The sequence below is a fragment of the Felis catus genome, chromosome E3 (assembly GCF_018350175.1).
Source record: "Felis catus isolate Fca126 chromosome E3, F.catus_Fca126_mat1.0, whole genome shotgun sequence".
Taxonomy (NCBI): Eukaryota; Metazoa; Chordata; class Mammalia; order Carnivora; family Felidae; genus Felis; species Felis catus.
Window position 1 is genome coordinate 40,303,519 of NC_058383.1, and position 136,647 is coordinate 40,440,165.

The following is a 136,647-nucleotide window of genomic DNA, read 5'->3' on the forward strand; positions in this document are numbered from 1 at the left end:
CGTGGCCTGTCCAGCTCGGGCGTGCGCATAGGAGCGGCCACAGTCACCCGGCCCTCAGACCCCGGATGGGGACACCCCACGCCCTCCGTAGCAGCCTGGACAGCAGGGGCGAGCGCGGCCGTGAGAGGTGAGGGCGTGCAGGGAAACGCGAGGCTCGGGGGGTGTCGCACGGGGGGAGGAGGGGACGGGGGTGCGGGACGTCCCCTCAACCCCCACCTCAACCCCATCTCAGTGCCTGGGGGTCCCCAGAAAGGTCTTTTCAACGGTCCTGGTTGCTTTCTCTGTCCCCAAGTGCATGATGTCACTCACCAAAGAGACAAGCGAGTGAGCTGAGAAGCGGCCCTGGGTACAAGGGCCTGGGCAGGGCACAGTGGTTGGGGGCTGGGGACCCCACGGTGACCGCAGCTGCACCTGGCCGTGCCCTGTGCCCCCTTCCCTCTCCCTCAGTGACCCCCCCCACAACCGGAGCCACAGTGACAACCACATGTATTCTGCAGGCACCGTAATGAAGATTAGCGCCCATGGCCTGCTCCCCGGGCAGGGCGCGGGGACGAAGCAGCGGTCGGGGCCAGCAGAGGGCTGGCAGCTCCGGGGACGGCTCAGGGCTCTTCGGGGACATACTGGCGGACCCAGTCCACGTAGTGGGTGACCCGGGTGTAGATGCCTGGCTGGTCGGCCTGAGCCCAGCCGTCGCCCCAGCTGATCACGCCTGCCTGCAGCCGGGTGCCCCTCACCTTGCAGACCGGGGGTCCTCCAGAGTCGCCCTGGGTGGGGGGGTCAGCGGTGGCCCGTGAGGCAGGGCATGTGGGGGCGGCAGGGGGTCACAGGGGGGCAGGGAGGCCGCGCCTTCTTCTTAACCTGGAAGTTATTTTTATGACAAGTGTAGTACGTGCCCCCTGGAAACTCTTGGCGGATATGGACGTGCTAAGACAAAAAAGAGAAAAAACCAAGAAATCCGTTCTCCTTCCTCCTTCCCTCATCCCACCCAGGGGTTGTCACTGTCCGTTGTTGGGGTGATGAGTTCTAGAACTTTCTGAGGCCTGGGTAGGCCTCGGGCCGGATGAGGTGTGGAGGGAGGCGCGTCTTGCAAGGAAAGGCTCCGAGGGGACAGGGTGAGGGCGGAAAGACAGGACTAGGCTCCTTCACGCCCAGAGCTGCAGATCAGAGATGAAGGCCACCTCAGGAAGGGCAGAGGTGGTGGGTTCCCGGGTGCCTGGAAACCAAACCCACACGGCCGAGACCAGGAAAGGTCAGGGACGAGGGCAGCCAGAGCCGAGTCAGCGGCTAGTGTGGGGGTGTGGGCAAGGAGGAGGGGTCCCCCTGCGGAGGCCACCACGTGGGCCCATGTGACCCATGTCCCCTGGGCAACCAGAGGCCCCAGCAGGCTGGGAGGGCATCCCCGGGGCCAGAGAAGGAAGGCACCTAGGGACAGGACTCCGCTCCCTGTGCCTCAGTTTGCTCTCCTCTCAAATAGGGGGCAGAAACGGCACAGTGTCCAGAGACATTTGGGGGGGGCACAGATGGCCCTCAGAGTTTCTGTCTCAAGCCGGGGCCAGGTGCAGACAAGTCCAGCCCCCTCCCAGGGCCCCTAATCGGCTCTGTCATCAGGCCCTGGCCACACGGCGGACGGTTAGAAGTGCCTGCTCTGAGCTGGGCAGCTGGGGGCTGTGCCCATCTGATCTGCGGTGAAGACCACGGGACCCTGAGATGGGCTCAGGGGCAGGGACGTGGGCAGTGTGGGCTGGCACAGACGCCTGTCACGAGGGCCTGACTGTCTCCTGGCTCACTCTGGGCCTCGAGCTGGGGCCCTCCGGGGCAGCCCCGAAAACCCGACTCCTGGAGGACAGAGGAGACGAGCCAGTGTGCCCCCCGGGAACCGGGGAGGGCTTCCTGGAGGTGGGGGACACCCATCCCCACCCCTGTCCGGGTGACGGGGAAAAACAAACGTGGGTCTACAGACAGGCCACCTGGGGCCGCCCTGGTCCTGCTGTGGCCTGTGCGGCCCAGAGCTGGCCACTTAGTGCCAGGGGGCAGCATCCACGGGGCACAAGTGGTGGGGACAGCCATAGCTGCAGGTGCCCAGGAGGAGCAGGTGGGGCCTGCCACGGAGCCTGCCCCTCAGCTCCTCCCTCCTCCCTCCACCTGCCTGCACAGCAGGTGAATGGGCCCTCCCTGCCCCACCCTGGCCCGGCACATGGGCTCAGGGCACCCCCTAACCCTGCAGTGCACACACATCATGGCCCTGGCCCCGGGGAGGCTGTGAGCCCCCGAGAGATTGGGTTGAAGCAAGGAGTGGCTGAGCCTGAGGCCCTTCACTGTGTGTCCTCTGCCCACTGGGGTCAGTGTCAGAGAGCTTAGGTTGGACTGTGGCCCCAGACCGGGTGTTGTCCCCCTGGGTCACAGCACATATGCTCTGTCCTCAGCCAGGAGGAGCCTCCCACCAGACAGACTACCCTGGAGGCGGCCGTGGCCGGGGGGCCACGGTGGGGTCCTGCTTTGCCGTGTGGCAGGAAGGGCCTGGACCTGGCCCCGGGGCTGGTCTGCACTGCCCTCAGCCACCAGCCTGGTCACAGCTGTCACCCACAAGACTCTGGAGCCATCCCAAGTCCTATCCTATCCCGGCCCGTCTACACCCATTCTCATGCTGGGAAGGAGCCCTGGGAGGCCAATGGGGCACTGGGCAGGTCAAAGGTCAGGGCCAGAGTCTTCGGGGCAGGAAGCGGACCGAGTGGGCAGACGGTGCAGCCTCAGCAGCTCGCCCCCCAGCACCCAGCCCTGCTGGGAGCCCTGGCAAAAACTTGCCAAGTTTCCCCAGAGTGTGAATGCCCACGTGTGAACTTGGTTCCCCTCTCGTGAGCCTGGCTCTTTCTTCCAGAACCAGAGGGGGGCCGGGCCAAGCCTCCATGGAGACTCCGAGGCCGGCCCGGGAGCATCACCCAGCCCCGCTCTCGGTGAGGCAACGGGCCCGCCGCGCTCCTGGAAGTGGTGCGGGTCCCGACGGCGATAACCCAACGCGTTTCTTAAATAAGTTAATATTTATTCCCCTTTGCTTTGCCCCCCACCCCCTTCCCTCTTCCATTAAGCAGCCAAATTTCCTGTATCAGATTATTGCAACGTTTAACCTGAATTTGTAAAAGAAACGTCCGCGAACCGCAGGGGCTTTGCTGCAACCTCCCAGCCCGGGCGGGGCCGCCAGCAGAGGCGCCGGCTTATTGCATGGACCCCACTCCCTGGGGACGCGAGCGTGCCTCGATCGCCCCAACACAGATGCTGGGCAGCGGGCCCAGGAGCGGAGGCGGACAGAGGGGGACGAGGAGGGGGGACAAACAGGTGAGGACTCAGACCGTGAGCAACAGTGAAGCGTGGCCGTGGTGGCCTCGGGGACCGAGCTGCCACCAACCAGAGCACAGGTGGCCCCGAGCACGTGTTCCCTAGAAAAGTAAGTGGGTGTGAGGACGGGGCTCTGCTGGGCAGCCTCCGACTTCCTCTTTTTGGTCGTTTTCTGGTCTTTGTCCCAGGGATGCAGCGGTCGCGAGGGGACCGCTGACCAGGCCTCAGACCGCCTTGGCGGAGCTGGGAAAACCCAAACCCGAGCGCGCCGGCCGGAGGCTCCCAGGCCGACGGCTACCCCCTGTTCTGCTTCGTCCAGACCCGGCGTCTGCCTCCCTCTCCCTGGGCGGACGGCCTCCCGGGCTCCTCTGCCTCGGCAGGGCCCGAGCTGGGGTCCACGCGCAGCCCTGCCCGGGGCCACCACCCTGCCGGGTGCGCCCCAACCCCAGTGCTAAAACCTGTGTGGCACCGTGCCCTCAGCTACACGGGCTTGTCTACGTGGTCACCCGGGATGGGGGTGGCCGGGGGGGACCCCGCTTTCTTTGGGGGGCTCTGGAGGACTTTGAGGTGCAGCCCCCGTCCCTTCTCTGGGGGGTCGCTGGAGAGCACGGGAGGCTCTGTTTTGTGGGCTTCAGGAGGCACTGTGGCCCCCGAAAGGGAAGCTCTGGGTTCAGGGGCCACGCTGTGGCCGCTGTCCGCAAACAGGTCTCCGCCAGGGCCCCCCACGTCCAGCGGCTCAAAGGCGAAGCTGGGGACGGTGAGGTGCTCTGCGCGGCAGGCCGCCTGTGCGCGCCGCTCCCCCTTGGCGGCCGCGTCCGCCCCCGCCCCCTCCACGGGCTCCAGGGAGTCCCTGTGTGGCGTGGCCTCACAGGACGGGGTTCGCCGTCTCAGAGTGCCGCTGCCCTCTGCTGCCGGGGGCCGCGCGGTGCCCTCGTCCTCTGCAGGGGGGTCGACGGAGATGCAGGGGGGGCTCATCTTCTTCTTCCTGCGGGCCCCCGAGGGGGGCTCCGCCTCCGGGACCCGGGCCTTCACCTCCCGGACCTCCGAGCGGCCGTCCCCTCCTCCCTGCTCCGCCGAGGGCCGCCTCTGCTCATCCGCCTGGCCCGGCTGCCCCCGGAAGCCCTGGGCTTCGACGCCGCAGAACCCGTGCAGGTCCGGCTCACCGCCCGCTCCCGGGGCATCGGGGGAGGCCGAGGGGCTCTGCGCCGAGCTGGTGATGTGGCTGACCTCCTCGTCAGCAGGGTCCGGGGCCTCGGCCTCCTCCCCTCCTGGGGCCGGCGGCCTACCGGAGACGCAGCGCTGCCCAAAAGTGTGCTTGCGGGCGCGGACACTGGCGGGCCTCGGGGAACGGGGTGGGGACCGTACGGAGGTCCCCAGGGACGCCTGCCTCACGGGGGTCTTCCCGCCGGGCTCCGTCCAGCCTGGGCCACCATCCCTGGGGCCGGCCATCTGCCCTTCCAGGGAGCTGGTGCGCACGGCCTCCTGCGAGGATACGGGGTCAGGTGACCAAGGAGGACGGGCAGGACCCAGGCAGCAGCCAGAGGCGCGGGAACCCCCACCCCATCCGCAGAGTAGGACCGAAACTCCCCAGGGCAAGCGGACACGCCGTCCCCCGGCCCCACCTATGCAGAACGCACCGCTCGTGCTGGGGGCACAGCGAGGACAGAGGACTAAGGACCTGAACTCCCATGGGCAGAGCCTGCTGTGGCCCAGGAGGCCCCGCTGGGCACAGAGCCCCCACCCTGCACAGTGCCAGCAGGGCCCGGAAGCCCAAGCACAGGGCACGTGGCAGAGAGAGGATCTGAGACCGCGGCAGGCGGAGAGTGGTCTCAGGGTACGGGCGAGGCTCAGGGGTGCTGCGCTGCACGGGACTGAGACTAGTGCCCGAGGAGACACGGTTCCTGGGCCCTGTACGTTGTCCCAGACTGCAGGGACGTGCCCCCCTCCCCTGGTGTCCCCGCCACTCATCTTTCAAACGGGAGGGAACCACGGTGGGGCCCCCAGGCCTGGGCCGCGGGACTCGGAGGGCTTCTCCTACCTGTCTGCGGAGCAGTCGGCTGAGGCTGGGGGAGTGGGTTGCGCCCCGAGGGGACAGGGCACCGAGGGTGTCGGTGTCCCTGGCTGGGGATGGTGCGGCCGAAGAGACCCGGAGGGAGGTGCAGGGCTCCTCGGGCAGGGAGTGTGCAGAGGTGGACAGACCCAGGGCAGGACCTGGGGCAGGAAGGTGAGAACGCTGCAGCCTCGGCCACCTGGCGGAGGCCCGGCCGCCCCCTCCCACCGGCCGCCTCCAGGGGCCTCACCCGAGCAGGTTTCCGCATCCGATTCCGGCAGCGGGCGAGGGTGTGGGGCGGAGGCGGGCGCCACGGGCCGGAACATGTAGCTGTCGTTGGGCAGGGACAGCATCCGGGACACAGACACCTTGCGCACGACCAGGAGGCCGGGGGCGTCCGGGCTCTGCGGGGCCGCGGGCCTGGGGCGGGCGGGGGGGCCTTGCGCCACCTCCAGCTCCAGCTCGGCGTCCAGCTCGGCGTCCTCGCGGGCCTCCTTGTTGCTCTCCTCCAAGTGCTTCATGAGCACGGCCACCACCACGTTGACCAGCACGAACTGTGCCACCAGCACGAAGGTGACGAAGTAGATGGGGGAGATGGCTGGCAGGTACGTGAGGCAGTGCTTGTCCTCGCGGGCGCACTCCCGCAGCGTGTCCTGCGGAGGCAGAGCAGGCGACTGCGGGGCGCCCCGCCCCCCGCCCCCCCACCCCCTCCCCGCCCTGCGCCCTGGGCGCCCCGCCCCCCACGACGGCTCAGGCGCTACCTTCATGATCCCGTTCCAGTTGTCCCCCGTGGACACGCGGAACAGCGTGAGGAAAGCCATGCCGAAGTTGGAGAAGGTGGCATGCCGGCTCAGGCCCTCGCAGGGGTTGTCGTCACTGCACTCTGCCGGGGAGACCCTCGCTCGGTCAGCCCGAGGGCTCTGCAGGGCGGTGTATACCCTGGGCCCCGAGGCCACACAGGGCCACGCCGGACCCAACCGAGAGCCCCGCCCTCCCCCAGGGAGCAGGTGGTGCTGTCTCGGGGAAAAGGACCCACGTGTAGCTCGGGGGCCCTGGCAGGTGGGTGCTGGCCTCTGTGGGGGCCGTGCCCTTTCAAGGCCGGGGGAGGGGAACAGGGCTGCCTGGAGCCCCACCCTGACATGTGAGACTTTCCAGGCGGACGTGGTCTCTGTGGGTACACAGGCCAAGCCCTCCGTGGCAGCCGGTTCTGGCTGAGCCCCAGCAGAGGGCACCCCTGCTCCCCAGGCCTGCCTCTCAGGTCAGCATGCCCTAGGGCCCCAGGGCCAGGACGGACACGGCTGCCTTGTCGTGGGGCATAGGAAGCACCCCGAATAGGGGGCTGGGGGCTGGGGCACCAGCTGCCGAGTCCCAGGATCCCCTCTGGGCAGACCCTGAGCTGTGACAGCCACCTCTGCCGCCTTATAGACAAGTCCGCGCTGGCGGCTGCCGGCAGCCACTAAGCACTCAGTGACATCGGGTGTTTTTGAGGAGATCCCAAGGGACTGGGCTGTCCTGGAAAGTCCCCACCTGCTCCCTGCCCACGCTGGCCAGAGCCTCGGGCCTGGGAGGTGGAAAGAATCCCCGGTGACCGTTAAAAAGGACACGGGGCAGCGTTTGTATCCCAGGGACCACAAGAAGCAGGGAGACGGGTGCATGTGCCTCGAATGCGTATCTGCACGCGCACACTTCCTCACGCTCACGTGTGGCCCTGTCCTCCTGGCTAGGCGTGAACACGTGTGTATCCGTGCACGTCTGTGTGTGCATGCGTGTCAGGGGACTGGCACCACACTCCTGCGAATGCGCGGATGCCCCCGTGTGAGGCCGATGCACGGGCGGGTCTTGGGCAGTGAGGGCCGATGGGGGCGGCGGCTGGGTGAGGACACAGATGGGGCAGGAGGCGGGTGGCCGGTGTCTGCCGGGCGGGCACCCGGTGCCCGGGGGGCCGCATGCGTGTGGGCGAGGCTGCGCACACTCACCGAGCCTCCCAAACAGCTCCACCCCCAGGGCAGCATAGATAAAAAACAGGAGCATGAAAAGTAGGCCGAGGTTCCCTACCTACACGAAGAGAGAAGCAGAGTGAGGTCAGGGGCGGCCTCAGCCCCCACCCGCTGGGCTCTCGGCGCCCCACCTCGCCGCCCTCACCCACACTCCTGGCCAGGCTCCCGACACTGCCTTCGAGCCCTGTTCTCCACCCGTCCCTTCAGGCCCTGGAGCTCCGTGGCCCCCGGGGGCCCCTCCGCCAGCACCCCCACCTCGGTCCCTCCTCGGTTCAGTTCCTCGCACCCACCCTGCACCCCGGGCCCCACCGCCCCCTGCTCCTCTGCTCCTCAGAGCCCCAGGCCACCTCCAGCCTCAGCGACCCCACTGGGGGCTAGCTACGCAGACCTAGGGCGTCCTGCCCCCTGCCCAGCCCTGGCACATGCCGCATCCGGCAGGGCGCCCTGGCGTCCCGTGACCCGTGCCGCTCCTTCTCTAGCACCCGTCCCCCTGACTCCTCCACCCCTTCCCCCCATCACTCCTGCTGGCACGGGCCTCAGGGGCCGCAGAGGGGACAGGAGGGGGCTGGCCGAAGGTGGGAGGGGGTGTGTGGTGTGCAGATGGCTGGAGAGGAGGGGCTGTGGGGGTGAGTGAGCGGCTGGATGGGAACGCGCTGGGCTAGCAGACGGGACAGCTGGCTGGGAGAGCTGGACGTGGACAGAAGGACCCAGGGGTGGACGGACAGCTGGTGGAAAGAGCTGGATGTATGGAAAGAAGGACACAGGGGTGGACGGACAGATAGCTGGTGGGAGGGCTAGAGACGGACAGAAGGGACACAGGGGTGGACGGACAGGTAGCTGGTGGGAGGGCTGGAGATGGACAGAAGGACCCAGGGGTGGACGGACAGGTAGCTGGTGGGAGGGCTGGAGATGGACAGAAGGACCCAGGGGTGGACGGACAGGTAGCTGGTGGGAGGGCTGGAGATGGACAGAAGGACCCAGGGGTGGACGGACAGATAGCTGGTGGGAGGGCTAGAGATGGACAGAAGGGACACAGGGGTGGACGGACAGGTAGCTGGTGGGAGGGCTGCAAATGGACAGAAGGACACAGGTGGAGAGGACACGGATGGACAGATGGACGGACAATTGGTAGGAGAGTTCGATTAATGGACAAAAAGACACAGGGGTGGACGGATGGATGGACGGCTGGCGGAGAGTTGGATGTATGGACAGAAGGACATGGGTGGATGGACAGACGGACAGCTGGTGGAGAGTTGGATGTATGGAGAGAAAGACACGGATGGACAGACGGATGGATGGCTGGTGGAGAGGTGGACATACGGACAGAAGGACACAGGGGTGGACAGACGCGCTGGGTGCAGTCCTCTGAACTCAGACAAGTCCTTCTGGTCCACATCCTCTGCCCACTGCATCCAGAATCGGACTGGGGGAGGTGCACCCTGGTCTCCAGTCTTTCCCAGAGGAACCGAGGCCCAGAGAGACACAGCCCTCCTCTCTGCCAGCACAGCAGAGGCGTTCCCTGCACACGTGGGGCGGTTACCGTGGCTTTTGCAAGACCGATGACCGTGTTAGCGAATGAATCGCATCGAGTGAGGCCCCCCCCCGGTGCGTCTCGTGGTCTTGGGGGCGGCTGTAATGCCCACCTCGGGGCCGTGAAGCGGACCCGGGCCCCGGGTCGAGGAGCTGCTGACCTACCTGGGGCAGGGCTTGAACCACCGTGTCCAGCAGGGCCCGCATGCCTGTGGCCATCTTGAGCAGTTTCAGCACTAGGGCCAGGAGCCGAGCATCAGTGGGGGGCGTGGGGCCTGGGCCAGTCTGACCCTCCCCTGCTGCCGGAGACCCCGGGGCCACCCCCATCCCTTACGCTCCCCAGCCCCCAGACCGAGCCCAGGGGGACGCCGCAGGGTGAGCCGAGGAAGGATGCTGGGCCCGGGGCCGCGGAGGCCACGAGCAGGGGTCCCCGGGCGGGACAGGCGGGCGGCCTACCGCGGGCGATGCGGAGCACGCGCATGATGCGGATGATGGTGGGGTTGATGGGCAGGGCCGCGTTCATCTCGATCTCCTCCAGCGTGATGCCCATGATGGACAGCAGCACTATGGCCAGGTCCAGCTGGTTCCACCTGGGGCAGGAGGCGGGCGGGCTCAGGGCCTCCTTCCGGCGCCCCGGCTGCGTCCCACACCGCTACTCGGCAGGACCGCGTCGTCGGGCCTCCGGCCGGGACCACGGGGTGCAGGGCTGTGGCTCTCACCGGCCCGTGCCCCAAGGGTCCTCCAGGCCCCGGGGCCCGCCCCACACACCTGTCCTTGAAGAACCTCCGGAACCCAAAAGCCACCAGCTTCAGCACGGCCTCAAAGACAAAGACGATGGTGAACACGTAGTTGCAGTACTTCAGGGCCTCGTCCAGCGACTGTGAAGAGAGCGTCAGGCTGCAGGGCCAGTCCGAGGTGCCTGTGTGCCAGCCCCATCCCCCTCCGCACCAGCAGACCCTCGTCCCTCGGGCCTGGCCAACAAGCCCTCGTATGCAGGGCAGTGCCTGGTCTGGCGGCGTGGACAGCCTCTGGGCCGAGGGCACCGGTCCCTCCCAAGCCCAGACCCCTGGCCCAGCCTCAAGTGGACCCCTGCCCACATCCCAGGACGTGGCCATGCCACACCCGGCGGGGCTTCAAGGAAAGCCACGGAGGTTCAGGGTGGGAGGCTCTGTTGTTCTCGTCCCTTCCTCTGAAGGAGAAAGAGGGATGTCCTTTCTTTGATGAAATGGGGACGCAGACCAGATCAGGGCAAAATAAAAAGCCGACTGCCTTCCCCCTGCCCGTCCCCTGCCCAGCTGATGCCTGGGCAGCTGGATGTTCCCACAGACAGCACTACTGGGGGGGGGGCCCTCCTCGTTCGCAGATGGCACCATGGAGGTAGAGGGGGAGGGCCGCCCAGGGCACACGGCCCGAGGAGGTTCAACCAGTTCTAAAACAAGGAAAACAAGGACACTTTGCTCAAACCATAGCTTCACGTACCCCACCACCCCCGCGAGGGCTTGGGAAAGTCCGCAGACGTGGGACCCCCGCCCCCGGCTCCGACCAGGTCCACCCCGCTGAGCGTCAGACCCCACCAACGGCCCTCCCAGGGCTTGCGTCCTCGCCACTGGTCCTGCGGACGGCGGTGGGGAGCGGGGGGAGCGGGAGTCTCCAGGCACTGAGCCCCACCTTGGGCTGGTTGTAGTGCTCCATGGACATGGTGATGACATTGACCCCGATGATGAAGGTGATGAAGAGGTCAAGGTAGTGGCTGGTGCACAGCGAGTGGATGGACCGGCGGGTGGGCGAGTAGTCCGCATAGTAGGGCCGGCGCTGGGCCTCTGCAGGGAGAGGGTGCCGTGAGCTGGGGCAGGGGGCTGCCTGCGCCCCGCGGCACCAAGTGGCCCCCGTTCGTCTGCTCGGAAGCTGCGGTGTGCAAGCTGCTGGGGAAGGGCCTTGGGCTCAGACACGGGGGTTTGCGCGAGCCTGGGGGAGAGTTTCTCCCCAGAAAGGGGGCACCATTTGGGGCATGAAGTGGCTCCTGCTGCCGGCTGGAACCACGGGAGGGGAGGCCCGGGGGACTGGGTCTCAGGAGCATGTCGCCCATCTGATCAGGGGGCCCCAACCCCAGGGCAGGGCCTAGGAGTGGGCCTGGCAGCCGAGACCCCACCTGGGCCCTGCCCTGGGGCCCCGCTCAGTCCCCACCCTGCCGGGGGCTCCCAAGCCGGGCTTCGTCGTCGGCCCTCCTGGGCTGACAAACACCAGTGCAAACGCCCTGACGAGGAAGCCTGAGCAGACAAGGGCCTTCCCGGGCGGCAGGGTCAGTCCATCCCCGACCCCAGCCGCCACAGGGCAGGCTGGCCTACCCCCTGCGCTCTCTCTCTCTCTCTCGTTCCGGGCATGAGCTGGCCCCGGTCACCAGGCCCAGAGTCCCTCCCTCCTCGTCCTCCAAGGGGCCAGTGGCCACCGCCTGCTGTCTGGGCTCTGCCGGACCTCTGGTCCATCTGAGGTTGACGGCCACGACCTGGGGCGGGGGTCATGCGTCCTCCAACGGTTCTGCCTGCACTAAATGCTGCCTGCAGTCACCCCGTTAGAGCTTATCGGTGTCGGCTGAGCACCAAGTGAAAGCACAGCTGCCCCCACCGCACACAGACACACTCCTGGGCCACAGCACCCTGCACAGGCGTGGCCAGGGTGGCAAGAGCTATGGTGGCCCGAGCCAGAAGGCCCAGGGCCTGGGAGAGCAGGGGCTGCTGGGAGCCGACCCCTCCCCGGGACCCTCATGCTCCCTGGGCTGGCGTGCAGTCACTAGAGAGCTCGGCTCAGCTCACAAAGCCAAAGATGCAAACAGCCGGGCGGGGCAGGCCAGTGCCGGGGACGGGGAGCGGCCACAGATTGGCAGGTGCCCCAGGACGCAGCAGAGCTCCAGCCATGCAGGCAGCCAGGTGGAGGGACGAACCCAAGCTTGGAGACGGCAACACGGACACCAGGCAGGTGAGCCAGCGGATCCTCCCTCCCGCTGATGCCTGGCGCCCACCCCCCAGCCATCCTGGGCCCACCCCGCGATGGACCCCAGCAGGCCCGGCACCAGCCTGCAACGTCCACCCGTCCTCATGGCAGCAACGGAGCCCGGAGCCCGGAGCAACGGAGCAATGGAGCAAGGCCAGCCCGTAGCCCCGTGCACTGGCTGGCCGAAGCGGGGGGCTAAGACATGCAGGGCGGGGGGCAGATACCTGGGCTGGGGAAGGTGCCTGGAAAGACAAGGAGATGGTCTGAGCTGGCCTCGGGGGGTGGGGCATGGACACTCCACACGGGGCGGGGCAGGTGGGGACACTCAGCAGGCCCCCTCCTGCAAGAAGCCCTCCTTGCTCCCGAGCTGGCTGGGACTCCCCTAAGACCCTGTCTGACTGACGGCTTCGCTCGCTCTTCCCTCGGGAAACGGACCTGCCCCTGTGGCGACGGGCGCTGGAAACCGGGGGTCTCGCTCGTGTCCTGTGCCCCTTGGGAGAAGACCCCCGCGCCACCTGTCCCCGGCGCCCTCCCCTGTCCTGGCCCCTCCTTGGGGGGGGGGGGGTGGGGCCCGGCCCCCACGCAGGCCCAGGACGAGGCGGGGCACTCCGGTCCCGCCGCGGAGAAGCTGCTGGGGCCCGCGTGGGAGGGAGACCCGGCCGGAGCCGTTCCGCAGTCCCACGGGCACGGGGCTCCCGCGGGTGGAAGGGGCCGACCCACCGCCACCCGGAGCGCCTTACTCCGGCGTTTCCTCTCCAGGCGCCGCTGCCGCTTCTCCTCGCGCCGCCGCGCCTCCTCGGCCTCCTGGTGCTGCCGGCACTTGTGGAAGTTCTCCACCACGACGCCCACGAACATGTTGAGCACGAAGAAGCTGACGATGAGCAGGAAGGAGATGAAGTAGAGCAGCATCCACGGGTTGTGGTTGGGCACCGGCTGCGGCACACAAGTGACACGTGGGTCCCCGTCCTCCAGAGGGCACCTGTCCCCAGGACGGCCCACGCACGGCAGGATCCGAGACGGGGCTGCCTGGGAGAGCTCTGGCCCCACACGGCCGCGAGTTCTGAGGCCAAAGGCGGCCTCTTGGGGTCAGGTTGCCCGAGACGACCCAGAAGGCACGGAGAAGTGGGTCCCGGGAGGCCGGGGCTGCCCCCCCGCCCCCCGCACCTGCTGATCTATGCCCACGGCGTCCAGCCCGTCATACATAATGTTCACCCAGCCGTCCTTGGAGGAGAGCACGAACAGGGACATCAGCGCCTGTGGGGCCGGAGCAAGGGTGGTCACCACAGCCCTGCCTTCACCCCGAGACACCCGAGGGACCACACGACCCCCCGCTGATGGTCTGCGGCTCACAGACCTGACCGTGACTGCCGTCCGTCTGGGGTTTCCGTTTTTCCCAGAAGGAGGAGGGCAGCCTGCACCCGCTGCCTGCACCCCATCCCTGCCCTGCCCATCCCCCACCAGAGCCCCGCCCCGCCCACCTGGCCTAGGTTGTCGAAGTTGTACTTTCGCCGCACCCAGCGGTAGCGCGCCGCCCGGCACTCGGCCTTGGTGGAGATGTTCCTGGTATCGGCGCCTTCGCAGTAATAAAACTTCCCCTTGAAGAGCTGACCAGGGCGTCGGGGTCATCCGGAGGGCCCCGCCCTCCTGGCTCCCAAGGCGGCTGGGACTTCCCTAAGACCCTGACTCTGATGGCTTCGCCCGCTCTTCCCACAGGGTCGGAACTCACGGGGGTGGACCCATGAGTCCACCAGACCCGCCCCGCACAGCCCTCCTGGGGCTGCAAGGCTGCTGCTGACCACAGACCACTGTCCCACGGCTGGGACACCCACGGGCAAGCAGGGTGCGCACCTGCACCCCCAGGATGCCGAAGATGATGAAGAAGGCACAGCAGATGAGGACGATGTTCCCAATGGGCCTGAGCGACGATATCAGAGTCTCCACCACCAGCTTGAGGCCTGGAGCACGGCTGATGACCCTGGACGCAGAGCAGGGACCCATCCTTGAACCCAGCCCCCAACCCCCATCCCCCATGCCCCCCTCCCTCCCGCTTACCTGACTCCAGGACCCGCCCCTCCACAACCCCACCCCCACCTGGCAAAGGCCCCGCCCCTTCCCCCACTCCTCCTCTCCCTGCCTCCTCCTTGACTCCAGGCCCCACCCCTCCCTGGCTCGGCCGAGGCCCCGCCCACCTCAGAGGCCGCAGCGTCCTTAGCAGGCGCAGCACTCGCAGGATGCCCAGGATCTTGGCGCCACCGGCGGAGGCCATGGCTACCACGATGTCGACCAGGGACACCAGGACCAGCAGCCCGTCCAGCACATTCCAGCTGCTCTGCAGGTAGGCGTGATCGCCGGAAACCAGGCCCAGGGCCACCACCTGGGAGGCGCAGAGGAGGAGCCCAGGTGGGGGGCACATTCAATTGGGGGCTGGGACAAGTACAGAAACTGGACACTGCTGGGCCCGCTGGTACCTTCACCATCATCTCAGCCACAAAAATCGCCGTGAAGATGTAGTTGGAGACGCTGAGGAAGACACGCTCCTGCAAGGACAGGCTGGTGAGAGGGGCCGGCAGCGCTCAGCCGCGCCCCCACCCCCCGGGCCAGAAGGGCGCCTCACGGTGCTGCTGGGGTCGATGTCAGGCCTTTCCAGGGCGATGGTGATGCAGTTGAGGAAGATGAACGCCAGGACGACGTGATCGAACATCTTGTGGGCGATGATCTTCCGGCAGGAGACCCGGAACCTGGGCGGTTGGGCACGTGAGGCAGCGTGACCCGCTCCAGGGACAGCGTGGCTGCTACAGCCCCAGAGAAAACAGCTCCGGGGCGCAAGAGACCCCGAGGCCCAGGGAGGCTCACTGCGTACCCAGGGGGCGGAGTCAGCCCCTCGCCGCGTGCCCCTCACCTGTTCTGCGGGGAGAAGAGGTACAGGGCCCAGGGCTCCCGGCTCCGACACCACGCGGGCTTGTAGGGCTCCAGCACCTTGCGCAGGCGCAGGCAGCAGCTCTGGGGGCAGAGGACGCAGGTCCTCAGGGCCCCTCCCAGCCTGCCCCCGCCCCCCACCGCGGGCCCTCCCACACTCAGGGCCCGCCTCCTCCTTAGGCCCAGCCCCATCTTTCTGTCTCTGGGGTCCCAGCAGTTCCAGCCTGGTCCTCCCCACCCACTGACAGAGACCCCCGCTGGGAGTGCAGGGGACCCCTCCCCCAGCTGGCTCCCATCCTGCAGAACCGCCCTGAAAAGGGCCTCACTGAGAAGGTGGCCGTGCCCTCTACATCTGAGGAGCTGCCTGCCAGGGGCTGACCCTCTCAGGGCTCGGAACCACCCCTCAGGTGGGCGCAGGGTGGAGCCCGGGGCCAATCTGCTCCAGGGCTCCGGGTGGATGAGCTGAGGCCGTGTCCCCGGCATCAAGGGCCGCTCAGCCTGTCCTGCTCTCCCCACCCACTTGTCTTGGGACACCAGGAGACCCCAAGAGTGACGTGGGGCCTGGGTCCCCGCCTCAGGCTCTGCTTTGGGGAACAAACCCAAACAGGAGGGAGGTGTGGAGGACGGCCCCACTCACGTTCTCCACGTCGTCATCATACTCGGCCGAGTCCTCCTTGTGGCTGTCGATGCGCAGAAAGAACTCGCTGGGCAGGGCGAGCACCTGCCCGTTGCAGTCGTGCAACTTGCTGGGCAGCAGCGCGGCTGGCCGTGGGGGCCGCAGGTCCAGCGTGCTGCGGTGGTCCAGGGACTCGGCACGGCGCAGCGGGACGGTACGCGTCCCCGGCGAGGCCCCCGCCCCCGGCCTGCCGTCCTCCGCCTCCTCGTCCGTGCTCCCCTTGCCCTCCCCGGACAGCAGCGACTCCCGCTCCCCGCACTGGCTCCGGCGCTTGAGGCTGGGTGCGCGGCCCAGGCTGTTCCAGCTCGAGCGCCGGCTGCTCCAGGCACTGTTGGGGCCCCAGTGGGCACAGGGCGAGCTTCGGAGGCTGGACTGTGTGTGGGGGGGGGGGGGGTGAGGAGTGAGCAGGGCCAGCCCCCCGCCGAGACGTCCCAGGCCCTGGGCACCTGGCCACAGGGGCTTTTCCTGACCAGCTGCATTACTACTAACCCTGCTGGCAGCATCCATCTGTGGATCACCTCCTATAATGCGCACACAACCCTACCAGCGAGCAGACTGCTTTTTCAGTGGTCTGCCTGTGGCACAAAGCCGGTCAACGAAGAGTCTGAAACAGCCAGTGAGTGTTGGGAGTGCTGAGTTGGGCTGGGGCTGGGGCTGGGGCTGAGTTGGGGCTGGGATGGGGCTGAGCTAGACTGAGGCTGGGACTCGGGGTTGGGGTGGGGCTGAGCTGGGGCTGGGGCCAGGGCTGAGGTGGGCCTGAGCTGGGGCTGGGGCCAGGGCTGGGCTGGGGCTCGGGCTAGGGCTGGGTTGGGGCTGAGCTGGGCTGAGGCTCCGGCTGGGGCTGGGCAGAGGCTGGAGCTAGGGCTAGGGCTGGGGCTGGGGCTGGGTTGGGGTTGGGGCTGAGGCTGGAGCTCAGGCTGGGGTCAGGGCCGGGGCTGGGCTGGGGCTGAGCTGGGGCTGAGTTGGGGCTGGAACTTGAGCTGAGCTGGGTTGAGGCTGGAGCTGGGGCTGAGGCCGGGGCTTGCACTTGGGCCCGTTTGGGGCTGAGGCTGGGTTGGGGCTGGGATGGGGCTGGGTTGGGGTTGGGGCTGAGGCTGGGGCTGAGCTGGGCTGAGGCTGGGGCTGGGGCTGGGGCTGGGACCAGGGCTGGGGCTGTGTTGGGGCTGAATTGGGGCTGAGTTGGGGCTGGAGCTTGGGCTGAGCTTGGGCTGACCCGGGCTGAGGCTGGGGTCAGGCTGGAGCCAGGGCCGGGGCGGGGCTTGGCTGGGGCTGGGTTGGGTTGGGACTCGGCAACTTTGACCGTTCTGGCCTGGAGAGCAGGTAGTGGTGCTTATCAACAAGCCTGGCACCAGCACTGGGCCAGACATCCTCAGACACTGGTAGGGCTGATGGGTGGGCCCTCAAATCAGCTAACTGGCCACCGTTGGACTTGCACAACTGTTGAGTTGCTGTCTCAGAAGAGACAAGGTTTTGCCTCTGCATCCTCGCCCTCTCTGCTGTTACTCACTTGTACCTCCCAGGGCCAGCACGAGGCTGCCTGTCCCCTTCCCTAGGTCCCCAGCATCCAGGCTGGATGAATCAGGCAGCTATGCTGCTGCTCGGCTGAGCGCTTCTCGGTGATGGCCACACTACGTCCCATCTTCCTGCTCTGCCTGGACTTTCCTGCGTGTACACGCCCCGCCCACCCCTGGCTTCCCCTCGGCGGCTAGCTTCTCCCACTCTGCCCCCTCTACCCGCCCCTCCCCCGCCTTCTGGAAGCAGGGTGGACTGTGTCTGCTGGGGCGGCGTTTCCTGGGTTTGCATGGGGAGCCCCCGCCCAGCTTCTATCATGTGTCCCCCCCACCCCCTGGCTTCTGTCATGTGTCCCCTCCCTGCTGTCCCTTTCTTTTGCCCTCCCAAAGTATGTCCTGTGCTCTACCGGCTTTTATCTTTCACTTCGGTCGGGAACATGAACTGCCGAGGAGAAAGGGATCGCCATGCGCTCCCACATGTGCTCCGCTCACGCTCTGTCTGCAAGAGCTGCGGCTCTGGCTCCACGTACGGGAAAACGGAGCGCCTGTCTCCTCCGCTCAGGGATGGGGACCCACGGGGTGGGACTGTGGCGCGTGCAGGACCCACACTCATACTGGGAAGGGCCCCAAGGACCCGCGTGGGTGAAGCCTGGAGCCGGGGCAGGGGAGGGTCCCTACCAGTGACTTCTGGTCGCCCAGCTGGGGGTCCACAGAGCTGCTGCTGCCACGCCTCGACTCCAGGAGGCCGGGGACCGGGTCCAGGTGTGGGGAGCTCTTGGGGGTGGGCATGGGCGTGGCCGCTGTGCGCATGATGAGGGGAGGGGGCAGGCTGCCTCGGCCCTCCAGGTGCCCGTTGGGGGTCACTGCCAGTGGGTACATCTTCACCTCTGCAGACAGGAGGCGGGGATTTGCACCTGCAGAGTTTCCAGGAAGCGAACGTGCCCCCTAGAACTTGCCCACGGGAGCCCGTGCTAGGCCAGGATGGGGTGAATGGCACCCCCTCGACTCCCATGGTGCAAACGCTCACCCGTGGCCCGGGCGTCTGGAAACTTGTCAAAGTCCTCCTCCAAGTGGGCGGATGTCTTGTCCTCGTCCGTGTCGGATCTGTTGGCGTCACCCTGTGCCCGCAGACAGAAGACACACGTGAGGCTCCCCCGGGACAGGAACCATCTGCATCAAACACCCCCACGCAGGCCTCCTCCCTGGGCTAGGCTGGCGTGGAGGTGGGCGTAGCCGGGAGGGCTCGGCCCGAGATTACTGCCAAGGGTAGGTGTGGTGGCCAAACGACACTCGCTCTCCATGTCTGTCTGGTGGGATTCCCGCCCCTCACCTCTGCCTGAAAGCCCTCCACCAGGATGGCCACCAGGAGGTTGAAGAGTACATAGTTGCCGAAGGTCATCAGTGCCACGAAGTAGAGGGCCGCCCAGGAGGAGGTGGAGGCCATGCCGTTGTAGAGGACAACGTTCCAGTCCTCCTGGGTGAGGATCTGCGGAGAGGGGCCGGTTGGGGCTGGAGATGCCGGGGAGCCCTGGGGGGCAGCTTCAGCTCACTGGCCTCAGACAGACCAAGGCACATGCTGGGGCTGCCCCGAGCAGGGCAGGGGGTTCTCCCGGGGACCACCGTTCCCGTCAGGGGATGCCTGCCCACCCCGGCTGTACCTGGAACACGGTGACGATGGCCCACAGCAGGGAGTCAAAGTTCTTCCTGTCGGGGACCGTGTCTCCGGTGTCTGTTGTCAGGCTGAACTTGCACCCAAAGAGGTGCATGCCCAGGATGCTAAGGGCAGGACAGGATGGCAGGGAGGCGGGAAGCAGGTGAGCAGGTGCAGCGCCACGTGGCCATCCCTGCCCCCAGGGGTTGCCCTCCCACGCCTTCCCCATTGGCCTGGTCCCCAGCTTCCTGCTTTACAGGGGCCTCCCTGCCGGTGCCCATGGCCTAGCCACCTCCATCCTACAGGTGGGAAGACAGAGACCGGGGTGGGAGGAACCGGGGCCTGTCTCGCTCAGCCTGCCTGGGCTGTTCTCTGCCCCAGCCCATCCTTGAGGCTCGACCCCACGCCAGGCTGGCACACAGTGGGTGCTCAGCACATAGCAGGTGAAGGCTGCCCCCACTCCTTCCCTGATTTCCTTGGGGCACAGATCCTCATCCATCCATCTGGGGGTCCTGCCCATCCCATCCCCCCACCCGGCTGCAAGCCTGCAGAGCAGAGCCCACTCTGGGGTCCCACAGGGCCTGCCAGCACACGGAGGGCCAGCCAATGAAGTCTGAACACAGAACCAGTGACGGAGCCTCCACAAACGGGGCAGAGCAGTGGGCGGAGCGGTGGGCGGGCCGTGCCCTAACCACGTAGCCCCGCGGGGGGAGGACGGCTCCTGGGCAGCCGGCCCACCTGAAGATGAAGATGAAGAGCATAAGCAACATGCAGAAGGTGGCCACGTTGTCCATGGTCTTCATGAGCACCACCAGCTGGCGCCGCAGCGCGGGCATGAAGCGCACCAGCTTGAGCACCCGCAGCAGCCGGAAGGTTCGCAGCACCGACAGGCCGCCATCCGCCTGCCCGACGATCTCCCAGACGCTGCGGGGCCGGGCCGCGGGTCAGGAGGGGCCCCGCCCCCGCCACGCCCCTGGCCCCGCCCCCCAGCGCCCCGCCCCCTCCTCACGAAGACCACGCCCACGCCCCCCTCCCTGGGGACCCCACACACACACACACACACACACACACACACACACACACACACCCTGCCACACCCCCGACCCCTACTCTTCCCAAAGCAGGAATGCCAGCCCGGGAGCCTCAGTGGCTGAGGAGAAGTTAAGCTGTGTCAAGGCGACTAGAGCCCCGCGGTGGGGGGGGGGGGGGGGGGGGGGGTGTGCGATTCACCATCTAAATAGCTGCTGTCGCTGGTGGCTGCCGGCCTCCAGCAGCCGCCAGAACTTGGGCTCTGCTCTGGTCAGAAACTTCTCCATCCGGGGCCCTTTCCCCATCCTGTGCCTCTCACAGCGAGCTCTGTGTACCTCGTCTGCTCCCACTCAACCCTGTCCCCGCCAGGGGGGACCCCCTTGACTCCCGAAGGCCCTGCTTCCTCCTGGGGGAGACAGGTATCCCCAGATTCTCCCACTCCTTCCCGTGTTGACGCCACGCAGCAGATATCCCAGAGGAAAGCTGGCCTTCCTTGCAGGCACGGAGCCCTGAGTGGACTCCAGCCAGGAGGCGGAAGGGCCGCCGAATGTCTACGCTGTCCCCACAGGGAACGGCTCCACCACATTCTGGAAACGTTCTGAAACGCGGTGGACTGCGTGCAGCTGGCAGCGCCAGTAGGAAGGGACCTGGTCCCAGGGAGGGGACGCCGCCCTGCCCACGATGTGTGACTCTGTACAGCCTGCCAGAAACACTGCCAGCAAGCCCTCTCCCTCCGACTGGGGCTCTGCTCTCGGGGCGGGGCGGGGGTGCGGTCCCGGGCCCCGTGGCCCAGGCAGGAGACAGGGGACCACCTGATGACCACGATGATGCCGTCGAAGATGTTGTAGGGGTTCCGGATGTAGCCCAGCGGGCCACAGGCCAGCAGCTTCAGCAGCATCTCCAGGGCGAACACACTGGTGAACACGATGTTGCTGATCTCCAGGGCGTTGGTCAGCTCGTCAGGCTGCGGGCAGTGGGGAGGCCGTCACGCCCCACCCACGGCTCCCACCCCTCCGAGGCAGGAGGGCTCCCTGCCCCCAGGAATCCGAGCGCGGGTTCAACTACACTGGTGCAGCGGCTTGGAAGCAACCCGACTGGCTGCCCTCTGGAGGAGGAAGCAGATCCCAGCCTGCCTGGCCCTCCCACCCTGATCGTCTCTGGCTCCCCTAGGCCCTGCCAGCATGTCTGAGACCGGAGCAAATGGAGGCCACAGAAACGTGGGGACACCAGCTTCAGGGTAGGCGTGGGGGACCTGCCTTGCATCTGCTTCCCTGGCGTCTGGGGGCCTTGCATACCCCTTCTTGCTGGCAGGAGGTTCCAGAGGTCTTCTTACTGGGGACCTGCTGACTTCTCTGTGTGTGTGCCTGAGCTAATCTATACGTTCCCACGCATGTGAGCACGCCTGTGCACACACGACACATGCCTATACACGTGTTCCCATCTGCACGGGTGGGTCTTACACGTCCACGTGCACTCACGTGACCACACACACCGGCGTGTGCACGTGTCCACGTGTGCAGAGGCTCTTCCTTACCAAGGAGTCCCCTGAAATCTGCTCACGTCCCTGTCCTTGGCTCCCACCCTCCCGAAAAGAGCCTCCCCACACGGGGCCTGGGGAAAGCCACCAATGCTCGGGTTTTCCCTAAATCCTCCAGAACGAGAAAAGCCGTGTAAACCCCTGGAAAAGCCCGAAGGATAGGACACGAGGAACTCCATTTGGTCACCCCGAGGGAACCAGCCTGGTCCCTAGAGAGGACGCCTTCTCCCTCCCAGACCCAGCTGCCGCCCTTCCTGCGGAGGCCCCGGTCCAGGGCGGGGGGTGAGGAGGGCTTCCACGGCTGCTGGGGGGCCAGACAACCCCACCACGGGCTCCCAAGGGCCATTCCACACTGGCCTCCCGTGGCCACGACGAGCATCCCAGCGGGCCTGGCTCCCGGAAGGGGAGCCCTGATCTGTGAGAGCTGAGCCCATCCTCAGAAGAGCCACCAGGTGGCCTGGGGAACGCCCTTGGTCTCTGCTAGGTCTGTGGTGCTCTCCGCGGACCCCAGATGGGTAGAAGCTCCACACGGGAGGCACGGCGCGTGTCCGCGCTCACTCGATGAGGACCCAGTCCCAGAAGGGGACAGGAGCGTTTGTCAAGCGACTGAGCAGCCACCGTCCCTGGCCCCGCCCCCACCCTCAGGTGGGCCCGCGGCCACCTGCCTGCTCGTGGTACTCGACGCCCATGCTCAGCGTGTTGGTGAGGATGGCCACCATGATGCCGCGGTTGAAGTACTTGCTGTCCACGATCCGGCGCAGTTTGCCACCGAAGGCGGCCCAGACGCGGCCCGGCCCGCCCTGCTCGCCCGGGGCCGCCCGCCGCCGCGCCCGCTGCCGCGAGCTGCCCTGGCCTGGCGCGTCGGCCGCCGCGGGGGGCCGCATGGGGTCACGGCGGTCCCCGTGCCGCACGTCCTGCGTGAACTCGTAGACCCCGTTGCCTTCCGAGCCCCCGCTCTCGGAGTCACTGAGCTCGAAGTCAGGGTCCTCCGGCGCGCTGGCACAGTACGGGCAGCTCTTCAGTTCACAGGTCAGCGTGCCCGCCTGGGGGCTGGGCAAGGGGCAGGGCACGCTCAGGCCCGACAGGCGGCTGGGGGCCCGGCCCACTCCTGCGGGGGGGAAGGACACGGGCCGGGTCAGGCTGCCGGGCCGCCCCTGCGGCGGCCTCCGCGGGGTGAACGGCGCACGCGCGCACGCCCGGGTGCACGCACGCGCACCCCGCACTCGCTCCGCCCACACCCAAGGGTAGGGGTTCGAAGGAGCAGAGCGGCCGATCGGCCCCACCGCCACGCCACCCACGCAAACAGAACGCGAGCCACGGTCTCGGACTTCGCGAGGCGTAATTCATTGCAGTGTCCCAAGTCACTGCTATCTGAACCTCCGTCACTCTGACACAGAAGAGTCACAACAGTCGCCGAGGAGCCGTGACACCGCTCTCCTGTGCTGAGTCTCTGGGACCCAGGGCGGGCTTCACCCCTTCACCCTGCAGCTTCCACCGCAGCTCACACTCCCGGGAGGCACCCGGCGGCCCTGCCCTGCCTGCTCCGGATGCGCCGTGGCCCGCACCCTGCACGCACCCCCTGGGAAGGCCCTGCAGTCTGCAGGGGACCTGCTGTCCCTCCACCTGCCTATCCGAGGTGGGTGCCGCGGAGCTCCAGTGGGGAGGGACCGTGAGCGTGTCGGGGGACATCCCCGCGCCCTCGGGGGCTCCGTGATCTCTCCCTCCCTCCCCCTGTCCCAGCACCCCCACCTAGAAGGGGACCAGACACTCTTCCAAAGTGGTCAGTCCTAGACATGGGCAGGTGGTCCCTCCTGGGGCCGGGGGGGGGGGGGGTGGGGGGCAAAAGGACACAGGCTTCAGGTTTGACGGGTTCTGTCAGCCTCAAATTCTCATACCCTCGTGGGCAAATGCTTGTGTGGCGCTTGCACTGAGGCTACGTGGGGCTCGCTCTAGACCAGGTGCTGTCCCCCTGCCACCGGTCGTGTCACGGCCCAAGGGGCCCGGGGCCTCCCCGGGGAGCACACGGGCAGGGCAGATGTGAGAGTCCCGCCTCCTCTCGGCTCACCGGGCCCAGGTCCCCCCTCCTCCCCACGGGCCGGCCCCGGGGTCCTTACCGTGCTCCCCAACCAGATGCTGGATCTTCTCATAGGGATCAGGGCCCCTCAGGCTCAGGGGGCTGTGCTCTCCGGCGCCCGGAGGCCCGCCGGCCCGCTTCCCCTTGGGCCCGAGGCCGGTGCCGCCTCTGTTGCCGCCCACCGACGAGGGCAGGATGGTGGGGTAGTTCATGGCCCCCAGCCCCGCGGCCGGCTTGAGGCTGGCGGCGGCCGCGGCCGCGGTGTGCGCCACCCGGGCCCTCTCCTGCGGCCCCTCCACGTGGCAGTCCGCGTGGTACACGCTGTGCACTGACTCGGCATCGGGGGGCCCGCGGCCCGGCGAGGGCGGCGACGGCAGCGCCCCGGCCCGCACCAGCCTGGTGTCCTCGGGGCCGGGCCGGCGCGGGCTGCCGTGGCTGAAATGGTAGTGGTGGTGGTGGTGGTGGTGGTGGTGGTAGACCAGGTGATGGACGGAGGCCGCGTGCCTGCCCGCGCGCCGCGGCCGGCGCCCGGGACCCTGGCCGTGCAGGGCGCCGCCGGGGTCCACCTTCTGGCGCCAACGGCTCTGCCAGCGGGCGTACAGGCGCAGGCCGCGCCTCTTGACCTTGCGGCAGATGTGGCCCACGTACTTGAGCAGCTCCTCGTAGCAGCTGCCGGGCTCCGAGAAGCTGGCCAGCGTGCTGTCGTTGGACAGGTAGCGTGCGCGCTGCTCCCGCATGAGCTGGTTCTCCCGCTGCTTGGTCTCCGAGAACTGCGTGGCGATCACCACCAGGCACAGGTTGATCATGAAGAAGGAGCCCACCTGCGGCAGGCGGGCAGGGGTGAGCCTCCTGTGGCCCGGCCGCTGACCCAGGCCGTGGGGGAGGGGGTCACGGGCTGTCGGGGTCGGGCGGGGCGCCCCTACGACAGAGACCGAGCCCCGGGGGGAGACGCCGGAGAGCCACCGCATGGTGGCCGAGGACCCAGCTGTGAGTGAGGCTGGTGGGCGCGCCCCAGGACGGGTGGGGTCCTTGCTGATGCGACGCCGAGCCCCGGCACCCACCGCGGGCTGCACGGACCCTTGCCCCCATCTGCGCACATGTGGAGGACACGGCGGCTGGCGGGGTGGGAGAGACCCCCCCTTCCCGTCACCTGCACGGCTCACCCCCTTGCCCACTCAGTCTGTTCCCGATGAGACTCTCTCGACCGTGGCCACCGCCCGCCTCTCCAGGGCGGACCTCTCCAAACCCCTCAGCTTCACTCCCTCCGTGGCAGGGTCACCACGCGATGCTCTCCTCTGCTCACACTTGTGGTCAGAAACGAGGCAAGGCGTCTGCCTGTCTCTGTGCACAGCAGGGTCTTCACAGACCCTGCCTCGGACACCACGATGTCTGGAGGCCCATCTCCACCGTAGGGAGCTGTGCCTGCTGGGGCACCTACGCTCCAGAGAGCCATGCCTTTGGGGCAACCTGTTCTGCGGAGAGCTGTGTCCAGAGGCTCGTGAACACCGTGGAGGGCCGTGACCCCAAGACACGGTCCGGAGTCTTCTGGGGCCTCCAGACGGGACCTGGCCGTGAGAGGCCCTGACGAGGCCTCCCGGAGGTGGGCTTTCTCCTCTGACCACCTCCCGCCAGGAGCTCAGCAGAAGCCCCCGGCCCTAGCACGGGCAGCCCTGGGTCTCTTTTGCTCTGGCCCGCCCTGCAGCTCGCCTAGTGCAGGGTCCCCGAGGGAGTCAGCAGAGGCTGGGATGGCGCAGCCTGGGGACGTGGTGACGTCCACCGAGAGGGGAGTTGAGGGGTCTGCGGTCAGCTGTCACGACACAAGGGCACCTCCACCCACTAGCGCTGGTCCACAGACATCCTGCCCAGCCCCAGGACTCGCCCCGTCGCCCGCACTCACGATGATGAGCAAAATGAAGTAGATGAAGTTGTAGAAAGAGTGGGCGTCCATGACGTAGTACATGATGTCCACCCAGCCCTCCAGCGTGATCACCTGGGGGGGCAGGCGGCTGCACACACGGATGGCCCTGGGAGGGTGGCAGGGGCCTCCTCGCCTGCGTCCCCTCGGGGCCCACCGTGGGGCTGGTAGGGCAAGTGAACCGACCCCCCGGGGCCCCCCCACGCTCGGTGCACCCCCTCGATGGGGAAACTGAGGCCCAGGCCCTCAGCCGCAGAGCCGGGACCCACCTGGAAAATGGCGATCCAGGCGTAGCCGATGTTGTCGAAGTTGATGGCGCCGTTGTGGGGGTTGGAGCCGCCCGAGCGGCACACGTTGTAGTACTGGTTCCAGTTGATGCAGGCGTTGCGGCCCGCGCCAGCCACGCCCTCGGCCTGCGGCTGCCCGTAGGCCTCCCAGCCCAGCGTGCACTCCACGCGCAGCTCGCGGCGGCTGGGGATGTGCGAGCACTTCTGCATGCCGTTGTCCCGGCGCGAGGAGCATATAAAGGGATTCTCCTCGCCCTCCTCTGTCTGGTAGTACGGCCTCAGGAAGGTGAGGTTGTTGTTCCTGCGGGTGGGCGGGAGGCGCAGAGGCAGAGAGGGAGACACAAAGAGACGCGGAGAGATGGGGAGAGAGAGGCCAAGATACACAAGAACACACGCAGAGACAGACACAGAGAGGGAAAGACACAGAGAAGCAAAAAAAACAGCGAAAGACGGAATTGGGAAACACGAAGGCCATGAAAGAAAACAGGCGGACAGAAACAGTGAAACACGAGCGAATTAACAGAAAAACAAAACCACACCTAAAAACAAAGAAACCAGAACCCCAACCAGAAATAGTCTAGAAACGGCGCATCCTTAGAGCTTAAGGCTGGAGAGGGAGAAGCCTTCTGGGGGTGGAGTATTGGGTGCTAGACTGGAGGCAGACTGGGGGCGGAGCACTATCCTAGGCTGGGGGAGGAGCCTGCTGGGGGTGGAGCATCAGGTGCGAGGCAGGAGGGGGCGGAGCCTTCTGGGCGGAGCATCTGGGGCTGAGCTGGAAGGGAAGGAGCCTGCTGGGGGCAGAGCATTGTCCTGGGCTGGGGGAAAGAGCCTGCTGGGGGCGGAGCATCTGGGGCTGGACTGGAAGGGGAGGAGGCTTCTGGGGGCAGAGCATCAGGGTGCCGGGCAGGAGTGGCAGGAGTCTGCTGGGTGAGGAGCATTGTCCTGGGCAGGGGGAGGAGCCTGCTGGGGACGGAGCATCTGGGGCTGGGCTGGAAGGGGAGGAGCCTGCTGAGGGTGGAGCACTGTCCTGGGCTGGGGGCAGAATGTCAGGTTCTAGGCTGGAGAGGGAGACACCACCTGGGGGTGGAGCATCAGGGGGGGCCGGGCCACAGGGGGAGGAGCCTGCTGGGGGCAGAGTCTTATCCTGGGCTGGGGGCGGGGCATTGCCCTGGGCTGAGGGAGGAGCCTTCTGGGGATGGAGCATCAGGTGCCAGGCAGGCGGGGGAGGAGCCTGCTGGGGGCAGAGCATTGTCCTGGGGTGGGGGAAGGAGCCTGCTGGGGGCGGAGCGTCTGGGGCTGGGCTGGAAGGGGAGGAGCCTGCTGGGGCAGAGCATTGTCCTGGGCTGGGGGAGGAGCCTGCTGGGGGCGGAGCACCTGGGGCTGGGCTGGAAGGGGAGGAACCTGCTGGGGGTGGAGCACTTGGGGCTCGGCTGGAAGGGGAGGAGCCTGCTGGGGGTGCACAACCCACAAGAGCCCTTAGGGCCACCCACCTGGCAAAGGTGCTGTCCAGGAAGCAGCGGTTGCGAAGCAGACCAGCCCAGAGCTGTACGCCCACGATGCCGAAGATGAAGAAGACAAAGAAACAGAGCAGAAGGACGTTCCCGAGCATGGGCAGTGTGTCCAGCAGCAGCGTGACCAGGATCCGCATGCCTGCAGGTGGCAAAGAAACAAGTCAGCAGGGCGGTGCTCTCCTGGGGTTCCTCTAGGTGCCCACCCCTCCTGTGGGCCCTGCACCCTCCGACTGTTCATACATGGGTATCAGCGACTCGGGTGGGGGGAACCTGCACGGTGTCCCTACACATGCAGCGGGCGAGGCACAAGGACCCCCGTGGATCAGACCTACATAAAGGACAGCAGGGCTATGGGCCTAGGTCTCGAGGCTGACGGGTTCCCCCCACTCCTGCTGAATGACTGCCAGAGCCCCAGGGGCCCCCAGCAGCTCAGGCTTTGGGCTGCCTCCAGCCCTCAGGAGCCTGGGGTCTTGCAATGGGGACAGGGCTGGGAGCATTTCTTTCCGTGCTCTGCGGGAACCATGCAGAAGTGGGCCCTGCACTGGAGGGAGGTGGGGGGGCCGCACGGACACCCAGGGCACGTGGTGGTTTTTCCAGAGAGAGTTTTGAAGCCCTTGTTGCCTGGGTGCTGGGGGCTGTGAGAGGGTAAGTTAATTAATCCAGTCACCCAAGCCCTGTGTGCCCTCTACTCACCTGCACCTGTCCCCTCCCAGACCTGAACAAGGGTAAGACAAGCAACGGCCAAGGCTCAGGCAGCAAACAGCACCCTCGGCCGGGGGGTGGGGGAGGGGGCAGGTGCCGAGGCCTCAGAGCAGCACCTGTGAAGTGGCAAATGGCAGAACGGGCACCTGGGGTCACAGGGGGTGAACCATAGCCAGGAATGGCATGGAAGTTTCAGAAGTGGCGGGGAGGAAGATTTTTTTAATTTTTTTTTTTTTTACATTTATTTACTTTTGAAAGACAGACAGAGACAGAGCACAAGCAGGGGAGGGGCAGAGAGAGAAGGGGACACAGAACCTGAAGCAGGCTCCACGCTCCGAGCCACCAGCACAGACCCCGACTCGGGGCTCGAACTCGCGGACCGCACGATCATGACCTGAGCCGAAGTCGGCCACTCAACCGACTGAGCCACCCAGGCGCCCCAAAGGGGAGGAAGATTTGTGAGGGACACGCAGCCAGACATGAACTGGCTCAAAGGGCCACAGATGTGATCCAGGGATCAGAGTGGACCCCAGGAAGCCAGTGAGATGCAACTCCGCCTAGGGGAGGTGCGCAGTTTGGGACAGGGAAATGTCCCCAGAGGGAGGCCAGGCTGCTAGGGGCAATTCTGGACACTGCAGACATTTAACCTGAAAAGTGAGTTCTGCAGAAGTGGGCCGTGTTGTGGCTTCCCTGCTCTCAAAGGTGGGCCCAGGTGAGCAGACTGCGTGGTAGGTGCCAGGCACCGAGCTGAGAGCCACGCACACCAGCTCCCCTCACGCTCACAGCCACCTGGGGGGGGGGGGTACCACTAGTGTCCTGCTGTTACAGTGGGGAAAACCGAGGCTCAGGGAGGTCAGTACCTTTCCCAGGCTCACACAGTACCTGAGCCCCACCTGCCCCTGAGGACAGAGCCAGCTGGGCAGGTGGGAAAAAGACCCAGGGGTCCCCCAGCACAGCACAACTCCGTGACACCTGCCCTCTGGTGGAGCTGACGGGCCCGTGGCAGGGGGGGTACTGGTCCCTGGTGGGGGGGGGGGGGCACACCCTTCGGGGGACTGTGGGACAGGCCTGGGTGCCGAGGCTGCCAGGACTCAGGCCTCCCCGCTGGAGAGGTTGTGTGCACACGGTACGCGCAGACTCGTGCACACACACGTGCACACACGCCTTACGTGGTACCGCGGGCACTGCCCTCCTGCCCAGGAAGAGGAACGGCTGAATTCAGACGCGACACCGGAAAAGACTCAAACGATTCCCCCGCATGGGCAGATGACCCGTGTAAGGGCGGGCCGCTTTCCAAACAAGCACCCACGTGACTTCCCGGAAGCTTCTCTACGCTGCCCTGAAGCACCAGATGCCTCTGGCGGAGACAGGACCTGAGAGTCAGTGGCATGCGCCAGATGACGAAGCCACCAGGGCCTGCACAGCCCCCAGTGTGACCCAAATGTCGTACACATGAGAAGCCCGAGGCCCAGAGCGTCCGGTCACCCTGCCGCACTGAGGGGAGCCAGGACCCCACAGTGCCTGCCTGTCACACCCCAACATGGTCCAAGATGGCTCTGTCCTCCCCAGAAGGGGCAAATCCTCCAGGGCCCTCCTCCCCCAGGACGAGGGTCTGTGCTGGGGCCAGAGAGTCCAGAAGCAGGCGGTGTGCCCTAAGGGACCCTTGAGAGCTGTCAGTAAGGCCGGTAGGACACCCAGTCCTGTCCCACGGAGGGGTTACTTACTGGGCACACGGTTGATGGCGCGGAGGGGCCGCAACACACGCACTGTCCGGATGGCGGAGAGGCTCACGTTGTGCCCGTCCAGGGAGTACTCCATCATGCTGGTGGAGGGGCAGCGGGACACAGAGGCTCAGGGGGTGCCCACAGCCCCGGGGACAGAGGTGAGCACAGCCCTTCTCCAGGGCCAGGAGGCCCAGGGCAGGTGACCACACGTTGGGGGCCCGGTCCCTGAGCTGTACACCGAGCCTCCCTGGGTCACCACTGGGGCCCCTTACTGCTCACCCCATCTGCCTGTCCTGCCACCCCCACTGCCAGCACAGGGAGCCCCAGGACCCGCGTCCCGCTCCCTGGCAGAGGCTCCCCACCCTCAGCCTCCCCCCAGATCAGGCTTTGCCGGGGGCCCCTGCAGAGGGCACCGCCCATCCCCCTTCCTGGTGGGCCCCAGGGGCTCCCAGCCAGGCTCGGTCAGGCACCGGCGCCACCGCGGGGCAGCCCTAGCTCTGGGGGCCAGGGGGTCCATACCCCGCCATGACGATGAAGAAATCCAGCCTGTTCCACGTGTCGCCCAGGTAGCACTTCTGCCCGAACAGCCCCAGGGCGACCATCTTGATGATCATCTCCACGGCAAAGAAGGCGAAGATGAAGTCATCGAAGGCCTGGCGGGAGGCGGGGCCTGAGAGGCGGGGCCTGGGAGCCGGGGCCTGCACCCCCGCACCCAGAGGCTGCCCCCGCACGCCCGCACCCCCGCACCCGGGGATGCCCACCACGGGCCCACCTCTAGGATGCTGCAGCGCTCCGACCGGCACTCGACGTCCTCGCAGGGCCGGAACATTCCCAGGGTCACGCAGTTGAGCATGATGACCAGCATGCTGACGTGCTCGAACCACGTGCGGCAGGCAGTGGAGTTAAGGGTGGACGCTAGAGGCTGAGACGGCCGCGGGGCAGCAGGGCAGAGGGCGGTGGCACCCCTACGGCCGCCACGGTGCCTACAGGCACGTCACGGGCTGAGTCCTCAACAGCCCCCGCGCCCACCCCGTCGGCCGGGCCTCAAGGGGCAGAGCCCTGGTGCTGGCCACCGTGCGCAGTGACCGCTGCATCCCCACGTGGGCCACTGCTGCCACCCCCGCGCTGTCGATGACGGCTGCGGCCCCTCTGCCAGGCTCTCCCTCCCAGCTCGGGTGTGAGTGAGGCCACACACTCGGTGCCCAGCCGGGACACTAACACATGCTGCGAACGCACACGAACCATGAGGGGGACTCCACGCTAACCCCCACGTGATGCCAGCAGGCGCGGGGTGTCCTGACCACAGCAGCTGGGATGACGGACGCGGGCTTTAGCTCAGCTCAGGGACTGCGCGTGCAGGACCCACAGCCCTCCTGTGCGCCTGGATGGATGGGGGCCAGGGAGGCCACCCCAAGCGGCCTGCAGCGACCGGCCACCTCCAAGAGTGTCCTGCTGGCAGGAGAGCGTCCAGGTGGCGTGGGGGCCTCGGGAGCTGGGTCAGCAGCCACCCCCAGGTACTCTGCACCTCGGCCACCCAGACCCGCGAGAACTCCCGGGCATTCCCAGAACAGCCACCAGGTGGCGCTGGGGCCCCAGGCAGGCTGCACAGTGGCCTGGCCCACCGTAGCTGTCTCTGCGAAGGGGTGCATCCCTACACCCAGCCCAGCTGGATCCCCAGGAACTCAGGGAGCCCTGTGTGAGGGATGGGGAGAGAGCCAGGCAGCACGGGGGACGGGGGCTCCACACAAACCCTGTGGACGCACGCACGCAGTCCTCGTGGCCGGGAGGGCTTGGCGGTACTCTGTGCACCGCCTCCCCCCCCATGTCATCCCCACCGCACGAATCCCTGGACCCACCTCTGAGGTGGGCTTTCTGTGGGGCTGCCTAAGCCGGAGAACAAAGGGAGGAGAGCAATGGCCTAGGTGCCCAGAACCTGGGGCACGGTGGGGATAAGGCCTGGGGAGCTGAATGGGGTCAGAAACACGGGGCATGAAGGAGACTCCTCTGCAGGGGCTGGAAGCAACCCATGCCCTCGTCTCCCCCAGCCTCCTGGGCAGGGGCAGAGCCAGCAGGGCACAGTGCAGGGGCAAGAGCGGGTCAGGGCCAGCAGGGCACAGTCCGGCGCGGTGCCAGGCCACCAGGGTAATTATGTTCCCGCCGAGAGCGCCATAATTACAGTTAATGGGTTCAGCAGTAACAAGTGTTTCTTCTGTGGTCTGGCTGCAGAAAAACAGAAATCAGCTTCCTGCTAAGGCAGCACCCTGGCCCCCAGGCCCCATGATGGGTTGTCCGGGGAGGACAGGCTGACACCCTGGGGGGTTGGGGGGGGGGGGTTCAGACAGCTGGGCTAACGGCAGCACCAAATAACCAGGGTGCACCTACTGTGCATAAGCCTGGATCCATCTGGGGATCTTGGGGACCCCCTGCACAGATTGGGTCCCATGCTGTCACGGCGTGCTGAAGCTGCACACGGGCTCTGGTCCTCTCCACCACTCAGGCACCACTCTGCTGGCCTCCCGACCCCTCTTGTCCCTCCACTGCTGCGGTAATAGCTCTGTGGAGAGCTCACACGTGGATAGGACGTGTGTGTGTGTGTGTGTGTGTGTGTGTGTGTGTGTGTGTGATGGGGACAGAGCTGTGGTCAGTGACACAGAATGGCTCAGCAGACCGGCCTGCAGGGAGACAAAGCCCCACATCCCCACCAGGCACGGCAGGTGGCTCTGGGCAGGCGACAGTGGGATGGCGTGAGGGAGTGCATCCCACCCCACCCCTCCTCCCTGACCCAGGTAGACCCTGGGTCTTGCAGGTGCACGCCCCGCCCCCACCTGGCAGGGAGGCAGCATACACGAGCCTGGGGCCCCCCATGTGCGTGTGCAGCCACCCGTGCAGGTGTGGGGACTGTTTGCCTCTTTGGAACCTGGAACCCCCTCTCTCTGTCCCAGCACCCCAAGCTCTCCCAGGCTGGGCTGCCTCCCCCACCAGGGAATCCTGTTTCTCCAGCCTTCTGCCTGACTTCTCCCAGGCTTGCGCCAGTGCTCACTCAAGATCCCCCCTGGAGACCCCCCTGTAGGAACATCCAAACCAGGGAAGGTGTCCTCAAATGAGGTGATGAATGTGCATGGTGACCCTGCACCTGGCCCAGAACAAACCCACCGGCTACCCCCAAGCCCCTAATCAGCACTGCTACAGCCACTCCCGCCAAGCTGTGGTGTGGCCCCTGTTCTGGACCCTGGGGCACAGGGCCAGGCAGGGAATGAAGGGGTAGGTACAGGCATCTCCTGGCCTGGGGGATTCTTGCAGGGGACCTGATCTAGGCCCTGGAGCTGGTGTCAGGCAAAGCAGAGGACATCTACCCTCAACAGTGGGCAGGAGGCAGACTATTCAGGCCAGGAGCTGGGAAGGGCCCTCACTCCCCAGGAGGAGACACAAACCAGGCCCCCAGGAACTTGAAAAGACAGCTCCCCTGGGGGCCCCTGAGCTGGGGTCCTACCTCCCCCGTTCTTCCCAAACTTCTGGCAAGCCATGCCCGCCCATCCACTTCAGGTTCCTCCTGACGGTGCTGCTCCTGTGGGCCTTGGCCCGCCTGCCCCACCCATGAGGCATGTCCTGGGGCTCAAGACCCCTCAGGCAGGAGTCTGGGTACCCATCCTGGAGGGCATGAACACAGGTTCATCCAAGAAGTGGGACACTATCAGCGTGTGTGTGTGTCTGTGTGTGTGTGTGTGTGCGTGCGCGTGTGTGTGAGGCCGGGATAACCACGCCGGTCAGCATGGCTCCAGCACCTGGAAAGTTTTCCATCCATCACTGAGATTGCTCGCCCTTGTGGGGCTACTTTGCTAGTGATACAGCCTCTATAGCCTCTGCCTCTCTCCCCCACAACCCCAAACACACACCTGGGAGGGAAGAGATCCTAGGGTTCTGCACCGGGGCCCCGAGACTTTTTCTCGGTCCATGTAAAGGAAGGTGCACAGGAGCGTGTGTGGTCCTCACAGGAAGCACAGGTCCTGTGGACAGCCAGGAGGCTCCCCCGAGACAGGGGTCACAGGGCTGAATCAGCCCCCCACATCAGCAAGGCCACCTTCCTCCCCCATCACACCTTAGTGGGTAGCTGAGGACAGGCAGTGCCACCCAGCTACCCATCCAGAGCCCAGTGACTTCTGGAAACTTAATTACACAGATGGGTTTTCTGGATTTTAATTAAAAATCCTTTAGGTTTGGAACCAACTTCTGCAAATTAGAGTCAATTTCCACCATGGGTCCAAGGAAGCCAAGCTGATGCGCAAGCAGGAGGAGGCAGCCACTCCTGCATAGGGAGGGGCCCACGGTGCTGCCCAGGGCCTGGCCACAGAGGCTCCGGGGGCTTGAGTCCAAAGCTGAATGAGATGGTCTCGCCCACAGGATCCCAGATCAGCAAGGCTCTGTCTGGCCAGCAGTGAGCTCTCTGACCTACACTCTTTGAGCGCCCTGGTCCCAGGGCCTCCCTCAGGGCTGGAGACCCCACCAGCGGCGGGGGCAGGGGTCCTGTCTGTCGGGAGACCCCTCAGGCGCCATGCCCACGCTGTGAGCCCCACGCTCCGCACTCAGAGCCCTTCCAGTATATTCTGCCCAGCCTGGCCTGATGCCAGCCTTTCATACCTCCCGCTCCCCTTCAGGCCTTTGCTGAACCAAGGCTGCACCACCTCCCCACTTCTGGCAGCCACGCCACGGCTGGCCCCCCAGCCCTGGCGGGTGTGGAGGAGGGGCCCAGTCCTGTCCTGAGGCTCTCGGTGCCAACTTCCTGACCTCTCCGACCATGGCTCCGATGCAACCCACACAGACACCCCAACGCGAGGCCGCAGTGGCGAGGAGGTGGTGGCCGCTGTCCGTGGTGCTGAAGCGGCCCTGCCGGGGCTTGCTCAGGGCTGGGCCACTTGCTGGACAGCCCGGGGGATGCTGCTCGCCTGAGGGACCGAGGCTTTGCTGGGAACCGCTCCATCAATCCACCCTTCCTCATTCTCAGACTCCCAGCTGGTTAAGAAAAGCACACCAAGAGAGGCTTCGAAGATGGCACTGGCCTGTGAGTCCCATCTCTTCCTGTCCCCGGGCGTGGGCACTGGGTGGGAATGTCCCAGAAGCGGGGGTGACCCCAGCGGGGGTGACCCCAACAGGGCTGGAAGCCAGAAGGGGCTCATGGCCACTCAGCCCCCCACTTTCACTGCCAACAGGGACCCTGACAGTCCGTGACACTGCCCCTCCCCAGTGACCGTGGTTTCTAGGGTCCCAGAACCAGGTGGAGTTCCCCGCAGATGCCTGCACGGCACGGGGCAGTGTGGTCCAAAGGGTGGTCCTGGACCCCTGAGCCAAAGCCTCATTGTTAACATGCAGCTCCCCACGGCCACCCAGCTGGCTCAAGGCCCCCAGACTCAGGGGGTGGGCCGTTTCTCCCCCTGCCCAGCTCTGAGCCAGAGGACGAGAGCCTGATGCCGACAATACCACTGCTTGCCCCTCCTCTTTTCTGAGCCTCGGCTTCCCCCCACCCCCATACGATGGGAGTGTGGCAGCTATATTTCAGGGGCTGAGGGAAGCACCCAGATTCCTTACCTTCTGTGGGAGCATCCAGCAGGCTCCATGTCTCCCCTACCCTCCCTCATCCTGAGAATGCCACTTTAGCTCCCCTGGCCGGCCCCACACACGAGGAGGGAGGGGATGTGGTGTTTTCACCAGAGGGACAGGGACAGGGGGCTGGACACCCCTCACTGAGAGACACACACCAACGGGGAACACAGCAGCTGGACGGGCCCCTCCGCAGGGCATGTGGGGACCAGGCCCTGATCCCACAGGCTGGGCTCCCTGAGGGGCTGTCAGGAGATCACGCGGATAGATCTGCAAAGCTCTGTCTCCGGAAGATGAGAAAGCCCCGTGCAGGCCAGCCCCGCCCACCGCCCTCCAGAGCAATCTGCTCAGCCAGCTAAGCTCCATTAGAGCAAATCCACGACAGCTTGGCGTGAGTGTCCTCGTGTCTGGGGGGAAGGGGTGGGGGGGGGCGGCGGGGCAGGAGCAACAGGAAGCAGGGGGCCCAGGGTGGGGTGGGCCAGAGCCCCCTCCTCACCATGGCCTCAGCCAGGTCAGGTCCCCCGTCTGCCTGTCTGGAACCCACAGCAGCCGCCCCCGCAGCCGAGAGGCGGCCTTGGGCCGTTGTGATCCCCCGTACACGGGGAGTGCTCAGCCCAGACCCCCACGCGAGGCCCTCAGACACCAGCCTCGGACCCCGATGGGCCTTCAGTCTTCCTGGGTAGTGTGGACAAGTGGCCTGCACGGGCACATGGGGCGTAGGGGTCAGCTCAGCCAGTCCAGGGGCTCCACAGGTGCACACGCCTGCCCCACAGACACACAGCGGCCGATGGAGGTCCCACATGCTGGGCCAAGGGCCCCACTCCGGTTGGACCGCTGATGGGGGCAAGCCCTTCCCAGCCCTGGGGGAGGTGGTGTGGGGCCTTCCGTGCCGCTGTACACACAGGGCCTGCCGCCCCCGCCCCCCCAGCCTTCATTCTCCTGAGCATTCAAGCTTGCTCTTCCATTTTGCTCCAGGAGAAGAGCGTATGTTTATTCATGGGGGAGAAAGCCCATCCTACAAGGGAAAACAATTCTGGGCCACTGACAGCAGACGTCTACTGTACCCCACACGGCTGAGTGGGTGGCTGCAGACAGAACAGCTGTGGGGCCGGAAGAAACACCCCACGCAGGCCCGAGCCAGCCGCAGACCAGACCCTGGGGCCCCGTGGGCAGCACGGGAGACCCCAAGAACCAGCCCACGTCTCAGTCACGGTGCGGCCTTCCCCGAGTCCAGCCCCTCCCGGGCGCTCCGCCCACACACCAACTGAGAGCCGGGCGGTTCCTGGGAACCAGTGAGGCTGCGGCCCGGCGAGCCAGGAAGCACCACGCGGGGCCCCTGAACATCAGACCGTGTCCACGGACAGGGTGCGAGGCTGCAGCGGGGCCACCAGCACTGGCGCAGAAACATATCCTGAACAGACGGAGACCACCGTTCACGAAAACAGCCACCACGTGGAGGCTCGCTCCTCTAGGACGTGGCTTGACGCACGTGTACGAGAAGACACGGGAAAGTTCCGGCAGAAACCCTCACGGGGAGGCAGTGAGACAGGGTCCAGGCCGAGGCCGGGCCGACGGGGCTGGCAGGAGTCGAGAGGCCACTTTTGCTGCCCCCTACCCACCCCCACCCCGTGCCCTCTCGGCCCCCCGGTTCAGTCTGTGTGATTATGCATCTTGCGTGTTCTTACCGGAGACACACGCGTGACGGGGCTTCCCCGACGCTTCCCCGCGGCCCCCATTCCTCTGCGCCACTCGTGGACACCGTCTCCAGCCCTCCAGGCGGGGCGGGCAAGACGGACAAGGGCTGAGCTTGGCGTCAGGGCCCTCTGGAGACGGCCAGTTCCACGTGGAGCGTAGATGGCTGCTGGCAGCACCACGGACCCCATGTGGGCGCAGCTCCCACCCAGGCGCACCCCAGTTCCTCAGACCATCAGGTCACACACGGCTCGGCACACCCCAGAGAGAGGAGGGCCCTCCGACAGACACGCACGGGCTCACGGCTGCCCACGGGAGGAAACAACCCAAATGTCCACTAACGCACGCGCGCGTGGATAAACAAGGTGTGGCCCATCCGTACGGTGACACATCCCTCTGGCCGAGAAGAGGAGCGGAACCTCCACACCTGCTACCACGTGGGTGAATGGCGCGAGTGGGGCGCTCGGGGACAGAAGCCAACGGAAGAGGACGAGGGTTGCGGCACCTGGTTCCGAGACCTGTGTTGCCTGTGTCCACAGCAGGCAAATGTGGACAGACCATGGACTAGTGGCTGCCAGGGGCTGGGGGACAGGGGCAGAGAGTGAGAGCTAGTGGGGACAGGTTCCCTGTGGGGTGATGGAATGTTTTGGAACTAGGAAGAGCGGGAGGTTGCACTGCACCGTTAACACACTGAACTCCCCAGGACGTGTGCATTTCACCTCAGTGACTGAAACACACAGAGTACTGGGGATTCTTTTTGACCACTCCATCTTGCTGGAGCCTCCAACCTGTCCTTGCTGTCCCTCAAGTCCAGGCGGAGACTCAGGACCGGCACCTGGGCGGGCATGGAGGGACCCTCCCCCCCGGCTCCTGCGCCACGCGGCCTCCCTCCCTGCAGGGTACAGCAACCCCCCCGCTCTGCGCAGATGGGCTCTCCAGCACTCCAGGGTCCTCCTGGTGGCTTCCCATCATGGGTCCAGCTGCCTGTGGGGATAGCATCCGACGACGCCTCCCAGAACTCACAGCGGACCAGGGTAGCCGGGCCCCTGGGACCCTTCAAAGGCAGAGCAGGAGCTCCAAGTAGGGTACTAAGGCAAAGCCACTTGCCATCCGCCCTGGGCTGTTGTAGCCCAGGGACACCCTTGACCCTCAAAAACCCAGCCTGGACACCCCTGGTCCCGGCAGAGTCCAGGGCTCCAGCCCCACACCGCAGGGCCTCAGCAGGTCCACACCTGTGCACCTGCTAATGAAGCCCAAAGCCTGTGGGGACTCAGGCCTGGCGGGAGCCGCAGGCGGGGGTCTGCTCCCTGGTCTCGGGGGTTCTGGCAGGGCCCCTGCCCTTGGGGGACCCTAGTCTCCTGGGACCGACTCCTTCTCTGAAGCCCTGAAGGCCCCCTTGCTCAGCAGGTGTGGAGCGGAGACAGACCTTTGGGGGCCCCGCCTGCACCCTATGGTGTGAACCACGCTGTGGTGGGGGCAACCATGTTCCTGTCGCCAGCATCCACCTTGTCGTCAGTGGGTCCCCCAAAGTCTTATCGCTTCTGCCCCAGCCTGGGGGGTCAGGCACCACCTGAAGGGAGAGCACGCCCCCCCGCCCCCCAAACCCCGGGCAGATGTACCTTCCCTGGTTCCCGGTGACGATTATTCCATAAACACTCCTGCTTAATTAACTAGCGATGAATCAACTGATTAAGGCTTCAGCCGCCACGACGGGGCCCAGCCTGGGGTGGGATGTTCAACTGCAGATTAGGGGGCCTCGGGGCAGTGGCACTGAACAGGAATGCGGGTGTGTCCGGGCTGGGCTCGCACACGCTGGGCCCCCAGGGAACATCTCGGTCATCTCAGCAGTGCTCGGGCTCAGCCGCTCAGACCTCTGCTGCACAGGCCCAGCCCCTCTCACCAGGACTGACTGGTGTGGTGAGTGATGAAGCCAGTGTGGCGGAGAACTGTGGAGGACAGGGGGGGCGGGGGGGGCCCTGATGTTCTGGACAAAGCCAGCTACCCGGCACCGGCACCTGCCACCATGCCAGGGCGCCTCGTCTAACAGCTGTGGGAACGGACGATGCCCACGGGGCTCCTGGAGCAGGGCCTCTGTGCCACCAACCCTGACGCCCACAGGGGCACAGGCCCCATGCTCCAGTCTCACATGGGGGACTCTCTGAGGAGGGAGAAGCAGCCATTCCAGATCTCACCATGAAGGAAGTTTCTCTCCCCTGAGGTTGTTGCCATGACAACAGGCTGCTGAAAAGGTAAGGAGGGGGCTCTGGGAAGGGCTCCCCCCAGCTCACTCCCTCCAACAGCCCCCCGGTCTCCAGCCTCCCCACCCACCCCTTAGGCCACACCGCAGAATTTTAAGTGGGGGAAGGGGGTGGGGTCCCGAAGATTCTGTCAGCGTCTGGGAAGAAGGGGACGATGAGGGGAGGGCCTGGGGGCTCAGGCCAGGTGTGCCTGCAGGCAGACTATTTCGAAGTCAGAGACACGGTGGCCTTTTCAGCCTGTCCCCACCACGCACGTCCACGCTGCACAGGAAGGGCCCTGGTTCCCTGTGGCCAACTCCCATTCATGCAACCCGTGGGGACACAGGACCCCTGCCCCAGCCAGCCACACGGGCCCTGGGGAACCACAGGTCTGCCGGCCCGTCAAGAACTCCCTGGACGTGGCTCACCCAGCACCTTGGCGACAGGATCTGCCACAGCCACTGTGGGGGGCAGCGGTACCCGCCCCCGAATCTGACATGGGCCCTGCCAGCCTCTGTGCCCGCCTGTCCCCTGGCCTCTCCCTCCCAAATGGTTCCTCTGCTCCGAGCCCCAGCCCCCTGCTGCTTCCCCTCTGGCCAGACTCAGGCTGCAAGGAGCCCTCCTCCCCACTCTGTCCCCGTCCCCATCCGCTCACCCGTCCCTAGGCCGGTGTGACTCATGCTCACTGGGCTCCGGCTGGGATGGGGAGCCAGGAGAGCTGGCCAAACATGGAGCTGTTTGCTCTGGGCCTGCGGCTCAGGGTCACGCGGGGGGAGTTCAGGGGGGCCGGGCCGTTCCCGGGAGATCGCCTCCCCTGGGAAGACAAGAGGCTGTATGTAGGCCCCCTCCCCATCGGAGCCGGCCACCCACCCCGGCCACCCACCCCGTGATGGGACCTCATCACCCCACCCGTGCACACCTCTGGCCACTGGAACATTCTTTCTCTGTTCTGAGAGCTTCTCCCTGTACCGGCGGCCCTGGACACTTCCGGAGCTGTGCTCTGGGACTCCCCAGGAAGCCAGCTCTGACCCAGCAATGAACCCCCTCCCCAACCCCTGGGCACGCCTGCCCCCGCGAAGCCCAGGGCATCCAGGGCTGAGGCCCACGTCCTGCCCAGCAGAGCCCAGTGCCTGGTTCTGTTCTGAGCAGTTCGTGGCACCGACGCCCCTGCTGCCGGCCTAATTTCTGAGCTCATCTGGGCACCGTGTTGTCCTCGCCCTAGCGGCATCCATACCCATCTACCGCAGAAGCAGCCCCCTGGACCCCGGCCGAGTAGGGCCCAGGGCAGCCAGACCCTGGCAAGAGACCTAGCCTGTGCCCGTGGCGTGCCTGTGCGCTGAGCACTGGAGACCAGCGTCTGGGCATGCGTGTGTCCGCTCAGGTGCGTGTACTACCCATTCCTGTGTGCCGTGCATGCCCCACACACGTGCATCGGAGCAGAAGATGTGCGGGCAGGCTAACACGATCGGACACGTACAGCCGAGCTCACCTTGCCAGGAGGGGGGTTGGAGGTTGGCTTTTCTCCGGAAGAAAGAGCGCCCCCACCCCAGACAAAGCGAAACGCTCATTTACACAAACATCCTGGAGCCCGAGCACATGCCCACAGCTCCCTCTAATTGTGCACAATTTTAAAGACCATGCTAATTAGGAAGCGCGCTAATGTCTCTGCTTAGCTCTTAATAAGGAGCTTGATTTCGGATTTTTTCAAGGCATAATTGAGTGGAAAAGCACCCCGTCTCCACTTCCAATTATCATCCCGCAGGAAGCCTGACTGTGCTGGCCACGGACCCTCATGGAGACCCTGCCAGCCACTTGGTGGCGGCATGTGAGAGTGAGTTGGAGGCCCACAGCCCCCCTCCCAGGCCATTTTCCCGTCTGAAAGGGGAGCTAGTCCCCAGCTCTGTTCCTTTCCTGTATCTCAAGCTCTCCTGATGGATCTCCACGTCACAGCTCTGGCTCAGTTCCTGCTGGAGCAGCTGAGGGCTTGAACACTCCTAGGACCCGGCCATCCCTCCGGGCTGGCTTTGTCCTGGATGCAGAAGGCGGGTGGACTGGCCTTGCCACGTGAAGCCTCCTTCCCAGCGAGGCTCCTCTGCGCAGGCTGGGGCCCCCTGCAGGGGGCTGTGCATAACACCCCCCCCCACCCTGGAAGGGAAAGGCGTGGGTGGGGGGGGGCACAGAGCCAGGAGGGCCCCCGGGGAGGAGGACAGACCGCCCGTGGGGACAGGGCTTCGGGGCCTGCTCTGGGCAGGAATTCTCCGGGCCAGAAATAACTGCCTCGGCACCAGTGCGCAGCTGCCCGAGGCCCAAATTAGCGACCCCGGGGGACTGGACGCTCCTTCCCTGGGAACTCGGCCTGGGGAACGCGCCTACCCCACCCCCAGCCGGCAGGCCGCCCAGAGACCACGGCCCCAGGGTGTGTAGGGGCTGAAGGCAGCTCCCTCCAGCAAGAGCCCCGGGCCACACCTCAGCAGTGGGGCCTGGCTTCCCCAGCTCTGCCCCACAGAGGGCAGGGCCAACCCCTCACGGTCCCATAAACACCCGACACATGCAGTGACCACGGTGGGAACACGCATCACGTGCAGGTATACATCTCTGCACACATGGGAGCCTGGCAAAGGGGCCCCCGCAGCAGGACTGTCCTCACGGCCCTGCCCAAGCCAGCCGGCCCCTCCTTGAAAATCCCAGCCTCCCCCCAGGCGTTGCCTGGCAACTGGGCATTAAGAAGGAAGGGCAGGGGGCGCCTGGGGGGCTCAGTCTGTTGGGCACCTGACTCGATGTCGGCTCTGGTCACCATCTCACGGTTGGTGGGATTGAGCCCCGTGTCAGGCTCTGCACTGACTGCAAGGAACATGCTCGGGAGTCTCTGTCTCCCGCTCTCTGTCCCTCTCCCGCTGTGCACTCGCTCTCTCTCTCTCTCTCTCAAAATAAACAAACATTAAAAAAAAAGGAAAAGGTGCTCCTCCATGGCACGCCCCCCCACCAACAGCTGGGCAGCCAAGGCCTCCTTCTGGGGGGCTGGAACAGGGGAAGGGCCCCCAGACCTCCCACCCGAGGTCAGGGACCAAGTCCAGCCCCCACTCACAGACACGACACACCCTCTCCAAGGGCCCACAGGGCACCTTCCCCAACGTGCTGGTAGCCAAGAGCCCCCAGGCACAGGACAGCTGGGGGGCCTGCAGGGCACGGGGGTTTTTAAGTCCCTGGCAGGTTTAGGAAGTAGCCCGTCCGCAGGAGGGCTGAAGCGGGGACAGCCGCGGGGGCCACCCACTCTCCTGAGCCGGTCGCCCACTCAGTGATTCCTCCGCCACCACTACCGGGCGTCCCCGTCAAGCCGGGACCCCTCGCACGGCACCGGTCCCACTGGATGGGGCCTGCCTTCTCGTCAGGGGCCCCGGGGCTGCCCAGAGGAGGATATCTGGGCAGAGCCCCAGGCTCGGGGGCTGGAGGCCCCAGGCTCGGGGGCTGGATCTGGAACCATGACCGTGGTCCTGAGAACCCCGCCAGGGCGCGGACTCCCATAGTGATCAACCACCCGCCGTGGGAATCGTCCCTGAGCGGGGCAGAGGCTCAGGCTGGCCACTGGCCAGAGCCCACAACAGAGACCCAGGCGGGCCCTCCGCTCTGACTCCTGGAGAGAACCCGGGGTTGGGGCTCCTCAGGTAGGAGTCACGAGCATGTGCTCCCCACACAGACCTCTAGGGGCCCCTGTAGCCCCTGGTAGGGACACCCCTGGTGGCAGACTGCCTTCCCAGCGCCCGGCCCGGAGTTCAAATCCTGCCTCTGGAAGCAGCCCGAGCTTGGCTCCTCCCCCAAGGGCACCAACCGTCCAGAACCCGCCCGTAGGGCAGCCAGAGGGACCCCCCCGAAAAGGCTCACCCTGGGCGGAGGGGCAGGAGTCCATGGACTCTGACCCCTTGTTTCACGGTGGACCCCAGAACCCAGGGACAAGAAAGCTCCTGGTCGGACAATAAGGTCAAGGCCCAGTGGGGTCGCCCGTCTTAACCGGGCCACCTCCTCTAGAGCTTGGAGAGCCCCCTGCGCCCAAGCAGACCTCCCAAATGTGCTGTTGAGCCAAGCATAAGACTGCGGGCCCCAAGCCCTCAGGAAGGCCCAGGCAGCCCCCCCTTACTCCTCACGGGGAGCCACTCCCCCAGCCCCTCAGCCCGGCACCGGACCCCAGAGGCCCTCTGGCCACGGAGGCTGGGGTGCTGGGCCTCGGGCCTCAGCCCTGGCCCTCCTCCCACCGCGTTATTAATAGCGGTGACATTTAAAAAGGATGGCCCAGAACCTCAGAATGCAGATTTCAAAGTGAAACCAGCTGAACTTGAGCTCAGCACCCGGTGCTGCCTCCATGCCTCCAGAGATCCGCCACGCCTCCAGAGACCCCTGCCGACCCCTGCCCGTCGCCTGGCCCTGACATTTCCACACTGCCGTCACCGCCGGCGTCCTCACAGAGCCCGCCCCAAGCCCAGGGCCGACGTCCCTTTGAGCTTGGAGGAATGGACAGAGCACAGCACGGTTCTGACCGCGGCGGAGGGTCACGGACATTCATCTCAAGTAAGAAGTCACGTTCCAGCCTGGGCCGAGGGGAGGGCAGGACGCACTCATTTGAATTGTCCTGCAGTCAAGGTGCAAAGTGTCCCCGGTGCCAGGCCATAGCCAGCTTCCTTGCTCAGCCACCAGCGATGGGCCGTTCACTCCCACGCTAGACCTGCCCAGCCCCGTCCCCCGGCCCTCCTAGGGGCTGAACTGTGTCCCCTCCAAATTCCTATGTTGCAGCCCTAATCCCTAGGGCCTCAGAACGTGCCTGCATTTGGAGACGGGGCATTTTAAAGAGACGACTTATGTAGAATGGGGCCATGCGGGTGGGTCCTAATCCTACGCGACTGGTGTCTTCACAAGAGCGGCTCAGGACGGACACGAACACAGGGACAGCCACGAGAGGACACGGGGACGGGTCAGCCACTGCACGCCGAGAGAGGTCTCAGGAGGAGCAGGCCTGCCACGCCCGGATCGCAGACAAACTTCTGCTGCTGGAGCCACACGACCAGTGGTCACTGGTAGTCATTACAGAAGCGCTGAGCGCACAAACCCAAGTCCCCAGGCGCTGTCACTTACCTGGGGGAACTTCCCTGTCCCCTTGGCCGGTCCTGGCTCACCCTGCAGCTGACCCTGATGCCCCGGCCCCACCAAGCTCCAGAAATCGGGGTGAAGAGACTTGGGGAGTGGCACTGGGGATCCTGCTGCCCAGACAGACGGGGCGGTCGGGACAGTTCAGTTTCTGAGCTCTTTGGCCCCGTCTGTCCCGAGGGGTGGGGGAGGGGCCCCAGCAGCAGCCAGGTTCTGCCACGATGGGTGTGGTACAAAGGGCTCCCGGGGACCAAGGAGGACCACCGGGGACCAAGCTCGTCACCGGTTCCCACAGGAAGACCCAGGAGCCCAGGTCGTGCACAGAGAGGCAGGCTCCCTGAGCTGCCCGAGGGCACAGATGGCTGGCCCGCAGCTCCCTACGGACAGGACCCCCCAGACCCAAGCCCCCCGCGCCAGGTGGGCTGCACGCAGAGTTGGGCTCCGAAAAGCCACCAGGGTAGGCAGGCGGGGACAGGTGCCCCATCACCCCGCGGGCCAGGCCTGGGTGATTCTGAAATGTCAGTGGCGGTCCTCGGCACGACACGGGAGGGACACGTTCCCACGGGTGATGCCAGCTCCCAGTCAGGCAGCAATGAGAGTTCCGTGCAGTGGCACACGGGATGCCAACAGCCAGGGCAGCGGTGGCACAAATATTTCAAACAGCACGGCGTTGATGCTTCAAGGGCTGAAATTCTTTAAGTCGAGAGCCCTGCTGTGCCGTTAAGCCGGCCGACCTGCAGGAAGTCAAGGACACCGCACACAGAGACTGCTGAACGAGACGCACCCACGTGACTGGAGAGGAGGCTCGGGGGGCCAGGGGCCCGGCCACAGGGACACCACCCCCTTAGAAGGACACCAGGATGTCCCCGAAGCACGGCAGCCCCGGGCCAGCTGCGGACAAGGACCCGGGGGCAGAGCCCAGGCCGCCAGGGATGGTGATGGCGGGGGAGCTGGTGGGAGATGGGGGCCCAGACGCTGCTGACACAGGTGCGTGTCAGCGGGGCCCGCCTGGCTGATGTGACCGCCTGGGTCTAGTCCTGACGGGCCCCCCACCTGCAGCGCACCATCGGCTTTCCGCCTTGGGAATGCTCCCATACATCCCTCAAAACCCAAAGCAAGGGCCCATCCTCCAGGAAGGAGAGGCCTCCTCTCTGCCTCACTGAGCACCTACTGTGTGTTAGGGACTGCTCCGGGTCCTGGACGCGGGAGGAGATGAGGGCCAGGAGTAGTAAATGCGGTGGGCACAGGCCCACTGTGGGGGAGGGGTCCTCTGGGGCCTCCTCAGGGCACATGGTGCTCACGCCTCACGGAGGAACAATCTCAGGACACCTCTGCACGCGCAGTAGGAAATCGCACACTCAGCAGGCTCTAGTCACGTGCGGCTTGGGCTCACATCTGCACACACAGCAGGCTCTCATTCAGCGGATGCCACCTCAGCCGGGGCTGTGGACGCAGGCTTCTGCACACAGTAGGGCCTCACCTTCCAGGAGGCGCACGCGTCCCCAATGCCCTGTGACCCAGCCTGCCCCACCCCCAACGCAGCCGACGGCCCGGCTGGGCCTGCCCACCTGCCCCAGCCGCAGGCCGGCCCTGGGGAGTCTCGCGGCCGAGCTGCGTGCCACTCGGCCCAGCCTGGCTCCCCTCCAGCCGCCCGAGTCAGAGCTGACCCCCTAATAACTCGATCCATTATGTCGGAGCAGAGTTCCTGGAAACCAGCAGGAAGGGGAAGGCTTCTGTGAATCATCTGAGCCGTTTCTTTTAAACCAACAACGGGGCGCCTCTCCCCTCCCCGTTGGCTGCTGCTGCCCCTTGCCGGGAGGCGGTGGGCAACCCGCTGGGTGAGGGCCGCAAGCAAGGCTGGACCCCAGCAGCCCGGGAGGAACCGGGTCATCCCTTCCAGAGCGCGGGGCCCCACCCCTCCCCCTCTGAGGCCTGGCCGAGCTCCTCCCACCCCGAGGTCAGCCTGCCTGGGGACTCGGGCCGCCCGCCAGTGGCAGTATCTGCGTGATGGCACCTGCCCCCCACCCCCCTCCAGGAGACAGATGGTGGAGAAATCAAGGGTGGGCCCCAGGAGTGGGGGCCTGCGGTGGCTGCAGGGCCTGGAGCGACCCACCCAGACTCATGGGCCCAACAGCCCGCTGCTGGGATGAACAGACGGGCCTGCCCCTGGTCCAGGCGGTGGTCAGGCCCCTGGGAACGCCGCCCACGTTCTCAAGGACACCCAGGGACCCAGGCATTACGTCCATCCCAGGAGGCGGCATCTGGGAAGGGGACCACTGTTCCAGGCAGGTGGGGGTCCTGATCACCCCCACCCCCATCCCCCGGGGGAGCAGGGCTCCTGACCGAACCCCACAGCAGCAGGAAGGAGCCCGGACTCCTCCCTGGAAGCGGGCAGTCGAGACTCACCAAACGGTGCAACGCTCTCTTCCCGCTAAAGCTCTGTGCTGTCACAAAAGAAACGCTATGTTAACACGTAACGGGTTTTTACCGTTCTACACGGATTCCTACGCGAGGACTTTCAGATCTGTCGCTTCTGAATCCGAGGAAAGCGAATGAGGAGACCACGGGCAGCACAGAGGCTCCCGGGCCGGTCCATCCGCAGACCCCGCGGTTTGGGACCTCCCGCTCCGGAGGGTGGCTCCGCTGTCGCCAGCTACCACGCTCCGCAGTATCTGGGCCTGAGTCACCTCGAGCCAAGGGCTCCCACGCGCCAGAGGACATCTCCTAGCGCCCAGCTGGGGGCTCGGGCCCAGCCCCACTGCCTGCTGGGTCTCACTGGTCGTGCTGCCCCCAGGTCCTGAACCCCTGGTCTCTCAGGGACCCTCCCCCTGACGGTGGCCGGCCCCTCTACAGTGTGAGTTCCGACTGGCCTCCAGGGGCGACCACGCCACCACATGCCTCCGACGTCCACAGGGACAGAAACTACACGAATGAACGCGTTGCCACACGAAGAGGTCCCCACGCCCCCAAGCAAGGGTGGCCCCGTCCTGCCAAGACCTGCCCAAGGTTGAGCAGGCACCACAGGCCTGGGCCTGAGGGTTCAGGTGGGAACGGGTCCCACCCTTCCCGTGGCAGGCCCTGGCTGTGCTGGGCCACGAGGCGACCCTTCCCGGGCAGGAGCCCCACAGACCGCCCCCACCCCCGCCTCGAGGGCTGTCTGCCGGCAGAGGGCCGCACTGTGTCTCCGTGGCTGTAGGAAGCCAGCACAGAGGAAGCTGGTGCTTTCATAATAAATCCCGTAATTAGGGAATCCCCGAGCTCTGAGGAGCGCGGGCATGTGGTCGCCTGCTGTGCCCACGTCTCCGGGTTCCCGCCGCCAGGCGCATGGCGTGCTGCCCGGGGGAGATGGGCACAGCCCTGTGGGTGGGAGGGGGGCCCGGAGGGCGGGGACCAGCCGGAACCTGGGGATGCCGAGCTCCGGAGGAAACGCAAGGGTTGTTCTTTGCACTCGGACACGGAAGGCACATTTGGAGGAGGCTCTGACACCCCCTACCCCACTGGAACATTTCTGGAAGCTTCCGCAAGGCTGAGGTTCGGCAGCGTGAGGCTTTGCAGTATGGCTGCAGGCTCCACGTGGAGTGGCGGTACCAGGGAGGCTGGACCGAGGTCAGCGGGAGGGCCGAGGGAAGGGCCGTCGTGGGGTCTGGAAAGCTTCAGGCTGGCCAGGGCCGATCCTGGTTTTGGCCTGGCCCTCGCCCCCCACCCCGGGCGCCCCCCCCAGGAAACCGGTGCCCCCCAAACCTCCAGGGCCTCCACCCACAAGAAGCGGGGGGCTGTCCAGGAGGCATCCGTGATGAAGAGGCTGCTGGGTGACACGGGGCCCCAGAGCACACCACGGGAGACCGGGTGGGCAGGCACCAGTGTGGGTGGAGGGCTCTGGACCATCTGGGGTGAGACCAGGATGGGGTGGCCAGAGCCGGGCTGAGGCCTCTGCACTGGGTAGGGGTGATGGGGGCTGGGGAGGATTTGGGAAGGGGGTGGGGGCTGAGCTGGATCTGGGGACCCGGCCAGCAGGGCCCCACGAGTTGCCTGGGTGGGGCTGCACCGAGGGACCGAGGCAGCTCCTTCCTTCCCCAATCAGTGCACAGCCTGGTGGCCCCAGGGCTTGGTGGTCAGGAGCTACAAGAACCAGGGCGACTCCCCCTACCCCCGGTGGCTGTGAGGGACCCCCTCAGCCCAGTGCCCTCCCGCTGTTACCACAGGGACGCCCCAAGGCTAGGACACAGCAGTGGCTGGGCACGCCCACAAAGGAAACAGGACAGCAAGGTGTCCACCTCCCCCCCCCACCCCGCCCCCGCCCCGGAGGCCCCAGGGCCCTCTCGCTGCCGCAGCCCCGCCAAGAACCCTCTGCAGAGCATGTGCTGGCAGGGGACACCAGAAGGGGTGCAAACCCGGTTGGCATGGCAACCAGGAAGCCAGCCGGGGCCTCAAGCAGATTGTTGAGCGCCGGGAGAAAAATGTATTTCCTAATTAAAGTCGGAGAGACAACAGTGATCCTGGGGCAACATTGGTGACTTGGAGAGAACTCTGCTCAGGGGAGCGGTTTAGACGCTTTTAACGACCTGGTCCCCGCCCCCTCCCTCCCCGTGTCTCTCTTACGGTAAAACTCCAGACAAGACCAGAGACCACAGCAGAGTCGGCCAGGCTGCCAGATTCCTCAAAGCTCCCACGTCCCACGGGCCCGCCCCCTGCAGCCCTGCTCCTGGGGGGCCAGGCCGCAGACCCCAAAGGGCCGGAGGGCGTGGGGAGGTGTCCACCCCTCTTGAGGGAGCAGGTGGTGCCTGGCTGTCCACACAGAGATACATGGGGGGCGGAGGGCTGGCTGGGGGCGCTCGGTCCAGAGGCGAGGGCCCCCCTCCCCATGCCCACCAGGCAGCTGCAGTGCGTTGGAGGCGGGAGGCGCCCTCGGAGGTGGGGGGGGGCACCGTCTCTTCCCGCCCGCCCTCCAGAGTTCTGCAGATAAACAGTCTAAATTAGGAATTAAAACATCCCTTGTTCCCACCAGCCGGCAGGCCGTATTTCAAACGTGCAGGAAACACCCCGGCCGCTGCCTGGAGCCCCGAACTTCCTAACATAATTCTGCAAGATCTCCAAGGCAGAGGAGAGGGGGCTCGATGGGGCACAGTTCACTCACCTGGGGCCAGGCCTATCTGAGCCACGGGGCACACAGGCTGGGGTCCTGGGGACACCCCCCTCCCCGCGCACACTGGAGTCAAGCCACCCTGCCCCGGCCTCCCTTCAGCCCCCAAGAAGAGGGGCAGGGGAGCGCGTGGCCCCACAGCTGGGCTCCTCCAGCTGCCCCCCTGGGAGGTGCCTGGGGCACCGGGTGCCCATTGGTGGAAGGCACGGCACTGGGACCCACCACCCTCCTGACCGCCCGGCTCTCTGCCCGGGAGGAGACCTGGGTGGGCACGGGGCAAAGACTCCCACACTCACGCACGGCCTGGGGCTCCCCTGCACTGAGGCTTCCTGTCCCCCCGCTCCCGGCCGGACCTGCGGGGGCCCTGCCTGGAAAGGGGCACAGCTCTGGGACAGACGGAGCTCCGTGGCGGAGGACAATCCTCCGACGGCAGAACTTAGGGCCTCGCTCCAGAGTTCCAGATGCCTGGCCCCGAGCTGGGGGCCGCCTGCTCCAGCAGGGGTCCGCGGGTGGGCCTGGAGGCAGGCAGGGGAGGGTAATGCGGCTGGTACAGGGGACGCCACCTTCCTGGGGGTGGTCCTGGGAGAAAACCCGGGGCCAAGGCAGAGATGGGGGGAGGCAGCGCGTCAGGAACTGAGAGGCGGGATGTGGGGGTGGGCTTCTCTGAGAGCCTCCTGTCCGGCATCTGAGTCTACCCCAGGGCACGAGGACCAGGTGACTTCTGGTGCGTCTGCTCCAATCTCTTCACCAACATCCTACGTGGGGCCCCTGTCCCCCCACACCCATCAGTCCCAGCCACAGTTGGCAGTGTGCACACGCCCACAGCAACCGTGAGAGGGACGCAGTCTGACCCACAGGGGCCAGGCGCCAGGGTGGATGCCAGGGATCTGGCCCTGAATGCCACCCAGTCGCCTCAGGCTGGTGGGGGGGGGGCCACACAGCCCCACGAGACACCCATTCTCGGGCCACTCACCGAATGTCTGCTCTGACCCCCGGCCACAGAGGAGTCACAGCTGCCCAGGACCTACCACCGCCTTTGACGGAAGGCCCTCTTAGCAAGTCGAAGTCGACATTCCTTCCGGAAGCAAACCCTGACGGTGCTCAGAAGCAGGACTGAGATCCCAGTGGTGAGAAAACACGGGCTGTACAGACGCCCATGGGGCCCCCTGCACGCCTGGATGCAGCTGGACGGCAGGGTACCGCTGGCCCACCGATCCTGGTCTGATGTGGGGCCCCGGTGGCCCCAGGCATGAAGCCACCAGGCTCCCAACTCCAGGGAGCCGGCCAGGATCACGTGGCCACGAGAGGCCTCTGGGGGACCACCTTCTGACCTAACGGCTGACCCTTGGCCCACGGTGTCAACCCAGGGAGGGGACGCCCTGAGGGTGAGGTGGACTGGTGGCGGGGACAGGGAGCCACTCAGGCCTCGTGCCTCTGTGCATGCACCCATCCATCCATCCCCTCGCCGCTCACCTGGGCAAGTGGACCGATTTCCAGACCCTTCTCCACCACCCAGGACCTCACAGGCCACCAGGTGGCCGTCATTACTGCATGTGGGACAAGGCACCAGCCTCCTCTCTTCTCAGGACAGAGGTCCCACGGCCTCCTGGTTGGCGCAACGTGAGAGAGTCCAGGCCTCGTGGGACCTGAACAGACCGATGCAACCACGGGCCAAAGAGTTCCAGCAGCGACACAGACAACTCAACATGTGACACCTCCCTCCCTTCTCTGCTCCCCACTCCCCAGTGGCCCCCTGACCTCAGGAGATCACTCTGCTATCTGCAATTCTCTAGAACCTTCCCCACATCCTCTCTGCTGTCCTGAGCACCCCTGAGCCATCAGCCTTAGGCCTGGACGGAAGCAGCCTGCCAGCTCACCCCAGATGGGTGGGGGATAGAGGGGCGGGCTCTCCAGGGCCGGAGGCCTCAGCCTGGGCTCATCTCCACAGACTGCTTGGTGGGTGGGGGCCCCAGGGGCCGCAGGGCTGCCTCCCCCTTCACCCGAGGTCAGTAGGACCCCGCGAGAGGCATGCTCTACAAATGCAAGCCCTCGGCAGGGTCACCCAGAGGCTGGGGCCAGCACGAGACTGTATATTTAGCCGGCAGGGGCCGTGAGAACAAGTGTTGCCCCAGTGGGCCCTATTTTAGGCCCGCAGCTTAGATGCTCACTGCCAGATATTTCGGAGCGGGGTGTTGCCAGGGGGCCCCAAGGCAGGGAGCAGAAGGTGGACGGGGGATTTGTGTCTGGAGGAGTCCACGTGGGCCAGGAACTATGTGTCAGGAGGGCGTGAGGGAGGCTTGGCCCCGCTGGGAACCCTGCCCTGTGCTCCAGGGGGACCAGAGATGGCAGGACCCAGCCAGGGCTGCTGGGCTCTGGAGAGGCGCCTTCCAGAAGTTCCTACGTTGAGACCCTAGCTCCTACAACCTCAGAGCGGGACTACGCTCGAAGACGAACCTTCCAACCAGCGATGCAGGTAAAACGAGGCCGCTGGGCAGGGACTCTTGTAACGAGAGGAGACCAAAACAGACACAGAGGGATGACTACGTGACGACACAGGAAGCAGACGGGCACCGGCCCGCCCAGGAGAAGAGTCTCAGGAGCCCGCCCGCCTCCCCTGGACCGCGGACTTCTGGTTTCCAGCACCGAGAGACAGTAGATGTCTGTGGTTTAAGAGTCTGGTCTGGGGTTCCTCCATACAGCAGCCCAAGCCGATTAATACAGGGGTCGAGGCTCCAGATCGCCCCCAAACAAGGCAGCCCCACACAGGAGTTGGGAGACGGTGTACTCAGGAGTCTAAAGGGCCTGGTGCTCCCCAGGAGAAGGCTGAGTGGGATTCAGAGCTCATCCCTAGGGCGTGAGGGAACTCTGGGGGGAATCAGGGCCTATAGAACACACTGGGTATTACCCTGATGGAGACCTCCATTCCTACCAGAGCTGCCTCCTCCAGGAAGCCCTCCCCACCTGCACCATCGCATCTCCTATGGGACACGACCTGGGCAGAGCCGCCTGCCTCCCCACGTAGCACCCACTCAGGCAGCCAAAAGGTGTCCCAGAATGACCAGAGAAAGAGCCAAAACCCCAAGTCAGGAGCCTCCCTGTCTGGCTCAGGGTGGCAACATGGTGCCTGCCTCCTGGCACGGCTGGGCCCTGGGCAGATGGCCGGACTACCGGGAGCAGAGTCCACCCACTTCACATGCCTGTGCTGGGACCCCCCCCCCCACAGACGCCCACTCAAGGGGAAGAGCCAACGAGGGGATCGGGTACACCCACACGGTCACCCATCACAGGGAGCCCCGGGCCTCGGGCTGGCCGTGGCAGCAGGCTCCTGGGGGTGAGGTGCGACCACGGATGGTCACTGTGGGCATTCCTGCCTACCCACCCTTGCCTCGGAGGAGTGTGGTCCACCTCTCAGGATACAGGTGTCCACGCTCCTTCTAGAACGTTCTCCCATCACCAGGTCTGGGGCCGACAGAGGCGTGGGGGCCTATTTCCCACGGCTGAGGGACCACGCGGGTGGCCCCTGGAGGCGGGGGAGGGAGGATGGCAGGTGGCAGGGATGCTCATGAAGACGGGCGTCCGAGGAGGTGGGCTGGGGGCTGACCGGATTCGCTAAGTTGCTTTATGTAACTCGGGCCAGGCCAGGAAACAGGAGCCCGGCTGGGGATTAGTGACAGGCGTCGCCATGGCAACCTGATTAGTGGGAAACACGTCGTGTTTGGGAGTGCAGCTCAGCTCAGCAGAGGTAAAAGGAGCCCCAGAGATTCATTAGCAACAGGGTCCCATGGCAACCGCACCAAGCTCATTAATAATTTTTTCTTATTCCAAGTGTGGGTGTTGAAATTCTCCAGAGAGCTGAACGGGAACGGAAGCCGGACGGACACACACACGCACACATGCTGCCCGGCGCCGCCCCGCTCGGGGCTCCACACCAGCACACGCCTCACCCCACCTGTGCGTCCGTCTGTGTGCCAGGACACGGCACCTGGCACCCGCGTGGGCCCAGTGGCCCTGCCCTGCCTGGGCGGCCCCTCAAAGGGAGACCCAGCTCAGAAGTGTCGTTCTGACCCCGAGTGGGGGTGGGGGGGCTGCCAAGACCACCTCCCAGGGGATGCTCGTCCTTCCCGTCAGCGGGAAGGAAGGTGGGGAGGGTCCTGCTTTACCGGGCGTCAGGCGCTCCCCGGCTGCCTCCTCTGGGAGGACCGCCGAAGTTACGGCAGAGCCTCGGGCTCAGAGACCCCAAGTTTGGTGGGGCAGAGGGTTAGCACACACGCCCCTGGGACGTCCCCTGGGACACAGCAATTCTGCTCTCGGGTGTGCACCCCAAAGACCGGAAACGGAAACCCGCATACGACCGCGCGCTGCCCACAGGCGGAGGCAGCCCCAGGGCCCCCAGGGCTCGCTGTGGTGCGTCCACACAACAGGACAGGGTACGGCCACCGAAGAGAATGAAACCCTGGCAGGCGCCGCTGTGTGGACCCGCCCAGAGGACGTGACCTCACGGAGAGAACAACATGTAAAGGGCCTCACGGCGAGGGATTCCATTTCTGTGAAACGCCAGGAAGAGGCAAATCTGGGGACAGAACGCTGACCGGTGGGGGCTGGGGAGGGGACGGGGTCTCCTTTTGGGGTGAGGACAAAGTTCCAAAAATGACGGTGATGGCTGCACGGCTCTGCAGAGACAGTAAAAACCAGTGAATTCCGTGCTTCTGCGCGCGAGGCGCGTGAGATGTAAATTACACATCGACACGTCTGTGAAGGAACGAGCGTCTGGGCTCCGAACTCGGGAGACCGTGCAGAGACCTGCCCTGAGCCTCAGCTTCTCCCAGGACACAGAACTCGGGTGACACCAGCGAGGGGCTCCGCACGGCGAACGGGGCGGTTCCTCACCCCTGTCCCTTTGCCCCAGGGTCAGAGGGGACCGGTGCCTGACCTGCAGGGCACGCCCACCTGCCGCAGGTGGGAACATGACTGACAACCCAGCACGGCCCCCCAGGGCGGCAGGGGCCCCCACCTCCGTGCTGGCTGTGCGGGGCGGTCTGCCCCTTTGCCCGTCCTGGCACCGTCCCAGAACACCCGCAAATGCAGGGAACCCCTGCTACTATGCAGTGCGCTGGGTCTGGACGGGGAAACGGAACACTTATCCTGATGGGGGCATCCGTCTGGGAGGCGGCTCTGGGGCAGACACACGGGGAGAGTCCTCACCCGGGGAACACCGGCCTGTTTCACGCTCCGGCCGTGCGCCGTCATCCACGCCACAGTGCAGCCCATGACCCGATCAGTAGCCACACACCCAGGGGCTGCTCTGTCACTCTGTCCCACTGAGCAGGCGCGGGACGGCTCCAGCCCCGAAGGGAGATCGCAAACATGGCAGGGACGGGCGGGAGGCCGGTACGTCACTGGACTTTGGACACCGTGATGTGTAGGGATGGTGGCCCCTGTGCGTGCTGAGGGGTCAGCCCGGGCCCCCCCAAGCCCCCAGGGCCCAGATACCCCTCCTCTCTGCCCCAGTGCCCCGCCCCACCAGGCCTGACCAAGGCTCAGCACGTGCAGGGCCAGACCCCCTCCCCGAGTGCGCCCAGCCTCTGCCTGAAGACTCCCAGGGTCTGTATCCCCCCTCCTTGTTCAAGTGACCCAGATTTCATGGTAGATTAAAAAAAAAAAAAAAAAAAAAAAAAGGCTCTGGAACGTTGAGGAAGAAGCGTCGGGAATGCCCAGTTCTAAAACGAGACCGTAGTCGGCGGATTTCACTTTGTGAGCCTCTGTGCCGCAGGCCCAGCCAGCCAGCCGCGCCCCCGGTGCCACTTCTGACCTCCGATCACGTTCTTCAGACTGTGGCACGTGCCCCCAGCCCCCAAACTACCACAGCTGAGGGGGCTCCCAGGACACTCCCCACCCTCCAGGTGGACCGTTCCCAGGGGGTGGCCCCATGTCCCTGCCCCAACCCCCCACATCCGGCGTCCTCCTCACTGTAACTCCTCCTGCCGTCCCCCCCCCACCCCCGCCAGCACCTCAGGTCCCCACACGGGTGGGCTGTGTGAGGTGTCCTCTGGGTCCTGGAGCGGCCCCTGAACCAAATACTCCTGGCCCACACCTGCAGGGCACCCACGGGCTCAGAACCTCAGGCGCCTGGCCTGCCATGCCCGAGGGCACATCAAGGGCTCGCCAGACAGCGACACCTCCCTCTCGACACCATGGGACACACGGTGCCTCCCTGTGGCCAAACCAGCACGGCCGCCCTGCTCCGGGCTCCGGGCCGTGTCCTAGTCCCCCTCCATGAGGCGCTAATGCAGGCTGACTCATCGGACTGCGGCCGGCTGGCGACCGACCGCTGCAAAGACAAAGGGCTGCACGGCGGGGCGGACGATGGCACGTGGCCCCCACCTGGCCCAGGGGACGCCCTCTGTGCTTCCAGACACGGGTTCCCATCTCTGTGGCAGGGCAGGGCCTGCCGTTCAGTGGACACCCAGGCCGCACATACGCCAGGCGCCCCCATCTAGAGGGAACGGCCGGGGGTCTCTGCCCCCCAACCCTGTGCCAGGTCCCTGACCCCACCGCCTGCTCATGGCCACCCCAGCACCCGGAGGCACCCCTCCCCCAGGGGACTGTCCGGATTGTCCTCGGCCGCAGCAGGGCCCGGGTCTCACCTACCTGCCCCCGCCACACAGCCAAGCACTGCCCTGGCACCCCAAACAAGGCCCTGTGAAGCTAGGGGTGTGCCCGAAAGGCAGGGAGCAGCACTGTCCTCACCCATGAAGCGAGGGCTGGGCTCTTGGGGTCGTGGGACCCCACCCCAAAACGAAGGCAACCTCTCCTCTGGCCACCCCGTGGGCAGGGCCACTCTGTGGCTTCTCAAATGACAATGTGCCAAGGCCCCCCAGAGCCCCCACTGTCCCAGAGCGGGTCCCCAGCTGGGAATCCGGCCCTGATACCGTCAGCCCTGGCACCACTGTGGCCATGGGACCTAACTGTACCCCCGGGGATGCACGAGAGTCCCTGAGAACACGGGGTGGGGGGGACCCTGGCTGAGTGGGGACCTCAGACTCTTGGAGAGTCTCCCTTGTCCTGCGGGGAGAGGCCCGAGCAGTGGAAAGGATGTTCCAGGGCATGTGCTCGACACCACGAATGACACTCCCTGGGGGAAGCCCCCCAGGAGCCCCCGAGGACAGGAACACACAGCCACGGCCACTCCCTGCCCGTCCTCACGGTGGGGCCCACAGCAGGAGGGACACCCCAGGCCGGGAGCCCATGCCTGCCTCGCTGCCTCAGACGTCAGGAACACATATTCCGTCCACCCCAAATCGCTCAGAATGACTGATTTCACGGTTGGGTTTCCCTCTCCCTGGGTGGCTCCTGGTTGCAGAGCCTGACGCGGCACAGGTGACTGTGATTCATCCTAAAAAGGACTCCCTCCCGCTAAGACGTCCCTCACCTCCAGGATCTCCCTCCAGGGGGACGGCAGAAGGCAAGCCCAGGGGGGTTCGAGCTGGGGCAGGTGCCCTGGGGACCACGAGGGAGGAGGGGTCCAGGTGCCTCCAGGTTCTGATGGCTGTGGAAGCCCTGGGCAGCCCTGGGCTGCAGACACATCACCCCAACATCTGCCTGCATCTTCCCAGGACCTCACTCTTGGTTCTGAGGACACAGCCATTGCCCCGGGGCTCCCCCTTCTCCAGATTCACTTCAACCGCAAAAGCCCGACTTGCACAGATATCCACGTTCCGAGCTTCCTCGGAGACGTGAGTTTGGGGGACGCTATTCAAGCCAGCACGGCGGCTCACACGTGCCAGCTAGTGTGGACGCTGCGCCCGCCCCTCTGCCCACCATAAGCACACACCCTGCTTGCCCGACCCGAGCACCTGCCCCGGTGCACAGGAGGGGTGCCTCCTCGCCGCGCCCCAACGCCGCCGCCCTCGTGTTTGTTTCCCTTCACCCCCCTTCATGGTCTCCCTGGGGCCAGCGAGGACCCATCCCCAGGCCGGAATCAAGGGCAGAGGCCAAAACGCACACACGGCCTGAGGGATGTGCACGCACTCCTTTTACCAACACGGGGATCGCCGTAACCGAGTGGAAACGGTCAGCTGAAGGCTGGCCACTTGGGCTGCCCCAGAGGCAGTATGGGTTCAAAGGTCGCCCCTGGGGCACTGAGTGGGTAGGGTGGGTGGCGGCCTCGGGCCTGGGTCCAGCAACACCCGCCACGTGGTTCCACGTCCCCGTTCCACGTCCAGCGTTGGAGAGCCTGGGGCGGAAGGGGGGCCCCGGGGTGGGGGGGGGCTCGCTCCTACAGCCACCGCCTGGAGGGTCAGGGGCTGGAGGGGCTGGTCCCTCCGGGCTGGCTTGTCGGGCATCCTCCCGGGGGACGTGCCGTACTCGGCCAGTGTTCCAGACGAGGGTCTCAGGGTGGTGACCCAAGTGGCCCCCGCCTCTGATACAATGGTGGGGCCCGACATCAGAGAGACGCCCGCCCCATGCCCCAGGCTCAGAGGCCACCTCCGCCTGGCTGCCTTGGACTCCAAGGACCCGAATCCCGTCCACCCCACTGGCTCTGCTGCCTACTGGGAAACACCCCCGCCTCTCCCTCCTCCGTTAGTGTGTCCCAGACTGCACACCCCGTGTGCAGACGGGGGACGGGATGGAGAGCAAGTCCAGGGTCTTCGAGGCCCTCTCATCGGCCAGCTGGAGACTGGACTGGGCCCTTCACCACCCGATCCAGGGCCCCCAGTGAACCCCACACTATCAGTGACCAGCAAGGACGATCAGATGTGACACAAGGGGAAACCAAAGGAAGCATGGGGCCACCACCACCTGCACGAAGGGACCATTAACCCCCTTCCTTGACAGCCAGGGAGAGCCAAGGAATCCTAGAAGGCCCTGGGGCCTTCCTCCAGTGGGGGGACACTGGCTTCAGGCCTGCCCCCTGCAGAGATGCTGTCCCCCCGCCCTTGCAGCACCCAGGCCAGAGAGGAGCTGAGACACAGGGCTCCTGCCGAAGACCACTGAGGTCTGGTCCAGAAAAAACAAATGCTGAGCCCTGTCCACCCCGATGTCCCCACTGTGCCCATACTCTGACTTCCCCTGGACGTCAGCCTCAGTGGGGGGGAGGGCAGAGTCCAGAACAGAGAGGACAGCGTGACCACACCGGCTTGCTGCCCCTGGCCTGGCGTGTCTTTGTGCCAAAGCCAGGGTCAGGCTCTACCGTGTTCCAGCAGGACGGGCCGTGCGCCCACCGAGGAGGACCAGCGTGCGCATGCGTGCCCGCACAGGCAGGTGCATCGGGAACGTCCGCTCCCTCCCCGGCCTAAGCCGTCCAGACGGATGAAGCTGCGGCCTGGCCTGGGTCCATCCGACACGCGTAAGCAGCCAGGCCTGGAGACCACCAGCCGCACCCAAACCTCAGGAGCCCAGGCAGGGGGTTCTGCGGTCCCCTGTCTGCCCTCAGCTTTGGCGAAGAAAGGCCGTGGTGGAGGCCGGGGACCGGGGAGGTCTGCTCTGGGACACGGACCTGGTCCTCACACGCGTCGCAGGCAAGGAAAGGGGCTCGTCCAGGGCCGAAAACCCCCAAGAGCCAGGAGCGGCCCCCAGGCAGAGACGCAGGCGGCTCACAACACAGAGCTTCCTGCTGCTGGCGAGGACACAGGCGGCCCCCCCTCCCCCGCGTCCCCTCCCCCCGCACGCTCTGACTTCGCACACTCATCAGCTGCCCCGCTGATCACAACCCGGGGCCCTGCCAGCCCGTTCCCGCGGCGGACGGCGGGCGAGGGCGAGGGCTTGGCGGCCCGACTCAGGGAAGCACACCCCCACCTCCCCCGCAAGGCGTGCGTCTGCTCCGTGCGGCCCCGCCCCGGGCAGAACGAGCTGCTACTCACTCGGGGAAGACGGCGCGGCAGAGTGGCCCCCATCTGTCACCCGCGGCAGGCACGGCGCTCTGGGGATGGTGCCCAGACCCGCTGCCAGCTCTCGAGGGCCAGGCTGTCTTCCCCTGCACCCCATCCTGTCTGGGAATCCAAGGCTCCGGATCACCGCGTGGGGCCTTCGCCTGACTGCATTCCCCAAGTCCACTTGCCGGGGAGTCGACCTGGGCCCGCGCGACTCCTGGGTGTCGCCGGGGTGTCAGAATTAACCACCGAGGGAGGAAGGGCGTATCTGGCTCCTCTGAGGCTCCCCTCCCCCCCCCCGCCCGCTCAAATACCCACTCGCAAGCAGAAAGAAAAAGGACCTTCCTAACTGGGCCTCCGAGGCTGTGCCGCCCCCTTCCAGGGCAGGCTCTGGACACAAACAGGACACCACGTTGGACGCCCCGACCTTCACCGCTTGGGGCCCAGCCTGGCTGCCCTGAATCCACCCCTGGGATGCCAGACAGGCTGGCCCATCCCCCGCACTCCTTCACATCCTCACTCTGCACTCGGGAGTCCTGCCAGCAACCCCGGGAGGCCGCTGTCTGGCCTGCCGCACCACGGGCAGGCGCGGGGAGCAACCCTGGACCACCCCGAGGGCTCCACCATGCCAGGGAGGGCGCCCAAAGCCTCCCTCGGCCAGACCAGATTTGGGGGGTCCGAATGCGACACCCACACAGTCCAAGGGCTCGGTCTGGGTGCTGGTGCCGGCTACGCCCTCACCTCGGTCCCACCTCCAGGCCTCTGCCCCCAGGGCGCTCTGTACCTGCTCTTCTCTCCCCACCTCACCACCATTTCTCCCAGCCCGGTCTCCACGCTGCCCCGACCTTGAGAAACAAGCCCCAAGGCCAGCTAGAGGCAGAGCCGTTCCCTGAGACCCAGGCTGGCCCCCATCCTGCCTGCCATGCCCACAAGGCTTTCCTAGCCTTGGCCTCCTGCCTCTCCTTACCTGGGCCTCCTCGCAAACCCCCAACGGCTCCAAGCTTCAGGGATACGTTCCACCTGCCTCAGGACCTTTGCTTGTGCCATTTGCTCCCCAGCCAAGGACATTCCTATTCACGTCCTCCCACCCAAGTCCCTGTCCACTAAGCTTCTAGAGCGCCCCTGACCCCCAGGCCCCAACAGCCTCCCCCTGGCCCACCCACCCCCAACGCCTTCACTGAGATCAGTCCAGCCACACTCAGCTGCAGAATGGCTAACGGCCACACCTGGTCTCACCGTGACACACGCACCCGGCACTGACTCTGTGCTTCCTGGCCTCCGCCAACGAACCAGGCCACCAGTGAGCTCAACCGGCACCAAATGCTGCCCCAGCTCAAAACCCCGTCAGGGCTGAGGTGCGGGCCCTGGACAAGCCTGAAGTCTAGGCCACTGCAGAGAAAACAAGCTCTCGGCCGAATCCCTTTCTGGGCAGTCCCAGGGCACCAAAAGCAATGGGGACACGGCCTGGTCCCTCGAAGGCGGACAAAACTCAACTCACGCTAATTCTCCTTCCAAGGCCTGCCCCCCCTCAAAGGCTGCTTTCCTGTGGGAACCAGAAACCCATAAAAGCCTTCCTTTTCTTTCTCTACCACCAGCTCCTACCCATCCACACAGCCCAAGCCAACCTCACTTCCTCCAAGAAGCCCTCCTTAGCAACCCACAGAACCCAGGGAGGTGACACCTGACGGCCCAGCTCTCGCTTTGGAGAAACAGGAGCTCAGGTCAGTGTTCAGAGCCCTCCCCCTCAAACCCTCCAAGAGCAGCCACACTAAGAACATGACACCCCCAGCCCTGCCTCCGGCGAGTACTCCGAGATCCGCCTCTCCACCGCTGCCCTCTCAGGTCTCGGGGACAACAACACCTCCCCGTGAAGCCCCCACCACGACACCCCTGTCTCAGCTGGGGGAGAGCGGGTGTCTCTGCATCTGATCCCCTCCGCCCAGCCCCAGAGAGATGCTCGGCGTGAACGTACGCCCTCGGGACCTCCTTCTTCAGGAGCCGTGAGCTTCAGCCTCAGGGCCGCAGGGGTCTGGCCTGCAGGCTGGTGACCGTGGGCCCGGGGCAGATACGCTACACCCCGGCCGGCCCAGAGGGGCGAGGCCCCCACACTGCGCACACCATTTCTGTTTCGCGTCCCCTAATTCTACCCGGGCCAGGATGGCCTTCCCATCTGCCCCCCCAGGCGGGTTTAGTGCCTGCGCGAGAGCCCCTCCCGGCCTCTGGGAAGACGCCCGTTCCCCTGGAAGGGCCGGCCTAGGGACACCAAGTCCAGGGAAACAGACACACTGGTGCCAGACGAGGGCCCGAATCCAGGAACAGCGCGCTGGGATGAGAAGGAGCTCGGAAGAGGCACCCCAGGCCTGCATCCCCAGAGCGCACGCAGGAAGCCCCGTGTGTGCGTAAGACAAAGTGCTCAGGGATCACACCACAAGCTCAGGAAGGTGCACCTGTCCTGTTCCCGTCAGGTTGGTGGGGACACAGCGGGCTGCGGGACGGAGGGGGGGCTGCCCCGCGTCAACGCCCCAAGTATCCTGGCCAGGACACCCACACCCACCATAAGCCCCAGGCACGGGTGGCGGTTTAACAGCCTGAAGCACGGAGTTCGGCAGACACCTTCAAAACGCTGGACTTGTCCGGCCTCACGCCCCTGCCAAACACTGGGACCTGTGAGTCACACAGGGCTCACCCAGCTCTGCCCTCCAGCAGCCGTGTGACCTTGACGCGTCCCTCTGGCTTCTCCGAGCTCTGTGCCGAGGTGTGTTTGGCCCCCGGCCCCTGGGACGTGGGTCCTGGAGGTGCACGCCACCCTTGAGCCCCCAAGTGCCTCCTCGACCACAGCCTAGTCCCTCGACACCTTTGCCGGGCTGCAGCTGGCCTCCCCAGGGGCCCCCTTCCCAACCGGTAAGCGTCCCCGGAGGCCCCGCCCGGCCTGGGTGCTGGGACCGCAGCAGCTGCGTCGCGCGTCGCAGGCGCCGCGGAGTCAGGAACCCTGGGGGAGCCCGGGCAGAACATAACCCAGCCACGCGGGCTACAACACACAGATCCCACCCACCTCCCTCTATAAATAAACCTGTGTAGGAGAGACAGCACTTGCCCCAAAAGTTCCAGCACGGTTATATTTTCGAAAAGCAAAGTAAATCGATGAAGGCACGGGCTGCCCCTGCAGGCTCCCTCGCTCTGCGTCGGAGGCCCCCTCAAGGCAAAAGCAGACCAGGCGCGGTCGTTTGTGCCGGGGTCATCCACTTAGCGCTCCCAAAAGGTCGGGGGGCTTAAGGAAGGCCCCTTCCTGCATTCCACTCGCCGACGGGATCCGGGCTCGGCCCGGGCTCCACGGACGTCAGCTGGGATTCTGCCAGCGTCTGGAAAGCGAGAAGCTGCTGCACGGAGTGTGGGTTCCCAGAGCAAACCCAATTACCCCGTTTCCCTTTGACTTTGTCCTCTGCAGCCTGAGAGGCTCCCCAGGATGGGGAGGGAAGCAGCCGGAGGCGGCGGAAGTGCCCCGTGGCTACAGGACGCCCCACTGTCCGGCCAGGGCCGGCCCTGCTGACCCAGGGAATCTCAAGTGTTCTGAGCAGCCCTGCTGAGGCCTCGCAGACCCTTGGAGAGAACCAAGCCCCCCCCCCCAAGCACGCCAGCTTATTCTGAGTGCCCCCAGGGCTGACGCACGCCCCCAAGACGCGGCCCTGTATCTGCTGGAGGTCAGCAGCCGTCCCCCTGAGACCAAAGGCCATGACGTGCCCACCCCGCGTGACAGATGCAGAATTTGCACAGAGGTAAAATGATCCCAGGATCTGAGCCCCTGACACCCCCCCCCCCCACAGTTAGAGGAGACAGTGAGCTCCCCCGGCTGACAAACCCTCCCCCTCCAGCGTGGTCACGGGGAGCACACACACAAGGACACTAACCCAGCCCTGCCAGTCCCGGCCCCCACGGCCCTCTGGGCTGCAGCCCACCTGCGCACGGCTCCCCACCGCACCTTCCCTGCACCCAATAACACAAACAACCTTGTCAGACGCCCTCAGGGACACAGCCTGCCTTGAAGGCCCGGGACACCCAGCACCCCCGGGGTCAGCCTCCAGAGAACACCGCAGCCAGGCACGGGGGCTGTCAGAAGAGACAAAGTGCAGGCCTCGCAGACTCTTTCCCTAGCTGGTCTCTGCACGAGCTTGGAGAAGCCGGACTCCCGTCCCATCCCAAACCAGGGCCTCGGGGCACAACCCACCACCACTCCCAGCAAAGTGAGGTGACCCGACCATCTCCAGGTCAGAGTCCCAGAGAGAAGGCCAGGCGGGCTGCTGTGCGGGAAGACAAGCCTGATGTCTGGGGCGGGGGGGGGGGGGGGGGGGTGCCCCCCGAAGGCCATCACGGGTGCAGGACACAGGCAGGCTCTGAAGCCTGCCGCCATGCCTGAGGCCGGCCCTGGGCCTCGGGACCATGATGACCTTCTTGACAACCAGAAGGTAAACTGGACTCAGCCGATATTTAGATTTCGGAAAAGAGGAGCATGGGTTTTATTACTTTTCTTCGGTACAGATTCTTCTCTCACGTTTAATATTTACACAGTTAAACACACAAGGTAGAAAAAATATACACACACATTGCTCATTTTCACCTCGGTCTCGATTTTGACAGAGAAAGTTTACAGGCTGGTCCCCACCTCCGTCAGCCTCCTGGCCTGGGCCCTGTCCCCCACTCCACGGACCCTGTCTGCCCAGTGTCTCCCTGTGGAAGGGCAGGAAGGCAGGGCGCCCACAGCCCGGCCACCTGGAAACCACTTCCCACCAGTAAGAGCCAACGTTCAGGATGGACAGGACCCCACTGAGACAGTCCCCAAAGGCCATCTGCTGGGGGCCCACCAGACCAGCTGTCTGCATCCCAGAAGTGCCCTGGCCGACCCAACGCCAGTCTAGAACCTTCTCTGCCACTCTGGCCAAGAACAGAAAAGGGGCCCCTTCCCAGGGAAAGCACTAGAAGAAGGGACTCCACAGTGCAGAGCCAGCTGCGTCCCTGCCCCCCACCCCCAGCTGCGCATGACTTAAATCAGCCCCAGCACCGAGTTCAGCCTGGAGAGGCGAGTTCACAACCAACGTCACGGCATCTCTCCCTGGAAAAGGGCCGGCCGCCGCGCACCGCCTCGGGCCCCACCGGTCGATCTCCCGCGACGCTCGGAGGCGCAAAGCACAGGCTGGAAACTTTGCTCCCCTTACTCTACTTCCTTCCGGCCTCCCCCTCCCCTTCCCCGGCAAGGGTCCCGCCTCTGATGGACGTTCTGTCGGCCCCGGGGGCGGCCTTCCCCTCCTGGCCGCCACCCACGGGCGCCCTGGGAGTTCCGACTTCCCGCCCCGCCGACCCCTCTCCTCTCCAAGTCCGTGATGGCCTCGCCGCTTCTCTCCCACCCTCTCCCATCCCAGACGGACTCTGGACCGGGGACACTCCATTCGGGCACGCGGGGACGCCCCTGGTGCCCCCACTCCCGTGCCCTGCGCTGCCCGTGCGCCCGGCCCGCTCTGGCCTCGCAGGGGCCACACAGAGGAGGTCCCGCGCTCCGGACCCCACGCCTTGCAGCCCGGCTGCCCTGGAAGGATATGGGTTACAAACCAGCCGGAGACACCAGCTGCGCGGCCGCGTGGTCTGCCCGAGGCAGAAGAAGACGGTGGCCGCCAGCGCCGGGTACGGGACGGGCTGCTCCTCGTCGGCGCCCAGCTCCGCGCCGCGCTCGGCCGCCGGGCTCTCGGGGGGCGACGCGCCGGCCCCGGACCCCGGCTCCGCCTCCCGCCCCGGCGCCCCGGGGCTCGCCGGGGACGCCCCTGCCGCCACCGCCGAGCCCGCGGCCGGAGCGCCCAGGGGCACTCGGACCTCGTCGGCCGCCTGCGCGCCCTCGGTCATGGTGGCAACGGGCAGCACCTGCGGGGTGACAGGCGGTGACCGCGACCCGGGAACGACACCCCTCGCCCGCCTGGGGAACGGCGGAGCTGCGGGAACAGCCGCGGTCGCCGGCATGTCTTTGTCTTCCCTTATTAGAGACAAATGCGCCCCCCGCCCCCGCCCGCCCCCTCCCTCCGGCGAGGGCTGGGCCGCCCCTCCCCCATCGCCGGGGCGGGGGGGGCCCCAAGGGCGCCCTCGCCGGCTCCGCTAAGTTGAAGAGGGTCCCGCCGCGCAGTGGGGCGCGCGTCCCCCGCCGTGTCTCACCTCGCTCCGGCGGCCGGCGGCGTCCCCGCGGGCATCGCCCGGGCGGCGCGGTCACCGCGGACCCGGCACGGCGCTCGGCCCCGGCTGGAGCGCGCCGCCCCCGGCCCGCGCCCCCGGCCCCGGCCCGCCGGCTTCGGCTCCCGCTCCGGCTGGCCCGGCGGCGACGGCGGCGACCCCGGGGCGGAAGGGGACCGCTGGGCTGACGAGCCGGGGACGCGGGGCGCGGGGCCGGGGGGCGCGAGGCGGGGGCGCGGGGCGGCGAGCAAGCCCGGAGCGTGTCCGCGCGCGGCGCAGGAAACTTCGGAGTGAGCGGCGGAGGGCGGGGGCGGGGCCGGCGCGGGGGCGGGGCCGCAGGGGCGCCGAGAGGGAGGGGCCGCCCCCGCCCCCTCCCCGAGGCACGCGCGCGACCGACCCTCCCCCATCGCGGGGGGCACCCGCCCGTTCCCAGGGGCAGGGAGGGCGGGGCTGGACCCCTCCGCGCCCCCCATCCCCTCTCCGGGCGCGCGGTGCGCCAGGGGGCGCGCGCGGAGAGGCTCGGCGGGGGGCGGGGAGCGGCGCCAACGTGCTCCCCGCCCCCCGCTGCGGGGGCGGCCCGAGCCGCGGAGGCGGGCTCTCCCCTCCCCCTCCCCCACCCCCTCTCCCTCCCCGCCGCCGCGCACCGCCCCCTACACCCGGGCGAGGCGGGCCGGGGTCTCCGAGGGGGCGGGGCCGGGCGGACGTGGGCGGCCGCGGCCGTGACTGCGAGGCTGCGTGCCCCTCCCCCTCCGCGTGTGTGTTTTGGGTGTGACCGTGCCCGTGTGATGTGCCGCTGTGTCCGTGGGTGGGATTCTGGGTGCGCCCGCAGCCGCATCTCCCCCAGCACCCGCGCGCGCGCGCGCGCGCGCGCGCGCATACATGAGGCAGTTTCTGCGAACTTGTCCCGTGCCCACCCCTCCTAGGTGGGGACACGTGAGACCCTGCGGCCGGGGCCGGGCCCTCCTGCAGCCCCCAGTCTCTCACACTGAGCACACGCAGAACAGGTCACTGAAGCTCCTGTGTTCCAGGGGTCCTTCCATAGAGGAGTCCTCGTGGGACCGTCGCTACCTCAGCGCCTGGACCAGACCAGGAAGGCAGGCCCCCACCAGGCACACAGGGAGACCTGCCCTCCGGGTATCAGCGGAGGGGGTGGGGGCCGCGCCGGCTCCTGACTCCTCCCCACCCCAGTGCCCCGCCTGGAGTCAGAACCAGGACCACCGGTCACCACGGTCACCATGGGACTACTGCTCTGGGAGCACCTTCCCCACCACCCCCCCCAGCCAGCCTCCTCGGAGGGGCGGCTCCCTCGCTCCTGCCAAGCCCCCCCGCCCCCCCACCCCACCCCCCACCCCAGTCAGCGTGCAGAGCCCCACCACCTCAGGACAAAGAGCAGGCAGCTGGTCGGTCCTCACATGCTGCTCCAGGAGCCTTAGGCCTCACCGGCTGCTGGGGTGGCAGGGAGTGAAGGCCACCTGGGGACTCCCAGACCTGGCACGGCTGCCGCCCTGGGCTTCTCCACCTGCAGGGTGGGAAGGCGCTGTGCGGGGACTCGGGGAGGCCCTGGGGGCAGCTGCGCCCTGGGAAAGGCACAGCACTCTGTGGGGTGGACGAAGGTAGGGAAGGCGTGCCCACAGTAGCTGCCGGGCAGGCCCCAGGCGGTGCCCTCTGCGCAGGCTGCTCACCGCTGAGCGGCACCCCCTCTTGTATATATGAACTTTTCAGGAAAAGGAAAACATTTACTCTATTTTAATGCCGCTACTTAGCGGCGGAGGGCCACAACCAGTAATTAAGGTCCTCAGACAGCAATTAGGGCTCTGGCCACGAGGAAGAAGGCTCTGGAAGAGCCCAGGGGCCTAGACGTCAGCCCTGCAGGGAAGCTTGCAAGGATGGGACAGACACAGAAGCCGAAGCAGGTCCTTGGGCAAGGGTCCCTGGATCCCCTGTTCTCCACACTCCTTGCAATTGAGGGGAAGCTCCAGATTGGGTTTCAGCTGGAGGCTCTTCGTGGTTTGCTGGACAAAAATTAGCGAGAGGTCAAATGGGTGCCGGGCCCTGGGAGGAACTGGGGACCCAGCGACAGGGACCAGTCCAGGCGCTGTTCTTGTTCCCCGAAGCTTCATTCCAGCAAGGAGGCAGCCAGTAACACATCCTTGGATGCAGGATGAAAACATTTACAAACTGTGTTAAGTGCCATGGAGAGCTGAGAAAGATGGGGAGCAGGAGACATATTGAGAACAAGAAAGCAGCCAGAAGAGGAACAGAGGGTTATTCCCAGCAGGGCGAGCAGCCTGTGCAAAGGGCCTGTGGCACACAGGAGACGGCTGAGGAGTAGGAAAAACCAGAGAGAGCCTGGGGTACCTATGTGCTGGGCCAGCCTTGAGGTGGGGTGCTGGGGAAGGGGAGGGCAGGGCACAGTTTCCACGGGGTCCCTTGGCACAGGGAGAAAGCTGCATGTCATTCTGAACGAGACAGACTGTCACCCTTTTCTGTCACGCTCTGTCCTCTGGATGTCTGCAGAAAGGGCAGAGCCATGGATTTTTTAAAATAGACATTATTTTTTAAAGACAACATCTGTAACCTGACAAGGCCCATAGCCTTCAGAAACCCCGTGGCCCGTTTACAGACGGGCGGGGCCGTGCCGTCCCTCGAAGGGGCATTTTCTACCTCCTACTATCTTCCACTCCCATCTGACCGAGCTGAGGGCCTGCCAGAACCGGCCTCCCAAGGCTCTGCGTCCCCCGGGCTGGTGCTCACCGACGACCGCGTTCCCGGCGTCCAGCGGGACTGCCCCCAGGAAGCCACGGGCTTGCACTGGGCCTCCATCAGGCTCAAGGTAGCACAGCCGAGGCCGGCGGTCATCGGCGAGAGGGGGTCTGCCCCACGAGGGGGTAGCCTCGCCCGGGAGGGAAAATGACGCTGAAAACGCCGAGACGGTAATACGTTCACCTTGCTGGAAAGGAATGTTCAGGAGACACGAGGCATAGGACGATTGGGAAATTGGCATTAAAATTGTTTAATTAAACTGTACAGAGTGTTCAGATGTATTGTCTTTTAAACCCTCCAGGCCTCTGGAAATTTTGGTTCTGCTTTTTGCTGTTTACTCTGTTTTTTTAAGGGCAAAGCTTTTCCTGGACAAAGATCTGCCGTGTGCGTGGGGTGTGGGGGAAACGGCCCCTTAGCTCAGTGGGAGGAAAGTAGAAACAGGTTCCGCCCGCCCCGGGAGAAGGCCTCAGCCCCTTGAGGTGTGTGGCTGTGGAACATTCCGCCTGCCTTGGGGGGCCCTCCGCTTTGAGAGTCCGGGCTGCGGGGCAGGGGGCAGCGTGGCCACCTCTGTCAGGACCCGGGGGGCAGCCTCCGGAGCTCAGGGGCCTGTCCGAAGCTGCCTCTGCAGTGCTCACCTTGCCGTCTGCCGGCCCCCGTTTGCTTTGTGGGCCAGACCGTGGCTTCCCGTGGGGTTGGCCCGTGCCTGTCCCAAGTGGGTGGACAGGAAGGGCTTAGCCCAGGCGAGATTGGTAAGAGCCATGGCCAGAAGCCAAGGCTTGGGGAGGTGAGACCTGGGTCACCCGGCAGGTGAGTGTGACGGGCCGGGGTCCTCACAGCGCGGCCGCTTGGTGGCTGTCGGGCACGAGTGGAAGTGAGCCCCACTGAGCCCTCTGGGGTGCTGAAGGGAGCTCAGGCCTCCAAGCAGGGGCCTGGGCCGGCAGGCGGCCGACCCACCTTGACCTCCCCCAGCCCCTTCGAGCCCCACGCCGAAAGCCAGGCCCCCAGGTGCTCCCCTTACTGTGCGTGCGGCTGGGCCAGGCTCCACAGAGGGTGGCCTTCGGGACGGGCAGCCCGGGCCCCTGCCCAGCCAGGCGGCCTCCAGTGACAGGTGCTTCCCATGTTAAAATACAGGTCGTTGGGGTGCCTGGCGGGGGCTCAGTCCACTAAGTGTCCGACTCTTCATTTCGGCTCTGCTCACGATCCCAGGGTCACTCAGCGTGGAGCTTGCTTGGATTCTCTCTCTGGCTCTCTCTGCCCCTTCCCCACTCATGTGCTCTCCTCCCTAAGAAAAAAAAAAAAAGAACAAGTTGCCCAGTTAGCTTGGAATGGCAAAGAATGAATACTTTTTAGTACAAATATATCCCATGTAACGTATGGGACGTACTTGTACTAGAAACCGTGTTTATGTCTGAAATTCAAATGTAACTGGGTGTTCTATATTTTCTCTGGTGACCTTCCTGCCGGCAGCAGGAGGTGAGGTGTGACAGGGCTGGGAGGCAGACTGGGAGGACTGAGTCAGGCGCCTTCCGTGGGGCCCCAGGGTGCTCACCCCAGGAGTCCGTGCACTCGGAAATAGGCACCGGGGAAGGGGGTGCTGTGCTGGGGCGGGCGGGGGGCACCTGACTGGCACCAGCGAGTAGGCCCTCGCCTACCTGCTCACACGCTACAGGCTCAGACAGTTCGGTTCCAGCCCCAGGCCTGCCAGCTCAGGTCACCTGGGGTCGCTGTGGAAGGGGGGCTGGAGGCCGTGGGGTGTGGCTTCGGCCCCCGGTCTCCACAAGCAGGTCACTCCGAAGTGTGGAACCTTCCAGACCTTCATTCTGTAGGTGCACAGCTGCACAGGGGGCTTAGAGCCCAAGCAGGTGGGGTGGCTGCGAGGTGCCTGGCGCACAGCGTGCACGGAGGGGCGGGCGCCCACTGGAGCCCCAAGGTGCCTGTGCTCGATTTGGGGCACCCACCCGCCAAGCTGTGCATGTGCACCATGGGGCCGGGGGCCAGGGGACTGGCTGGCAGTTGGCCTGGCGGGGGGCGGGGGGTGGTCCAGGGCCTCTCAGCATTTCGGATGTGGCCTCGAGTCTCAACTGGGAGCAGTAAGGTTTCCATATTGGATGATGGAGTCTTAAATGGAGCTGAGCACAGAATCTGTCCGTTTTGTTACAGGTGGGTTGAAAGGTGGTGGAGGGTCTACACACGCTCACCATCACCGCGTGTGGGGCTTACCCTTTCCCGTCCCTCTCCTCCTCCTGTCGCTGTTGTTTGAATACACGGAGCTCCAGGAGGGTGGAGAGACGGTGGGGGGCACGGCTGCTCCAGGCCCAAGTCTCACTCCCGTCTGCGGGAGCCCTGCCCTGCCCAGGACGTGCTGTGGGCACAGCCCACCGAGGGGTTTGGAACGTCTCCCGAGCCCCCAAGGTCCCTGGGCCTGATAGAGGGGACGGAGACCATGCACACGACGCAGCATCCCTCAGCCGCGAACAGGCGTGTGGCTCTGGCCGGCGACCTCGTGGGTGGACGTGGGAGAAGCATCTGGCTTGCAGTTCTGTCTACACCAAGCGTCCGGAACAGGCGCAGCCGCAGCGAGGTCGCCACAGGCTGGAGGGAGGGGGACGGGGACGAGCGTCCTTGCGGTGATGGAAATGTTCTAGAATTGTTCTAGGATCAGACATCCTTGTGCATGTGCTGGAAACCGCCTGCACGCTCTACACTCCAGGGGTGCAGCGCGGGGGGTGAGTCGGATCTCCGGACGCCGTGGGGCTAGAGGGAGGCCCACGCTGATGGGCTGTCCTCAGCAACCTGACCCCCTTCGGGGGTGGCCTCCCGGCGCTTGCCCATCCCTTGGGATCATTGGCGGCCTAGGGCCTGGGGAAACCGCCCTGCGGCAGCATCTGACAGGGGTGGACTCGCGGGAAGGAGTCGGGGCGTCTCTTGGGTGGTTGGGGTGGGATCTCCTCGGAGGGCGCGTCCCAGCCTTGAATCCAGGGGTGCAGCCCCCCGGGTGTGCAGGGGAGCCAGGGGGAGTGCCCCCCAACAAGGTCGCAGCCGAGGGGGAGGGGCGTGGGCCGACGTGGGGTGAGGAAATGGGAGGGGGGAGGTCACTGGCCAGGGTGCTTCCCCAGAGGACTTTGATGGGGCCGTGGGAAAGCGGGACACCCGAGGCAGATGTCAGGCTTCTCTCCCACCCCCCGCCCCCATTTCCTCCTCCGGCCCCCCTGCGCGGCCGGCCCCCCTGCCAGCAAGGAGCCTGGGCCCGGCAGACTCACTCACAGGGTCCCCGCCAAAGTTCAGGCCTTGGAGTGAGACCTTCAGAGGTCAACACTGCCAGCCCCTCCTCCGCCTGGCAGGCAGTGACTCCCCTATGGACGCCCCTCGAGAACCCAGGAGAGGCGACTCATACCCGCTGGGGACTGAGAACCCTGAAATGTGGTCTGCATGCTGACCTCTTTCCCGGATTCACCCTCCCACCCCCGCGGGCCGAGCGCTCGGGGTTCATGGCCCAGCCAGCAGGAGCCCCTCAGACCAGCGTGACTCAGCCCCTCCGGGAGCTGCCAGCAGCTGCCTGGGGACATGTGAAGGGTGAGCCCGCCTCGGGCAGGCCGGTGACGCACGAGCGCCCTGCGGCCGAGGTGGGCCGGAGGCTTCACTCAGCTGTCGGGTCACGGAGGTGGGGATGCCGGGCTGCAGGGACTGTGGGGACCCCGCCAGGAGGCCAGGCCGCCTCTGATTCCTGTCTCCTTTCACGCATTCACCCCAGGGCGCTTTTTTTTTCTTTTTAATCTGTACAGTTAAATGGAGATTTGAGCAGCCCTTCCTGAAAGGGATAGGGAGCCCCGCTCTAGCTGCAGCGACAGGGACTGAGACAGCAGGTGAGGTGCCCACACACCAGGCCACCACGGGGGTCTGGCAGAGGCCGGGGCTCCGAAGGCATTCACATCATTTACGGTAAAGCGTTCCTGCTTTATTTAATGTTCCGTTGATTCCCCTTAACGCTGGCTTCCCCAGCACCCGCCCGCCGGGACGTGGCAGGCAGGGCTCGGTTCTAGACGGGGAGGGAGGCTGACGCACCACAGCCGCCAGCCCGCCGGGCTCGGGGGACGCCTGCCTCCCCCGGAGAGAATTTCAGATGGCCCCAGACCCCGCCTGGGAGAGCTGAGCTGTGGCGAGCGGCAGTCTGGCCCTGAGGGCCTTGAGGGAGATGAGGCGGGACACAGCCAACCTGTCCCTGAAGAAAACCGTGTCCTTGAAGCCAGACTGTGGGCAGGCCAGCAGCCAGAGGACTCCAGCTTCAAGTGGAGACTTCCAGAACCCTCCTGCTTCCTCGCCGGGACAGCACCAACTCCTGGCTAAGGCCTGAATTGTGTCCAGCCTCCTCTTCTTGCCACATGCCTGGGGACGCCCTGGTGGGACTAGCCGGGGGGGCGGCATGGAGACAGCAGGTGGAGGTGTAGGCCCAGCCTGGAGAGGCCTCCGGCAGGTGCAGCGGGGAGTAAGGGAGTGTTGGACTAGCGCCCCAGGGTTCCCGGTGCCCGCATGGATCCTGCATTCTCTGAGGCCACGGTGACATGGCAGACACCACACCAGCCCCCACTGTGGCCCTCAAAAGCTAATGTCACCGCCATGTGGTGGAAAGGGGCAGCCTTGCTTCTCAAGCCTCACAAAGCGCCAGGCAGCGCCAGCCTTCCACGGGAGCCCACGGGAGCCACAGCAAGGGCTGAGGTGCAGGACGCAGAGGTCCTGTTGCAAAGGCAGGCAGCCCAGAGACACAGCCCCAGAAAGTGCCCAACCTCCTGTCCCTGCCTGGGCACCTGCTTCTCGGCCAGTGGGAGAGATTGGTGCCCAGGGAGCAGGGAGGGGGAGTTCCCACACCACCAGTCCCTGCTGTTGCCCCGTTGTCCCTCCAGATGTGAGCCTGTATCACCGAGCCACCTCTCAGATCTGTCAGCAGCTGTCCGGGTGCTTAGAATAACCAGGAAGAACCCCCCGCCCCCCACCCAGAACCTGCTCTCGGCCTGGTCTCCACCAGGACCTGCCCCCAGCCCCGGGGAGGACCCGCCTCGGCTCAGGGGCAGGGCCTGCTGCGGGGCACACACTGGGGTCTGCTGGGGCCAGGCTGGATCGGGCCTGCGGGGACCCCCACCCCCCGGGGGAAAGGAGGGCATGAGGCGGCAGAGTGGGCCAGGCCACACGCAGCGTCCAGCTGGAGTCAGGAACCAGGTAGGTGCTCCAGGGAGGAGGTCCGGGGAGACCTCACGACGTAAAGAGAGGGTTCCCTGGCACCCGGAGCTGCCCCCAGGCTGGGGCTCGGGGAGGGGCAAGCATATGAGCACCTGAGCTGGAGCCAGAGGTAGCTGGGGCCAAGCCCAGGCTGAGGTTGGGGCTGGTACCAGGAGCACAGCCCCTCGGAGGGGCCTCCCCTTCAGTCGGAGAGGCCCCAGGGCAAGGCTGCGCCCCATACCGGCTAGACCCTCGGGACGGGGCCCCTGGACAGTCCAGGAGGGCCAGTGTGGGGGCGGCGGGGGGCACATCCTCTCGGACGCCGATTCTGGCTCCTGACCCCTCCCTTGGCCGGAGAGCAGCTGCAGGAGGCACGGGTTTCTGTTCAGCAGATGCCGACGCTTTAATTTTCCTGGATTTATGGCCTCTTCTGTGGCTTCATTACTGAGATAAGGACGGAGCCCATCACTGTCAGGCTCCGCTGGGGATGTGCGGCCGGCCCCGCGGACGGACACTGATGCCGTTCGTTCCGGCACAGCAGGGCCGGGGCGGGCGGCCTCCCACCGGGGCCACGTGGCCCACCCGGGACCTGATCAAGGCGTCAGTCATCACCCTCGATGGCGAAGGACCGAAGCTCCTCCTGGAAGACCAGGAACAAGACGAGGTTGGTCACTTCCACTCAACCTCGTCCTGGAGGCTCCGCCAGGCCCGTCAGGCACCAAGAGAGAAAAGGCTGAAAGTTTAGGGGCGCCTGGGGGCACTCCGTCGGTTGGGCGTCCGACGGCGGCTGAGGTCATGATCTCACGGTCTGTGAGCTCGAGCCCCGCGTCGAGCTCGGTGCTGACAGCTCGGAGCCTGGAGCCTCCTTCGGATTCTGTGTCTCCCTCTCTCTCCGTCCCTCTCCCACTTGGGCTTGCTCCCTTTCTCTCTCAAAAATAAATAGATACATAGAAAAAAATGCTGAGAGTTTGGGAAGGAACAAGAAAAACTGTTTTTACACGCAGGCGTCATGATGGTGTGGGGAATCTTGCGGACCCAACCGCACACCAGCGAGCCCCGGGACGGATGTTAGTGGGGGCGGGGCAGCACACAGCGTGTGTCTCTTCTCTCCTAAGGACGCCGTCGTTGGATTTAGGCCCCACCTGGACAATGCAGGATGACTGCATCTCAAGATCACTCACTTACGTCTGGGACCCTGCTTGCAAATGAGGTCCCATCCACAGGTTGCAGGGGTCAGGATGTGGCCACGTTCCTGGGGGGGCTACCACCTGGCCCATGTCACGGTCCCAGGGTCCCGAGGCCCCTGCCCGACGGGCGGTCCATCGCCTGACCGGCCTCCTGTGCCCACTCATCCCTGCAGACCTGGCCGTCTGCCTCCCTCGCAGAGCCCGGTCTGTGGCCCCGGGAAGGTGTCCCCGGGGAAAGCCTTCCTCTCACCAGCCGTCTTCCCTGCGGCTTTATTGAGCGGCTGCCGCGGCCGCCTGGCCGGGGACCTCCTCGCGCTGCTGGGACTGACACCTCCCTCTCTCTTACTTTTGCAGCGGCTGGAACACAGATTACGTTTCGGGTCCCGTTGGGTTGAAAATGCTTGTTCTGGGTCCCCGGAGCCCGCGTGGGCTGCTGATGTGTGGAGCCGCGGCTTCCCCATCCCCGTGGTCTTCGGGGGGCGTCGAGAGCCGGCCGAGGGCCCCGGACCAGGGAGGCGGGAACCCTCGGGGAGCAGGCTGGAGGCCCCAGGGCAGCAGCAGTGGGGAGAAGAGGTTCACCTGAAAATCCCCACCAATAGCGCCTGGAGATGCCGGTGAAGAGAATAGGGGGAGAGAGGATCAGGGGGAGGGGGCGGGGGTCCAAACGCCACACACACGGGCTGGGAGACCGTCCGCGCTGGGAGCAGGGCCTCCCTGGCAGTCGGTGAGACCGAGAGGTGAGTAGGTGCCACAGAGACCCTCTGCCCACCCCCCCAGCCTAGAACATTCGGATTCCTGCTCTCCAAGGACATTTGGAAGGAGAGCACGCGGTTGGAAACAGGGCAGGCAGTAGCCGAGCCGTGGGTAAAGGGTGTGGAGGCTCAGAGTGGGAAACGCCGCAAATCCCCAACACATTCAAGCGCACGCCGCCTGGGGACGCCACGCAAAGAGGGGTCGTGGGGACAGGTAGAGAGAGTCCCCCGGTTTGAGGTCTGGCAGGAGAGAGATCGCAGAGCCGGCATCAGCTGGGAGAGGCCGCGACGGGCGCCCGGCAGACAGGAAGCCGCTCAGACGAGCCCGGGCCGGGAGGGGGCCCGCGTCAGAACAGGGCAAAACCCTTATTCAAAGAAGATACAAAAGAAGATCTAAGTAAACCAGGCGCTCTGATCCGCGTGGACGGGAAGCCTCCACGTGGCGGACGCGGAGATGCTGCTGAAACTGCTCTATAAATTCATGTCCGCCTCCATGGAGCCTAACGGATGTCCAGTGAGTCGGACCAGCTGAGCCCACAACGTCTCCGATGGATGAGGGCTGGGGGTAGCCAAGCCCGTTCCCGGAAAGGACACAGGGCGGTCTCCTCGCCCGGACGCCAGGATTTCCCGTCGCGCCGAAGTCGTCAGAGCACCTGCGCAGCCAAGCCCGAGAAGGAGGCTGGATGGGCCGCCAGCAGGAGGCCTCGGAGGGTGAGCGCTCGGGCCAGCAGGTGTCTGGCCGGAGCCGCCCGCGGCTGGCCCGCGTGGGCCGGGGTCACGTGTCCCAGAATTTGGTGAGCTGGTGGTGGAAGCGGCCGGCACAACGAGTGCAGCCGTGCACGGACCAAGCGCTCCACGCTCAGCCCAACGAGCATCACCCGTGCAGGGTGACAAACGGTGGGACGGAGGGCCGCGTGCCAGAGTTAATGACCACACGCCTGGGGCCGCGGGGCTGGGTCCAGATGGGCTCTGGGCACGGGCACAGGACGAGTGCAGGGGGGGGGGGCGTCCCGGGAACGGCTGGCCGCGGGGGACCTACGAGGAAGACTGCTGCGCGTTTTATTGCATTTGCAAACTGTATGCTCCGCGTTGGCTCGGCAGCGTTGGGAAGCCGTCGCGGCGGGTCCCTAGACACAGACCTTTGTTGAGTTGCCCGGTGACCCTCACACGTGGAGCGCAAAAGGCCGCTCGCGGAGCGTGCACGCAGTGCGTCCGCGTCCGTGCGCGTGCGGCGTGCTGCGGGAGAGTTTCGTCTCCAAGGACGGTCCGGGGCGAACTCGGATATTCTCTGCGTTGTTGGTCCCGCTTGAAATAGCTCATCATTTGAAACTGGCTTCAAACGGAGGTGTCTTCCCTCAGTGGGGCGCCCCCACCCCCCGCCTGGCGGGAATGCTTCCACCCACGCCTGGCCTTGGCAAGGTCGCGTGGGCTCACGTGATGCCACGTGCCAGAGTTCAGGATAGAAGCTTGCTCCAAGTAGAGAGAATCGTTCTCCGCGTGCCCGGCCGTCCAGCCTCCCTGGGAGCTCGGGGAGCCCCAGAGAGGGCACCGGCCTGGCTGCCTCCCGCCCAGCCTCCAACAGGGGCTCTGAAGGCACCGTGGCCAGCTCAGCACCCCAGGGGTGAGGGCCCTCTCCACCCGCCCCCCGCCCCCCGTCCCCGGGCTCCTCTGATGTCAGGGAGGCAGAGTGCCAGCCCAGATAGAGCACAGAATCGATCCAGTTGTAATTGGGACTTGGAAGACGTTTAATATTTAACTGGATTAAATATTTAAACAGGACAAGATGACAGGGAGCACGGCAGCCCCGGGAGACGGCAGCAGACGGGGTCTGCAGATGGGGGGCGGGCCCCACTCTCCCGGGGAGGGAGGGCCTCAGACACCCAGGCCCCCCTTCCAGATATGGCTGCTGACAGGGGGTTTCCTGCTCTCTGCTGGATGGGCACCCAGGACGTCTCCAGCCCCTCCAGCTGGCCCTTCTGAGCGCCAACTGTATGCCAAGCAGGGCTGGGGGATAGGACTGCCCTGCAGGAGCCCCTCAGGAGGTTATGAGTGGCTGCCTCCTTCAGGAAGTCTTCCTGGACTGAGCCAGCTCCGCATCACACACACTGTGACCCTCCTACACCCTTGTCACTCGTCAGGATGTACGTGAGGCTGAGTTTGGCTCCAGGGCACCGGATGCTCTGGGGACAGATGCATAGCTGTCCTTATGGGGCCAGTGCCCTGAATGCAGTCAGTGCTCAGCACCTGTCCCTGACCAAGGGGCTCCTTGCCTCAGCTGGGGGTCCCAGCAGACAGCACAGGTGACCTGGCTGGGGGACGAGAGGCTGCCGGGAAAGCCCTGTCCCCGACGCCTCCCTGCCCCCAGCTGTCTTCGGGCAGGGACAGAGTTGGGGCTGCTGGGCTTGAAGCCCATGACCCACCCGTGTCCGAGATGCTGCACAGGTTGGAGGGGCACGGTGGGGCCAGACTTGGCTCCGACCGTGTTGTCCCTGCTGGGGAGGCTGGCTGGGGGCGGGTGCTCGAGGGACAGCCACAGGGAGCAGTGTGAGGACCCAGGTGTGGGCTTCCTGGGGGGGCCACCTTGAAGTCCTAAGGCCGCAGAGCTGTGGTGACGGTGTCCCAGGGCCGTGCTCCCTCTGGAGGATCCAGGGCAGGATTCTTCCTGCCTCCCCAGCCTCTGGCATGGCCCTTCCGTGGCTTGTGGCCTCAGCACCCGACCTGTACCTCCACGGTCACGTGGCTGCCTCCCTGTGGGCGTGTGTCTAAGTCCCCTCTTCTTAGAAGGACGCCAGCTGCTGGCTTAGAGCCCACCCAGATGACCTCATCTTAACTAAATCATCTGCAAAGACCCTCAATCGTCTCCAGATAAGGTCCCATTTGCAGGCACTGGGGGTTAAGATGTGGACTTGCGTTTTGGGGACACAATTCACCCCACACCCTGGGGTCACCTCCACCAATGGGGGGCTAAGGGGTGGGCCCGGGGAGGTGGGGAGCAGGTGTCCCCAGCCCCTCCAGAGCCCGTGACGACCCCTCCATGTGGCTGGGCAGGTGGGGCTGGGCCTGTGGTCACTGGCTCTTGACCCCAAGTCCACGGAGTCGAGAGTGGGGAGCAGAGACCTCCTCGGGTGGTCAAAGACGTCGGCCTGGGGCCCCCCACCTGCCCCCCTCCCACCGGAAAGCACTAGCAAAGTGGGAGAGGCTGTTCTAGAATCCCCGGGTGGCACCAACCCCACCCCACCCCCAGCTCCCTGCACGGGTGTCCTGAGTTGGGATCTGGGAGGGATAGGACAGCCAGGCTGGGGGGAGGGCGTGTGTGTGTGTGTGTGTGGGCCCCTGACCGTTGTGGCTGGCAGGAGGTGGCTGTCCATTTGCAGGGCCTGGAGTCCCCCCCAGGGCTCTCGGCAAAGTGTCTTGCCTCACCGGGACCGCATCAACTCCTCGGTTGGCAAGGCCCTGCAGCCCAGGACGCTGGGATCTTAGGGCCTCTTCTGTGGCTGGAGGGCTCTGGGCAGCGGAACGGCCGCCCCCCTGCCAGGCGGGGGCAGCTGGGGCCCCACGTCCCTCTCCCCTGACTGCCTGCCGGACGGCGGGGCCCCCGGGGCCGGCTGGCGGTTTCCTCCCACACGCGGCACCGCACGTGGACGGGCCGAGCCGGGTCTGCAGAATGTCAACTCGGTGCAGGAGAAAGCACGGGGCGGCCGGGCCCCCGTGATGATTTGCAGACCCCAGGGGCCCAGACAGACAGAACCCACACCCCAGCCCGGGACCACGGGGATTCCAGGCCGACCCCGGCTTCCTGAGTCAGTCCAGGTCTGGGGCTGGACCTGAGGGCACGGCCAGGCTGGAGGAGAAACCAGACTGGGCAGGGAGGGGCCGACACAGAGCCTGAATCCTCATGGGGGGGGGGGGGGTTGGATCCAGAGCAGGGACACCTCACCCATCTGAGCCTCGATCTCCTCGTCTGCAAGACCAGCCCAGTCGCTGTTCGTGCTGCAGGGGTGGTCGTGGGCCCATAAAACAGGAGCAAAGTGCTGGGGCCGGTGCTCCCGTCAGCTCTTCGGGCCTCCTGCTGGAGGGGTAGACACACAGACAGAGAAGGGCAGGCCAGGGGCAGGAGGAGGGGAGCAGGGGGAGAAGAGGCTTGGCTGTTGGGGGTCTTCCACAGCCTCCCCCCGCCCCGCCTTGGATGTGGGGAGGCTGCAAAGCCCGGGAAAGCCGTGACCCAGATTCCTGGACGCTCCCGGCCTCCACGCAGGAGACTGCTCACGGTCCCGCCGCCCTGGCTCTTCTGTGCCCTGAGGTCCGTGCATTTTACGGAGTGTCTGTCTTCCGCCCTGCAGGCCCCCAGCCCTGGTGTCTCGCCCGGGACTCCTCGGAGGCTTAGGGGGGAGGTGCGGCAGGCAGGGGGAGGCCAGCGTCAGCTGGGTCACTCTGTCCCCCCAGGCTGGGCACTTGGGAGGAGGGAGGCCCGGACAAGCCTGCCCCAGTGGTGGCCTGGAGGGCTGGGCCCCCTCCACTGCTGAGGCCCGCGCAGTGAGCACGATGGGCTGCAGGCTGGCCCGGCCTGGGGACAGGACTCCCAGCTGTCTCTCGCAGGGGGTTGACCCAGCGAGTCCCCCGTTCTGAGCACCCACACCGCACACCCCTTTCCCACCCAGCTTCAACCCCGGGAGGGACAGGGCACTTATGTCTTGGTGTTTTTCCCGAGCACGGGCTACAGTGGGGAGTGGGTGTCTGCACACAGCAGCCGTGCAGAGGCCCGCGGAGCTGGGGAGGAGCAGAGGGGGAAACTGAGGCACAGGGAGGTCGAGGTCGGTGTCAGGCTGGTTTTTGGAAGCAGACTCTGACAAGAGGGTTCTCGGGAAGGCTTCCCAGGGAAGTCGGCCGGGTGGATGTGCTGGGTGGGCGAGCGGGGGCGCAGCAGGAAGTGAAGGAGGCTGGGCCAGGCCAGGCGCTCAGGCCACGGAAGGGACCCAGGACCACTGCAGTGCCCCATTCACGGACAGTCCTCTGGTTGCTGGTCACAGGCGGCCCCCACCACATGCAGGGTGTGCACCCCCCTGCCCGGCCGTGGGGTCGGTGCTGGGAGGTGACCCTCTGGCTAGGTCCTCGCCCACCTCCTCCCCCAGGTGGGTTCTGGGTGTCGGCTTGTGGCGCACGTGGCCTGATCCCAAAATAAAACATTTGGCTTCCAGGACTGAGAGCCTTGAAATGCAAATACTGCTTCCTTGTTTCCAAAAAGCAGTCACATCCAGGCCTCCCAGAGCCCCGTGTCCTGAGACAGCCGGCGTCCGCGGCCCTTGAGGGGAGCCAGGCAGGGGAGGCTCCTTCAGCCTCTGGGACAATCCGGGAAGCAGGTGCACGACCACCCCCCAGCCCTGCCGTTGTACGGGTGGGTGGTATCCTGATGTCTATCCCAGGACCCCGGGGGGCAGCCTGAACAGCCCCTTGATCGCTGTGTGCAGGGCATGGGCATCAGGAAAGGTCAGCCTCCTGCCCTGAAGTCTGAGGACACTCGGGGGCATGCGTCCCCGACACGGTGGGGTCAGGGGGTCTCAGGGCAGAAGAGCAGCCAGGCCCTCCTCCCCCGCCACCGTCCTACAGAAGGGCCAGTGAGGTCCCCGGAGGAGAGGGCGGCCAGGTGGGCCTTGCTCAGGGGACACGGGCCTGCATCAGGCCAGGACACTGGGCCGCCCCCTCCACCCGCCTTGGGACAGAGGGGAAACGGACGTCTGTGGCCAGCCTGCTTCCAAACGGGACCTCAGGAAAGAGCCCCCAGCCCCCAGGCAGGAGGGGGGCCGCAGGGAAGGCAGGCCTAGGCCCCAGGGTGGAGGGCGCCAGAGGGGGCCGGGCCTGGGCTGGGGGGACAACAGCAGGGGTGAAACATGGCAAAGGCAGCGCCCCCCCGTGGCCGGGGCGAGCTCCATCCGGGTGGGGAGGGGGCTCCTCTGTGTCCCGGCTCAGCACCTGCGCTGGCCTCAGCGGCCTCCGTCTCCAGGTTCCACACTGGAGCTGCCTTGCCCCGGCTCTGACGAGACGTCTAACTGGGAGCATCACACCCGACCGGGTGAGCCTCAGATCACACGTCCCACGTCAGGGGCACACCGCCCGCTGGCCTAAAATCACATTTCCGCTTCCCAAAAAAGCTGTCTCAGCCTCCGATCGGGGGCTCGTGACCTTGGCACGGCGCAGCCACCCCGCGCGGTGTCCTGGTCTGAGGATGGCCCAGAGGCTGGAGCACCAGAGAGCACTTGAGGCTAAAGCAGGCCAGCGAGCCCCTGGCGGGGTGGGGCCCCGTTTCCCCTCCTCTTTCTGGGGTCTGGCATCGGATGTTGAACATGGAGGGTCTGCCATCTGACAGCGCCCCCCCCAGCCCAGGAGCCCTCCCCACCGGAGCTCGCAGCCGCCGGCCCAGTCCAGGGGTGCTGGTGGGGCAGGGGAGAGCTGCCTCGCTCATCTGAGACACGGGGTGTCCTCTACTCCTTGTCCCTCCCACAGATGGACGGGCTGGAGGTGCTGAACGGAGGCAGGACTGGCCTGCGTGGGCGCGGGGGCCCTGGCCGTGGGGTTGCCAGGCAACCGCCAGTGCTCACGGCTGCATCCCGGCTCCTCCTCCTCAGCGAGGAGCCCCAGGTTCGAATATTCACACTGTGCTGCTTGCTAAGGCGCTGTGGCTCTGGAAGGGAGCAGGGGACAGTGTCCTTGGGGCACGTCAGGAGCGCCTCGCCCGGGTGGCCCAGTCCCTGGAGGGAGAGAATGCTTGCTCAGTGTCCCCAGCACCTGGCCAGGTGAACCCAGCGGCCCAGCCTGGCTCACTCGGGACCCTGTGGGGGGGCCGGGTTTTCCAGCACCTTCTGTGGTTCTCTTTCCTCCCCGACCCCGGGCCTCCTGCCAATCCAGAGCGGTGGCAGCCGGGGAGTGACAGGGGCTCACTGGCTGTGACCTGATCCTTACATGGGGACCACTGAGGGGCCAGCCCCCACCCCCACCACGCAGGCACCGTGGAGCCTCGGCCTCCCCAGGCTCTGGGGGGCCTGTGCCGGTTGCACACCTGGGCCCTCCCTCCACCTGCTCATGCAGACCCCCACTGGAGCCACCTCCGCTAAGGACCAAGCCAGGCAGATGGGGTCCTTGCACACAGCAAGGGGCGGGGCGGCTGCACAAGCCCCAGTCCCCCCCTCCCCTTCGAGAGTTTTGAGGAGAGGCACCCGGAGGGAAGCCTGGAGGCTGAGGGCGTCTTCCTGGGACAAGCTTGTCTCAGAGGAGCAGGGACAGGATGACCCCCTAGGCCCGAGTCCTCTAGGTGAGGGCCCCGGGGGCCGGAGATCTCCACGCCCTCCGTGCCAGGCAGGTCTGCAGGCTGGGGGGGGGGGGGGGCGGAGTTCTCCACATCTTGGGTGGCCCCCCGGCAGGGGTCAGGGTGCCAGCTCCCGGAAGCACAGGGCCTCCCCCCTACTGGCTTAGGGCAGCTGGGAACCAGGGTGCATAGACACCCAGGCCTTGGTCCCCCCTTGGCTGAGGCCCCCCCCGGCAGAGCCCCCAGCTGCCCGACACTGTGGAGCCGGTGAAGTCACAGCCCAAACAAGCAGACGGACGTGGCCTCGGTAGCCGTTAGGAGGTGGGACCATTGTCGTGTGCAGATTTCCACACTCGAGTTAGATTCGGGAGTTTCCCTTTATTGAGCATAAAAGGCCTGCCTAAGTTTCCGAGTAGGACACGTCAGTTCTGTCTGGTCCCAGGTGCCGGCCGCTAACGGATACCCTTCGGAACTGGGGGGTGTCCACGCAGAGCAGGTCCCAGCCAGCCCCCACCCTGCCCGGGGCCCGGACACCCACCGTGCAGCCAGGACCCCCCACACGCACGGCACGCTGCCGCCCTCCAGACCCCCAGCCCCTGCAGGCCCACGTCCAGGACGGGGTCGGCTCGGCTGCACGTGGACTGACGGGGAGCCCTCCCTCCTGCCTGTGACTGACGAGGCTCACAGCCCCCGGCCTCTGTGTAAACCTCAGGCTCAGTCACAGGACAGACATGTGGGGAGCACGTGCGGGGACTGTCTAGGGCCCCAGGGAATGTCCCGGGTGCCAGAGACTGTGAACTGTGGGGCCCAGGAAGAGCCAATAAGGGGGCCCAGGAGCTGAGGCCCAGGGAGCCCAGGCTCCTTGAGGGGCCTTCAGAGGGAGACGGGGCCACCCTGCCGTATCCCTGCCCCCGCCCCCGGCCAGCAGCATCCGGGTCTGTCTCCAGAGGGTGACCACAGGCTCTGCAAACCCTTGTCCCCGGCCTTGGGGCCTCTGCTCACATGGGCCTGTCTCAGAAGCCCCCTAAGGAACCCCTCCGGCAGCACCCGAGAGCTGGGCCGGGGGCCTTTGCCACCGGGGGCAGAGGATCTAGGATTTTCCCTTTGGGCCGCTGACCGGCCCTGCCCGCCCTGGAGACTGTGGGCAGATTGCCGCCCCGGGGAGAAGCCTGACCTGGATGGGGAAGCGGAGGGACGTCTCACCCCTGCCCTTGGGATGAACCAGTCTCAGTGTCGGGGCCACTGCCCCTCACCGCCGCCCAGCGAGAGCCGCCCTGTGGGAGCCCAGGGGCCCCGTTAGAGACGCGGTGCTTGTACGTCACCCTCTGAAGCTGTTCTTTAACGTTTCGTAGACCCGGCAGTGAAGAATCTCGAACCGGGGGCCATGGGACGCCTCCTCTCCTCGGCTCCCACACAGGCTCCCCCCTGGCCACGGGCGCCTTGTGGGGAAGGCAGCCTTTCTGTGGGGGCTCTGAGGCCCTCGATGCCTCCAGGAGAACCCGAGCAGGCGTGGGGCCCACGGCATCCAGCCCCCCAGCCCTTTGGGACCCCGAGGTACACCCGAGCTCCCCCTGCTCCAACCCCCCACCTCTGTCCTTCCAGAAATGATTTCCTGGGTCACCGAGTCTCCGGAAACTTCCGGAGTCTTCAGGTTGAGCTGGGGGCACAGACGGTGGGGACCGAGGTGGGGGCCGGCCTGGCGGTGGCCCCGCTAAACCCTGACTCTCCCTATTGATCTGGGGACAATTACCCGACGGCAAACCCCATTAGGTCTCTCGCGCACCATTACACCGTCCGGAAATCGCACTTTATCCCTGACGCCACCGGTGGGACAAAGTTCGGGGCAGGATGCGGGGTGGCCGGCTGTGTGGAGGCGCCTGCCACCTCCGATGTGGGGCAGGGGTGTTGTAAACCTGGCCCCTCCCAGAGCGGTGCCCTGGCCCATGTAATCCCGCTGCAGGGCCCCTGGTGTCCAGCACCCCCAGAACGCAGGAGCACCCCCAGAACGCAGGGGCACCCCCAGGGGTGAGCCCCTGCCTGCTGCTCGGAGACGAGGGACCCTGTTGGCCTCCCCCCCACCCAACCCCCAGACCCCAGGCCTGGTGAGCCAAGATCGGGAGGTCCGTCGTCATAGAAACAGACCACATTCCCAGAGTAAACCCTGGCCATCTGTGTCCCTCTGTGGCCGGGGCCGGGAGTGGGGAGGAGGGACAGGCGGCTTCTCCTCCCCAGATCTGCTCAGCAGAGAAATGGGGGCAGGTCCCCGCTCACACCCCTGCCTGTGCCAGCTTCCCACCAGGCAGGAATCCCATCCCACAGACCCCTGGTCCCCTCTAACACAGCCCATGGGCCCCCAGACCCAGCTGGCCAGCAGACACACCGAGTCGGAGCCCATCCGGCTTAAGGAACAGTATTAGCCACTAGCCAAGGGACACTGGGAGCCACCAGAAGCTGAAAGAGGCAGGAAGGATCCTCCCCTCGAGGCTCCAGAGGGACCACGGCCCCGTGACATCTTGATTTAGAGCTTGTGGCCTCTAGACTGGGAAGAAATAAATTTCTGTGTGAAGCCACGCTGTTTGTGGTCCACCGTTGGGACAGCCCTCACCAGCCGACACGTTTCCTTAAACAGCGGTTATCGTGGTAATCCCGAGCACGGACAGTTAATACCTTAGGTACAATGTGAATAAAGGCAACTTTCAGTCTTTTGCTGCTTTTATTAATTTGCAAAATACAAAGGGAACACACACACTGAGGACGGCCCCTCCATCTGCACCTTTTCCAACTGGTCAGGCTCCCCTCGCTGTCCCCCAAGCGACCCCGGACCACAGCGCCCGCCCTCGGGGCAGTGGGAGGTGCTCAAGTGCCTGTGGCCTCACTGTGACCGTGACCCGGGTAGTCAGCTGGCCCGGGGCTGGCCAGGGCTCGGCCAGCCCTAAAGGGCCAGATGCCTGCTAGACTCCCCCGGCCGCTCTCTGTCGGCCGGTGGCCGCCCCTCGGGGGCTCTGGCAACGGTCACGGTGTGGAAGGGGCATGCTGTCTCAGCACGGTGGGGACTTGTATGTGTCTGTGCCCGACCAGGCCCTCGTACTCATGGGGCCACTGGCAGTGGGAGGCAGAGCTGTGGGTGGCCCTGGAGGCTCCGCTGGAGGGCCCGGGAGGAGCTGAGGACCGCCCAGAGAGCTTTCTGGAGGAGGGGGTCCAAGGCCCGAGTCCTGCAGACAGAAATAGGAGGAGGGGGCGGCCCCGGGGGGAGAGCCTGGGCGGAGGGGTGCAGGTGGTGCCCCGGGCCCTTCGGCCCCACCAGGTCAGCCTGCGAGGAGGAACCGGGGCTGGGGCAGGTGGGAGCAGGTGCCGGGCAGCGGGGGGCGGGGGGGGGTGCTGGCGGAGCCCACAGGGAAGGAGCTTCCGGTACACACAGAGCAAACGGCGTCAGGACGAGGCGCCTGCTCCCTTCCAGGGGCGGGAGCCCCGGAGTGCCTCTCTGTCTCCTCCAGGAAAGCAGGACGCGAAGTAACGCTGAGCCCACCCCACGGCCAGCCGGGCTCGTGACGGCAGCTGAGAGCCACCACAGGCAGTGAGGGAGGCTGGGAGGGGTGGAGCTGCCCCCTCCCCTGCAGCCCAGCGCCCCAGGCCCTGCCTGGACAGTGGCGAGACCCTTCCTCCCTGGCGAGACCACACCTGCGTCTCGCCCCTACCCACAAAGACCCCAACTCCTGGGAACCTGCCCTTCAGGGGTCCCGGAGGGTGGACCTCAGTTGGATCCGCCTATGGGGTCGGGGCCGGTCCGCATGCCACCACCGTTAACCCTTGGGCCCTGCAGGAGACGCCCACCTTCTTCTGTCCTCACTCCCGCCAAGGCGCCTGCAGACTGGGTGGAGGACGGACCCTCCCCACTGCCCAGCGATGTCCACCCTCCCTGCCCCTCCTTCCAGCGACCCTCGGCTCCCAGGCCTCCGATGGGCTCAGGGCCTGGCACCCTCAGGACGCCTGCCCCACGGCCCTCGGGGATGGCCTTGTAGAGCTTCTGGAGTTCAGAGGACAGCGACTGAGCCCGGCCTCTTGGTCCCTCTAGGGACCACGCTTGTGGCTGCACTGACTTCTGGACCTCCACCCGCCCCCCACCTGTCCGGGCCAGGCAGAGGCAGGGCGCGTCCACAGACTCTGAGACCCAGCGACCCAGGGGTCCCAGCCGTGCCTTGGCCTGCCTGCTTGCGGGGGCATCAATCCCCAGGAGCCAAGCTCACATCTGAGGACACTTCAAACAGCAACTTGCAATCAGAGAATCTGAGAAATTTGCATGGGGTGACGCGCATGACCTGGGACTGCTCTGACCTCTGCACCTGACCTGACCTCTGACCTCTGTGCTCAGAATACCCCGCAGGCGTGCGGCCGGCCGCGCACGATGCACCGGGACCGGGCCTGGCTTTGCAGGAAGGCCCCGGGGCAGGGTGCCCCTCACGGTGGCCCTGCCCTTGTCCTCGCACTTGGCCGGCTGCCGCTTCTCCTGGTGGAGACGCCGCGGCTGCGAGCGGCCTGGGTTCCATCTGCTAAGTGGCTCCATGCCGCGTCCACCGCTCCCACGAGGACTGTCTGGGCTCAGTGCTCCTGTCCAGCCGACGTCATCCGCATCTATTTTCAGGGCCTCTTTGGGCTAAGTGCTGGGCAGAGCCCGGCCCTCCTGCCAGGGCCCCGAGAGGGGCTTGAGCTCGGGTCAGTTTTCGTCCTCTCTGGGGCCACGGGCACGAGGCCTGGGCTTCTGGTGCCGCCACAGCCCGGCCACCCCTTCGGATGCACTGGGGATGCCCTTGGGCTGGTGATTCTAGGGAACACGGTCTCCTCTTTCCTGCTCGCAAAGTGTTATCATAGAGAGAACGTCTGTCAACAGAACACCTTTCTCTCAGGACCTCCGGCAGGAAAGAACCGGCCTGCCCTTTCCAGAGCAGGGTCTCCCCCCACAACACTGCTAACACTGGCCAGACAATCCCTAGTTGTGGGCCTGCCCTGGGCGCCCTGCAGCTCTGGGCCATCCTCCGTTTCCTCTGCTGTGACAACCAAAATGCTTCCAGATGTTGCTAAACATCCCTTGGCGGCAAAGTCACCTCCAGCGGCAAGACAATGTCAGGCTCCCGACCCCACCTCTGCCGGGAAGAGGCCCCGCCCCTGGGGTCCCCACAGGCCCTGACCCTCGCAGGTTATGAGAGGAACGTGGGACTTCTCTACGGGCCTCCCGGACGGGCCCCTGGAACTGAGGGGGGAGTGGAGGGAGGACAGGAGCCGTCAGGCTGACCACAGCCCCGCAGCCTACCAGGCTGAGGGCGAGACACCCATCGCGGACACCCCAGCCAGGGAAGGGGCCGCGGCTCCCGGTTTGCAAATAAGGCACAGAGAGGCTGAGCTGGAGGGAAGTCACACAGCTCACAGGCAGGATGTGGGGCCCGCCGGGTGGCCTGACCCCAGGGAGCTCCATGCCCTTGACCAGCGGCTCCACAGGGGCAGGACGAGAGGGAGGGGCAGACGGGAGGCAGGGAGTGGATGGAGAGAACACATTCTCCGCTCTCCTCCCTATCTGCCCTCCAAATGACCCTCCAGGCTCTTATCTGGTGCCCACACACCCCTAATCGGCTCGCTTACCCACAGAAGCGTTTGCAGATGAGGTTTCTGGAGCCTCTTAGCGTCAGAAGCAGCTCAGAGCAGCGCTGTTCCCTCCTGACAGCTCCGTGGGACAGCCCAAGGTTGCTGAGGGCACAGCTCACCTGGGGGTGTTGGAGAGCTGGGGGTGGGGTGCAAGGCGCCCCACAGGGATGTCTGAGGGCATGCGGTCAACGCCAGCCGAGGGAGGCCCCGGGGACGCCCCAAAGCCCCGGGGGTCCAGGGTTTCCACCAGGGCCATTGTGAATTGCACTCACTTCGGGGACATCCCCGGCTGCCCTGTCTTGTCCCTAGGGCTGGGTCCCTCGGGTCAGTGCCGCATCTGAGGCCAGGCCCCAGTCCCCATTGCCTGCCTGGGGTCTGAGGGCCAGGAAACGCCGGCCTCGCCGGGCCTCGGTTTCCTCATCTGGGAAGCGGTCGGCTGCTTGGGTGTGGGCAGGTGAAATCCTTCCCTGCCCTGCCCATGTCAGGGTCACTTGTGTGCCCACCCCAGGCAGGGCACGGGGACCCAGGTGACGGGGATGGGGCCCGTACGGAGTGGGGGACAAGGGGAACACAGGCACGTGGCTCTGTCCACCGGTCATCCTTGCTCAGGCTGAGGAACGGCCGGGCCGGAGACGGTGTAGCCGGGCCAGGTGGGGGCCGGACGGCCCCTCCCCACTGCCCACCCGCCCCCTGGCATCATCAGCCTCGCCACGTCAGCCTGTTCCTGGCCCTGCTCGGGCAGACACGAAATCTCTCCTAAATCCCGTATTTAATTTTGTTCTCTGGGAAATCGTAGGAGGTTTTGGAGATAAAGCTGAGCTGATAAATTGGGGATTTGGCAGTTCCTGCAGAAACTCCTGAACCGGCGGTGGGAGGCAGGCCCAGGATGCCCGGGTCAGCCGGACCCCGCTTAGGGGGGCCCCCAACAGCATGCTGGGTCAGCGGGCTCCCCAGGGTGACCGGCGTGAGGGACACCAGGGTGATCATGACACACACGGGGGCCAGACCGCGAGGGACACCCCCTAGGTGCTGTTAAAGGTGAGTCCACGCATCACAAGAGCTGGGGGGCCGAATCACGTGGCCGACGTCAGCCACCCCTGGACCCTCTTCTCAAAGTCGCGCCTCTGCAGACCCTTCCCCGAGGGTGTGCCGTCAGTCCCTGCCCTTGCTGGCCGCTCTGCCTTGGGCATGCCCCACTTAGCCAACACCCACCTTCTGGAACATTCTCCTCCAATCTCCCAAGCACGTTCTGGCCAGCGTGGAGGGGAATAGGGTTATCGCCTCCCTCATCTGGGACGCTGTAACTCCTCTAACGTGACCCAGATGGCATTTGGTTTGTTAGCCTTGAAACCCATTGGCTGATGTCCCCCCCGGGGGCGTCTCAGAAACCTCCGTGGGTAGGGAAGTTTTCGTCTGGTTTCCTCATCACCGTTGAGTTTGTCTTTTCACACTGAGGCGGCTTTTGGTCAGACGTCCCTGCCCGGAACACAAGCAAGTGATGCCTGGGGCCTCAGAGCACACCCCGTCTAGGGCACCTGACCAGCGCGGGCTTCCAGGGTCCCTGGCCCTTCCGCATTGCCTTCACGCTCCTCAAGCCCGTTTCTTTCATTTCCTCAGCTGGGCTGCGTACCTTTTGCTCACAGCAAAGGCCTATCAATGCCAGGACGTGCCTGTGCGCCTGGGCCACCGAAGGCAGACAGAGGAGGAGCCAGTTCAGATACTATGAGAGGCAATCACGGCAGCCTTCCTGGAGGAGAGGTGAACTCGCAGGAGGTGGGGCCGACGGCACTCCAGGACTGTGGGAGGTGGGTGTGGCGACGCCTGGATGGCCTGGGTCCCGGCTGGGCCTGAGTCCGTCAGGATGGGCCAGGTTTCCTTGCGGTGGCAGAGGTCGGGTCACCTCGATGGCTTCCCACAGCAAAGGTTTATCTCTTGTCTTGCCCCAGGTCCCTCGTAGATTGTCCTGGGCCCTGCCCCATGACATCCGCACTCAGGGACAGGGAGTGTCACCAGTCACCTGGCAGGGGCAGGGCAGATGGAGAGGCAGCACTGGCTCTTGAACGCTCTGGCCGTGAATGAGTTGGGTCACTTCCCTGTTTCATCGACCAGAGCGGGGGCACGGCCTCACCTCTCTTTAGAGGGCCACTGGGGGCCTCCCCTGTGCCTGCTGAGGGCACAGGGCCAGTGGGCCGTTTGTCCAGCTCCCCAAGTGCCAGGCTGGCTCCTTGGCCCAAGGGGAAAGGGCAGGGGGCCCCCATCAAGTGCATGGAGCCTTGGGTCCCCCTGGGACCTCAGGGCAGGGCCTGGAGGCCTACTGGGAGGTGGGGTGTGCTCGAGGGGGACAGAGATCTGGACTGAGCTCTGGCCTGGGGCCCCTGGGGTCAATGAGTATAAAAACCCTCACGGCCGCGTGAGGCTCACTTTCTAGAAAGAAACGTCATTTACAAACCTGCCTTGAAATTCCGGATGTGAAAATTGCCTTTGGGGACAGAGATGAAATGCCAGGCTGTAGCCGAACGTGGACAGCCCATGGCCGACCCGCCGCTCCTGGGGAGGGTCCGGCCCAAGCCTCTCCCCTCAGCTCCTGCACAGCTGCACCCCTGAACCTCCAGAAGGCCGGGGAGTTTAAAACAGGGCAGGCACTGCCCCTACAGCTGTGCCCAGAGAGGCCCCAGCCTCAACCCTGGGAGAAGGTTCTGGAGTCTTCTGGTCCTCTGGTCCCTGCCGTGTGACCTTGGGGTGACCTCACAGCTCTGTGTTTTCTTCATCATAGTTGGGGACCCACAGCACCCTCAGGGTGAGCGTCCAGCAGGTGCTGACAGGGGCCAACGGAAGCTTGGAGTGGGGCTCTTTGGGTGTGGGCATGAGCACGGGCTCCGTGAGGGGTTCTGCCAGACACCTGCTGGGGGTCGTTCGCTGGAGCCCCAGGACGGGAGCCCTGGCTCTCAGGCTCCACGTGCCCAGAGGGGGACCAGGCCAGGAGGGACCAGGGCGTGGGCGGGCTGCAGGGCATGGGTGCCCAGCCTCACAGAGCCAAGCGGGCCCACAGCAGCCCCTTTCTGGAGCGTCCGCACCAAGGTCTCTTTAAGCAGAGCGAGGTGGGCCTGCTCCACCTGAGGCGGCTTCTCCTAGCAGCTGCTTGGACCCCTGCAGAAGCCCGCGGGGACGTGCTCCACGGGAGCAAGGAACACGTGTGCACAGGACCGGCTGCCAGGGCCCCAAGCCCCGCGGTCGGCGGCGGGGAGACATCTGGCAGGGACGGCTGCCGCTCTGTGACTGACCCACCCTCCCTGATCCCTCTGCCATTCCCCTGGGTGGGCAGACGGGGTCCAGCTCTCAGGGACTCATCTCTGACGGGGACTGGAGGCGGCCCTCCCTCCCCGAGGTATCCTTGGGTGTGGAGCTCAAGTTCGCTCAGGCATCACGGACAGCCCGTCCGGTTCCAGCACTCTCCACTACATCCTGACGCGTGGCTGCTTGAACTCCTCCGAGGACGAGGAGCTCACTCCCTGAGGACAGCAGAGCCTTGTTCTCACCACGCAGTAATCAGAGCACCAGGCAGGCGGCTCTGTGCTGCGTGTCTCAGCGAGCTGTTTCGTGGACACGTCCTCAGCGCCGTCCCAGACCCCAGATGCCCCGAGTCTGCGGAGCTGAACCTTCCCAGGGGTTCATCCTGCTCACTGTTGGTCGTCTGGCCCCTTTCCTCCTTGTTCTGATTACAAATCTCACTGCTGAGTTGCTTGGTATGGTGACATTTTCCTCTCTTTTGAAAAATGCCCCCTATTTGCCATCGCATTCTAGGGCTGGATTTAAAGCACCAGAATTGCGGGCTGGACGCAGGAACAGCTTATGTCCTTCAGTGCCACCCGACAAACTGCTTCTAGAAAGCTCCCCCGATGGGCCAGGGCACACAGCCCGCCCACGCCGGGCGCTCAACTTCCGTGCCTTGGTCGATGGGGGCGTGGTGGTGGTGGGCAGTCGTTAAGAGCCCCTCACTAAAGTCGTGGGCTCTCGGGGTTCTCCGTGGGGTCCGGGAGATGAAAATGTTAGCACCCCCAAAGAATGGAAGATAAGCGTTCAAAAAAAACTCGTGTGCCCACGTTCACCACAGACACAAGGCCGTCCTTTGGCGGGCGCACGGATACGCAGAACGCGGTCTACCCCGGCCGTGGGGTGCTGCTCAGCCATGAGAAGGAAGGGAGCCCCTGCTGCCACACGGATGGGCCCCGGAGACAGCAGAGGTGACGGGGGCTGATGTCGCGGGACCGCGTTTCTATGGAATGGGCAGAACAGGCAAACCCAGACATTTGCAGAGTGGAGGTGGCCGGGAGCTGGGGCTGGGAGGGGCGGGTGGGGGAGGGGTGACCCGTGATGGGGACGGGATTCCGTTGCCGGATGAGAAAGTTCTGGAACCAGATAGAGGCGGCGGTCGTGCAAACTTGTGAATGTACTGAGCGTTGCCAGACCGAACGCTACCCGGGCAGGTTTTCTGCTGTGTGTGCTGGGCTGCGATAAAAAAGCATCAATGACAGTGACAGTCCTCGAGGCCTGCGGCTGCCGACTTCCAGATGCGGATGGCAGGAGGGGCAGGCGGCTCTCCCGGTCACTCCCCTGCTGGCGGCGGGCTGGCGCCCGTCTGGGCCTCCCTCCCCGTCTGTCGTTGTGTGGCCGTGCCCACGGCCGTGTCCTGGCCGAGGTGTCCTGTGGCCGGGGCTCTCCTGGACGGTCCTCTGGCCATGCAGACGGGGTCCACGAGCTCACTTCACCCTGCAGTGAAGTGTCACAGCTTCTTCTAAAACGCCTTTAATGCGGATGTATCCGGAGGCACTTCTGGAGGATGCAGGTTCCCAGGGGTGACGAAGGCCAAGGTCACGTTGTCCAGCTCGCAGCACCCCCGAGGCGCTTCTCTGGGTGGGCTGGGGGCCCTCCCAGCCTTCTCTCCCCGCAGACAGACCACAGACTGTGCCCGGGAAGGACCTCTTGAGAAGTGATGTGGACAGAGAGCCTCCCGGGGGGAATGAGGTCGGGGTCAGGGGTCAGGGCGCCCAGGCACGGGGCCGGCCACACCGGGAGCTGCCCACACACCATGTCACTTCATTCTCAAATACCTATGAGGGCGGGGTTGCCCTTATCCCCAGCTCACAGGCGGGGAAACTGAGGCACCAGCCGTGCTGGTGGGACGCCTGGGTGAGTGGGCCACGCGGCTGCCAGGGGCTGGGTGAGCCCTGGAAGGAGACACAGCTGCTCAGAGTGGGCGCAGGGCACACAGGGAAGCTTCCATGGTCTTGAGTCCCCACCTTCTGCTCAGGGCCCAGGAGCCGAGGGAGGGTGAGCCCCCAGCCTGCCGGCCGCCCTCCCACCAAGTGCAGGGAGGTGGCCCGGAGCCCGTTTGACAGGCAGCCGGGCCTCTGGCACGCCCGTCCACACTCACATCGTCCTCCTCCTCCTGCTGGTCCCCTCCTGCTGCAGCACGGGCCTGACACCTCCCCAGAAAGGGCACTTCCACAGCTGCCCAAGGCCCCCTCTCATGGCCCGGGAGGTGCCCCAGCCTGGTCTGGACTCTGCCCTTCAAGCCCCGGCCAAGGGGACTCTCCCTCCCCTTCTGAGCCTCCCTTCCCTGGTCCACCTCTTGGGCCCCGTCCAGACTCTGTGCTGCTGGCCCAGGAGGGGGGAGAGTGCCCTTCCGCTCCTGCCTGTGGGTGCCCCCCCCCCACGCCCACCGGCCCGGCGGCATCTGCTGTGACTGTGACCAGCTAGGCTCGGGGCTGTCTGAGACGCTCCAAATCCTTCCTTTAATAAAAGTCCCGCCCGCCCCAGGAGACGGGCGGGGGAGCGCGGTAAGAAAAGTTCCTTGAGTTGTCACTGCGCGTGGGAGGGTGGAGGGCGTGGCTGGGCTGGACCCTGCTGGGGGAGGGGATGGGGGGCCCTTCTCGCCAGGCTCACCCTTGGTAGTGCCCGTGGCGGGCCCTGGGAGTCAGGGGCACTGATCACTTGTGCCAGAGCGACTCCGCTGTGCGCGAGCCCTGTATGGGGACCGGACCCCAGGCCCTAGACCTACGGGCCAGGCTGGGGTCACAGGCCCCGCCCCCCGCGAAGGCAGATGGAGAACTTGGTGCGCCTCCCCTGGGCCGCCCGCACCAGAAGGGGCACCCTTCTGCGTAGCTGGGGTCAGGGGCTCTACACCCGAAACCTGGCGGGGAGGGGTCAGGGCTGCCTCCCCCTCCCTCTGGGCCCCACCAGCCCCCTCACCTGCGAGGGGCTTCATCCTTTCTGCTGGGGTCCTGGTGCTGAGGCCGCCTCCATGCTGCCTGTGACTCAGTGTCCCTCCGCGCAAAAGGGGACTAGCTGCCTGGGGTCACGTGAGAGCCAGATCCAAGCCCCAGGTGAGCTCTGGGAAGGGCATCGTTACTCAGCCATCCCCACCCCCTCTCCTCCAGTCACTCTAGGGATCAGGGCCAAGGGCTGCAGGCCCAGGCCAGGCCCCCCACAGGCCTGGTAAGGGTTTGCGACGGGACCAACGCCAGAGGCAGGGGCGCGTGAGGGGGGTGTTCTCCAGCGCTGCCTGGGAGGAAGGGAGCACCCCGTCCCTGGGGGCGTGCAACCAGAGTCTGGAGCGGGGCGCTGGGGGCCCCAGGGTCTCCCTGACCCTATCGCAGATTCCGAGCCGCTGTCTGAACACTGCCAAGGAGGGGGCACCCGGCACGTACTTGCCCTGGGAACCTCAGTGTGTCCCAAGACTCAATTTTCTCGTCCCAAATGCAATTTAGACACAAATCCAATAAGCCTGCACATCACTCAGCCACTGCTTTGAGCCCCCACGCTGGAGATCGGCCTGACTGAGGATTCAAGCACAGAGACCCTGCAAGGCTGGGAGGCTGTGTAGGGCGGGAAGGGGTGGGGAGCTGCGGTCACTCCCAGCACTGGGCACCGGGCCAGCCATTTCCTGGCCTCCGCTCAGGTGGTGCCCACGGCAGCCCCGTGCGGTGGACGGCGTAACCCCACTCTGTGGAGGGAGAAGCAGGCACGGGGCCACCTGCTCGGTCACGGAGGGGTCAGGGGCAGAGCCAGACTCCAAGCCAGCAGGCTTCCTGGGGCGTGTTCCCCTCTGCCTCTGGCCTGGGGATCTCTGGACCGGTTGCTCCCTCCCCGGCAATATTCTGTCTGGGGTAGGGGGCCCGGCCCCACTGAGGGCCACTCAATCGAGTCCTGCTGGACCAGCCTTGCTGCAGGGTCAGGTCACCCCAGAGCACCTGCATTGGGGAACACATCCCATCAGGATGGCCCTGCACCCCAGGGTCGCCTGAGCTTGGCTCTGGCCCTGTGTTCAGTGAGCTCCCTGGGTCGGTAGGTTCTTAGGGGACGCACCCCAGACAGCTGTGCCATACTCTGGCTCAGGAGAAAGCCATGGTGTGTGAAAGGCAGGATCTAAACAAAAGGCAGAGACAAAGCCCACCCATCCTGGGTGCCCTCTGGGGAAACGGCACCGAGAGGCCCTCCTCACCTCCTGCCCTCAAGGACAGGCTCAGGTTCAGTCTCTGTTGGGGGAGGTCTGGGGCAGCTGTCCCCAAGGTCCACATTTATGAGGCACCTACTGTGTGCCAGGTGGTGTAGATGCTGGACCCCGTGGCCCCTGCCATCAGGGCACAGAGGGAGGCTGGTGCCCCAGGTCAGGGCCGCTGGAGAAGCACACAGCTGAACCAAGGCTGGTGTATCTGAGGAGGTCCGGGGCTGGTGTGGCCCAAGTTAGGACGGGACAGTGGTGTAAGCGGAGGGACAAGAGCCATGGGGTGTGCTGGGGGGCGGTGTTCACGTCCCGCTAGGTGGGCTGTTGGAGACGACCCGCGGGACTGGCAGGGGCGAGGAGAGGGCTATCTGGGCCAGGGCGTCAGACCTCCAAGGGCCAAGCCCCTCTCCCTACCCACCCGAGCCCCAGCCCCAGCCCCAGCCGCTGCCCGCCCCCTCTCCGACTCCCGGAAACATTTAGCGGCCAATGGCGCCCTCTGCTGGCCATGTTGGACATCGCCCCGGCGCATGATGGGCGGGGGGGGGGGGGAGGGCGGAGGGATTGATGTGCTCTGAGGCCCAGGTGTACGTCCTGTTCCCGCGACCTCAGTCATGAGCTTGGCCCTGGGTGGCCTTGGGGACACTGTCGGGATTCACTTCCACCCGTGTGGAAATTTGGGCTCCAAGATATCCACTGGAGACTGAAATCAACTCCTCATCAAAGACAAGTCCACCCTCTTCGGATCCAGGGGAGAGCCCCACTGGGACAAGTAAGACAAGGAGGGCACGATGGGGGTCTGGCCTCGGGCCACAGTCCCAGGTGCAAGTCTGGGCAGATGCCAGACATGGGCCAGACTGAGTAGGGTTGAGGCCTGCCTGGCCCTTTAAGAGAGGCTCCAGGGGAGGGGGCCTGTTGCCCAGCAACAGGAGGGCGAGTGTGTACTCGTCGCTGGGAGACCAGAAGCGTCCTGCTGCTGGGACAGAGCGGCCTCAAGCGGCCCTGCTGACCGTGCCAGCGGCCCTCTTCCCTCCCTGGCACAGGGGCTGGCTGGCACCATGGCGCAGACGGACGTGCTCCTGACCAAGCAGCCCGCCCCACAGACGGTGCCGGCGTGCGAGCTGCCCCGAAAGCTGTACGACGTGGCCCGGAACACGGGCGCCTACACGTCCTCGGGCCTAGCCACCGCCGGCTTCCGCTCGGCCAAGTACCTGGTGGACGAGTGGTTCCAGAACTGCTATGCCCGCTACCACCAAGCCTTCGCCGACCGCGACCAGTCGGAGCGGCAGCGCCACGAGAGCCAGCAGCTGGCCGCCGAGACCGAGGCGCTGGCACGGCGCACGCAGGAGGACGCCACCAGGAAAGTGGGCGCGCGCCTGCAGGACATGCACTGCTGGAAGTCCGAGCTGCAGCACGAGGTGGGCGAGCTGGACGCCGAGACCGACCTGCTGCTGGCCCAGAAGCAGCGGCTGGAGCGCGCTCTGGACGCCACCGCCGTGCCCTTCTCCATCGCCACCGACAACCTGCAGTGCCGCGAGCGCCGCCAGCACCCGGACCTCGTCCGCGACCACGTGGAGATCGAGCTGCTGAAGGTGCGCTGCCTCTTCCACCCCCGCCCCCGACACAACCCCCTGGCCCCGCCCCTTCCGTTCCCGCAGGTTCCCCCGCCCCGAACTGCAGGCCCCGCCCCTCCCACCCAGCCACCCCCTCCCCCCCAACTCAGGCCACGCTCCGGAACCGCAGAGCCCGCCCCTTCCAGGCCCTGCAACAGCAGAATCTGCCGCTTCCACCTCCCGGAGCAGCAGACCCCGCCCCGGAACTTCCCCCTCAACCCCAAACCCCAGACCCTGCCCCTTCCACCACCCCGGAACCTCAGGCTACGCCTCAGAACCGTAGACCCCGCCCCTTCCACCACCAGCCCGGAACCACAGGCCCTGCAGCCTTCTCCTGAGAGCGTGACCCGCACAAGGCGGGGGGGGGGGGGGGGGGGGGGGGGGGGGGGGGTTTCACACGTATGCCTGCGACGCGGGCTGACAGAGGCCTTGGCGCCTATGTACCAGGTGGGCGTGCACAAGCTCAGGGCGCACATGTCCCTCTGCGCACACAGGAAAACCTAGAGCACGTAACGCTTTGCACACGCAGACACGTGTGGAGCACACGCTCAGGTCCACTCCCCAGAACCAACAAGGGCGAGGTCAGGGCTCCAGCCTTCTAGGACCGAGGTACCATCCCTGACCCCAGGAGGGTGCCCGGTCTGACCTTCCCACAGCCTGGTCCTCACAGTGGACACTGAGTGAGACTGGGCTCCTTGCAAGGTGAGCCCCAGCTTGGACATGCTGCCTGGGGGCAGGTCCCAGCGTAGGGGTTTGAGCATGTATGGGGGCTGGAGCTGGACCTCAATGCTCATCTGCTCACCACAACCCATGTCCGGGGCCCCTGCACTGCCCCCCCAACCTATTACAGTTCATCCTGGGGTGAGGTGGGGCCCAGGCTGTGACAGAATTCACATCTGGACGTCTGTTGGGGCATTTGCCTGAGGATGGGACACTCAGAGGCCACTGAGGCAGGAGAGGGTCTGGCCAGGTCCATGCACCAGCCCTGATGACCCCCCCACACACCGAAGGATGGGGAGGTGCCTGAGATGAACCCCGTGGGCAGCGGCCTGAGGTCTGGGAGGCATGCAGGGCCAGGAAGTCAGGTCCTGATGATGCCTGCACCCGCTGGGCGGCCCCTTGGTCACCTTTGGGTCCTGGCACCCGCTGGGCGGCTTCTTGGTCACCCTTGGGTCCTGGCACCCGCTGGGCGGCCCCTTGGTCACCCTTGGGTCCTGGCACCTGCTGGGCGGCCCCTTGGTCACCCTTGGGTCCTGGCACCCGCTGGGTGGCTTCTTGGCCACCCTAGATCATGCAAATTAAGCTTGATCCTGAACGCCTAAAGACCCAGCCCACCGCATCTCCCCCTACCCTAGTGCCCGTGGTGGACATCCAGGCACAGCCCAGGATGCAGGGTAGATGGGTGAAGGATGGAGCCACCTTCATCCCACAAGGAGCCTTTCCTGCTCCAAACTGAGCAGGATCTGTCCTTGGGGCAGCCCCATGGGAGCAGGGAATCACCCAGGCCAGTCCCTTGATCCAGGCAGGGCAGAGCTCATGCACCTCTCAGAGCCTGGGGGCCTGGCTTGTGAATAGGCTGTAGGCTGTGGGCAGGCAAACAGCCAGTCCAAGGGCTCAGGGCCTCCCTCTGCTCTCCCAGCTCAGGCCAGAACCTTGGGTCCCTCCCCTCCCCCCACGGCCCTCTCCCAGGCCCCAACCCCTCTTGGTCCCCCACCACCTCAGCCCCACACTCAGCTGCTCCACAACCCCCCTGCCCCGAGCCAAGAAACATCCCCCCTCCCGGCCCCACCCCCACTCCCCAATGTGAAGAACCAACAATGACCCAGAGACAGAGAGACAGAACCAGGGACAGACCCTGACATATGTGGGTTTAGTGCCAGAGGGAGGCAAAAATCCAAATTGGTGGGGGGGGGGGGTGCTGTTTGCGCACTGAAAAGAAAGCCATTGCAGTAGCAGAAAGAAACACAGGGCTTCCCCCTGTATTCTCAGTGGAAGAGAGGGCATCTCTGAGCCCAAGGCCCTGACGGGCAGCCAGGGAAGGGACCTGCTTCCCAGGGGCCGGGGTCCCAGGAGGGCTGCTGGCCACCAGTGCCCTGGGAAGGCTGCAGGGATGGCCCCTAGAGCCCAGAGGGTGCTGGTGCCAGGCAGGTGGGAGCTACCCCTAGGTGACGTCCCACCAGCCCATAGAAGCACTCACCCCCCCTCCCCCAAGAAAAAAACACCACTGTGCTACACCAAATAGAATTTTCAAAAGCCCAGAATAAACCCAATGAGAAAGGGCTGGGCTCAGCCTTCATTTTCCAGGAAAGAGACTGGGGTCCGGCCCAAAGTTACCCAAGCAAGGATCAGGTGTTGATCTGGGCATTTAAGGGGCTCACTGTGGGCCCATACCAGCCTGGCCATCCTCAGATCCTCACCAGGGGTGGGGGTTTTCTCCCCCAGGAGGCCGAGCTTATCCGGAACATTCAGGAGCTCCTAAAAAGGACCATAATGCAGGCCGTGAACCAGATCCGGTGGGTCTTGGTGGTCTCCAGGTCTGCCCTCGGGATGACCCCTGTCTCCTCACCCCTTGGGATGTCTCTGGGAAGAAAGGGGGGGGGGTGACTAGGCCCTGAGTCTCAGACAGGTGGGGCCTGTCCCAGGTCACAGCCAGGAGTACAGGGCCAGGAAGGGGCAACTAGTGTGTGTGTGGGAGGGGGCAGATTCCTGCCTGCCCTGGGGGCTGGGCATCCAGAGCCCAGGCCAACTTTCCAGGGCCCAGACACCGTTGGTCAGGTGAGAGCCTGGGTAGCCTGAGGACCCCCATCCTGGGCAGATGAGGTGTCCTGGTTCTCAGCTGAGAACTGGAGGTGTGCTTGCCCCTCGGGGTGGCACCCAGCGACCCCCCCCCCACCCCAACAAACGCAGACCTTGCCCACCGCAGGCTGAACCGGGAGCACAAGGAGACGTGTGAGATGGACTGGTCTGACAAGGTGGAGGCCTACAACATCGACCAGACCTGCGCCCACTACCACAACCAGAGCACCGAGGTGCAGTTCTACCCACACTCGGCCAAGTTCGAGGAGAGGTGGGCCGCCTCAGCCCCAGCGCCTCCCCGGGGCCCTCGCCATAAACCTCTTCTCCACGCACCCGCAACTGCTAAGATGGGGCTCCAGCTCCTGGTCCCTCTGCTGGGGATCCTTCAGAGACCCACCGGCCTCTGAGGCCCTCACACGGAGGCCCAGTTCTATCTGCTCCCAGGACGGGCAGGTGTGCAGGGTCCCTGCCCGAGCGCGCAGCACCACACAGTTCACCAGAGGGCTGCGGACACCGAGGGAGGCAGGAGCTGGGCTGGAGGGCGGATGGCAGGGGGCGCGCGCCGCGGGCCACGTCCGGAGGAGTGCAGGGCGTAAGGCCGCGGGAGGCCGGGGGACGCAGATTGCGAGGACACAGGGTCCAAAGTATGCGGGGACCACGGGGCGGCGAGGGGGCTAGGGGTGGTGATTTGTGCTGGGGCGCAGGAGACGCGGGAGGGCTGGGTGGGCCGGGGCCGTTGGCAGGTGTCCCACTGACCATGGACCGCTCCCCTCCCGCAGTGCCTCCACGCCGGAGACGTGGGCCCGGTTCACCCAGGAAAACCTGTACCGCGCAGAGCGCGAGCGCCTGGCTTCCGTCAACCTGCGGGTGCTCATCGATAGCATCCTGCGGGACACGGCCGAGGACCTGCGGCTGCAGTGCGACGCTGTGAACCTGGCCTTCGAGCGCCGCTGTGAGGAGGTGGAGGACGCGCGCCACAAACTGACGGACCACCTGCACAAGGTGAAGCCTCGCCAGCCGCGCCTAGGCCACGCCCGCCCGCGTACAAGCCGCGCCCCAGAACAGGCCACGCCCACACCACCGGGCCACGCCCCAGAACAGACCACGCCTACACCACCAGGTCACGCCCACCCATGTACAAGCCACGCCCCAGAACGGGTCACGCCCGCCCGCGTACAAGCCTGGCCCCAGAACAGGTCTATACTTTCAGGCCACGCCCACACAGGCCATCCGCCCCAGCTCAGGCCACGCCCCAGAACCGACCACGCCCACACTTGCAGGCCACGCCCACAAATACCGGGCCACGCCCCGACCACGCCCTGAGAGCTGGGCATCTGTAACTGAGGGAGGAAGCTCCTTCTGGCCCAGCCCCGCTCCTGGCTACTAAGCCCTGGTCACAACCTGGCCTGGTCTCTGCCCCTCCTCCGTTCCATCCATCCTGAGGGACCCCAGAGGCAAGGCACCCACTCCTCCCTGGGCACCCTCTAAGCCAGTGAGAAACCAGGTGACATTGGGGGTGGCTGTCAGGCAGGAACAGGAGGGAAGGTACCTTGGCAGGAGGTGGCCAGGCCTGGTAGGGCTCTGACCCCAGGCTCTCAGGATGGCCTTTGCTGCTGCCAAGTCTTTCCGGTTCTTGACCAGGGTTGGGGGTCTAGTGACCCGCAGGACTGGGGGCACTCAGGCCACAGCTGTTGGACAACCTCTGGGTACCCTTGGTGGGGGCCGAGGTGGCCTTTGCTGCTGCCAAGTCTTTCCGGTTCTTGACCAGGGTTGGGGGTCTAGTGACCCGCAGGACTGGGGGCACTCAGGCCACAGCTGTTGGACAACCTCTGGGTACCCTTGGTGGGGGCCGAGGTGGCCACACGCATCTTCCGACCTCCGTGCCCCCCACCCCTGCTGAGTCAGTGGACAAGGCTGCCCAGTGGCCCCAGCCCCAGGGCTGGGAAGGAGGCCGGGCGGGGCGGGGGTTCCGCTGGCCCTCCCAGGGACCTTCCTTTGTGCAGACACTGCGGGAGATCACAGACCAGGAGCACAACGTCGCAGCGCTGAAGCAGGCCATCAAGGACAAGGAGGCGCCTCTGAAGGTGGCTCAGACCCGCTTATACCAGCGCTCACACCGGCCCAACGTGGAGCTGTGCCGAGACACCGCCCAGTTCAGGTGCCTGCCGTGGGACAGGTCACCACCCACCATCCACGCCCGTCCCCCGCAGCCCACAGGCTTGCAGTGGAAACACAGCGGGGCTCAACACGCGGGCGTCCCCACGTCCTACCCCCACCCAGCACGACTAGACACGACGTGCCTTGCGGGGCTCTGTCAGGGCTGCGAGTCCCGGGGACAGCGTGGCACTTCCTTCACTCTGTGCCGCGCAGTCTCCCTGGCCAGGAATCGCGAGGCCACAGGCTCCTCCCGGGCCCACCCTGCCTCGGGGCGCCGTCCATACCTCCGGGAACGCGTGGCCCCTGGCCGGAAGTCTCGCGGGGATCGTGTCTCTGGTGTTTCAAACTTATCGAGTACCAGTCGCCCTCTCGAGCACTAGCACGGCCGTCCTCCCTGGCGTTCCCCCTCCCCAGGCCTCAGCACGTCCCGCGAACTGGGGCCTCGTGCAGCTCCAGGACCCGGGCGCCAGGAATAAAGGGAACCGCGAGCCTCCGCGCACCCCTGCCATTGCTTGGAACCGCCGCACGGTGTCGCTCAACACAGCCCCGCACGGTCCTGCCCACGCAGCCTTTCCCCTCCCGTCAGGGGGGTTGGGGGCAGGGGCAGCCGATGGACCGCCGGCCCAGCCCACTCCCACGCTGCCGGCAGGTGTCCCTTTCCGACTTTTGGGTCCTTTTATGGCCCAGCATCTTGGCCTGGACCCCTCACCAGGGCTCCTGGGTCTTGATGGTCCCGGCCCACAGGCCCCAGCTCACGCCTCTGTCCCCCAACCCCACAGGCTGGCGAGCGAGGTGGAGGAGCTGAACACGTCCCTTGCGGCACTGAAGGAGAAGCTTCTAGAAGCGGAGCAGTCCCTGAGAAATCTGGAGGACACGCGCATGAGCCTGGAGAAGGACATCGCGGTCAAAACCAACAGCCTCTTCATCGACCGTCAGAAGTGCATGGCCCACCGTGCCCACTACCCCACCACCCTCCAGCTGGCCGGCTACCAGTGAGCAGGGCACCACAGCAGCACGTGCCTCTGTGGCCTGGCTGCACTTGGGGAAGGGGCTGTCCCCCCCGCCCCTCAAATAAAGAGCACGTTAGCTTTTTACTTGTCATGTGTGGCTCGCGGTGGAGTTGGGATACTGCTACCTGGCAGGTGCGCCCTACCTGTGGACCCCACGTCTGAGCCCCCTGAGGCTCAGATGGGGGCCCTCTGCCCACCGAGATGCCACCACGGATGCCACAACACTCATTCCCAGCAATGACCAAGGCCCCACACTTTTTCCTCTGTGTTTCCTGGCACTTGTCACCGTGAGGCCGGGCAGCTCTGTCCCGCGGGGCTGGGTCCCGGGTTGCAAGCACCCACGCGGGGTGCCAGGCAGGGCCTGGGACAATGACCACACAGAACACCCATGGGACCTCTCCCTGCCACCTCCACCTGGCACAGGGTGGGCACCGGGGGGGGCAGATGCGGGGGACCCTCCACTCCCAGCCCCTGTGGTCACCTCGGGTGGCCACCTTCCTGGTCCGGCCTCTCCTCAACCAGTGAGTGAGTTAGGCTGGGGTGTGGCGGATCCAGGGATACAGGGCTCCCACCGCCCCCCCCGGCTGCGCACCATCCCTCGCCCTGTGTCGGAGGCTCTGGGCACAACTGCAGCGCCCCTCATTCACCCCGAGCACCTTGTCACGGCTCCTTGCAAGGAGGCCCTCCGCTGTACCCACCCCACCCACCGCAGGCAGCTCCCCCGCCCCCTGGGTAGCTCATCAGCAGAACTCTCCGGAAAGCGTCCATCGGGGCCCTTGGAGATAATGACCCCCGCAGTGCACACACCCGCCACTCAGCCCGTTACCGCCCGTGGCTGAGGCAGTGTCCCCGGGAGCTCATGGCCTTCTCATCCCAGCCCCCACCCCAGGGGCCGCTGTCGGGAAGCTAAGTGCCAGGGGGGTGCGGTGCATGGCTCATTATCTCTAAAGTGGGCTGCTGGCTCCAGGCTGGGAGGGCACGGTCCCCTGGGGGCTGCCCGCTGGGGGCTCGTCTGTGGTTGTCTCTAGGCGGGAGATCGTATCCCTTTGTAGAGACACACGACCAGGCCCCCGGCGCTGAGCGACGGCTTTCTGGCTTTCTGGCTTTCCGGAGTCTGGGCCCCCCACCGGCTGGCCAGGCTCATGGCTGAGGTGAGGTCACCATGCAGCCTGGGCCTCTCCAGCAGCCCCCAGAGACCTTGACCCTGCGGGGCTCCAGGGCGGAGCCGGGACGCACTTGAGTCTGCCTCTGGGGAGGGGAAACCTGTTGGGGGTAGGGGTAGGAGCACGTTCCAGAGGCTACAGGGCCGCCCCCTCCCCACTCCCCCTGCAGGCCCCCTGCTGCCCCAGAGCCGCCCTGGCATGGCTGGCTTACCCTTGGCTTCCTTCCAAACACCTTAGGTTTCCTGTCTGTGGAGCCTTGCGGCCAGTCCACACGGTCACTCTCATGGTGAGTGAGGGACCCCAGCGTGCCTGGCCCCAGAGCCCACGTCCGTTCCTCCCAGGTCCACCTGCGTGGCCCCTTCTAGTGAAGTCTGTGGTAACGGGCGCTCTGTCTACTCCGCATACCCCCCCACTCGAGGGTCAACTGCTGGGTTGGGGGCCACGGGGGCCATCCGGTCCCACTGCCCAGGCTGGAGTCACAGGACAGTGTGGCCTTCCTGGGCTGTGGCGGGCGGGAGGCAGTGAGGGAGCCTGGCCCCGCTGCGGGCGACGCCGTGGCCGTCTGTGGGCTGCTGACCCCGCGGGGCCGTGACGCTCAGCCACGCTCCCGTCGTCACGGAGATGTCTCGCCGCGTGTCCAGGGGAGGCTATTTCTGTCCAGGTCCTCCTACCACCTGCTGAGTCACCCTCAGCCCTTGCTGACCACCTCCTCTCAGAGCCCAGGCAAGGCCCGCCGGCACCCAAGCAAACACTTGGCAGCTGGCGTCCCGGGGACCTGAGCTCAGCCCCACCCCACCCAGACCAGAGGAACCCCGGACTCCTTCCGGGCCCTTCACCCCCCGTTGAGGAGGTGCCCCCCCACCCTCGCCAGTGCAGGGAAATTTTAACTCACTGTCCCCTCCCCCAAGGGAAGGTGCAGTGTGACCACCCATCTCCTCGGGGGGTCAGGCAGCCCGGCTTGCAGGTGTCAGGGGAGGCGCGGGGGAGGGACGCTGGGGCCCTGCGGTGTGGCCGGAGCCTGCCAAGCCCCCCAGTGGCTGTGCTCTACCTGGTTCCATCCCCCACAGGGGACTCCGACCCCTTCTGAGCCCATTGGTGTCCATTTTATGGGTGGGGAAACTGAGGCCTGGACGCAGGGAGCAGCAAAGCTTGGGCGTCTGCTCCTCTCTCGGTGTCCCAGAGGCAACAGCGGTGCTGCCAGAGGGGGTGCCCTGACCTGCCCGGGGCCCGCGGGCTCCCCCCAAGGATGTGGGGCCGGGAAGCGGGAGCCCGCGTGACAAGCCGCTCGAGTGGCTCCGGGGGAGCCGCCTGGTCTCAGAGCCAAGCCCGCCAGCTCCTAGCACGTGCTGACAAGGTGTGGGGGCCCACACGGCCCTCGCCTCCCACCCCCCCCATCCGTCTGTGCCACCTGCAGGCGGGGATGAGGACAGCTGTCCCCAAAGGGAGTGGCCGCCCTCCCCCCCGCCCCCCCCCCCCCGCGGTGTGAGCTGTCAGCTCCGGAACCAGCTCCAGCTGGTGCAGCCCCGCCCACAGCCTCACACCCCACATCCCCTCGCCCCGCAGAACTCCCCCCCACACCCCCGCCGTGGGCCCACCTCTGTCTGCTCTCTCCCCTGTCCTTGCCCCTTCCCCAGCCATCAGTCTTCCAGGCCAGTCTGGTGCCTCCCCCACAGGCAGCCGGCTTGGGCGGTGGGACGCTTCTGAGGGAATCACACGTCCCCACACCCAGAGGCCAGGGCGCCCGGCCCTGTCCCTGGGCCCTGTGTCCAGCTGTCCAGACCCAGAGCGGGGACGAGGCCAGGCCTCCAGCTCACGGTGTGTGCAGCCCCTTCCTGCACTGCCTGGGGGGCCCTGTGAGTCATTCCCACTGGGGGGGCAGCACTGTGTATGTCCTTTATGTTCTGAGAGGCTGGGCTGAGGCCCTGGCCCCACCGGGGGTCACAGCCTGTCTCCTGCTCTGCTGGGCACCATGACCCTGGGACGGCACCTCGGGAGGTGGGGACAGACGCTGTTCTCCCCGGCCAGAGACAGAAGGCAGTCCCCGTCACCAGGTGGGCCCGGCACAGGCATGGTGGCCCTGGTCTGTGTCCGCCCCCCCCCCCCCCCCGCTTTGGCCTCCAGGCGCTCTCCAGACTCCGCCGAGCCCCAGCTCTGGTCCGTCTGACTCCCTGCCAAGTCACTGCACCCCAGATGGAGGCGATGGCCAGCCCACGACCCATCAGTCCCAGCCACCCCAGACGCCTCAGGCCCCTGAGCCACGTCACAGGGGCAGGCAGGAGGACCCTGGAAGGGCTGCACTGCCCCTGCGGCTGACGGTGAGCAGGGGGCAGGCCGGGTGGTGGGTGGTGGGCAACGGGCCCAGGAGCTCTGAAGCTGGCCCAACGCTGTTGGTCTTGGATGGTCCGAGGGAAGCCGTGGTGCCTGGGGCAGCATGAAAGGGTTCTTTCACGGGCCTCTGGGGCAGTGACGCCGGAGACAGACAGGCAGGCAGCAGTGTCCGACCGTGAAATGGTAACCGGGAGCTTGGGGGCGGGGGGGGGGGGGGTCTTCACAGGCACTCTGGGTGGGCTGTCTGCTGGGTGGGCCTGGGGGGGGGCATGATGCTCGAGACCCCAGGCATTGAGGGATGAGTGGGGGCCGAAGGGGCACCGGTCTGTCTATGGAGCAGGATCCCCCAGGGCACCCATCAGGTTCCCATCAGGTCCCTCTACAGGGGGGACTTGCAGGGTCCAACACAGCTAGGAGGGGGGTGGGTCAGGGTCTGCTGGGCTCTGGGGTGGGGGGGTGGTAAACAGAAGGGGCCCTACCTCCTGGAAAGTTCTTCCTTCGAGTGGGTTGCAGGCACACTGTGCAAGAGGAAGAAACTTGTTCTGGGCTGCAGTCCCCAAGGGCTTCCCGAAGGAAGATCCCAGGTCTTTTCTCAGCAGCGTTGCACCACAGGGAAGAGTGAGGGACCTGACCGCACACGCCCGCCCTTACAAGAGATCTGCTCTGGGGTGCAGCCGTGGGGAGACCGGCCGGGGAGGGTCTACTCGCCAGGGGAAGCATGGGTGGGCCAGGTGTCCGGCAGGGTCTCCTGTGGGAGGGGAGGCAGAGGCGGGAGACCCAGGCCTGCTGGGGATTCAAAACGGTTTTTCCACCCTGGGGAGCTTCCCAAGTTGCCCTTCTCCCCTGGCAGCTCAGGATGTGGGTACCGCCCTCTGCCCAGCTGGGCAGCTTGCCCTGGGGAAACTGCCTCGGGGGGGGGCCCCACCCAACCTGGGCCTCGGTCCCCGTCTCCCAGCGGAGGGACACGGCCCTTCCCTGCCCTTCCCCAAGCAGCCCGGCTGCCCTTCCCGCTGGTGGGTGGCAACCCCGGAGAGCTGAACCAGAGCATCCCTCCCCCTTGACGGCTCCCCTGAATCTCCCCCAGCCATGGGGGCTTTGGGGGCCAGGACTCTGACTGCAGGCAGTTAGGGCACCTACTACGGGCCAGAGCCAGGGCCCCAGGGATGGGCGAGGGTGTCTCAGAGAAGGAGCCAGAATGCCCGTTGGGACCGGGTGGGGTGCTTCGACCAGACGCCTGCGGTGGTGTTGAGGATTCTGCGGCCACATCCAGGCCCGGGTGTGGGCCAGGCACCCTGTCTGGTGCCCACCGAGGCCCCTGGAGGCCCCGATCGGCACCCCCACAGGGCCAGTCCCGGCCTCACGTCCCATCTCTCCCAGACAAGGGGGCACAGCCTGGGCAGCTGTGGAGTTTAGGGCTCAGTAGAGGCACCTCTTCTCAGACACCACACCCCCCCATCCCCCCCCAGGCTCTGGCATGGATGGCGGCCCCTGGCCTCCTGCTCCTCCTGGGGTTGCCTGGGGGGGCCTGGCCCAGCCTGGGGCCGCCCCGACGGCCGTGTGTGCAGTGCTGCCCGCCCGCCTGGCCCCCCGCCGCCCCTGGCCCCTATGCCCGCAGGAGCGATGGGGAGCGGTGGGTGCAGCCGCCTCGCATGCGGCCTACCATCGACGTGTCGATTCTCAAAGGTGAGTGTGAGCAGAGCCCCCCACGCCCCCGCCCCTGAGCCCACACCCCTGAGCCCACAGGACTCCGCACACTGGGGGCTGGAGAGCCCCAGTCGGCTCCGGGAAGGCACCTGGGGGCGCCTGCCCCGGACTCCCAGCAGCTGCATAAAGACGGGGAGCAAGGTGGCCCGAGTCCCCTCAGTCGGCTCACCCACCCCGCAGCGGCGCCCCAGGCCCAGCCCCCGGGGTGGGGGGGGGTCCCCGAGCTGCGACCCCTCTGGAAAGAGGTCAGCTCCAGCAGTACTCACCCTGGGGCCCTGGGCGGCAGGTTGGTTGGACTGGGTTTCCAGCTGCCCAGCCCCTCGCCCGTCGAAGCCCGGGTCAGACCCTTCCCACGTGGCCATCGGCACAGGCCCCAGAATGGCCACGCCTTGGGGTGTGCCTTCTCTCTGCCCCGAGTGACTCTGGACCCCGAGCCTTGACCCGTGGCTTCCGCTGTGCCCCTGCAGGTGAGAAGGGCGAGACGGGGGTCAGAGGTCCCTCCGGCAGGAGCGGGCAGGAGGGCCCGCCGGGCTCCCGGGGCCTTCGGGGCCGCAAGGGCCAGAAGGGGCAGGCGGGGCTGCCCGGCACCGCGTGTCGGCGCACCTACGCAGCCTTCTCGGTGGGCCGGCGCGAGGGCCTGCACGGCACCGACGGCCTCCGGGCCGTGCCCTTCGACACGGAGCTGGTGAACCTGGACGGGGCCTTCGACCTGGCCTCGGGCCGCTTCCTGTGTGCCGTGCCCGGCGTCTACTTCCTGAGCCTCAACGTGCACACCTGGAACTACAAGGAGACTTACCTGCACATCATGCGCAACCGGGAGGCCACGGCCGTGCTGTACGCGCAGCCCAGCGAGCGCAGCGTCATGCAGACCCAGAGCCTGCTGCTGCCCCTGGCCGCCGGTGACACCGTCTGGGTGCGCCTGTTCCACCGAGACCGCGACAATGCCATCTACGGCGAGCCCGGCGACCTCTACATCACCTTCAGCGGCCACCTGGTCAAGCCGGCCGCAGAGCTCTAGCGGCCCAGGGAGGGCCCCCCCAAGGCCCAGCCCTCGGCAGCACCCTTTCCCCAGACACCACCCGGCTCCACCCCACCTTCGAAGCTGAGAGGCCACGCCGGCAGTCTTTGAGGCCCGACTGTATGCAGTGTTTGAGCATCAGCTGCATGCAGGCACTGAGCAGAGCGCCAGAGATGTGGCTGCAGCCAGACAGACTCGGGGCCTAGCCTGGAGGGGAGGGACACGATCGAGTGTCCACATCAACGAGTTCGGGATGAGACCTGCGGTCCGGGTGGCTTGGGGTGGGCCTGGTGGGCCGTGGAGGGGTGGGCGGGGTCTGCCCTTGAGGTGGAGCTATCTTTTCTGCCTATAAAGGGCCAGGAGAGGCACCACTGCTGTGGGGACATGTACAAAGCGTCCGCTGGCTGGGCACCGGGGAGGCGGAGAGGGGGGTCAAATATAGGTCCCGCCCCCTCAGAGCTGACTCCCGCGAGAGGCAGGCCGTATCCCAGGGTGTGAGAGGGGGGCCAAGGCCAGAGACGGGATGGCATCGAGCAGGGTGGGGTGTGGGTTTGGCCCGGGGGTGAGAGTCCTCCTGGGGGTGACACGGGCCCAGCTCTGGTGGGCAGATGTTCGGGGACTCCCGGCACCCCTTCGTCCGTTTGGATGGAGGAGGGAGGTCATACCTGGCTGTGTGCCAGAGCCCCGGGGGGGGGGGGGTGGCCCAGACCCCCATCGTCACATCGAAGTACGAGGCCCTACAGGCAGGGGTGGAGGTGGAGGGTGGCGGTGCTCATGCCAGAGGAGGGCTCCGTGCACCCCAGGGTTGGAGCCTCCAGGCTGCCCGCCCCCCACAGGCCATTCAGAGTCTGTTGCTTTCCCGGTGCGTGTCCCCCTGGCCTGGGCCTTCGGCTGTCCCCTCCTCTAGCCTCACGGCCCGCAGCGCCTCCCCGAATGTCTTCCCGCAGCTGCCGCGCCCAGGCGAGGATCCTGGGGCGATGAGACCACGGAGGCCCTGGGTAGAGCAGCGTCTGGTCCCCCCAGAGCCGGGCAGGCTGACTCAGGTCCCGGCTGTGCTGAGGTGGCTGGAGCTCAGGCGGGCTGTACTCGCAGGACACGTCAGAGCCTTGTAGAAGGAAAGTCCGTAGGCCCCTGGCCAGGACGCAGGACGTGGCAGAGGTGGCTGCTGGAAGGTCCAGACCCCTCTCTCCTGTGGGAGCACCAGGAGCAGGCGGGGTTCCCTCAGTCCATGTTCACCCTGGGCCCCCAAAGAGCACCGATATGGAGCCCCCAGACCCACCTTCCCTGGAAGACCTCCAGGAAGGTTGGGGAGGAGGAGGGGTCGGCAGGCATCACCGTTCCAGACACACAGGAACGGGCTCTTGTCCCAGGATAGACGGCCACACCTTTAACAAGTAGAGAAACTGAGGCCCAACAGGGGCATGTATGGTGCAAGGAGCCGGCTCTCCACCTGCTGGGCCACCCTCCCCAAGTGTGGCCCCAGAGGAAGAGGCCTCACTGGGAAAGGTGCTGGGGACCCCTTTGCTGCCCACAGAGGGCCCGTCTGTGGGGGAGGGTGCTGCCCACGCAGGGCCTGTCTGCGGGGGAGGTCCTCTCTGCCGGGATCCCACCCTGTGGCCGGGTTCTGAAGCCTCGTGTGTCCTGCCCAGTGGGCGTCCCGGCGCCCCAGGTATGAGACCCCCACACCCCCCCGTGCGGGCCCTGCAGCCGGTCCTGGCCAGTGGGGAGCCCCAGAAGGAAGCTGAGCCCCATGAGTGTGGGTTCCTGGGCCTCCAATGTGCCAGCCCAGGCCCCTCACGCCCGGCCCTGCCAGAGACGGGAGGGACAGAGAGGCTGCGGGAAGCCAGACACCCCGGGCCCCCTGACCCAGGATGCAAGCTGGGGACTCCCCTCCTGCCCTGACCGGGACGGGACCCCCGGACCCCGGCGTGCAGCAGGCCGGCCGGGCCAGAGGGAAGCCTATGTCTCCCCGGCTGGCTGCATGACCTCAGCTCCCACTTCCGGCAGTGGGCGAGGAGGGCCTCGGTCAGGCCCCCAGGGCAGCCGCGGCCGAGAGAGCCTGTTGCCCGGGATGCCCGGGTCTGGGGAAGCCTGCTGACCCGGCGACCCCTCCTTCTAACCTCAGGGCGTGAATCCGGCTGTTCACGGAGCCTGGACCAGGGAGGCACTGGGACAGCTGGGTGGAGCCTGGGGGATAGGCCCTGCTCCCAGCTGCTGGCCCAGGAGGGCGTCTGATAACCTCTGGGAGTCAAGGCCACTACGTCCCCTGAGGACCAGGAGTGGGGTGCGTGGGGCGCTTCAGGGCCCTCAGGGGGGGCGGTCCGGGACAAAATGGCAGTGCCGATATCCCCCCTCCCCCAGGTTCACTTATTTGGAGACATGAACAAGCGGGACCCAGGGTCCAGTCACCATTTCCAAGTGACAAAGCTGGGACACGGAGCTGGGTGCCGGTGGGAGTCCGGTGGAGACCCCGACGGGAACAGCAAGCCCGTGGGCTCGGGGTGACCAGGCGTGTGCATGTGCCACGAGAAGGCTGGAGAAGGCACAGCCCTGCCACGTGCCCCTGAGACGGGACTCCGGCCGCTTTATCCACGTTAGTCTGTCCGTTCCGCGGATTCCCACAAACGCCCATTTAAAACATTCAGGTGAAATTCATAGAACGTGAAACTTACCATTTTGAAGCAAACGATTCGGTAGCATTTAGCACATTCACAGGGCAGCTCCACCACCATCTCCATCTAGTTCCGGAACTTTCTCCTCACCCCAAAAGGAGACCCCGTCCCCTCCCCCAGCCCCTGGCCACCACCGATCTGCGTTCTGTCCCCAGATTCGCCTCTTCTGGGGGTTTCAGAGAAACAGAATCACTGACCGTATGGCCCTTTGCGTGTTGTTCTGTGAGGTCGCATCCCCCGGGTGGGTCCACGCTGTGGCACCTGTCATGGCTTCATTCCCTTGGGTGGCTGAACCCCGTCCTGTCGTGTGGACGGACCACGGTGCGTCCATGTGAGCACTGGGGGCCCTGGGGCTTTCTCCACCTGTGGCTGTCGTGGAGAGTGTTATCGTGAACGTTTGTGCAAAATCCACTCTCTCAGTGTTGTGGGCCAACCCTGGACACAACCTAGAAGAGCGGGTAGACGGGAATCTAGAACATTCTGAGACCCAGCTCTGCTCTGTGTGGAAACCGGGCCTGACCTGGGAGATACGGCAAGTGCGATGGCCACCAGGCAGAGGCCAAGGGAACCGGGAGGACCCAGGTGACCGATGTGCCAGCGAGGGAGGAGGCCGAGATGGGGACACCGCCACGTCGGGCACACCCCCAGTGAAGCACGCCTCAGGTGAGTAAAAGAGCCACCAGCAACACAGCCATTAAAAACATAGGGGACACCCCCCCCACAGCGGCATTATTCCCCTCTAAAAGGGAGGGCCACTCAAGCCATCCGTGGATGACGAAAGGATGAGCAAACCGTGCTCCGTCCACACGATGCAATATTATTCGAGACATTCCAACACGCGCTGGGACGCGGATGGACCTCGAGGACGCCGTGGTCAGTGACATAACGCCTGTCACGGGAAGACAGTGTGGGTGCCCCTGGGGACAGAAGGAGACGGTGGTCCCCAGGGGCAGGGGAGGGGTGGGCACAGAGCTTCCGTTTGGGGCCGTGGGAGAGCTGTGCGGATGGGCGGCGGTCGTGGTCCCAAACAGCGGGGATGTGCCTCCTGCCACTGAACTGTGCTCCTAGAAACGCTTAAGGCGGGAAACTTCGACTACGTACGCTTTACCACGGTAAAAATACGTGAAAATATTCAGCTACTCTCTGGAAGGGGACACAACGCTCAATTTAAAAACCAAAGTGATGGTGCGCCTGGGTGGCTCAGTCGGTTGGGCGACCGACTTCGGCTCAGGTCGTGATCTCGCGGTCCGTGAGTTCGAGCCCCGCGTCGGGCTCTGTGCTGACAGCTCAGAGCCTGGAGCCTGTTTCAGATTCTGTGTCTCCCTCTCTGACCCTCCCCCGTTCATGCTCTGTCTCTCTCTGTCTCAAAAATAAATAAAGGTTAAAAAAAAAATTAACAAAAAAAAACCCCAAAGTGGAAGCATTTGCCAAACAGCTGAGTGATAGGCTGGCTCCACATCAGCCCTGAAGCCCAAACACAACACAGGAGGACACGTGAAACCAGAGGGCTGGACGATTCCTCCGCGTGGGAAGGAGTGAGGGTCGCCCTGGGCCGGGGGATGCCGCTCGGGGGGGATGGCCCGAGTGCCGGCATCCGGACATTCTCCTTCGAAGGGCGCCCGGTCACACCTTCACACGTGCCCCTGGAGGGACCCAGGTGGACAGGCCCCGGCAGAGTGGCCCAGGGGGCACATGGAGAGACCCACCGTTCAGAGGGGCGGTGAGGCCACAGTCAGGTGTCAGAAGCAGGAGGCCCCAGGCAACGGCAGCCTCTCTCCTGTGACCTCTGTCCCCTCCCCCACTGCATCACCGGCCACGGGGCGGACCCCTGCGTGGCTCCAGTGACTTCTGGGCACGCCCGCTGGGGGCTGAGTCAGGAGGGAGGGAGAAGACCCCGCAGGACAGGCTGGGCACCGTGTGGGCAGGGATTGGGGGCGGCTCCCCATGTCACCTGCACCCCAGGCCCGATGGCCACTGGGACACGGATGTGTGTGTGTGTTGGGCATCCCCCGTCCTCCCCCCCACGTCCATTCCCCAGCTTCACCCTGACCCCTGTGGACCAAATCACCACCTCCCAGCATGTCTGGCAACGGGGAACCCAGCAGGGTACGGGAAGCGGGGAGGAGAGAGGGGCGGGCACTCAGTCCCAGCTCTCCTGGCGGGCTGGCCACCAGGCCCCAGCTGCCCTGTGCTGAAAGAGGGCCCCTCTTTGTTCTCATAAGCCCGTCCTCGCACCTGTCACCACCCGCCACGCCAGAATGTCCCTGTATGACATGTTTGTCCCTTCTCAAACAACTCGGCGGGGCGGGCTGCCTTTCCCACCGGCAGGCCGGGCCCGGGAAACGTGGGGGAAGAGTGGGAGTCACGGCGGGGTGTTGAGCGGGAGAGAACATGGCCGGTCCCCGCTGCTCGCGATCGGTGTCCTCCAGCAGGAGAACCAGCCCATGTGGCCAGGAGGACCTGCCCGTCTCCCTCCGGGGACATGCCTGATCCTCCCCCACATCACGGGGCTACGGTCTGGGAGAGAGACTCCAGTGCAGGTGCAAACGTCGGGGAAGGGCTGGGCTGGCAAGAACCACATGTCTGTGCGGGCAGAGCCCCTGCCCCTCACCCCCCACCCTGTGTCGGGACCTGCCCAGGTGCCCGATGGTGCCCCTGGACCAAATGCAGAGCGGTCAGCGCTGTCTGCAGAGAAGCATCCTGAAGGAGGGGACAGGGCGGGCCTGGAGGGAGTGGGAGGGAGCCCCAGGGTGGGGGGGGCGGGGTCCCGGGCAGCCACAGGACCTTTGGGTAAGGCCTCCAACCTGGCCAGAGCCCCCTTTGTTCAACGTCCTTTTATTCATTCAACAACCCCCCCTTAGGAGCCCCAGTGGTGCCGGCTGGCCCGGGCAGGTCAGGTCAGAGTGTTTGGCTGCAAGGAGGGGACATGGCGGTGTCTGGGACAGAGACCCCCGGTGGCCAGGGCGGAGGGGCCGCAGACCCAACGGTCTTTCCGGGTCCCTGTCCCCACCCTTCCCTGGAGATCCAAGCTGTGCAGGGGCCCTGACCAGTGACCACTGAAGACTCTATGGTCTCCGGAGCACGTCACAGCTCTCTGTGCCCCCACGTTGCCGTCAGAAGTCCTTCCTGGTGTCTCCCCGTGGTCTGTCCGCCCTCCTGCGCCAGGACACCCGAGAGGGGGGCCCTTTCCGGCCCCACCCAGGGCACCCCAAGATCGCTCTCGCTGGCAGGGATTGGCCGGGGAGCGGCCGCCACCGGCCGGGCCTGTGAGCACAGCCCCGGGGCCATCGGCCTCGGTTTTCCTCCCTGTAGGGATACCTGTCCCACCCCATGCCCCGCCCGGCCAGGCAAACAGACCCCTCCTGTCTCTGCACCCCATCCCGGAGGCAGCCTCATCCTGGCCCCGCAGGCCGGATTTCCTGAGCAAGGTCACTCTGGGATCCACTGGAGCCCAGCAGCCAATAAAAGGCACCGATGCGTGGAGAGAGCTCATAAAGCAGGTCAGCCACTATAGCATGTTTGCTCTGTGTGTCCCCCCCCCAACCCCTTCTCAGGGCCTGGGGACGCGGGGCCTGCCAGCAGCGTGGTGGCCCCGTGCCCCCACCCCGGTGTCCCCAGGCCCTCCTCATCTACCTGCTGCTCCGTTCCCAGATAGGCTTGCGGGGGTGTCTGGGTCCTCGTGGCTCCTGCTCCGGGCCCCACCCGCACCCACGGCTTCAGACACTGTCCACACTGGCCAAGCCTAGCTCCCAGAAACCACCCAGACCTAAGGGCCAGGGGCTGCCTAGAATCTTCGGGAACGTCCCATCAGGCCCGGGGCCCCACACATGCACATGCGCGCACGTGCACGCACACACACACACAGACACACACACACACACACATACACACACACACACACACACACACACACACACACACACACACACACACACACGAGGGCGCTCTGGGCTGGCGTGGCCCTGGGCGGGAGCTCATGATGTCAAATCAATCGGGAGGAATCGATTCGGGCAGAGATTTCCGAGCCATCTGCTCGCTCCCCAAAGTCATTCTGAGCAGATTCACTTTGCAGCCAAAGCCCGGGGGAGGTCCAACTGGGGTGTGGGTGGCGGGTCGAACGAGCCTCAGTTTCTCCCAGGGCACCCTCCCTCCCTGGCTGCTGGCCGCGGGAGGCGGGGGTTGGTCACCAGCGAGGCTCTGCGGCCCCGACCCGTGGAGGAGCTGCCCCGGCCCCCAGGAACCGAGCCCCCACACGCCCGGGGGCAAGGGCCCCAAACGAGGCCCCCCCCCACTCCCCACACGCACAGGGCCACCCCAGGCTGGCTCTCCCTCGGGCCCCGCTGTTTTGCACTTTCCCCGTTTTCACCTGCGTGTCCCGGCTCCCGCCTCCCGGGGTGCCTGTCTGCCTCCTCCCAGCCTCGGCTGACCCGCGAACCCAGATCGGCACCAACTTCGATCGGCTCCGGGGACAATATTTGCTTTGGGAAACAGTCAAACATTTATTCTCCAATTTATTCAGGAGATCGGTTGTCAAACACAAGCGGCCTCGCCACGCTCTTGCGTTTCCAGGCCTTGGCCTCTGTCCAGGGTCGGTGCGGGGCCGCGGGCGGCACTGACCAGGCCTCCCCCTTGCCCGGCATGGCTCTGCGGCTCCCCCTGCCCTCCTGCGGGTCGGAGGTCCTGCTCTGTGCAGACCCAGGGAGCGCGAGCCGGGGTGACACCAGGGAGGGCTGTCCAGATGGGGGGGGCACACAGGCCGAGTGAGCCCCCACGTTCTGGTCCTCCTTCCAGCCTCGGACAGAGGCCCAAGGCACATGGTGCCCCGGCAGGTCTCGGGCTGGCATCTTCTCCAGGACCGCACCGCCGGCTCGGGGCGGCGGCGGGAGGGGGTGGCGTTTCTGGGGGTGGAAGGACCACTCTAGTCTGGGGATGGCAGAGCTCCCCAGGGGTCTGGCATTTGCTGGCATTTGCACGCACCCACACAAGTGCCGCCTTCCAAGTGGCTGCTATTTGTGCTGGGAGCCGCTCCCCCCACTGCTATCTGGAAAATTCTCCTCTGCTGCTCTCGTCCCCTGTCCTCTCCAGGCCAGAGCTCCTGCCGAAAGCAGAAGAGATGACTGCGGGTTCCTGCCCCCTCCGTCAGATGGCCTCTACCGATGCCCTAGGGACCCTTTGCACAGGACCCCTCTGGACATTTGTGTCCCCCCGACCCGGGGGCCCGGGGGCCCGACCCTCCACCCCCAATTCAGCCGCTTTGCTTGCTGCTCCCCCATCCCGGTCCCGCCACGGAAGCCTCGGCCCCCAGCCCGCCCCTCACTGCCCCCCAAAGCATGACTGTGGCCAACCAGGAAGGGAGATGCCGTGGCGGGGGTGGGCAGCCGGCAGCTGGGGGTCTCCAGGACGAGAGAGCTCCGCAGTCCCAGCCGTCCCCTGTGGGGCCCCGGCCCACCCTCCCCGCCCCGCGGGCCCCGCACAGCCGCGTTCCCTCTGCATCTGCCACCTCCAGAGTCAGCACGGTCACGGGCCCCGGGCAGTGCCGGGGGCAGGGGCCCGAGCCCAGCACCCTCGGGCGTCTTTGTTTTCACAGACTGACACTTGACCAGGTGATGCAGGGCTGGTGTGACGAGGTACATGGGACCGCAGGGCAGAGGCAGGGAGAGCAGTCACCAGCTCACGCCAGTGGTCACTCCCCGGCCCGGCAGGCTGGTACGAGCTGGGGGCAGGATAAGGCCGAGGCGCCCTGAGCACTGCCGGTGACGCCTGGCCTCTCCCACCCACTCCCTAGCATTCTAGGAGCCCAGCCTCTATGGTGGGAATGGGCTGGGGGGGGTGCTGACAGCTCGTCCCTGCAGGGCCACCCACGGCCTCGGCCCACACAGCTGGTCCCCGCACCACACAGAGCGTCCGGGCCACAGGGAGTGTGGGGCACTCAGCAGGCCCCCCCCCGAATCTTAGGGTGGGGCTCTGCCCAGCAGGAAATGCAGGCCGGGCGGGGGGCAGGGGCCACCTGGGGCCACGCCAGCCCTCGGCGCTCACAGCCGGCTGGTCTGCATGAGCCCGTTGGCCTCGGAGCCGCGCGCGGGCGTCGTGGCCTCCCGAAGCCGGCCGCTCTTGTCGGCCTGGGGCTCCGCGGCCTCCGCGTCCTCGGCGCCGTAGCCCTTGCGGAGGCACAGAACCTTCCGGAAGCTCTGACGGAAGTTGTCAGAGAGGAAGCCGTAGAGCACGGGGTTGGCGCAGCTGTTGGCGTAGGACAGGACGACGACGAAGAAGTAGGCGCCCGCAGAGGCGGGCTCCGCGGGCAGGACGAAGGCCAGGTTGACGATGTTGACAATGAAGAAAGGCAGCCAGCAGCCCGCAAACACCACGACCACCACCACCACCATGCGGGTCGCCTTGCGCTCCGAGCGCCGCCGCGTGGCGCCCACGCGCACGCCCGACGCCTTCACCTTGACCACGATGAGCAGGTAGCACAGGCAGATGACCAACAGCGGCCCGAAGAAGCCCAGCACGGAAGTGTAGATGATGAACACGGCGCCCCACAGGCCCACGGGCTCCGGCCAGCTGACGTTGCAGGTGTCCCAGCCCTCCTGGATGTCCGCAAAGACCACCAGGGGCAGCGACATGAGCAGCGAGAAGGTCCAGACGCCCGCGCTCGCCAGCTTGGCCACCCGGGGGCGGCGCCAGCGGGCGGAGCGGATGGGGTGGACGACGGCCAGGTAGCGGTCCACGCTCATGACGGTCAGGCAGAAGACGCTGGTGAACTGGTTGATGCCGTCCAAGGTCATGACCAGGCGGCACAGGACGGGGCCGAAGGGCCAGTAGGAGACGGCGTTCTGCGTGGCCAGGAAGGGCAGCCCCAGCATGAGCAGCACGTCGGCCACGGCCAGGTTGAGGATGTAGATGTTGGTGACCGTCTTCATCTTGGCGTGGCGCAGCACCACGTAGATGACCAGCGCGTTACCCCCCAGCCCCACCACGCACACCAGCAGGTACAGCACGGGCACCACCACGGCGCGGGCCCCCGGCGAGGCCGCCGGCCCCGCCAGCGTCCCGTTGTGGCCGCCCGCGCCGGGGGCCGCCGCCGCGGAGGCGTTCCAGGCGGCCAGCGTGGGGACCGGGAACAGAGGCTCCATCGCGGCCGCTGCGGGCCAGGCGGGGCGAGCGCGGGCACGGCGCGTCCTCTCTGCAAAGACAAGGGAGGACGCGGGGCGATTACCGGCCGAGGTGTTTCCTCCCCGGGCCCCGCCCGCCCGGGAGGCGCAGGATCTCCCCTCGGCGGGTAAACACGATTACTCTGTCCAGCTCGGCTGCGGCCGCGAGTCGCATTAAGCAAATTGTTTGGAAAACAAGCCCAGAGAGGAAGGAGCAGGGGGCTGGCAGCTCGATGGCTTCCAGAGCCCTGACTATCCCTATGCACCCCCCCCCCCACACTGCCCCGGGGCAGCTCCCCGCTGGGCCTCTGCCCTCCTCCAGTCGGCTAGGGCCTCCTGGGGCCTGGGGGTGGTGTCACGGTCCCCATGGCGCCAGCAAGGAGGGGACGGCGCAGGGCGGGTGCAGAAGGACAGGGCAGTGATAGGGAGGTCGGGACGGCGGCCGGGCAGGCCAAGCCCCTCACACCCGGCTGAGGCCGGACATGACACCTGCCGAGCCCTGCTCTCCTGGGTGACCCCACAGCCAGACTCCAGGTGACCTCCTGGAGCCATCAGGAGGGGGCCAGGCCTTGCGTGTGGCCGAGGAGCCAGACCTCAGTCTGCAGAGCCCCCTCCAGCGTCCACCGCAGGCTCTCAGGACCACCGTCCCCTCAGGAGCGCCCTCAGAGCCCGCAGGCTGGCCAGAGGACTTGGTGCCCTGGTCCTCAGAGCTGCCGCTGGGCAGGGTGTCTCTGGGCCGAGGGGACGACATAGGAGACCGCTCTGGGGTGCAATCATCACAGCTGTGAGGGACACGCTCTGGGCATGCCCTCTGGGGCTGGCCCGCCACCTCCACGGCCACGGCCCAGGGCGGGGAGCGGAGCAGGTAGGTGAGGTCCTTATGTGCCCTAGACCAGGGAACACACGGAGCCCAGGCCAGAAGGGCACGCATGCGTGTGAGCGGGGGCCAGCCCCTGGGAGAGGGGGTGTGCAGGGGCAAGGCTTTGGGTCTCGTGGAGGAAGAGGCACAGGCAGAGAAGGGAAAACGTTAACGTCCCCGGTTCAAGGTCATGGACACACATGTGTCCTTATGTAGTTTTGGCGCTTTTCCGTATGTTTGAGAAAGTTCATAAAAGCAATGCTGCTCCGGAGAAAATAACTGTCTCCGCTGATGACAGGAAGAGAAAGGGGGCACAGCGCACAGGGGGTGGGGGCCTAAGTGCCCCAGGGGACCCAACCAGGGCCACTCGGGCCCAGAGGTCCCCCTGCCCTGCCCGGCTGGCCCGCAGTGCCCCGAGTTTCCTCAGAGCAGAGGACACCCCCAGTGGTGGCCAGCCCCGGACTCTGGCAGACAAATGGGGGGGGAGGGGGTGTCCGGGGGTGTGTGTCTGGAACAAAGAACAAAGGCAGGTGTCAGAAAGAAACCTGAAGGTCCCGATGGGCCGACTCTCCAAGTTCGTTACGAAATGTGGCCCTAGAAAACCGGCAACGGGGAGGTGGGCCAGCCGGTCCATTTCATGCGAAATTAAAAATAATAGGAATCGACAAGCATGTCCAAGATCTGTTTAAATAAATACGTTTAGGTACCTCAATAAGGCACGGGTAAAAATATTATGAAACAAATTTGGCTCCTGTCTAAGAAGTAAAATGAGCAAGTGTGTATTTTTGAAAATTCACAACTCTCGGGTGTGAAAAATCATTTGGACTTAAAAAAAAAAATCCATAAAAGTCAGAATCAAGTTGGGTCTGGACACAGCTGAAGAGAGACTCGGAGAAGGGGAGAGGGGTCGAGGGCCCTGCGAGCGGGGTGGGCGGACGAGAGGGCACCGGCAGCAGGGACGGCCACGGACAGGAGCCCTGCGCCCCCGGGGAGGACGGATAAGACCCGGATGAGGAGAAAATCCCCCAGAATGGCAGCTGGGAGACAGCGGGCCCCAGACGGAGAACTTGCATCGGGACGAGTGCAGCCAGTGGAGAGCACTGTCCCCCTGGGTCCCCTCTGGGTGGAGGTTCGTGGGAGGGGGAGAGACACTCGGGGTTGGGCTGGATCTGCTGCTCCTGGTTCGGAGGGCCCCTGGCAGCTATATGGGGACCCGATGTGAGCCAAGTGACTGGGACTAAGACAAGGCAAGGCACGGCCTCTGGAGACAACCGCATCTCCAGACAAAGCTGGGGATCCCTCGGCTGGAAGCGGCATTCCCGGGTTGGGGGGTCCACACCTCCCCGGGGGGCCCAGCTGGGAGGAGGGCTTTCCGGGGACACTCGGGCTGAGACCGGCCCATTGGTCTCTGTGCCCCAGGCCCCCGCTCACATTTGGGGAAAAAATACTCAAGAAGGGGCTTCTGGCTCCTTTTCCTGCATGGGACCCCGAGTGCTGGGAGGGGAAGAAGCCACCGTCCCCTGAGATGTTCGGCTCACCCACGGAGGGAGGGGCGACTGTCAGCTCAGATGCGTCCCTGGCTGGGGCCTGGGGCCCCCCGGGCGTGGCATAGTCGAATGTGAGCTCAGGCCTGACTCAGATAGCCCGTGCCTTCCAGAAGCTTCTCAGGGCTCCCCTGAGATGACTCCGGAGCCCCGGCACCCCACGGACACCCCAATTCCTCAGGCCGTGGAGCCGCGAAGAACGAAACTAGGCCATTACAGTGGCGCCTGCCTCCGGGAACACGGTTCTACAGGAGCCATTATTTAGAAGTGGCAATCGTCTTAGTCACAGAAATTACACTCCTGGCAAATTGTCCCTGGGGCCCTTCCTCCTGCGACGGGGGATTTAGTGGGGGGGGGGGGGTGTGGAATCAGCCACGGGCCCGCGCTGGGGCTCTCTGACCCAGAGCCCCCCACCAGGGAAGGACTGCCTGCCCACTGATGTGGCCCAGGGAACAGACCCCCTACCCTCCCTCCCGTCCCGCCAGGGATCTTGGGGGTTGGCGGGTCACGTCACCTCCCTGAGCCCCTGGCAAATGGAAAGTCCCTGAACACATGAAATAAATTCAGATACGCAAGATGCTGTGTGCAGTGCCTGGCACACAGTAGGTGCTAAATAATTGCTCCTTCTCGCCTGCCCCAAACAGCCCAGCATCTTCTCCCAGTGTCGGAAAAGGTTCCTGCCCTGGGCTTCAGGGAGAAGGGGCTGGAGGCTTCCCGGGGACGTGGGGAGGGGACAGGCCCTCAGTGCCCAGAGCTCCGCAGCTTCCCCCGGGCTGGCCCCACGTGAGGTCGGCAGGAGAGGGCAGGTGTCCTCCACCCAGGGCAGCACCAGCCGGGAGCGGCTCCGTGTTCCGGGGGTCCTCACCTCCCCCGACCTGCGCAGGGCAGGGGCCAACACCCAGAGGACCGGCCCCAGCACCGCATCCCGGCCTGCCTCCCCCACACATGCTCCTTCCGTCCTCAAGGCAGCTCTGGGCAGACTGGTGTCCCTGCCCCCCCTCCCCCCAGGGGAGACGAAGGTGGGTGTGAGCTGGCCTGGGGCAGTGAACGGGAGGCTGGCCAGCGGAGACCCTTCCTCAGGGTCCCAGCGCCACGTTTGTTTCCAAGGCCACGTTCCGCCCCCAGCACACTTTCTGGGAAATCTGGGTCATTTTACCCGGAACCAATGGAGGGTCATTGTCATCGATGCTGTCAACAGCCTTCCGCTTGAGGCTCCCAGGCCTCCCCCAAGGGGCAGCCAGCCGGGCCCAGGAAACCTGCTCTCTTCGGCAGATGGGGGGGGGGGGGGGGCGGGCAGCCAGAACTGCCTCCAACCGTGGCCACTGGGACTCCTGGCCCTTGCCCTTCCTCGGGACCCCAGGTCAGCCTGCGGGCCAGGGTCGGTGGGCCGGGCAGTGGGGCAGGTGAGCGGCTGGCGTGGACTCTGGGTGGGGAGACAGCACACAGGTGAACCTGCAGGGCGGGCCTTCCTGCTGGGGAAGCATCAGGAGGGCTCAGAGCGCTGTTGGCCAAGACCTGGGATGCCGGGGCTCCCTTCTTCCCGGGACCCCTAGACGTTGGCCGGCTCTTCCTGCCGCCTTCCCACAGCTCACTCTGCCTGGCCGCCGCCTCCCCTGGTGCGGACGGCAGACCACCCCCCCCCCCCCCACCTCGGACCCGGCCCGCGCCCCCTGGGACCTGCTGCCCCGCTCCCCCAGCGGCTCCCGCTCCCTCCACTTCGGCTTCCCACCCTCACCGTCCCGCCAGTCTCCAGCCGATCCCTCCCCGGCCGCGCCGCCCACCCTCCGCCAGCCTCGGGACGAGCTGGGCTGCGGCGTCCACCGCCGGGGGTCGGGCCCAGTCTCCCTTGCGCCCCGACCCCGGCACACCGGGTCCAGAGGCCGGAGGGTGGCAAGGGTCGGGGAGCCGGGGAGCGGGAGGGGGTGGAGCGGCGGAGACTGGGGGGGGGGGGCGGACGACGGGCAGGGGGAGGCCCCCAGGGCGGCGGCCGGTGAGCCCCGGGGGAAGGAACACAGGTGAGGCAGGAGCGCAGAGGGCGGCGCAGGCGGGGGCGCGTGGCAGGACCCCCGACCAGGGCCGCGCGGGGCTTCGCGCAGGGTAGTGAGACCCCCCCAAAGGACAACAGGGATCCGCGCGGGGCCCCGGCGAGGTGCGGGGGGCAGGGGCGCGCGGCACTCACCGGGCGGCGGGGAGGCGAGTGCCCGCGCTGCGCTCTCTCCGGGCTCGGCGCTCTGGGCTCGGCTCGCGGCGGGGGGCGGGGCGAGCGCGGGGGGCGGGGCGGGGCGGGCCCTGGTCCCCGCGGTCCCCCCCCTCCCCTCCAGGCCCCGGTCCGGCCCCAGAACGGCGACGCCCCCGCCTCAGTCTCTAACGTCCGCTCTGGCAGGAAAGCCCAGCCCGGGGGTCCCCCCTCCCCGCCGCAGCGCGCTCCTCAAAGTCGACGGATCGGAAGCCGTCCTCACTCGGAGAAGCTGGACGCCTGGGTCTGGCGGCGGAGGCCACTAACCCCGGGCGCGGCCCAGCTGGCCGAGCGGTTTGGGGATCCCCGTTCACTCTGGAGGCTGTCCCCTTGGCCGGGATCACAGCCACCTGATCCAAACACAGGTGCAGGGTCTCACACCCACGCTCTGGGACTCGGCAGGGCTGCGGGCCTGGGAAGCTGCATTCTGGCAAGGTTCCAGGTGCGGCGGATGCGGGGCGGGGTGGGGGGGGGCGGCCGGGGCCCCCGTTTGAGCCGATTGTAACCGGCAGTGTTGGGCGCCGTGCTCTGCTGGGCACGGGGCACTGGGTGGGTGTCCATTCCCCACACCAAGGAGCAGCCTCCAGAGTCCTTACCCTGGACTTATGGGGGGGGGGGGGTAGCCACTGGCTGGAAGGTGCCTCCAGATGGCGGAACCCTAAGACGCCCGGATCCTCGCCCTTGACATACGGCGTGCTGATAGGAGGGGACCGCAGCAAGTTACCCTGTATTTTCTTTCCTCCCCCTCCTCCTCCCCCTCTCCCTCTACCCTCCTCCTCCCCTTCTTCCTCCCCCTACCCTCCTCCCCCTCCTTCTTCCTCTCCCCCTCCCTCTACCCCCTCCTCTCCTCCCCTTCTCCTCCTCTCCTCCTCTCTCCTCCCCCCTCCTCCCTCTCCTCCTCCCCCTCCTCCCCTTCCTCCTCCCCCTCCTCCCCCTCCCCCTCCCTCTACCCCTCTCCTCCTCCTCCCCTTTCCTCCTCCCCCTCCTTCTCCTCCTCCCCTCCTCTCCCTCCTCCTCCCTCCCCTCCTCCCCCTTCTCCTCCTCCTCCTCCCCCTCTTCTGTTCCCTCTGCCCCTTCCCCCTCCTCCTTCTCTTTCTCCTTCTCCTTTGAGAGAGAGAAGGATGACGGTAGAGGGAGGGAGAGAGAGAGAGAGAGAGAGAGAGAGAGAGAGAGTCTTAAGCAGGCTCCACACCCCATGCAGAGCCCAGCGTGGGGCTGGATCTCGGGACCGTGAGACTATGACCAGGCCAAGATCAACCGTTGGACGTCGAGCCGACTGAGCTGCCCAGGCGCCCCAAGGTCCTTTCTTCTTTATGCTTTTCTGAGATGTTTCCTTTTGTACAAGAAGTGTGGGTTATGTTTTCAATCGGGAAAAGGCACTTACGGAACCAGGGGGTCCGGCTTGGGGCACGTGTCTGTCTCCATGCAGGCTCCACGTGGGGGGCGCTGGGCTGCTCCCTGGGGCACACGGTAGCCCCTCCCCAGCCAGACCCAGACCCCTTGTTCCAGAGGTGGCCCAGCCCCCGTCCCCCACCCTAGGCCGGGTCCTTGCAGTCCTTCAGCTCCCCAAGGGGGCCGCATGGACCTCACCCCTGTGGTGGTCAAGCTGGACACCCCCTGCCAAGGAGACACGGAGCCCCGGAGAGGAAACCGTTCCCTCCCCCACAGTCCCCAGCGGCCCGCAAGGAGGCTGCCGTCTTTCCGCGCAGGAGGTCAAGGGGTCCTGGCCCCTCGGGAGGGCCCGATGGCTGCACCGAGCCTGCGGTTCGGATGTCCCCCCGGACCGTGGGCGGGCTGAGCTGGGGCCAGGCTGCGTGTCCTCCTTGGCTTGCCAGCCGGGAAGGTGGACCACACGAGCACCTGCGTGCGGCCTGTCGCGAGCTCAGCGGGTGCGCGCAAACCCTCTGGAATCGATCGGCTGGAAAACACGTAGTTCTCGGCGCTCCCCGGCCCGGCCTGCGCCGGACGATGCAGATTCGCTCTGGACAAAACAGGAGGGGCCTATTCCGTGAGCGCCAGAGTGGCCCGGAGGGGTATTTAACGGGGGTGCTTTTAAATCATTGTAAGTACTGTGTGGAAAGAAGCAGGTGCCGAGGAAGAGACAGTCGTGGGGACAGAAAGGCTGGGACAGGCTCTATAAGGAGACAGCTGACTCCAGCGAGGCCAGGAACAGACTAGACAGAGGGAACAGCAGATGCAAAGGCTCTGCGGCAGGAGTGAACTTGGCATGTTCTTGTGACTGGACGGGTGACAATGGGACCAGTGGCGGGAAAGGGGCCAAAATAGTAGGGCCGGGCCACCGCAAGGGGCGTGATCTGACAGTGAGAGTGACCAGAAGGGGGGTGCTGGGGGTCTGAGCACGGTGGGGACTGTGTCTGGGTCTGTGTCTTGAGGACATAGTCAGGGGCCACTACAGCCTGAATGGTCAGCTCTGTCCTCCACAGGCACAGAGCTTGGGTGTCTCCGGGTCACAGCCCGTGGAGGAGGTGACAGTGCCCTGGGGTAAGATTATGGCCCACGTCCCGTGAGCTCTGGCTGTTAGGGCTCATGCCTTCTTGCCCCACGCAGGGCCTGTTGTCTGCACAATCCCTGGGCTTTGTTCTGGGACCTGCCACGCCTCAGGCCGGGGCCGGGCTCTGGGTGGACAGTGGCATCGGAGGCCGGGTCCCGGGCCCCCCCGACCCGAATCTGCCCCGTGTGAACCCTGGCCTTTCCACCCTCTCTGGAGATCCCTGGCCGTGCCTTGCCCAGTCCACAGCTGTGGCTTCTCTATGCGGATCCCCCGAGAACCTCTCCAAGCCCCCCAGACTCCTTCCCCACCACCCCCATCTGCCTCGCCCCTTCCTTCAGCCTCTTTTGACACCCTTGTGGTTCACACCTCAGCCATGGGCTGTATCCAGCTCCTGCTGGCCAGAGGCCCCCAAAGTTCTGGGGTTCCCCAAGCAGCTTCCTCGATCTCAGTGTCCCGAGGGCTCAGTGTCCCGTGTGGGAGTCAGCACCTGGCACACAAGGGGGACACAGCCTTGTGGGTGGGTGGGTGCTTGGTTACAGCCCAGCATGAGGCTGGGACCCCCGTGACACCCTCCCACCTGGGTGGCCTCACCTGGCTGCTGCCGGGGGCTCCGATGGGAAAGGAGGCCTCCAGAGAGGTGGCCTGTCCGCCTTCCCCCTTCCCGTTGCCCCATGCTCCTGGCAAGAGTCCCCAGGAGCAGCAAGTGTGGGGACATCTGGGTACACTCTGCAGAGGTCAGGCCAGCACCAAAGAGAAGGCTGAGGATTAGTGGCGGCTGGGAGCCATGGCAACAGGACAACCGCCCAGTGGTCTCTCCAGGGACGGCCCCCAGACCCCTTGAGTAGGGACCCCCATCCTAGCGGCGAGCTCTGCCGTGGCCTGCACCCCTCCCCTTTCCAGAGGCTGAGGCCTGTCCCCCCCCAGGACACAAGCGCACCTCCCTGACCGTCCCAGCCACTCCGGCCCCCACCCGTGCTGAGGCTCCTAGTGATTATTCAAAAGCCACGGAGGCTGACTCCGGTTCACCTGGAAACACCCCGGGGGCCCCCATCTGTGTCCCCAGAAAAGTCCCCAAGCCGGAGCAGGCCCTGGGGAGGTGGATGTGAGGCATTCACTGTCCTCGGGCCAAGCTGGCCCCCCTCTACTCGTTGAGGCCACGCTGTGTCCACCCCCCAATCTTTTTCCTAGCTGGATCCCTGCCCAGCACAGCCCGTCTCCTTTTCTCTAGGTAATTAGCCTGTCTGTTCCAGTGCCCCTTCCTCCAGGAAGCCCTCCTGGCTGCTGCACACTGGTTCTTCGCCACTCTGCCACCTGGTGGTCCCAGACCGCATCCCCTCGGTGATGTTTGTCCTGGTTACAGAGGTTGTGAGTGTTGGTGACGGATTGTCTCTGCCCCCCACCCGGCGGACGCGGCTGTGGGCTCACGGGAGGCCCTGGGCTTTCTGCAGGGGCCTGAGGTTGGGCCCTTCCTGGCCGTGGCCTCGGGCTTCAGTGGGCACTCTGTGGTGATGCACCCTCAGTGCAGCTTCCCGGGCCGCCCCAGCCCTCAGAATGGCAGGCTTCGCCCCGTGGGCGCTAATTGGGCATGACGCTGTCATGGGTGTAGAGCGGGGAGCAGAGACCCGGCCCCGGGTAAAGGGCCACCAGCCCGGTCAGCGCAGGGGAAGAGAAAGATGAGGCACTGGGGTGACTTGGCACCCTGCGCTGCAGAGAAGCCCCCTGCACCCCCAAGGCATTTCCGGGACCCCCCCCCGGACCCCCCTCCCCACCAAGACAGCTCTTCCCTCAGGAGGCGGCTGCGTTTACGGGTGAGGCCCCAGGCCCGCCCCAGGCACCCCGGAGGCAAGATGGTCGGAGCCCCTTGGCCAGACTCCCCAGACGCAGGGCACATGCCAGGGCCTGTGAATGAAGAGAGAGGGGCCAGACACCAGGTGGGGATCTGTCTGCACCCGGCGTGGCCCAGCTGGGACCCTCCTCACCTTAGATGCTGGGTCCCCAGATGATGAGCTCCGGGGAGGAGCCTCTCAGGGTGACCCAGCGGCCCCACTCCTGCCAAAGACTCCCCAGAAGCCCAGACTGGTCCCCGCCCCGCCTCCCCCCCGCCAAGCTGTGCAGGGTGGCCGGGCCAAGGCTTCCCTGGGATGTGGGCTCAGCCCGGGCAGGGTGGGGCAGGCGGCTAAGGCCCATCTTGCAGATGATGTGGCCGTTCCGGGGCCACCTGTGTGCATGACACAAGGTCCTGGGGCAGGGCCGGGCCTGGCGCCGGGCTGTGTGGCATTAGGTACAGCCGTGGGTGCTGACTCGGCGGCGGGGAGGGAAGGCGGCCACGAGAGGGAGGAGGAAGGCGGTGAGCTTCCAAAATTAGCCACGACACGAAGCGGGGATTATCATGGCCCCGCTCACCGACGGGTCTTTGGGGACAAGCAGCCAAACACGGCTGTCCTGGGCACAATGAACAGAGATGTTCCCCCTTTTCCTGACGGCACCTGGGGACCGGGCAGAGCCAGCACCCAGCCCTGCCCGGTGGCAAAGGCCACAGCCTTCCCTGCAGACGGGCCAAGGGGGTGCAGGGAGCTGGAGCGCGGGTGACCAGGCAATGAGGAGAGGGACGGACAGCACACCCCATCTGGGGAAGAGGCCAAGGGGTGCCACGGCTCCAGAACATCGCCCGCGGCAGGGCGGGCGGTGGCTCTTCCCCCAACATAGAGCAGCCTGCCCTAGGGTCAGGGTGGGTCTTAAGGCCCCCGGAGTGGGTTGGTGGGTTTGGGCTAGCGTCCCCCACCACCACCCTGAGCCCCCAGGCTCCGGGAACAAGAAATGCCCCGAGGAGACGGCTGGAGGGCAACGTCAGGCAGCCGGTCGCCAGGGTATGGGCTGGGGGACGGCCGGCTGGGGACTGCGTTCAGCCACACACGATAAGAGAGCTCTGACGAAACAACCGGCCCAGACCACAGCCTCGTGCACGCCAGGTCCCTCCCCCTGACAGCCAACGGGAACAGGTGCAGGCCAGCCACGCGGTAACGACAGAGCCACGGGTGTGTGCCGCCCACGGAGGACACGGGGGCCGGCCAGGTGATGCCACTCACCAGTGAGTGCTCGCAATTAGGGTCGTTAACTCTTCCTTGTTCAGTAACATTAAGTAACCAAGTAAAGACCCCACTCCCTGACGGCGGCTTTGACCGGAGCCCGGCGAGAAGTCAGCCCTGTGTCTGGGACAGGCAGGATGGCCGGCCGGCGTCTGGAGCGGGGACGACCCGCCCCTTCTCTGCGAGGGGCTGCGGTTGGTCTCCGTCCCCACACAGAGCCCCTTGGGGGAGAAGTGGGAGCGGCGCCTCCCCCTGCAGTGGCCTCGGTCCCTACCCTGTCCTTGAGGACACCCGTGGAGCCTCCCGGAGGCAGCGGTGACGTAATCAGCCCGGGAGACAGCCCGAGTGACCTGGTGGCACTTGGAGGGGCAGCGATGAGCTGTAAGTTCTGGATCTCGGGCAGGGATGACAATCAGCTGGCCTTGGCCCTTGGGAGGGGCCCCGGGGAGGGCAAGGCCTGGAGGGGACCGGATGCCCAGATGGAACCCTGCGGGCGGGACCCCTACAGCCACACCTCCCGGGCCAGCCCGAGCCCGGAAACAGCCCCTCATCATTTTTTTTTTTTAAATAGTGTATGTTAATATGGACTTTATATTTTAGGGCAGGTTTAGGGTTACAGAAAATGGAGCACTGTTCCCCTATACCTCTGTCCCCCCACACACAGAATTTCTTCTATATGAAGTCGTTGTTGTGATACATTTGTTACTATCGACGTTACAATGATAACATTGACCCATTATTTTTTTACGTTTTTAATGTTTGTTTTTGAGAGCAGGGCAGGGGCGGAGAGCGAGGGAGACACAGAGTCCGAAGCAAGCTGTCAGCCCAGAGCCCGATGCGGGGCTCGAACTCGTGACCACGAGATCATGACCTGAGCCGAAGTCGGGACGCTTGACCGACTGAGCTGTCCAGGCTCCCCTGTTGACACGTTATTATTAACTGACACCCATTTTTGGTGTTGGACACTGTGGGTTTGGATGAATGGACGATGACCGGTTTCCACCATTGTAGTGACACAGAGTAGTGTCACTGTCCTGCCTATTCAGCCTCTCCTCTCCCCCAGCCCCCGATAACTGCGCTTTGTTTTTTTTTTTAACACAGTTCTGCCTTTTCCAGAATGTCATGTAGTTGGACCCCTACAGTGTAGGCTTTTCTCGCCGGCGTCTTTGACTTGGTAACACGCATTTGAGCTTCCTGCATGGCTTCCCGTGGTTTGATGGAGCATTTCTTTTTAGCTGAACACTATTTCATTGTGGGGATCGACCACAGTTAATGTACCCGTCACCTGCTGAAGGACGTCGTGGTTGCTCCCAGACCCCTGCCTTTCTGCGGGCGGGCAGTACTCGAACAGTGCCCTCCCTGCCCCCTTGGCCCATGCCTGCCAGGGGGCCACCCCTCGGAACTACAACGTCTCCAGGCTGTCCTGGGCCCCTGTCACCCTTACCCCGGCCTGGCACCGGGCAGGTCTACTCCAAGGTCTCAGCTAGTGTCAAATGGCCACAGGGGTCTTGCCCAAAGATGGCAGGCCTGGCACCCAGAGGGCAAATATGTCAACACTCTGGCTGGTAGACCCCGGCCACCTCCTCCAGGAAGCCCTGCTCCTCAGAGTTCTGTTGTTAAAGTTTCCCCCCAAATTCATGTCCACTCAGAACCTCACAATGTGACCTTATTTGTAAATAGGGTCTCTGTATACGTAATTAGTGACAGATTTGGAGACGAGGCCATCCTGCATTATTATAGGTGCCCTGGATCCAATGACAAGTGTCCTTAGAAGAAGAGGAGAGACACAGACACAGAGGAGGAGCCACATGAAAATGGAGACGGAGACTGGAGCCCCTAGAAGCTGGAAGAGGCAGGAGGGAGCCTCCCTCTGAGCCCCTCGGGGTGAGGGGCTTGGCCCTGCCCCCCTGGATCTCTGACTTTGGGTCTCCAGACTGTGAGCGGCTGGATTTCTGTTCCCTGAGCCACCAGTTTGTGATAAGGTGGTAAGATGGCCCCAGGGCAGGAAACCAGGCTCGACCCTCCCTCCCTCCCTCCCTCCTTCTCTGCCCGTTAGCCTGGCACTCCTCATGTGGGCTAATCCCCTGTGCCTTCCCTGGGCTCTGGTCCCCCGTCCTGACTGCCTGCCTTGTGCCCCGTGGCCCCAGCTCCCGGGTAGAAGGAAGGGTTGCCTGCTGAGGGGCACTGCCTCATCCTGTCCCCATGCCCCTGGCACACACGCTGTGGCCACAGGACATTTTCAGTTTCCACAATCCTTGTGTTTTGATGTTGACACACTCGAGGCCCATTCAAGTCACTTGATTTCCCACTCAGAGGCGAATCAAAAGGAACACATCTCCTCTGATTTGTTCACACCAGTCAACTTTTCCATCAATAAAAAAGCCCATTTTGCTCATCCGATGCCAACGGAACGCGATCTTTTCTAAGATGTCAGAATTCAGTGACTCATTCACTTATTTCATCCCATTTACGTCTGAGAGTCAAACGGCATCTGGAGACAGAATTCCTCATTAGAGAACAAGTCATTAAGAAGTCAGCATGGAAACACAGACCCGAGCACTGCCTCACCTCGGTGGCAAAGCTTGGGGCCTGGCTCTCCTCCACGTCCAGGCAGCAGAGGCCCGCTAAGTGGGGTCCCTAAGCTCCAGCCCATGGCTGCCCTTTGAGAACACAGGCCCAGCAAAAACACTTCTGAGTTTTCTCAAGACAAAAGCTTTGTACATGCATTGCCCGGCTCACACACGTCGGCAGCAAATGACAGATATCCAGGGCATGGGCCAAGTACGGCCACCGGGAGCCCCCCAGCGCCCTGGGGCCTCGAACTGCCCTGGCAGCTGCCCTGACCCCAGGGTGCCAGTCACCTCTCCGGGCCAGCTGGCCCCCCAAACATGCTGTCCTCCCTGGACGTGCTGCCCCCCCCCCCGTCGGACATGCTATCCCCCTTGGATGTGCTACGCCCCCCCGGATGTGCTGGCCTCCCCCCTGCCGGACATGCTATCCTCCCCGGATGTGCTGGTCCCTCCAGGACATGCTGTTCCCTGCCAGACATGCTGGCCTCCCCACCCCCACTCGGGACGTGCTGGCCCCTCTGGACATGCTGGCCTGATGGTGTGGGCCAGTGGGTGTATCTCTGTGGGCAACACATCACCGCCCAGCAACCTGGTCTCCGGAAGGCCCATGAATGGGTGCAGCTGGGGGGCCCCGGCTTAGCCCTGACCGGGACAGCAGCCACCTCCAAGCCCCAGCTTCCATCTGTAAAGGGGAAAAAATAAACAATGAGAATTAACAATAACGACACAGGCTGTGGTGGTTAGTTTTCTGGGTCCACTTGGCGAGGCTCCATTTCTTGGTTACTCAGTCACACGCTGGTACAGATGTCGCTGGGAAGGTGTTTGTGATTGCAGCTAACGTCTACCGGCAGGTGGCTTTAAGTACAGGAGACGAGCCTCGTGCTGTGGGCGCATCAGGTGGTTTTAAGTAAAGGAGATGAGCCTCGTGTTGTGGGTGGGTCCCATCTAAGTGGTTGGGGGCTTTAAGAGCCTCAGGTTTCTGGGCGAAGAAGGCATTTCCACCTCAAGAAAGCGCTGCGTCGGATTTCGTCCCATGGGCATGCTACCTCGACACTCAGGCTCACATCGCAGAGACCCGGGACTCCCCCGGGGCACATGACCTCGTTCCCTCAGCCCCCATCTCCAGGCCTGGCGATGGGTGACCTGGGCCCGGAGCCTGGAAGGGACTGGCGGTGGGAGAACACCAGACCGACAGGAGCAGACGCCTGCAGCTAGCGATTTGGGGTGGCTCGGGAACTGGCTCTGGGCCCCGCCAGGCCCGAGTCACCCACCAGCGCCACGCACCGAGGCTGCAGCCTCTCCAGGGGTGGCTAATGTTTGGCCAGATTCACCAGGAGCCCAAGCAGTGACCAGAGGCCCCAGCTGCCTGGTATGCCCCTGGTGGCTGGAGTGGGGGGTGGGGAGCATCGGCTGGGTGGCCCCCCCGAGCTTCACCAGGAGACACGGTAGGACTAGGCTCGTGCCTGCTCTCCCTGTAGGGACCCCCTCTCCGTGTGTCTGTGTCCAGGGCTCCGTCTTCCTATGGGAGCACTAGTTACGGGTTCAGGCCCCCCCCCCCGATCCAAGATGACCCTGATTCACCTTGAAAGCATCTCCAAAGAGCTTACGTACCCTCAGTTACAGGGGAGAGGACTTAGACGGATCTTCTGGGGACACAGTTTAATGCCTCCCACCAGTCTCTGAGGACCAGAGTGCGAGTCGCTGGCTGCAGCGACCCCTGGGCTGGGCTGCTCCTCGGCAAGCTTCTCCTTGGGGCTTAGGGCTGCTCCCTGTGGGGCAGCACCTGGGGTTGGGGAAACTAGCCCGCCTCCCAGTAGAGCTAAAGCCCCGGGGAGGGGCTGTGCCCACCCTCCCCCACCAGCCAGGCTGCTGGACTCCCTGGGGAATGGCTCGAAGGGTGCCCCCAGGAGGAGGGGATACCTGAGATGTCCTCACTCTGAGTGCCAGGCCAGCTCTGTTATCGACCCGGCAGGAGCCAAGCCCTGGGCTGGTGCTGGAGTGACTGGGTGTCGACTCCTGGCCTCAGTGGGTACTGGGAGGGCTCCTCTGATCCTGAGGATCCTGCGGATCCTGATCCGCAGTCAGGTCTCCCAGAATTCCCTGGGGAACCCTGATGGATGGGGGGGGGGGGGGGAGTAGTGGTGGTGGTCAGGGTTTCTGCCACGAGGAGTAGCCAGCAGCCGGAGTGGGGCTCCCAGGCAGGCCTGTGAACTACCCTCCAGGCTCTGTCTGGACAGGTCAGGACGAAGGGGGCCTCCAGAGTCAGCAGCCAGCTCTCCCTGGGGCTCGGCCTTGACCCCTTACTGCTTCACAGCAGGCATTTGAGGGGTGGGGGTGGGCCAAGATGCAGGAGCCAAGGTTGGGGGGGGGGGCTCCGTGTCCACAGGAAGTGTTCAAAGCTATGCAGACCTCCCCTCCCTGTGCGGTCAGAATATTAAGCTAAGGTGGTGATAATTGGCTGAAAAGCAAATTAAGGCCTCAAGGACAAATTGGAGGTTCTCACCATTGCTGCAGGGGAAACGGGGGGTGATGGCACTGTGAAGGGGGGCAGAGGCAGAGACACAAGGGTCAAACCCCCCAGCTGACACAGTTCCCTCTGTCTGTCCTGGACCCCCTGCTGTGGGTGATGCCCCACCTCTCCCCTTCCTCCCCACGCCTGGATCCTGCCCACTCCCACCAGGCCTTTGAAGGGACGGCTTGGAAGGCGGAGCGGAAGGCACAGCCACAGGAAACTCCGGACCCGCTTCCCCTCCCCTGGGGTTTCTGGGAGGGCGCAGACCCCAGTCTACCCTCCCCCAGGGGAACTGCCGCCCCTGCTGGCAGTCTGGAGGTGTCAGAGCCAGGGTCTGATGTCCGCACCGCCGGGTCCCCAGGCAGGGGCTGCCCAGTAGCTGTGCCCACTCCTCTCCCTAGGCCGTGTCCCATCTCTCCCCTGCTAGGCCCAGACCCGGAGAGACACTGGAAGCCCTGCACACTCGGCCCCCAGCCAGCTGGTCTCCGAGTCAGAGGAGGCCTCGACATCGGCCGGCCTCTGGCACCATCTGCTGGTCACAGCGGGAGGCAGGCCGCCCCCAGCAATAGGGCCCCCCTAACCGCGGGCGAGGGTGGGAAGGACAAGAGCTCCGGGCTGGAGTCCCTAGGCCCCGCCCCTGGCCCCGCCCACGGCCCCACCCCGAGCACAACCCTGGGCGTCACGACCCTGCCTACAGCCTCCGGCCCCGCCCGCGGCCCCGCCCCGAGCACAGCCCTGGGCATCACGGCCCTGCCCACAGCGTCCGGCCCCGCCCCGAGCACAACCCTGGGCATCCCGACCCTGCCCACAGCCTCCGGCCCCGCCCACGGCCCCGCCCCGAGCACAACCTTGGGCATCCCGTCCCTGCCCACAGCCTCCGGCCCCGCCCACGGCCCCGCCCCGAGCACAACCCTGGGCGTCACGACACTGCCCACAGCCTCCGGCCCCGCCCCGAGCAGAACCCTGGGCATCACGACACTGCCCACAGCCTCCGGCCCCGCCCGCGGCCCCGCCCCGAGCACAACCCTGGGCGTCGCGACCCTGCCCACAGCCTCCGGTCCCGCCCACGGCCCCTCAGCCACTTCTACAGCCTGGCGGTAAGCCCAAAGCTCCCGTGTGGCCTCAGCTGCTCGCTCAACCTCTCTGAGCCTATGTTCTCCTTAGCTACATCGGGTCATAACTACTGCCCTAAGTTTCCAGGACAGCCGCGCCCTGATTCTGCCGGTAGGCCCAAGTCTGTCTGTCCCCAGACCTCTGGAAGCCTGTTCTGGGGTTTCTGGGGACCCTTCCATTGGAAGGTCCCTCTACAGTGCCCCTCCAGCACCTCACCTCCACCTGCCCCACAGCCCTCCACGGGCAAGCCCTTCTCTTGGGTACCAGTGCCATGGGCATTAGGGCTGTAGCTGTGGGTGGCATAGACACCCTGGGGAGAGGAGGGGGCAGAGGACTTTCTCAAGATGGTCTCTCCTCTGCCCACTCCCTGGGGACCTGCCTGCAGGTCTGTGACTGCTCTTCCACAGCCAGGCCCCAGCCCCTCCCGGAGGTGCTCACCATTTCTATAAGGGGGACAGCTGGGGCCTGTCGCCCGGGGGCTGGCTGGGCCCACCTGGCCATAGGACAAGGGCTGTTAACACCTGGCAAGCTACCCAAGGCCTAAGCCCTGTTGCCCTTGCTTTCTGGCACTGAGACCCTTTTCTGGGGCCAGATCTGGGGACCTCTGCCAGAGGCAGCCTCCTCTTTGTCCCCAAACCTGTCCCCGTCAAGTACCTGCCCTGCCTGGGACTGTTGATAACAATCAGCAGTGTCCCTGAGGGAGAGGACAGGGTCCCTTCTGATTCTGTGCTCTCAGTGGACCACCGTGCTGTGCTGCCAGGCCCAGGCCTGGGCTCCTTCTTCCCTAGGGCCCCGATCAGCGCATCACTCAGAGCAAAGCAGGCACTCACCACCTGGGGGCGCAAGCAGTTCACAAACGCTCCCATCACAAACCAGGGCCCTCGAGTCTTGGCTGAGACCTCAAGATTGGGGAGGGGGATGTCCTCCCTGCTTCCTGGTTAGGATTTCCCACGTCTTTGGGAT

The 136,647-nt window shown here is 65.7% G+C and overlaps 4 protein-coding genes across 7 annotated transcripts; 2 read left to right on the top strand and 2 right to left on the bottom strand.

The window, feature by feature from the left end:
- Positions 1–3,100: 3,100 nt before the first annotated feature.
- On the bottom strand, positions 3,101–65,453 carry CACNA1H (calcium voltage-gated channel subunit alpha1 H). 4 transcript variants are annotated; one of them, XM_045047488.1, is made up of 35 exons: positions 65,281–65,453; positions 64,679–64,995; positions 30,201–30,312; positions 29,948–30,081; positions 29,429–29,526; positions 26,982–27,141; positions 25,474–25,792; positions 25,187–25,279; positions 23,330–24,110; positions 21,881–22,323; positions 20,491–20,642; positions 19,388–19,573; positions 18,657–18,774; positions 18,329–18,484; positions 18,026–18,116; positions 17,677–17,885; positions 15,449–15,859; positions 14,795–14,895; positions 14,510–14,633; positions 14,364–14,432; positions 14,085–14,269; positions 13,744–13,870; positions 13,374–13,499; positions 13,060–13,149; positions 12,636–12,828; positions 12,120–12,137; positions 10,576–10,727; positions 9,676–9,785; positions 9,364–9,497; positions 9,073–9,143; positions 7,357–7,435; positions 6,142–6,263; positions 5,631–6,033; positions 5,369–5,541; positions 3,101–4,812 (listed from the first exon to the last, which is right to left on the bottom strand). In XM_045047488.1, exons 2-35 carry the CDS (start codon positions 64,975–64,977, stop codon positions 3,811–3,813), a joined length of 7,041 nt encoding a protein of 2,346 aa, XP_044903423.1. In that variant the 5' UTR covers positions 64,978–64,995; positions 65,281–65,453; the 3' UTR covers positions 3,101–3,810. The 4 variants fall into 4 exon arrangements, with proteins under 4 accessions (XP_044903423.1, XP_023101975.2, XP_044903422.1 ...); XM_023246207.2 differs by lacking the exon at positions 65,281–65,453 and having other exon boundaries at positions 64,679–65,105; XM_045047487.1 differs by lacking the exons at positions 25,187–25,279; positions 65,281–65,453 and having other exon boundaries at positions 64,679–65,105.
- A 31,130-nt stretch (positions 65,454–96,583) lies between these two features.
- TEKT4 (tektin 4) lies at positions 96,584–103,300 on the top strand. Its single transcript, XM_003998957.6, has 6 exons — positions 96,584–97,232; positions 99,696–99,766; positions 100,177–100,320; positions 100,829–101,051; positions 102,053–102,207; positions 102,986–103,300. Exons 1-6 carry the CDS (start codon positions 96,699–96,701, stop codon positions 103,200–103,202), a joined length of 1,344 nt encoding a protein of 447 aa, XP_003999006.2. The 5' UTR covers positions 96,584–96,698; the 3' UTR covers positions 103,203–103,300.
- Positions 103,301–106,755: 3,455 nt separating this feature from the next.
- On the top strand, positions 106,756–109,746 carry C1QTNF8 (C1q and TNF related 8). The gene is made up of 3 exons (XM_003998958.4): positions 106,756–106,890; positions 108,174–108,390; positions 108,879–109,746. Exons 1-3 carry the CDS (start codon positions 106,777–106,779, stop codon positions 109,427–109,429), a joined length of 882 nt encoding a protein of 293 aa, XP_003999007.3. The 5' UTR covers positions 106,756–106,776; the 3' UTR covers positions 109,430–109,746.
- A 6,841-nt stretch (positions 109,747–116,587) lies between these two features.
- SSTR5 (somatostatin receptor 5) lies at positions 116,588–119,267 on the bottom strand. Its single transcript, XM_006942579.5, has one exon. The coding sequence runs from the start codon at positions 119,232–119,234 to the stop codon at positions 118,134–118,136; it is 1,101 nt and encodes a 366-aa protein (XP_006942641.3). The 5' UTR covers positions 119,235–119,267; the 3' UTR covers positions 116,588–118,133.
- Between the last annotated feature and the right edge of the window lie 17,380 nt (positions 119,268–136,647).

Excerpts from the sequence above, each read along its gene's own strand:
- CACNA1H (XM_023246207.2), bottom strand. The coding sequence starts at position 65,091 with ATGCCGGCGACCGCGGCTGTTCCCGCAGCTCCGCCGTTCCCCAGGCGG. Across the intron at positions 20,643-21,880 it reads GCGTCGAGTACCACGAGCAG|CCTGACGAGCTGACCAACGC; the intron begins GCAGGTGGCCGC and ends CACTGCCCGCAG. Across the intron at positions 9,786-10,575 it reads AGCACTACAACCAGCCCAAG|TCGCTGGACGAGGCCCTGAA; the intron begins GTGGGGCTCAGT and ends CTCTCTTCACAG.
- SSTR5 (XM_006942579.5), bottom strand. The coding sequence starts at position 119,234 with ATGGAGCCTCTGTTCCCGGTCCCCACGCTGGCCGCCTGGAACGCCTCC.
- TEKT4 (XM_003998957.6), top strand. The coding sequence starts at position 96,699 with ATGGCGCAGACGGACGTGCTCCTGACCAAGCAGCCCGCCCCACAGACG. Across the intron at positions 100,321-100,828 it reads TCGGCCAAGTTCGAGGAGAG|TGCCTCCACGCCGGAGACGT; the intron begins GTGGGCCGCCTC and ends CCCCTCCCGCAG. Across the intron at positions 101,052-102,052 it reads TGACGGACCACCTGCACAAG|ACACTGCGGGAGATCACAGA; the intron begins GTGAAGCCTCGC and ends TCCTTTGTGCAG.
- C1QTNF8 (XM_003998958.4), top strand. The coding sequence starts at position 106,777 with ATGGTCCGAGGGAAGCCGTGGTGCCTGGGGCAGCATGAAAGGGTTCTT. Across the intron at positions 106,891-108,173 it reads CAGTGTCCGACCGTGAAATG|GCTCTGGCATGGATGGCGGC; the intron begins GTAACCGGGAGC and ends ATCCCCCCCCAG. Across the intron at positions 108,391-108,878 it reads CGACGTGTCGATTCTCAAAG|GTGAGAAGGGCGAGACGGGG; the intron begins GTGAGTGTGAGC and ends GTGCCCCTGCAG.